At 44.8% G+C, this 108,511-nt stretch overlaps 1 protein-coding gene across 5 annotated transcripts; it reads right to left on the bottom strand.

Annotated features, from left to right (window-relative positions):
* Positions 1-6,747: 6,747 nt before the first annotated feature.
* AKAP12 (A-kinase anchoring protein 12) lies at positions 6,748-107,810 on the bottom strand. Of its 5 annotated transcripts, XR_006202894.1 has the most exons (5): positions 107,515-107,810; positions 51,958-52,072; positions 8,450-13,457; positions 7,441-7,773; positions 6,748-7,344 (listed from the first exon to the last, which is right to left on the bottom strand). XR_006202894.1 is itself a non-coding variant. In XM_042940079.1 (4 exons), the coding sequence occupies exons 1-3, from the start codon at positions 107,674-107,676 to the stop codon at positions 8,458-8,460; spliced, it is 5,277 nt and encodes a 1,758-aa protein (XP_042796013.1). In that variant the 5' UTR covers positions 107,677-107,810; the 3' UTR covers positions 6,748-7,773; positions 8,450-8,457. The 5 variants fall into 5 exon arrangements, 4 of the variants coding, with proteins under 4 accessions (XP_042796013.1, XP_042796015.1, XP_042796016.1 ...); XM_042940079.1 differs by having other exon boundaries at positions 6,748-7,773; XM_042940081.1 differs by lacking the exons at positions 51,958-52,072; positions 107,515-107,810 and adding an exon at positions 31,386-31,505 and having other exon boundaries at positions 6,748-7,773.
* Between the last annotated feature and the right edge of the window lie 701 nt (positions 107,811-108,511).

Raw genomic sequence — 108,511 nt, 5'->3', positions numbered from 1 at the left:
GTGAAGAACACAATATCCATGAAAGGGCGGAGCCAGGGAGAGTGAGATCCTGAGCTGGGTGTGTACTAGATGCTTTCATTTACTCCCAACCTTCCTGGCAGGCATGTGTCCTGTTTTTATAGATGAGGAAATTGAGTTCCAAAGAAATTAACCTCTCTGAGGTTATCCAGTCCAATAGAGATAACCAGGATTCCAAACGCCGTGTGGCTCACTCAAAAAGCAAAATGCTCTTTCTTCTACCCTAGAGATGTTCTACACCTAACATGCACCTTTGACCAGCCAGCCTTTAGCAATTGACAAGTCCTGTATTGTAATTGACAAGCCTTTGATTCAGCAAAAAGCAAGAAATACAAAGCATGGTTTATCTTGCTCACCTGACCTACTTTGTTGCATTTGGTTTCAGACCTAAGTTTGTCCAAATTATATTATGAGGCGGGGCGGGGGGGGGGGGGGGTAGATATTTTCCCAAATGTGCAAACATTTCTATGGGCTGGAAGCAATTGGTGGGGGAGAAGTGCCAGGAACAGGGAGGGGAAAGCTTTTTCACCTGTTAACCTATTTGTTCTGCTATCGAGGCAATTAACTTAAATCCATCCGATAGCCTTATTTTACTGCACTGGTCCGAAAACCAGAACTTCAGAGCCACACATCAGAATCTCCTGGAGGGCTTGGTAAAAACAGACTGCTTACAGACAGTATCTGCTTCAGTCCATTTAGAGTCAGGCCCAAGAATCTGCATCTGTAACAGGTTCCCAGATGAGATGATGTTGATGATGATGGTACCAGAAGCCACTTTGAGAACCACAGCATCTTGTGTCATTTCTGCTAGATTACTGTCCTTAGTTCTACTTGCTTCTCAGAATTATAATAACCCAGGGGAGCTAAGAAAGGGCCAGACAGGGATCTGGGACATTTCTAACATTCTTCTTTCCTTGAAGCAAAGCGCTCCTTAATGAAACATGTACACTCCACAGATTGGTACAGGGGCTTAGAAGAAATGTGTGCTTGAGAGGCCCTGGGCTTTATTCTAAACCTTCCTGTTTTCATTCTAAATGCCCCTGTAACTTGTGAGCACAGAGAAGAATGAAGCCAAAGTCATCAAATACCTTAAGTAGTTTTTGAAGAGGCCACCTAGCCATCCTCCTTAGCAACAGAGGCAGGGATCCGGATGAGGAAACAAAATGGCGTTAGGTCGTTGGCTAAGGCCACACAACCACGTAGAGGGAAGCACGCAGCCCAGGTCTAAGCCGGGGCCCTCCCACCACCCCCACACTGCCTGGGAAACCCTTCCTGGTTCTTAGTCGTTTCAATGTGTTTCTATAATTTCTTGTCAGCAAAAGGAAAGGGACTAAAGAATCTTATCTTTGCAGTTAATTAGCGACACCCATAAGCAGACAAAGATGGGGACACAGGCGGGGGAAAGAGAACAGGGAGCCTGCATGATAGAAGGGTCTGGAGAACCTGGGGATGTCTGAGGATGCTGGAGGTCTGGTCCCTGCCATCAAGTCTCCCTGGGGGAGGTGTGCAGCAGGCCACAAATGCTGAAAAGGCAGCAGGGAGGAAAGAAAAGAAATGTCGATGACAGACAAGTGGATGTTTCATCTCCAAAAAAGAGCATGTCTGGGGGTACCTGGGGGCTCAGTCAGCTAAGCGACCAACTCTTGATTTCAGCTCAGGTCACGATCTCATGGTTTGTGAGTTCAAGCTCTGGAGTCTGCTTGGGATTCTCTCTCTCCATCGCTCTCTACCTCTCCCCTGCTTGCACTCTCTCTCTCTCAAAATAAACAAACTTACAAACTAAAATAAAAAAGTAAAAAAGAGCAGGTCTGAATACGATGTATATTCATAACATTTTAGGAAGATCAGTGTCATTATTCTGAATCTACCAAAATGTTCAAGGAGACAGCAGTCATCAGAAGTCACAACGTTGCCTCTGGCTGACAGTTTTATAGAATGTCTTTCGCTTCTAATTACTAATATTAACGCGGTGCATTTTGCTTTCTAGTTCCTACAGCACATTCACAGCAGGAAACTCTCGTGAAGTGCGAGGTCCTACACTCTGAAATGAGACTGCTGCGACAAGGTGAGGAAAGCCTCGTCTTTCGCAATCTCCCAACCAAAGTTTATGCGTGAGATTTGAAGAAATGTTGCAGGGTTATGTACGTTACTTCCCCCCTCTGTGTCCCCAAGGGTATAGAGGAGCCATTGACGTCTCACTGTCCTCAACTCTTTCTTGAGACCCACACATGCAGCCGCCGATCCTGTATTTACCCTTGGATAGCTCCTGGGCCTCTCTAATGAAACATTTCCCAAACTGATTATTATCTCCTGGCCCCACCCATCTCAGGACTTGGCTTCCTATCCAGGCCGGTAACCCAGAAACTTCATTCTTCATCCTCCATAGTTCCCCTGACAGGGAATGAGGTGTCACGCCTACGGATTCTATCTCCTAATCTCTCTTGATCTCATTCGAGGCTCTCCAAACTGCCATGTTAGAATCAGCCATTATCAACCCTTGCCTGGATAATTACACCCACGTGGTTGCTAGTCTCCTTCCAACCTCCAGTCTTTAATTCTCTAGAAGCTGGAAGCAGTTCTCCAGATGCATTGCATTTTAGGTAGAAACTCCTTCCTTATTAAGGGCTGTCCTGGACCTTGCAAGATGATAAGCCTCTACAACCCCAACACACTGAATTCCAGTAACACCCGTACCGCTGAAACCAAAAACTCTACAGGGGAATAGATAGGGCAGGAGCACAAGCCCAAACACTTCCTTGGGAATCACTAACGCAAGGATCACTTCACTTCCCTGCTAAATTAGTTTAACGATTTCTTAGGATAAATCTCACTCCCTAAAATGGCCCACTGGCCAACTCTGCAGTATCATTTCTGGAAAATCTTTCAAAACAACACAAACCGTGTCCAGGTTTCAAGTTCTAGAGAAAACTTACCTGCTTTTCCAGGTATCAGGTGAGCTCCTGAGGCTAACAGGGTTGAATAGAATCAAGCCGTGTGGTCTTGAAATTGGCTTACTTTATAGTATTGCCTCTGTGCTTATTAATTATACCAAGGTATTTCGAATTAGAACAAATAGAAGGTAGGGGCACCTGGGTGGCTCAGTCAGTTAGGCGTCCGACTTCGGCTCAGGTCATGATCTCACGGTCCATGAGTTCGAGCCCCGCATCGGGCTCTAGGCTGATGGCTCAGAGCCTGGAGCCTGCTTTGGATTCTGTGCCTCCCTCTCTCTCTGCCCCTCCCCTGCTCACACTGTCTTCCTCGATCTCAAAAATATTTTTAAAAATTAAAAAAAAAAAAAAAGAATAGAAGGTAAAACAGAGAACTGAGTTAGAGCTAGACTTTACTACTCAATATCCTGCCATGGGAAAACACCACATTGGGTCCCAATTTCTTCACGTGGGAAATGTTATTCTGTCTCTGGTCTCCAAAATATGAGTGTTACAGTAAAGTTGCTCTTAAGACATTAAGGTTGGGTTAACCAACGTAGGGTTGCCTGGGTGGCTCGGTTGGTTAAGTGCCCGACTCTTGATTTCAGCTCAGGTCATGATCTCACGGATCCTGAGACTGAGCCCCATGTCAGGCTCGGCACTAACAGCACAGAGCCTCCTTGGGAATCTGTCTCTCCCCTCTCTGCCCCGACCCCAGCTCACACTCTCTCTCTCTCTCTCCCTCAAAATGAATAAACATTAAAAAAAAAAAAAAAAAAAAAAAAGAGGTTTAGGGGCACCTGGGTGGCCCAGTCAGTTCTGAGCGTCTGACTCAGGTCATGATCTCACAGCTCGGTTCATGGGTTCAAGCCCGCATCGAGCTCTCTGCTGTCAGCATGGAGCCCACTTCAGATCCTCTGTCACCCTCTCTCTGCCCTCCCCCCACCCCCGCTCGTGCTCTTTCAAAAATAAACATTTAAAAAAAAAAAAAGGCTAATGTAATACTTCACAATGGAAGAGCATGCAGTTAGATTACCTTACTCATAACTGGAGGTAGGGCACAGTAACAACGTCTTTTACAGTCAGACATCAAAAAAGAACGGATTCTAAGCTGTGATATATAGCATTTTTAAAAAGTCACGACTATCTTCACCATCATGCCATCCCCAAGTTCTGGTCCCCTTAGCCAAAACCTTAAAAGTGAGAAACGAGAAAACCTTAAGTCACTTAAAATCTTGTAGTCTAAATCTCAGCTTTCTCATATGTAAAATTAGGACCAGATCATTCCCAGCGACCCAGGCGGGAGATGGGAAGGAATTGGTGGGGCAGAGAAACCTGCATTCACACGAGAAGTGTGCCAGGATGTCTAACAGATCCATTTCCAGAACCACGTTAGAAATGCACAATCATGTCGACGAAGTTACAGGACACTGTGCATTCAGCTTCCACCCCCTTTACCACCTGGGATTCCTTAGTTTGTGTCCATTTCCTTTCTTGTAGCGCTGGATAAGGGGTTTCTAACTCTGGTTCTAGTTTCTGGCCAAGATTTCAAAGGAGGTCTGTGGGAGTATCCAAAAACTGTAGTGGGGCGGGGGGGGGGGGGGGGGGGGGGGGGGGGGAGAGTTTAAGTCAGAGGCTTAATGAGATTCTAATTAAAGGGGCCTTTGACCCCAAAAGGTTAAGAATCACTGTTAGTTTTTCATGCATGGACACATGCCCCAGATACGTCCCAAACTCCCATGAGACTCTGTGGAAAATGTTGTAAAAGATGGGTAAGTAATTAAAAGAAACGTGTGATGAATATCACAACAGTAGATAAAAGCAATCAAACCTGAATTCAGGTGTAATTACAGAAAGAAAATCCATGGCATTTAATTAGGTTGCATTTTATTTCGATCAATGAAAACTTGCCTCCGAACAGAACTAGGAAGCAAATATTGTCTCAGGTTAAAAGGAAACTGCTATGCTTGAAGCTTACGCTGAAAGCTAAACTCTCCAGCCCTTGACTATTTGTAGCCCCAAACGGCCAAAGGAACATATTGGAACAAAGTATGTGTGAACAGTGAGAGGCAACTCGTGTGTACCATTAGCAAAATAACCTGAGGGGGGGGCGGGGGGAACATTTTATATTCCTCAGTATCCAGCGGTGGGAGTTTACAAGTCTTGCCTTGCTTCCTATTGTACATGGCTCCACAGTGATGCCCAAAAGTAGCAAAATATAGGCACACAGTTTACATTTGGTTATCGTGTACTTCACAGAGTAACAGCAGCTCTAGAATTATCGTACAGAGTTGTATTTCATGCTGCTAACGGCATCCCTCTGGTTAATAACACAGTGCTGGTTGACAGACATGGGTCTAGGGCTCGCACAGAAGGGATCCGGGGCGCATTCAGATACGAGTATGAAAAGCGGTGGTGAAGCTGTTACTGGAAAACCACTTGCCGCGACCAGAGAGACTTGGCCACAGGCGGTCAGAGAACAGCAAACAGAGAACGGAGTGCCAGGATGGGGTTTACAACCCCCCCCAAAAAAAAATTGTTTACGACTTTACTACAGGAATCTTTTATCTGTTCAAAGCAGCACAAAACCACCGCATGCCACAGAGAGGAAGCTCATGTTTGGACCTATCAGGAGCTATTTACCAAGCACTCTCATCACCGGCACCTCTTGGTTGACCTTCAAACACTGACAGCAGCACTTGGATTGTTTAAGTCTCGAGTCAGCAAAAGATACTTAGATCAGAGGTTTTTTTTTTTTTTTTAATTTGGGCATTTTAAAGTTTATTAATTAAGCAAGGTTGACTATTGGATGTGAGAATAACTCCTAAAAGGATATGAAACATTTCCCAACTACAACACCATACATTGTTATCAGAATGCCGTATCGTGTTATCGATGTCTAATGTGTTTTGTTTTGTTTTGTTTTGTTGGGAATCAGGTCCGTTGATAAGATCAACTACTTTCTCATTTTAACAGCCTATTTTCCTTCTGCTAAAAGGGGTCTCTCTAGAATGTCTAGAATGCTTTAAAATCATTAACTGGCAGTCACGATTTAAGTTTGCAAACGCGGGTTCTGGGTTTGAGTGAAATTTAAGAAGCATGTATGCCAGGCCAGTTCCACACGTGAGAAAGTGGGACTTTATGGGACACGGGTGACTGTGGTGTGGTAATTGTCTGACAGTCTCTTACGTATTAGCACGAATCCTAAATCATTGACATTAAAAAAAAGTCCACTATCACCTGTCGGGCAAGGCATTTTTACTATGAAGCCTTGTTAAAATTTATCTCTAGGAGCACCTGGGTGGCTCAGTCAGGCATCCCACTCTGGCCCAGGTCATGATCTCGCGCTCACAGGCTTGAGCCCCACGTCGGGCTCTGGAACCCGCTTCAGATTCTGTCTCTGTCTCTCTCTGCCCCTCCCCTCCTTGCGCTCGCTCTCCGAAATATAAACATTGTAAAAAATCTTTTTTTTTTTTTTAACATTGTAAAAAATCTTAAAAGAGAAGTTTCTTTCTAGACATTTCTCGTTTAAAACCAAAAATAGCAACGGAAAATTGACCTTTTCAGAAAGACACCACCAGATGGTAGCATTGGATCAATACTGTCCATCAGAAGAAACTCCCGGTGTGTTTTAGCAGATGCCTCTTTGCTATGAGTTCCTCTGAACGTTACCTCAAACCAGTATAATGTGGTGACAAACCAGGAAGACGTAGTAACCACACTGGAAACTTCTACCTCATCTGCTTTTAGAACTCTGCAAACATGCCCCAGGCTCCCTGGTAGCTAATAAAACCAGCAAATCTAAGTGAAGCAAATATTTTATTTAAATCAGTTGTCAAATCACAGTTTATCCAAAGGAACTTAATGCAACGTTGTCCTTAAAAGAGTGGGCACAGATATGGCACAGACACAATCCAGTACCTAGCAAAATACCATCTGTAAAGAACCTGACTTACTTCATGCTGTGTGTGCATGTGGTCCAGCGTATAAGAGTAGAATAAAAAACTTAAAATAGTCGATTATTTTTTGATAAGATGAAAAACATTTCACTACTTTGCCTCAGGATTCAAGCGCACTCATCTGTCCAAACGGCCACAGCAACTCAGAGAAAAGGCTTAAAGTTAACCCGCTACTGAAAAAAACTCCCTTCCAACCCCCACTGGGCTAGAAAGAAAAATTTCACAGTAACAATGGAACCTTCTGTGTTTCCCCCCAAAAAAGCTTTTTATTTTTAGCACACTGTGCAGAACAGGAAAGTGAGCGATTTCAGAGCGGCCTGAAACACGGACCCGACCCTCAGTGGGTTTTGAAGTACGAACCGTAGCTTCCGATCAGGAATGTTGTTTCTAGGAAGCTGTTGTCACAGGTTACAGCTGAGGCTTAGAGCTTCCACCACATCCTGCGTGATACAAAAGGAATGCACCGTATTGTACATTTCCTTAATCGTTAAGGAAAAAAATATACAATAGATACAGGAGGGTTACTTAAAACATACATATAAATACATAAGGGATGATACTCCAGTTTGAGAAGCAGAACTAGGTGCGGCCAACTCCAGTTCCGGGTGGAGAGTTTGGGACCTTAAATCAGAAACATTACATGGTATCGGCGGCGGGGGAGAGGGGTGGCCCTGCAGAGGACACGGTAAATGGCTGTAGCCCCCGATTGCTGCCTCAGGGTTGTCAGGGCGCTCCAGAGAGGAGGTCAGTCGATGGGCCTGTTCTTCGGTTCGGAGTCTGAAATACCGGTCGTGAGTCTTTGTCAGCAGCGTTCATCTCCTCCTACTGCCTGTCTTCACATTCTGGTCTTGCAAACACACGGGGCAGAACTGTGGGAGGAAGGAAGAATCAAAAGTGAGTCAAGTCTCCTCTCCTCCCCCGTTCATTCCCCGAGCCGCGGAAGCCCCACTCGCCGGAGTCCAGCCCCTGAGAGAGCGAGTGGGTTGGGGGCCCCCGGCAGGGCGGGCTGGGTCACCAAAGAACTGGCAGCTGTGGCTCCAGCATTCAGGCGCATCATTTAAATGCTTGGCTACTACTACCGGTGGCCAAAAATGTTTTGTTTTGTTTTCTTCCGGAGAGCTACAAACTACAGTTTCAAGCCGTAGGATAAAAACTTACTTTGGGCTTCTCGTTTTGAAGAAAAATTCAATGAACTGGTAAGTTATGGTGCTGTGAGCGCAACGTATTTCTTAGGCCTCTGAGCCAAACACGCAAACGCACACTTGTGCGCGCACACGTGCCCCGTTTATTTTCTCGGAAAGCAGTCACATGGGGGTAAAACAAAGTCACTGTTTTCATGACACCAGTAAGACTGAACGGGTTGTCAGTGAGGGGGGGGAAAGGAAGGGAAGCTAGGTCTCCTGATCTACTTGACTGCTTTTTCCCCAACTGAAGGTTCTGCATAAAGTCGTAATTATTTAAACTCCTGCTTCCTTTATAGCAGATTTGCCATCGAGTGGCATGAAAGAGGAAAAAGTGTTTTGGAAGGAAAGGAAGCTCGCTTACATGATGTTTTAGGATCCCGTGGGTTCTGATTTTGCTGGTCCTTCCTCTCGTTTCTGCGTCTCTCCCGGTGTCTGGGTTTCGATCTCTTCTTCTGACTCACCGTGGGCTTTTCCTTCCTGAAATTCTACTTCCTGGCCACCTTCCTCCTCTTTCAGCGCTGGTCCATCTGTGTCCAGGGACTCTTTGGTTAAGCCTCTCGAGGCCTCAGAATCTTCCAGGGCTGAGTGGTGGCTCTCAGGGTCATCAACAGCATCATCCTTTTCATCTTCCTGGGATTTAGACAGTGACTTCTCTATCCTTTCACCTAACTCAGCGCGATCGCCATCTTCTGGAATAGACTTTGTTCCGGTTGTTTCTTTCTTTTCCTCCGACGGGAGAACTGCCTCTTCGAGCTGCTGGTCGGTTACACCGGAACTTTCGACCTCCACGGCTGGAATCTCTTCGGAAGCTTCGCTCACAGCTTTGGAAACGTCAGAGTGGGTTTGTTCCACGGTGGTTAGCGTGGATTCTTCTTCGGCTGCAACGGTGTGTGTTTCATCCTGTGCAGAGGCCTGAAGTTCCCTTTCTTTCTCCTCAATTTGCGGTCTAGCTTCCTGGGTGTCAGCTTGTATAGGTTGAGCCTGTGTCTGCAAATCAGTGGCTGTTTCTTCAGTACTTACTAACCGGTCAACAACGGTCTGGATCACATTTTGTACCAGTTTACTGCTCTCGGTCTCAAGTTTCAAAATCTCGTTTTCAGCCTTTAAATCTTCCTTGCTAGTTTCACTTACTTGGGATTCCTGCCAACCAGCCGGCTCGTCCTCTTCATCTGAGGCCCGTTTCTGCGGTGTGGTCTTGTCTGCTTCCAGGTCACCACTGATGCCTCCTTCAGGCGTGGCCGATACGGCCTCCGGTTCTGATTCCGGCTGAGACTCCGTCCCTGTGGGCACCTCGTCTTCCCCTGGCTGAGCAGTGAAGTCCTCATCTCTTACAGAGGATTTTTCTTCTGGTATTAAATGTGCATCTGCAGTTTCCAGGGTTTCAGGTGTTTCTAAAATCTTGGCGGTTTCTCCCAAGACCTTCTCCTCCACTGCTGCAGCCGTTAGAGGTAATGACGGCTCAGAGCTTTGAGCTGGAGTTTCTGTGTATACTGCGTCCTCTTGAGCCAGCCCAGGAGAACTTTCTTCCAAACTGGTAACCTCCTTTTCCCCGTCGATGACGGCCACACTAATCGTCTGCACCAGCTGCTTACTAAGCTCTTCAGATACTGTCACGGCTGGTTTTTGCTCAAGTTCCTCTTCACTCGCTCGGGTTGGCTTTGCTTCCGTTTTCTCCCTTTCTACTTCAACTACCGTCTCTTCCTCCACGTGGGTTGGAGGAGATGGCGTGTGGCTCTGGAGTTCAGTATCATCATTCTTCTGAAATTCGGGTTCTTCGGCGACTTCATCTTCAAGGGCAACTTCCACGGTCTCTTTCTCACTGACTGTTGTTTCAGTGTCTGTAGACACCTCGGGGCCTTCAACAAGCGGTGTGTCTTTGGTTTCCCGGTCAGTAGACTGGCCTTCCTCTTCCATCACTTCAGTCTTTGAAAGCACGGGTACAGTTTCCACTGATACCTCTTCATCCGTATGTTCCAGAACCTCTTCCATTTTTGAATGTCCTGTATCTTCTTCCTGGGGTTGAAAACTAGAAGGTGCTGGAGGCATCTGTTCTGGTGCAGGAACGGCCTCTGCTTCCGTGATCTGGGACTGTGCCCCAGAGGCGACCTCGGGATCTTCGTGGCTGTCTGTCATCTTCTCTTGCTGTGTTACATTTAGAGCCTCAGCATCTGCTACTGGGGTGCTTCCGTTGGTCTCGCTGTCGGTAAGGGTTTCAGCTGAGTCGGGAGCAACAGCCTGTTCTAGAATAAATTCTGATTTTACCCCAACCAAGGTTTCAGCTGGACAAGTGGTTCTAAGCTCACTAGGCTCTACACTGTCTGCGACTTGAGGAACTTGTTCCAAGCTTTCGGGGGCGGCCTGTACAATCACCTCCTCCTGTGTCAAGGTCTCAGTCTCAGTTTCTTCTACGTGTACTTCCGTCACGACGTCCGTCTCTTTCTTCAGATCCGGCTCTTGAGAACCTTCCTCTTCCGCGTCTACCTTCTCTGGAATTTCGGCCCCTACTTCCTGCACTGTCTGCATCGTGTCTTCTGGCCCTCTGGTGTCGGGCAACTGTGATTCCTCCCTAACTTTTTCTGCGACTGCCTGCAGGACCTCTTGAGTTCGCCTCTCTTGGTCTTCTATGTCTGGCACACCGCCTTCCACCTCCTGAACTGGCGTCGCTTCCTCTGTGGTGACTGGAGAGTCAGTTAACTGAGAAACAGCCGAGACCATGTCGGTGGTCTCTTCAGCACCAGATGCTTCTGCTGCTTCTTCAGCACAAAATGCCTCTGTAGTTTCTGCAGCGGTCATGGCTTCAGAAGTCAACTCCACCTCGTTGACGACTGTGTCGTCAATGGCGTCTTGACCCTCTGGCAGAGTTTTGGCAACGACGGGGGTTTCCTCTGCAAGGACCTCCCCTTCAAATGCCTCCTCAGTTAGGGGTCTGGCTTCATCTTCTGTTTGTTCAAGAGGTTCTGTCACTGAGGCAGATATCCAAGAGGGTGACCTTTCTTCAACACTGCTAAGAGCCCTTGCCCCGTCAACAACACTCACAGCCACAGCATGAACCAGAGTCGTACCGAGCTCCTCTGACACAGAAACAGCTACCTTTGGCTCAGGCTTCTCCTCGCCCTTCTGGGCTTGCTGTGCTTCGGTTTTCTCCCTTTCTACTGCATCGTACTCGGACAGAGGTACCACAGCTGGGACATCAGAATCATCTTCGTTGACCTCTGTTGGCCCCGTGTCTTCAACGGTGGCTTGTTCCGGTTTCCCATCTGACCTTTTCTTCCTCCGCCCGGGAATAAATTTCTTAATCGAAACCCAAGACTCTTCTTTCCCGGGTTCGACATCTGAAGCTGAATGTTCTAAGCCAGACCCAGTTACGGAGTCTTCGCTCTTCTCTTCCAGTTTTGACTTGGATTTTTTCCTTGGAGTAACTAATCTTTTAAATGACTCCCACGTGGAAACTCCCTCCCCCTCAGAGGGGCTCCCAGCTTGCTCCGGTGAGGAGCTTCCTGGCCCTTGATCGTGTTCCTGGGAACTAGCGAGGGCAACATCTGGTCCCGTTTCTTTGTCTTTTCCTGCATCATCTGGCTTCTGGCCCTCTCCTCCCGCTGGTTTTGGTCCCGCTTCGTCGTCAGAAGATGATGCCTTCCTTGCCCTTTTCTTGGACGATCCCACACAAATTAAAGCTTCCCAGGAGACTGAAGTATCCACTCTGCGCTTTGGTTCTTCGGGCTTTGGCTCCTCTCCGTTGCCTTTTGCTTCCTCTTGCGTCTCGGAGGCTGCGCTCTCCGTGGAAGACAGGGTGGCGCTCTTTACTTTCTCCAATTCGTCCTCCTTATCGCTCTCCGAAAGCCTTCGGACACGCTTCTTGGGCGTCACCATCTTTTTGAAAGACGCCCAGGGAGTGACCCCTTCTCGCTTCTTCTCCCCGTCCGAGACAGCGCCTTCCTCGGCGTCCCCCTCTTGCTGTGCGTCCGCGACGCCTCTCTCCAGACACGTGATCTCCTCCGGTTCCTCGGGCGACGAAGCGGAGCTCTCGCCCTTCTGTTCGTCGGTACTGTCCGGGGACTCCGGGGCGGCCTGATGCTCCCCGGACTCCTCGTCTCCTCCCCCTCGCTTCCCTTTCTGCTTCTTCCCGGAAAGCTTTTTCAAGCCGGTGCTGGTGAAGAGTTTCTTTAAAGGGCTTCCCTGCGCCCTCGTTCTCTCCTGCGAGGACAGCACATCCGCCTCGCTCGCGAGGCCCTCGGGGTGGGCGGGGGGCGCTTTCTCCTCGGGGCTCAGGTCGGCGGGGCGGCTGTGGTCACCGCCGGGGGCGCACGCTTCCGTGGCCTTCGCCGGCTCCGCCGCGGGCCTGGCTTTCTCAAGTTCAGCCGGGGTTTCCACAGCTGTCTCAGGGGGCGGGGGCTCCGCGGCTTCCGCTTCCTCCGCCTCGGCTTCCTGCGCCTCGGTTTTCTTCTCGGCCGTGCTGACGTGGACTTCTGCGACGATCTCCACCTTGTCGTCGAATATTTCCGTCGCTAGAGGGGCGGGTTTCTCTCCAGGAGCCTCCTGCCCTTGGTCGTCGGAGGGCAGCTCCACTTTTTCATATTCCGCCGACAGTCGGGCCTCGCCGGCGCTCTCGGTGGCCTCCTGTGGCTGTGGCTGTTCAGGACGAGCCGCTTTCTCAGAGGTCTCTGCCTGTTCTTGTGTGTCTCCTTTTTCTGGCTCTTGGTCCTTTTTCTTCTCTGAAGCTTCCAGCTCATCCTCCTTAGGCTTCCTGAAACTGGTCTTCTTTCTCCAGCCGGCCCAACCTTGAGTGAAGAATTTTTTGAAGGGTGACGCTGTCTCGCTGGCCAGGGGACTCGTCGGGGAGTCTAGAGATTTGGTGGGCTCCTTTTGTTTTTCTTCTCCATCTCTGCCTTCCTCTGCTGCTTGGCCAGACTCAGGTTGAAGCGAAATTTCCGTGGTGCTCTGCTCGTGTTTGAGGGCTTCTTCGGGTTTCTCTGTGGATTGTTTTAGCTCCCTTTCTTTGGCTGTTGCTTCCCCGGTCTCCTGGCTGGGCTCCTGGTGGTCGCCGGCCCCGTCCGGCGCCCCTGCTCCTTCCCCTTCGTCTTTTTTGACAGTGAGCAGTTGGACCGTGTCAGCCTTCTCGGTCTTATCCTTTTTTACAGTGAATTTAAAGCCGACAAACTTAAACACCTTCTTAAATCCAACATCATTTGACTGGGACTCAGTAGGTTGTATTAGCTCTTCCAAATTGCTTTCTGAAGAAGGAATCTGTTCGATTATTTCAGGCACTTCCTCCTGCCCATCCTTTGTGATGTCGCCCACAACCGCTGAACCAGCAGCCATCTCTTTATCTGAGTCTCTTTCGCTCACATCTTCCGACTCTCTCTGTCCAACTATTAACAGAAAAAGGAGAGCAGTGGGGGAGAAGGGAGAAAATTATTACAGCTCAACAAAACCCTACATATTTTAAAAAACCTAACCCATTAATACGTTCTTTAATGTCAGGCAGTTCCAGGACAGAGTTAAAGTCTTCTCAGTATTTGCGAATCTCAGTACATTAGGCAAACGCTACTTCTTTCAAAGGACCTTTAAGAATTCAGGTTTAAAGAGGGGCGCCTGGGTGGCTCAGTCGGTGAAGCGTCTGACTTCCGCTCAGGTCATGATCTCACAGTTCGTGGGTTCGAGCCCCGCATCGGGCTCTGTGCTGACAGCTTAGAGCCCGGAGCCTGCCTCAGATTCTGTGTCTCCCCTTCTCTCGGCCCCTCCCGTGCTCATGCTGTCTCTCAACAAAAAATAGACGTTAAAAAAAATTAAAAAAAAAAAAAAGAATTCAGGTTTAAAGATACTACTCTGCTCCTTCTGGTCCCCATGAAGGAAAAGTGAACACACTCAAGTACCAGCATATTAAGCAGAAGTAGCTGCAGCATCACTAAGAGTGGGTCAGGCAGACGGCACAGGCTCTGTTGCAATGCAAAACAGAATCAATCATCACGCCCGTGATCTAGAATCCACCCCGTTTAGGAGAAATAAGCTAAAGAATAACAAAAAGTAAGAATCCAGACAAATCTAAGGAGGGACATTCTATGTGATAACTAGCTGGTCTCTGTAACAAGTCCCAAAAAACAGACCAGGGCTCCACAGGGAAATTCCAGGCCGGGTCAGGCAAAGTGAGGAACAGAAAGGAGGTGCTCTGCAGCACCACCCAGAAGCGTGTAGAATCGTTATGTCTACACTTGAAACTAATGTAACATTGTGTATCAACTATACTCAAATAAAAAAGTTTTTTTTTAAAAGGTGGTACCCAAAAGCTGAAGCATGACAAACAACAATGACAATGATGGGTCACAAAACAAGAGTCCACGAATCAAGAGTGATACTAAAAAAGTAGGGAACAGGCAGTATTTCCTTATGAGAAAGACCAATCACTAAATCTAGATATACCTTCCACTTTGATCTATAGTCATTCTCTTTAGAATTCAAAATTCTACTGCATCGGGATTCACATATTATTTATTAAGGACAAGAGTTAACAAAGATGTTTCTTTTATAGCCAGTTACATAGGCTCTTCCTAGACCAGGACAAACAGCTCTTCAGCCTTCAAGATGTGGAGCGATGTGGTATTTAAAGATGGACTTCTGTCATTCATCAAATACGATACACGTAAGTGGATTTTCTTTTGTAGTTATTTGGGGAGAAGAAAGCCATGTTGTAGTTCGGTTCACCTGTAGGGCCAGTTGCACTGGACGTTTCCAGTTGCTTCGAAAAGTAAATCATTTCTCGTTATGTGAAATAGAAAGTAAAATGCAGCCCCGTTTCATGGCAAGTGTGGTTACGGGAAATTTTCCTCTTTTGAAGGTGGGTGTGACTGATAAATTTGGAGCTTGGCATATCACCATGAAAATCGGCCATTCAAAAAGAAACAAACAAAAAGACAGGGGCAGGGGAAAAGTTTTCATAGAAAAGAAAACAAAGCAAGGAAACCGTCAGATTCACTATAGCTGAAGTGGTTATTTTATCTGGAAAAGCCTAGTTGGCTGTTTGTCATTAGATGAAGGAAACCGCTCTTTACCCACACCTTTGTAATAACTCATTCAAAGATCCAGAAACGCTAGAAACCTTTGGGCGAAAGGCTGTCAGGAAACCTACAGTTTTAGAGTATTAACACACAGATCAAAAGGGAAAAACTTCCTTTACGGTGGAGGGATCTGGCAGGTACTGCCTTAAACTTAACATCCCTAATAACAGAACAAAACTGTCAGCATGCTTTCTGATGTGAGGCACTGAGAAGGCCAATAAATCACCTACAGTATTCCTACTAAAAATGTTGAATGGAATCTGTAAGGCAACAATCAGATAAATCAATGAAGGATATTCTATAAGACAACTAGCTTGGTCTGATACATCAATGTCACAAGGGACAAAAATGAAACAAAAACGCATGTAGATTGTCCGCAAGTAACTTTCAAACAGTTTAAGGAGAGACACTGAGGGCTGGGGTGGGGGGCAGGGGAGAGAAGGTGCTAAAATATCAGTAACTGGTGGATTAGGTCAAGAGTATATGGGTGTGTGTATTTGCAGTTTTTAAATTTAAAAACTCATGTTTATTTTTTTTTTTTTAATTTTTTTTTTTCAACGTTTTTTATTTTTATTTTTGGGACAGAGAGAGACAGAGCATGAACGGGGGAGGGGCAGAGAGAGAGGGAGACACAGAATCGGAAACAGGCTCCAGGCTCCGAGCCATCAGCCCAGAGCCTGACGCGGGGCTCGAACTCACGGACCGCGAGATCGTGACCTGGCTGAAGTCGGACGCTTAACCGACTGCGCCACCCAGGCGCCCCTAAAAACTCATGTTTAAAAAACAAGTCAGTGTGATGTAATAAAAGGGAGGGGTACTGAGCTAAATTAATAAATTTAAAAAGCATAACAGTAAGTCAAGCTGGGCATGGTCCTAGATTGGATATTAGTTAGGGCAAACTAACAAAAGGACATTTTGGCTTTTCTTGGGAAAATGTGAGTATGATTTGGGATTAGAGGAGATGGGATTTTCACCAAAACGAAAGAGTTGAAGGTCACCACATAGCATATACAATATGATCACATTTAACCCCCACCCCCCACACATACACACCTACCTCACATATGATCTCTGGGGGATGGAAATGTGATATATTTTAGTTTTGCCTGTATCAATTTTCCCTCTAGAATATGTACTGCTTTCTCTAACAAAGAAGTCAATCAAAGTGAACACAGAAAAGGTCTTAATTGTAATAATACACTTAATGCCCACAGCAGAAGATGAAGCTCAGTAATTATAAACAGTATGCATACCAACACATAGAACATATCCATAAATATGTGAAATACAGATATATTTGGAAAGACAAAAACAACATGCTTCCCCAAATCCGTAACTTCACCCAGCTTATAGGATCTTTCTTTCCCACGAGAATAGTTTTGTCCTTGATGTGAACTATTACAGTCTGTGTCTACAAGTCTCTATCGCAGTACTGGGTGGGTTTTATTTTATTCTGCAGACCATAAGGAAGAGAAACTAAGGAAGCATTCTCATACTAAGCACATGGCACCGTGTGGACAGGGCCTTTGACCGTGACATCGTCGTCTCTACCTTTTTCTGTAAGCAAAAGCCAATTCGCATTGATTCTACCTGACATCAGCGTCTGAGGTAGCATTAAATAAATAACAAATTCAAAAAAAACAACAACAGAGAACTCAATATTTTAGACAGAGAAGGAGGTCTGAAGAAAACCAAGGGTCTCATTATTTTCATCTGAAGTACACTTCCTGATTTCCCTTTAAAAAAAAAAAAATCACTACGAAATACACATTTCTGAGCAACTTGAAGCTTTATAAAGAATAAAGAAATAATCAGCACCCAAACTGTGGCAAACATTCCAACAGGAAGAAAAATTGAGACTGGCTAGATGTATGTCATTGGACTTCCTAGAGTATCCCCGGACACTTGTTTCGAGTCAGGAGACAGACCTCCTCTAGAAGTCCTCCGGGAATGCTCTTCCCATTATTTTTTGGCACCACGTATATAATCTGTTCAAACACAAAAATGCTGTAAATTTCCACGTGTTCCTATGATAAACCTGCTCGCGGTAAAGGTTAAAGGTTTCTTTGAATTAAGTCCACTTCCATGACACGAACTACTTTCTACAAATTTCCCCAATGATGCAAGGACACGCACGAGAAAAACCTTCCACACACCCTTTTAACGCCACACAAGAGATGTGACCTTTTTAAAAAAAAAAAAAAAAAAAGGTGTCTACTACCGCTGAAAATACGCTGGAGAACAAAAGTTAAACCCCAACAATAAAGTCCGTTCTCGTACAATTTTACTAATAATGTCCACGAATACACATTAAAAGTTTCCTGCCCGCAACGTAGGAAGAGAAAAAGAACACTCCTCACCCAACCTTTCCAAAATTTATTAGAAAACGCGGAGACGTGTTGCTAATGTGGTGGGAGAAAACAGGTGGTGTCTCTACCATCTTCCTAATTCCCCTCCATGCCTCCAAATCTGTTTCGATTTGAAACACTTTTTCTTAAATTCTGGGATGACTGGAATGTGTACGGTCAAAGCCAGAGAGACAAAGATCAACAGCTGTCAACCGGCAGAACAAAACAGCTATTGACCGTCCCAGCGCAGCCTGGCAATACGGAGTTGTTGTCTTTAGACAGAGTGATAGACGGGGCTGAACACATTTTTTTAAGGATCACAAGAGATGTTTAAATCCTAACTGGTCTGCCCTGTCTTTTGACCTAAGGAATACCAGGAGCTAATGGCTGTCGCAACAGCCTTCCAGACTGGGCCACTGCTGGCCCAGGAGGGGCCTTTGTGCTCTGGGTTAAGAGCCACACAGCAGAACTCAGCCCCCATTCCAGCTTCTACTTCCCTTCCGCGCCCTCCCGAACCGGGGCAGACCTTCCAGGGAGGCTCTGCTTCCTAAAATACCTCTTTGATCACAAAGTGACGCTGCAACCCACCCCTAATGGCTGCAGGACTTCCGACACAATCTTCTACGCCACCCAGCCTGGCAACCAAGGGTCAATTAGTTGCAGCCACGACCAACAAAAAAGCCAACTCCGACCACACCTTCCACGTTACAGGTGCCTGTTCTGCCCCAAACCACGGGCGATGGCTGGGAAACGCACTGGAACCTGGATTCCATCTTTCAGCCTCCTTTCCTGTTACGCAGTCGGCTACACATTCCCCACGGTGCGGCCGAACAAGCAAAGCCCGTCTGTCCTGTGCCACATCCCCCATTCGCTCTCCTCCAAGCTGTTTCTGGCCGTTGGTAAATGCTAGTGATTTTTTGAGACCCGTATCATGTTCTCTTTATCCTCCTGTGCAAAGACCTTCCCAGGTGACCCCGGCCGGCCACCACCTCGGGCCAAGCCCGACGCCCCTCTCAAGCCTGAGTCCTCGGGCTGTGTCCTTTCCTGGCAGGAAGCGGCGTGCGGCCTGGGTCCGGGTGGGGTCACTGCTCTGGGAGCACAGGCTTTGGGCACATGCTCCACCGCCGCTCCGGCCCGCAGCGAACGCGACACGACCCAGGAGCGGCAGGGCGGGCTTCGTATTCGAGCCGGGCCGCTGGGTCATCCGAACCCCAGGGCGTCGGCTGTACCGGGGCCGCCGGGTCCCTTCCTAACACCTCCCCGCGTGCCTCCATGCCGAGGGCTTGGTCAGAGCAAGGGAAAGGAGGCAGGCTGGAAGCCCCCACGCCGGGGGGTGGCCGGCACTCACGAAAGGTCCAGCGGGTGGCTCTCAAAGCCGACCCACCCGCCGCGTCCCCGGGCCGACAGCCACCAGGGGGCGCGCTACTCACAGCAAAGGTTACTCCACCAGGGCATCGTGTGCACCGGCCGGCAGGGGCAGCGCCACAGGGCCCGAGAAGGCCCAGGCTTCTTCCCCCGGCTGCCCCATCGCGGGACGGACACCGGTGCCGGTGCCGAGGGCGCCCCCTGGGGGCCACCGCGTGCGTCACAGAGGGCACAGTCTCCTCGTGGCCCAGTGGCCGAGGGCTTTGGTTTCACGGGCCTTCAAAGAAGGGTCCCTGGGGGCCCTGTGCTTCACCTCGATGTGCTCTTCAAACTCACACACATTCGAGTACCAAAACCCTCGTGGCTAAATGACTGCCAAACCGCTAAACCTAAATACTGCTGGATCCCTGACCCGCCTCCTTATCTGAGCCAGAAGGCAGGTGGCCTCCAAAATCGCAATACAGGGCGATGGCTCAAAGGATAGCGGGATCTTGTGCATGGGTTTGTTCAGTTTCAAAAACTTTCAATGTCTTGAGTGTTAGAACAAGAACCGGGGACGTCACGCAGGTTCCCATCACAAAGCTCTCATTTAGAGTCACAAAGGCTTAGGGTTTGAAGGAAGAGTTCACCCTGTCCCTCCAACTGGGGAGTAAATGGACTTCAAAAATGGTTATGTGGGAAATGCAAAATGGTACAAACACTCTGGAGGGCAGTTTGGCAGTTTCCCACAAAACTGCACATATTCTTACCATGTCCCGTGTCCCCTGGTACTTCACCCAAATGAGCTGAAAACACGTCCACACAAAAACCTGCATATGGATGTTTATAGTTATGTTTATAGCTTTATTCATAATTGCATACACTTGGAAGCAACCAAGATGTTCATTATGTGAATGGATGAATAAACTATGGTGCATCCAGACAATGTAATATTATTCAGTGCTAAAAAGAAATGAGCCAGCAGAGCCACGGAAAAATATGGAGGAACCTTAAATGTGTATCACTGAATGAAAGAAGCCAATCTTTAAAGGGTATGTATTGTATGATTCCAACCATATGACACTCTGGGAAAGGCAAAACTACAGGGACAATAAAGAGGTCAGTGTTGCCAAAGGTTGGAAGCGAAGTAAGGATGAATCGACAGGGCACAGAAGATTTTTACAGCAGTGAAACGAGCTATCCCTCGACAACATGGTTTGAATCGTGCAGTCCCACTTATACGTGGATTTTTTTCAATACGTACAGCACAATACTGCAAATGTATTTTCTCTTATCGTTCTTCTTTTTTAAACATATTTATTTGGGGGGGGGAGGGGCAGAGAGAAAGGGAGAGAAAGAATCTCAAGCAGGCTCCATGCTGTCAGCGCAGAGCCCGAGGCAGGGCTGGAACCCACACACCGAGATCATGACCTGAGCCGAAATCAAGAGTCACCCAGGCACCGTCCTTGCTTATGATTTTCTTAATAGCATTTTCTTTTTCTAGCTTACTGTATTATAAGAATAGAGTATATCAAACATGTAACATGCAAAATATATGTTAATCGACTGTTTACATTATCAGTAACACTTCCAGTGAACAGCAGGCTCATAGTAATTAGGTTTTGAGGGGGGAGTGAAAACTTGTATATGGGTTTTCAACTGGGGAGCCCTAACCCGTGTTGTTCACGGGTCAACTATATACCATGAGGCAATACGGGTGGATACATAGGATCATCACATCATCTGTTCAAAACCCCAGAGTGAGCCCTAATATAAACTAGAGACTTTGGGGGATAATGACATGTCAATGTAGTTTCATCAACTGTAACAAATGCACCACTCTGGTGCGGGATTTGTTAGTGGAAGAGGGATTGGATAGCACATGTGAGGGGGGCAGGGAGCATATAGGAACTCTCTACTTTCTACTCGTTTTTGCTATGAACCTAAAATTGCTCTAAAAAAAACACAGTCTATTTTTTTTTTAATGGTCATAGGACTTGGCCAGTGTCATATAATGGGGGTGTGGCATCTCTGGGGGACCAAAGGCTGGAGAGAAACACTTAGAGAGTCAATGCATTAAAAAGGAACAAAAGGCGCCTGGGTGGCTCAGTCGGTTAAACGTTCGACTTCGGCTCAGGTCATGATCTCGTGGTCTGTGAGTTCGAGCCCCGCGTCAGGCTCTGTGCTGACAGCTCAGAGCCCGGAGCCTGTTTCAGATTCTGTCTCCCTCTCTCTGACCCTCCCCCGTTCATACTCTCTCTCTCTGTCTCAAAAATAAATAAACATTAAAAAAAAATTTTTTTTTAAAGGAACAAAAAAAAGTTTGTCTTTTTAAAGGAAAAATTAATTTCATACACTTTCAAAGTGCTAAAATTCTTACTTTCCATAAATCATGATAAGATTTTATAATTTGTCAATGTAACTTATGACAAGAAAAAGTATTTAGACATCTCAACTCCCACACTTGGATGGGAAAACTGCTATTATGTCTGATGTAGACAGCAATTTAAATTCTATCTATTGCAGTGTAAAAAGCAGTTTTTCATGGTTATAGTCATGCTATTAAAAAAAAGAAAGAGGGGCGCTTGAGTGGCTCAGTCGGTTAAGCGTCCGACTTGGACTCAGGTCATGATCTCATGGCTTGTGAGTTTGAGCCCCACGTCGGGCTCTGTGCTGACAGCTCAGAGCCTGGAGCCTGCTTCAGAGTCTGTGTCTCCCTCTCTCTCTGCTCCTCCCCCACTCACACTCTGTCACTCTCTCAAAAATAAACATTTTTAAAAAATAAAAAAATTTAAAAAAAGAAACAAACAGCAGTGCTATCGACAACAGCCAAAGTATGCAAAGAGCCCAAATGTCCATCAACTGATAAGATGTGATATATATGTACAATGGAACATTACTCAGCAATCAAAGAGAATGAAATCTTGCCATTTGCAACTATGTGGATGGAACTAGAGGGTATGATGCTAAGCGAAAGAAGTCAGAGAAAGACAAATACCCTATGACTTCACTCGTATGTGGAATTTAAGATACAAAACAGATGAACGTAAGGGAAGGGGAGCAAAAATAGAGAGGGGGACAAACCGTAAGAGACTCATAAATACAGAGAACAAACTGAGGGTTGCTGGAGGGGTTTTGGGTCGGCGGATGGACTGACTGGGCAAGAAGCATTAAGGGGGACACTTGTTGGGATGAGCACTGCGTGTTACATGCATGTGATGCATCACTGGATTCTACCACTGAAATCATTATTGCACAAAAAATTAATTAAAAATTAAAATTTAAAAAAAAACCACATATATCCTACCTACCCACTCACGGATAGTGATTCTAAAGATCACTTGACCCTTATTTTGCAACCATTATGATAAAAACTGGATAAGGCAAGAATCAATGGGTGTCAGAGTATGCGGGATATTTACATGTTTAATAATTAAAAGGGTGGGGAAGCCCTACACAGTGGAGAAACTGGGCAAGAACTTAACATTAACCGGGGCACCTAGGTGACTCAGTTAAGCATCGGACTCCCCTGATTTCAGCTCAGGTCATGATCTCATGGTGCCTGAGTTCGAGCCCCGCATCTGGCTTTGCACCGACAGTGTGGTGCTGGTTTGGGATTCTCTCCCTCTCTGCTCCTCCCCCACTCTCACAGGTACACACTCTCCCTCTCTCTTTCAAAAAAAACACAGAGGGGCGCCTGGGTGGCTCAGTCGGTTGAGTGTCCAACTCTTGGTTTCCGCTCAGGTCACGATCTTACCGTTCGTGGTTCGTGCCTCACATCGGGCTCTGTGCTGACAGCATGGAGTCTGCTTGGGATTCTCTATCCGCCCCCTGCTAGCTCCTTCTCTCTCAAATAAATAAGCTTGAAAAAATTAAAAATACATAAGTAACCTACAGGTAAAATAGGAGGAAAAAAACACGCTAAGGAGGGTGGTGGAAATGGGGAGAGGAGAGCTATACATTCAAACACGTCAATGTCTTAAAGGAGAAAAGCTGTAGAAATGTTCCAGATTAAAAGAAGCTAAAGAATATGATGCTTAAGACCGAAGATGATCTTACAATGCAAGGTGAGAAACGCTAAAAAGGACACTGTTAAATTAACTGACAGAATTTGAATAAGTATGGTACATTATATACTACTATAATAATGTAAATATATGATACTAATAACCATTCTCTGGATATAAAAGGGAGTATCTCAGGGCCCCTGGGTGGCTCAGTCGGTTGAGCGTCCAACTTCAGCGCAGGTCATGATCTCGCGGTTCGTGAGTTCAAGCCCCGCGTCGGGCTCTGTGCTGACAGCTCAAAGCCTGGAGCCTGCTTTGGATTCTGTGTCTCCCTCTCTCTCTGCCCATCCCGTGCTTATGCTCTGTCTCTGTCTCTCAAAAATAAATAAATAAATGTAAAGAATATTTTTTAAAAAAAGGAAATATCTCTATCCTTAGGAAATAACATAAGTATTTAAGAGGAAATGATGACTATAACTTATCTGCAAGAGGCTCAGAAAATTTTTCATCTCCTGCCTATGTAAGACATAACAGGAACTTGCATGCTGGTTTTTGGTTTTGTTTTCTTAACACAGAGAGCAAAAAACTAAATAAAGAGGCAAATGAGGTAAAATGCTAACAATATATGAATCTAGATTAAGGGTAATTAGGTGTTTCCTGTACTTGTTTTTTTATTTTTGCAACTTTCTGTTAAGTTTGAAGTCATTGTTCAAAAAAAAAAAATCACTCAAGGATGGGCTAAATAGAAAAAGGTGAGTAAAAGGTACAAAATTTACAGTTATAAAAGAATCAAGGAGATTATTAATAGGAAAACTACTCTCTCCCAAACCCCCCTAAAAGAGACACAATTCAGGGAGAGGGGAAGAGAAAAGAACAGAAGTTCTGGAGACAGACTGTGTTTAAATATCAGGTGCACCACATCTAGTCCTGGGCCCTTGGGCAAATTTCCTGAAGTTTTTGTTCTGAATGTCCTCACCTGAAACATAGGTCACCTTCAGGACTTCCTGCTAAGGCTTCTTAGGAGGAAGTATCAGTCAGCTATCTATAATATAATAAAACAAAAATTCTAATGGGTTTTTTCCCTCATTGTCGTCAAACAGAACTACTTAAGCATAATCTTTTTTTTTTTTTTTTTTTTACCAATTCCAAAAACGATCTATAAATTTCAGGAGATTTTGAAATTTGAAAAATTGGAAAATGACCTTCGTAAAGACAATGTCCAGAGATGATCACTATTAAGTAACTGTCATAGCTTTTTCTGGGTAAGTTATTTAATAGTCTTCAAAACTATGATATAATGGCTGCATAATTTCTTTTTGCCTCCCCCTATTGCTAGACAATTCGTCGGTCCCAATTTTTCACCACCACACTCTGCAACAAATATTCACCTGTATAAATCACTGTCCAAACCCCTGACCAGGTTTGAACAGAAGAGGGCAGCATTGAACAGCTTTCGGCTCTCCCAAATTGGAAAGCTTGCAAATTTCCTAGACCAGAAGATTCAAAAACCTACCATACATAAGGCTTAGGTGCCTTTTCAAATTCTGTATAGTTGAATGCCATGTTATACCTACATTACCTCTTTGACTCCCATCACAGATACCGAGGGGGAAGACGGGGCACAAACACCTTGGGCTGGCTCCCTCCCTCTCCTTTTCTTTATTTGCACCATGTGAGGATCCAGATCCTTTAACCCCATTTTGGACCTAGGGCAAGTCGAACGCGGCCACAGCCTTTCTTTCTGTGTTGAACTCCTTCCCCCGCTTTCCCAGCCAGGCTGTACGCAGTAAAATGAAATCACCGCGCGTTTCCCAGGTGCCGCCTGAAGGGGGAGCTCTCCACACACGACCATCCTCATTCCCATCCTTGTTCTAGCATGGGGTTAGCAGAAACCTTTTCACAGGTTATTTTTAGGTGCTGTCTGCATGCCGGTTCTGAAAGAGTTAAAGATCACAGCTTGAGGAGCAAGGCTGCTGGCCTGGAGGAGAGGACCACAGACCAGCAGGTTTGGCTGCTGGGAATGAAGGCAGCTGGTGAGAGACAGAAGGCCAGGGATAATAACCTAGGAAAGACAGGCCAGTGTGTGCGCCGAACCCAGGCTCGGCACAGTAGAATCCATTCAAAACCACACTCAGAAACGTTCCATTAATAAATTTACTTTTAAATGACCTCAAAACCTCCTCTACTATAACTTTCAACACATCAGCTCCGTATAGGATCATCTGCTCTAGATTTGTCGGATTGGATAGGAAGAGGAAAATCAAAAAGCCCCGCTCATCGAAGCATCACTGATTGGGGGGATACACGTTCCTGGTGCCCAAAAAAGTCCTTCCCCAGAAACTAGTTTTAGAGTAGGCCTTTCTGATGTCACATGTCGGTATCGTATCACTCATGGGGGATTTTGAACTGCCCCAATTACCCACTTTGAACATACTGCTGTTAATCCAGCTAGTTTCTCAAATGCCCCCAAAAAGCCCAAACACCGTGTTCGCTTATCCACTGCCGCGGGGACTGGGCTAGAACCCCCGCATTCTTACCTGGCATCAAAGACCGCACACAGGCTTGGACAGGAGGCCGGTTAATGTGTCCACTGGAAAAGCCTCCAGGAGGGAGAGCTGGCACATGCGGGTTCCCCCCTCGCCCCACAGCCACTCACAAGGACGAGGACCGACTACAGGGCTCGCCATGGTCCACACGCTCATGAGAACCACGTTTCACACCACTCTGCCGGGTACACGGCTTGTGTTGACGTGTTTTCCCACGTCGACCATCAGTGGGAACAGCGTCACAGAAGTCTTGTTTCTCAAACAGACATTACCGCAGAAACCATGCATTTCTATTCCCTTTGTCTGGAAGGAGGCCCTAATCATGTGCCTGTGTGAGAGGGTGCATCTGTTGAAAACATTACATTGGAAATGCAAAGGATGCTTTTAAAAACTTTTTTCAATGTTTATTTTTGAAGGGGAGAGGCACAGAGTGTGAGCAGGGGAGGGGCAGAGAGGGAGGGAGACAGAATCCAAAGCAAGCTCCAGGCTCCGAGCTGTTAGCACAGAGCCTGGTGCGGGCCTCGAACTCACAAGCCGTGAGATCACTCACCTGACTGAGCCGCTCAGGCGCCCCAAGATGACTTGTTTTTTAAATTTATTTTAGTGATCCCTACAACCAACGTGGGGCTCGAACTTAGGAACACAGAATCAAGACTACACGATCCTCTGACAGAGCCAGCCCAGGTACCCCAGAGAAGATGATGTTGAAAAATGATGGGGGCGCACCTGGGTGGCTCAATCAGTTAAATAAATGTCTGACTCTTGATACTAATTTTGGCTCAGATCACGATCTCACGATTTGTGAGATCCAGCCCTGCCCCGGGCTCTGTGCTGACAGCGTGGAAGCTGCTTGGGACTCTCTCTCTCCGCCTCTCCCCTGTGTGCTCTTTCTCTCTCAAAATAAATCAATTCTAAAAAAATTTAAAAAATAAAAATGATGTACATTGGGCGCCTGGGTGGTTCAGGTGGTCACGCGTCTGACTCTTGATTTCGGCTCAGGTCACAAACTCAGTTTCATGGGTCTGAGACACAAGTCAGGCTCTGCACTGATGATGTGGAGACTGCTTGGGATTCTCTCTCTCTCTCTCTCTCTCTCTCTCTCTCTCTCTGCCCCTCCCCTCTTTCTCAAAATAAATAAACTTAAAAAAAAAAAAGGATGTACAAGGTGTTTTCATGCACTTAATTTTCTGAATATGCCCTAGAAGGAAAACCCTTAGGGTGAACCGACACAGTATGTAAATGCTGGACACAAAAGAAACTGCCAGTACAGTTTCTGGAAGCTGTCCTACCAGCAGAGACTTTGGGCAAGCTTGTTTGTCTTATGTTTCTCAAGATAAATGAAGTGATATCCTTAAAAAGCGCAGACAGTGAAATGGAGAAGAAATGTGACACCCAGTAGTACTTATTTTCTGGAGCGAACACCCATAACTATAGTTTCATTTTTAAAAGCACAAGCCATTATTCTCTTTACTACAACATAGGAAAACTTGTAACAGAGCTTCAATAATAATCTCCTATGTATTTCTTAATATTTTGTAAAACTTTGTCATAGTAAGCCCTCTCAAAGTTAAACAAAAACAAAAAGTCTATGGACCGGGGAATATTAATGAAGTCAAACAAATTGAGAATATATGAAAAGTATCTTTAATGATGTCTCAAGGAACGAAAACTTGGGGGTGCCTGGGAGGCACAGTCAGTTATGTGATGGACTCTGGATTTACGCTCAAGTCATGATTCGCAGGTCGTGAGATCAGGCCCCACACCAGGCTCCACGCTGACAGCGCATGGAGGCTGATTCTGATTCTCTCTCTCCCTCACTCTCTCTCTGAACCTCCTCCACTCGCACTTGCTCTCTCTCAAAATAAACTTTAAAAAGTTAAGAAAGAAAGAAAGAGAGAGAGAGAGAGAGAGAGAGAGAAAGAAAGAAAGAAAAGAAAAGGAAGGAAAGAAAGAAAGAAAGAAAGAAAGAAAGAAAGAAAGAAAGAAAGCGAAAACTTGAAAGCATTTCGCGTATAGAAACCCACTTTGGTAGACAATGATTATAGCTTTTTAGGTGTCACTTTCTACTAAACAATGTTTAATCTCCAGATAAATGTCCAGTTAGTCGATCCCAATTTTACGAAATCAGTCACAAGAGATCTATATTGTGCATGGGCCAATATACATTTTCCTTGTGAAAGTAGTAATCCCCCAACTTCCCGAGTTTCAAAAGGGACATGATCCCCAAAAAGTCGCAGTGCTATCGTGGATGCTGTGTTCCTCACAGACACCCCACTCCAATGTCCACATATGCAATCAACAGTTCCAGGACCCAAAACCTGCAGAGTCTTTTCTCACTCTTCCAAATACTTAAGAGATTAGGACATAAAAGTATAACTTGTTCCTTTTAGTTTAGAATTTTAAAGGAAACGGAAGTCTCACCTACTGCAAATTTTCAATGCTTTTATCCAAACGTAGCTCTCAAATTTCCATGGCACAACTATTGTGATTTTTTGCTCAGAGAAAAAGTGCAATATTGCAAAAGCTACAACATTAACTGAACCAGTGGGCTCTGTTCCCCAGGCACATCGGGCCTGCTGGCTGCTGACATCTGGATCTGGTTAACTCTCTCCTACGATCTGCAACATTGTCCTGGAGTTTTTCCAGAAATTCTCTACATTCTAAATCCTTCCCTTATATCCTACACACCCACTCCCCTTGTTCTAATGCTCATTAACCACAAACCCTCAAAGGGGAGATGTTTAACTGGGATTAAAACTCAGAGAGGCAAAACCCCATATCGGAGGCGTACAGGTGAGTCACCATTGGCCTTGGCCCCAGTAGTGATGTTCAATGGTTCCTTATACATCTGGGCAGGTGAAAATAGGGGTAACACTGAACCAGTATTAACATCCCTTACACAGTGAGAAAGAGGCTCTTTACAAGGTACTCTACAGCTGTGCTTTTTCGTAGCTACGGAACACCAAGAAAAGCTTAGTTTTCATCTTAAAAAGAGGGTTAAACAACCACTTTGTGCAGGATTCTCGCGGGGCATAAGGATAACTGCCACACAGATCGGGCAGTTGGCAAGTCGCAGGTGCTTCTGGTGTATACCAAAAAGCCTCCATGGGAGACACAAGCAGCCACGTGGAGGCTTCTCTTGTTATTCTTGTAGTATGATTTGCATAGAGAAAGGCATTTTATTTTATTTTTACTTTTTTTTTTTTTAACGTTTATTTATTTTTGAGACAGAGAGAGACAGAGCATGAACAGGGGAGGAGCAGTGAGAGAGGGAGACACAGAATCTGAAACAGGCTCCAGGCTCTGAGCTGTCAGCACAGAGCCCGACGCGGGGCTCGAACTCACGGACCGTGAGATCATGACCTGAACCGAAGCCGGATGCTTAACCGACCAAGCCATCCAGGCGCCCCGAGAAAGGCATTTTAAATCATCCAGAACTTGCATGAATGTTGGGATTCTTCCTTTCCCAGTTTACTTTAGAGATAAAGAGCAATGCTGTCCTAATTCCTCATGATAATCTACGGTTAGTCTCAGTAATGTGCATGAGTTAGAACAAATAGGGAAGATATTTTCCAAGTACCTTTTGAACTTCAAAAAACGCTTCTTTTCCTGGCACACCATTAACAGGTTGGTGGGGAGAAGACACTGCCATCATCATTGTATCTGATCACATGTTTGCTAATTTTTTTTTTAAGTTAAAAAAAATTATTTAAGTAATCTCTACACGCAACATGGGGCTCGAACTCACAACCCTGAGATCAAGAGTTGAGTGCCCCTCTGAGCTGGCTAGACACCCCCTATTTTCTAGTTTTTAAGCGAGGGGTTGCTCATGTGGTGATGAGGGTAAGATATCAAGAAAGACAAAGTATGTAATGTGAATATGCAATCATTTTACAATTCAAGTTCTGCTGCCTTCATCTCCCTCGTCTGTGTATGGGCAGTGGGGGAGAATAACAGCCCTTAAGGGACAGCTTTTCCCTGCTTCCAGAAAAGGAAACTCATTCCTAAGCACAAAAATATTATCAGTCCAATCCCTTCCTGGTCATTGTGAAATTTAAATGCTCCGTGCATAACATAGTACTGCAGAGGACTAGAACTCTCTTTCACATTATTTAGATGAGTAATCTGATATTTAATTAACACTTAAGGCCAGTTTTAAAAGCCTTCATTGCTTTTCAAGATTCTGACCAACTAAAGACTAGTCACTATAAATCTTCCTTATCAGGTTAACTTTTAAAGGAAAAAAAAATGACAGCTCAAACTCCCTGTTATTTCTACTTCATCCACCACAAAACGTTTATTTGCTGTTTGATTTTTGGAGGTAAGAATTTCTGTACACCTCCTGGCACGAAATTTTGCCACATCCTCCATACCAACATGATAATAGAATTTAAGCTCAGAAAGTAATCGATCCAATTGCTTGAAGCTGCCTTTAAAAAGGTGACGGTGCTTCCAACTATTTCTGTTCATTTGTCTATCTATGGGGATTATCTGAACCAGTTTTTAGAAGCCCTACATGTACCCCAAGTTTGTTACCTATGAATTACTTCGAAAAAGAAACACCTTCCTTTCCCGTAAGAAACTCGCCATGTGACAAACCAGATAGGGAATATACTAAAGATTGTGCTACACGCAAAAAGCACCCAAAAGAAAGTTCTAATCACAGAACCCCACCCCCCAGCTGTGACACCCTACAAACCACCCTCCCAGGCAGCCTCTCTCAGGGTTTGGGATTTCTAGGTTTCATTCACAGTAAAGTCACGAGCTAGAAAAAATTAAAAATTTTGTTTTCAATTTATTTTATTTTGTATAGTCTATTCGATGATAGATCTTAGGTATCTCGTAAACCTTCATGCTATAGAAATGGTAGAAAGCCTTACAGTATTAACTTGAGGAAGGAATTCTGAGGAAATCTCCAAGTAAACAAGCTAATCTCTAGGAAGTGAGAGCTATTTTTAGTTTTGCTACACTTTCACATTCATTTAAAATTCCACAGAAGAACCAGGCTTTGCAGAAGCAATTATATTGAGAAAAATGTAAGTCTAGAAATTCTATACTGCCCTTTTAAGAAAATACGTAGATTTGGTGAGTGGTCTCAAATAGCAACGAGCTGATCTTAGAAATCTAAATTAGCAAATGGGAGTTTTTTTCTTCCTGATGAGTGGTAAAGGGAGAGAGAAGGAGAAAACAGGCAGGTTCCAAAGAAGTCAGGCTACAGTACAATTGGATTAATGATCAAATAAATACAATTTAGAAAAGTTGTCAGTACCTTCTCCAAGTCTGACACACACACACACACACACACACACACACATATATATATAAAACTATATAAAACTCATTTGCTAGGGGTGGGAATTAAATATTAGAATTCATGCCCACAACTAGATTTCTAGAAAGGACGCTTTAAAAACATACATTCTTACTATTAGTGCCTAAATGCTGCTACCTGCTAGCCCATCAATCTTGTACTATGTGTTCGTTAAAACCATCATTTAAACCACAGCTAACATCTTAGACCCGCCCCCACCCCATCAATCGCCAATTGCACCTTCACTGAAAGTTTGTAATAATCAGGTAAAAAGGCCAAACATCGTGATTATCTCAAAACCAGGAATTTACTTTTTTATGGCTACAAGAGATTTTATGGCTACAAGAGGCTTTCACACCGATTTTTCCAATTCGCCCCCATCTACCACGTCTCTCTCTTCAGCTGGTGCTGTTCTCCCGCCCCTGAAAAACTACACTGAGAGTCTCCCCTAAGTACCTACAGGAAGACTCCCGCCGAGGCGAAAGGAAAACGCCGGGTGTGTCGGGTTCTTGCTGAGCCAGAGAGCGAATGCTCTTCTGATTGGCATTCGTGTCTGTCTGCCGACCTTCCCATCCGTGTGTTCAGCCACGGACCTCGAAACTCTCCACCCAAACGCAGGTGAGAGGCGAAGGGCGCACTTATTCCACCTGCTACGGGGGCAGAACGCAACGGCCCGGCTCCCGCCTTACCTGTGATGGTGATGATGCCCAGCATAGTTACTAGCACACCCGCAGGTGAGAACAGCGGGTCCTGGCCGGCCTCTGGCGGTGCGCTGACGCGCCACGCGGTCTTGCCAACCCCGTGCGATCAGAAAGGAGTAACCGCCAAGCCACCCTCAGAGGATCCGGGACAGCGAAAGGTGCCTTCGGAGCTGCGGCAGAAAGGGGCCGAGGGCGCATTGCGCCCGCTAATTATAGGAGGCCCCACCCCCGGCCGCCCACCCAGCGGGGGGCTGGGACCCGGCCCCGCCCCCCCGCGCGCTGGGACTTGGCACAGCGCGAGCGTCACGTGCTTCACTTTAAAGGCGAGGAGCCCTTCCCCGCGCTGGTCTCCGTTAATGGTCAGCGAGGCTCTGCAAAGCAACCCGGGGAGGGTTTAAAAGTTGCTGGGATGCATAACCCGGAGTCAGCAACATTTTATCAGAACCGTTATTTCATTCCTGGCGCTGATTTACGACTTCTGTGTCTCAGCTTTTAGCCTTACTTAGAGCAAATAACCGCACAGGCACTACGTCCTACGGCCAGTTTTTACAGCACGTCCTGTATCCTCGTTTGTGTGAAGGCTGATGAGGTGCAAAGCACTGTTTGCTTTTTAGCACCTAGAATATTTCATATTTTCACCATGTTTGACACACACAAGGTGCGCTGATCTGGGGATGGCCACTGATCTCGGTTGTTCCATTTCTTGGTCTTTGAGATGGGCGGTTACAAGGCAAACTCTGTGTCCCCAACACTGGATCGAGGAAACTTTTTTTTTAAGAAAACATTTTTATTTACTTTTGAGAGACAGAGACAGAGTATGAGCAGGGGAGGGGCAGAGAAAGAGGGAGACACAGAATCGGAAGCAGGCTCCAGGCTCCGAGCTGACAGCACAGAGCCCGACGGGGTGGGGGTGGGGGCGGGGGACTTGAACCCACCAACTGTGAGATGGTGACCTGAGCTGAAGTTGGACGCTCAACCAACTGAGCCGCCCAGGCATGCCCCTCGAGGAAACTTTTAAAAAGCCCAAATACTTGAGCAATAGGTCTGTATTTTATTTTTATGATATAAGTTAACTAAATTTTTAGATCAAACTATGCCATCTTCCAAAATATAGATACTGTCCTATCTCTAAATTTTTTTTTTCAACGTTTTTTATTTATTTTTGGGACAGAGAGAGACAGAGCATGAACGGCGGAGGGGCAGAGAGAGAGGGAGACACAGAATCGGAAACAGGCTCCAGGCTCCGAGCCATCAGCCCAGAGCCTGACGCGGGGCTCGAACTCACGGACCGCGAGATCGTGACCTGGCTGAAGTCGGACGCTTAACCGACTGCGCCACCCAGGCGCCCCTGTCCTATCTCTAATATACAAGCAACGCTGCATGAAAATCGGTCAGAACCTACATTAAAAATTCTGAAAATTTCAGGCAGCCCTGAATTCTTAACATTTTTTTCCCCTGAAACTTTAAAATGTGCTACATAAAAACACAAGATAAGTGATAAACAAGTCTTACAATTCTGACCCTCTTTTCTATGCCAATTTTCTGTTTAGGGTAGGTCCGTGTAGGCTCCCTGGCTGTGCCGCCTCCTTTTCCTTTCCCCCTTGTACTATTTATCACCACATGCCTTGCCTGCCTGGCCCCCTTTACCACAGGCTCTTCCCCTGGGCAAACATAAGAACAGTTTACTATTGCTCTTCTCTTCAGACGGAGAAGCTCAGATCTTGTTCATTACCGGGTGGGGGGGGGGCAGAGAGAGGCCTGGGGTGGACCAGAGTGGGCAGAGTAAAGAGAAGGGTGGGGGAGAAGGGTCGAGAAAAAGCTGAGCACAGAGACGCTGGCTGGAACTTAGTTGCTTCTTCTGGCCACCAGGAGGCGCAACACACCAGGGTCAGGCCTAAACTGAGCAGCGTTAAGGCGGCAACGTTCCCAGCAATCAAGCCCTGTTAACCAAAATCAGTTTCAGCCTCTCCACTGACCGGGCTTCTCTCTTCTATCCCAGCAAACACCCAGCCTGGCCGTTAAGGGCCCGTGGGAACAGGGAGTGATGAGCTCCTTGTCCTAACGGCTGGGATCTGATTCCCAAAGCAAGCCACTTTCTAACCTTTCATCTTCTCTAGAGGACTCAACTCGGCTTCACAAATAGCTTCAATTATATTGAGAGTCTGGTGTGCGTGAAATACTGCCGGTAGAACGGTCCGGTCCCTCTGGAGTGCACAGTTAAGGGGTCGGGTCACAGCAGCTCTGTATTTCTCCCCTCTCCCCACCTACACCTGCAGCCCCAGCCCTGGGGAGTCCTGGCTGTAACAGATCATGGACAAGAGAGACTCTGAAGGCTGCACTGGTGGTCTGTTACATTAAATGACTGGTCTACAGCCTTCCTAAGCATGTGTATCAGTCCCAACAGTGTGTCCCCCGTCCCTCCCACCCCCATGGAGCCCACACCACTTCTTCAACTGTCCCAGGAGCCCCAACTACCTCGGGGACCTATGGTCTCAGTAATACCTCACTACTCAGCACTAACTGTTGGGGACAGCACATGGCCATCATCTGCCACCTCTGAAATACACATGTCCCACTTATGGGTATGTCGTGTTGATTCTGACCTTGCTTAACTGTGCTACCAGCTCCTTTCCTTCCTGGAAGTCTAACTTCTAACAGAAGGACCGGCACCAGAAGCTCCACGAGCTGGACTGGAGGAAACTTCACTAGTTACAAATTTAAGGCCCCAAACAACACTTGCAAAGATAAATGGAGGGGCAACTGGGGTGGGGGGGGGGGGCAGGGCTCAGTCCGTTGAGTGTGTCTGACTTCAGTTCAAGAAGTATCTCACAGTTCATGAGTTCAAGCCCCACATCAGGCTTGCTGCTGTCAGTGCAAAGCCCGCTTCAGATCCTCTGTTTACCACCCACCCCCAGCTCTGCCCTTCCCCCTCTCGAAAATAAATAAAAATTAAAAAAAAAGATAAATGTACTGCTGTGTAATTTTGTTAAGCTTTTTCTTTTTAAGACACTGGTAAAGAGACTAACACGTCTAATCTGCTATTCTTATAGAAGTAGTTAAAACCACAAGGCAGGGGCGCCTGGGTGGCTCAGTTGGTTAAGCGTCGGACTTCGACTCAGGTCACAATCTCGCGGTCCGTGAGTTCGAGCCCCGCGTCGGGCTCTGGGCTGATGGCTCGGAGCCGGGAGCCTGCTTCGGATTCTGTGTCTCCCTCTCTCTCTGCCCCTCCCCCGTTCATGCTCTGTTTCTCTCTGTCTCAAAAATAAATAAACGTTAAAAAAAAAAAACAAAAACACAAGGCAGAGAGCAGAGCAAGAAAGGTGGCAAGTTGTTGACTCTCAGCAGATAGTTCTCCTTTGATCTCCACCTCTAAGAGTAACCAAGGACAGGGCGTGTGTGGCAGCTGCTGGCTAAGCCTCTGTGTGTCTGCATTTACAAAGAAAAGTCATCAATCAGGATGAAAGCAGAAGTAAAGATCAGAACTAGGGTCAGTATACAATGCAGCAAACTTTTTCTTTTGTCATCACTTCCATTCCCTGTTTTTATTAAAGCAAAATTATAGGGGAAGAGACCATCACCCAAAGCACAAATTATGTTCTGGAAGATACTTACCATATCACAAATAGGTAGAGGACAGAAAAGCTGTTTTCCCAAATCTGCATGGTTTGTTCAACAAATCTTTGCCACATTCTGGCTCTGTGTTAATTATGCTGTGCACCCAGGGATACAATTAGAGATTATCCTTGGCCCTGGGGAGGTCATCTGGTGGCAGACACATCCGGAGGCCAAAGTGGGCACACTCTAATGTAGCTCACTTCAGAAACTATCCGAGCTAGCCTCTGCCAGCACAGGATGTGTGAAGGGGTCAGCCCTCCCAGTCCTCCCAGGGGGGCGCAAAGGAAGACAGTCCACGCAGAGGGAGTGCCGCGAGCAAAGGCAAGAAGGACATAACAGTTGGTAAATGATGAGTTCCTTATAGCTTCAAGTTCAGAGTACATGGTGAGAACGATGCAAGGGAAGGGACAGAGATGGTAACTGAAATGAGAACGAGAAGTACATATCTGAGGCTTTTGAATTTGAATGACAATAGCTTTGTAACAAATAACCCAATTAAAAAAAAAAAAAACGGGCAAAAGGATCTACGTAGACATTTCTCTAAAATACATACACAAATGTATACACAGGGAGCGCCTGAAAAGACACTCAACATCATCAGCCATTAGGAAAATGCCAAACAAAACCACGAGATCCAATTTGCACCCACTAGCTGGGCTGTAATCAAAAAGACGGACAATAACAAGGTGTGGAGAAATCAGAACCTTCCTACATTGCTAGCGGAAATGTAACATGGTGTAGCTGCTTTGGAAAACAGTCTAGCAATTGTTCACAATGTTAAACATAGATTTACCATTGTGACCCAGCAACTCTACTCCTAGGTACATACCCAAGAGAAACTACATCCACACAAAAACTTGCACAGGAACACTGATGACAGCATTATTCACAGTAGCCCAAACGAGAAGCAACCTAAATATCCATCAACTGATGCATGGAAAACTAAATTAGGTATATCATACAATAGCATGTTATTCAGCAGTAAAAAAGGAATTAAGTATACATGCTATTACACGGATAAAGAATGAAAAAATTGCTAAGTGAAAGAAACTAGTCACCAAAGAGCACATACTGACATAAATTCACTTTTATTTACTTAATTTATTTTACTTGGCGGGGGGGGGGGGGGGGGTTGCATGCAAGCTGGGGAGAGAGGCAGAGGGAGAATCCCAAGCAGGCTCCGTGCTCGGTGCAGAGCCCGACGTGGGGCTCGATCCCACAATCCTGGGATCACGACCTGAGGCAAGATCAAGAGTCAGACGCTCAACAACCGACTGAGCCAACCTGGTGCCTCTAATTCCATTTATGTGAAATATCCAGAATAGGCAAATTGACAGAAAGTGGACTAATGGGTGCCTAGAACCAGGGAGGTGGGGAGAGAGGGACTGACTGCTAACAGGTTTGGGGGTTCTTTAGGAGAGGATGGAAATGTTCTGAAATGCATGGTGGTGCTGGTGGTACAATCTGTGGATATTACTAAAACCCACTGAAATCTAAATGGGCCAATTGCATGGTACATGAATTATATCTGATTGAAGTTTTTGGTTTTTTTTTTTTTTTTAAGAATTTTTTATTAGTTTGGAAGGCTCCAAGGAGGAGGCTTTGGAGCAGAGCTGGTGACACAATTTGAACTGTGATTTTATAAATAGGTAACAGGGCAGCAATGCCAAGGAGGAAGACAGTCTAGAAACAGTGGTGCCCATAAGGAGCAAGGCATCATTAGTCACATCATGCACTAACTGAAAGATGCCCATGAGGCGATGGGAAGGCAACTGATGACGAGGAAAACTATGAGATCGTCTGGATGAAACAATGGAATGAAAAATAAGAAAGGTCTGGAACTCTGAGGAAGAGGAATCTGAAAAAGGATGGAGTAGGGACAGAGATTAGGGGCAATCAAGGAGACAGCGGCATCAGAAGCCAAAGGCGGAGAGGATTAAAGGTGGAAATAGTGGTCGGCACAGGAGCACATCACACAGAGCCAGGGGACACAGGTCAGGGACACAGGTCAGGAACTCGAGAGGCCTCGGTCTGGGGGGCAGTGGGGGAGGGAGGGCAGGCCCAGCAGACAAACAGCCAGTAGAAGGACACCATAAGGACACCTCTCTTTCCTGAGAGGGAGGGGACAGGGGCGCATACACCAGAACAAGCACCAATACCACGTTCCTTCACTGCCTCCAAGAGGGCTTGAGTATTAAACCCAAATATGAAACGCGGGGAAATGGGGAGATAGACACCAAACCCAGGTCTCCCCAACCCCTTTTACTGCCTTTCCAAGATGACCGTAACTTGGAGGAGAATCAACCAACAACCCATAAGTCGCTTCTTTTTTCCTACGGCTGGAAGAGAGCAGGTGAAATCAAAGGGAGCGTTGTTCACCACTGTGACTCTAAAAGGCTTCAAGGTCATCTAAGGATGAGCTCAAAATTGCAGAAAGAGAGGAACACAGACACGGTCTCAATGACATTAGCAAGTCACATGCAGGATGGGTAGGTTCTCCTGGGCTCTGTCCCCATGCTATATACCCAGACAAATACCAGCTAATTGAGTCTTATGGTCCAGCTGAATTGGACATGTTTATATAGACATGGCTATTCTGACTCAAAGTCCTCAACAAATAATCTGAAGAGTTCCTCAAGGGGAATGTTGTAGACACCAAATGAGAGATACAGATTTATGTTTGAGAATGTTGACTGCTTGGGATGTACAATATTTAAAGAGCCGATGTGTCCTACCAGTAGGAAAATGGTGTATCTCATCCCTTCGGTGGAATATTTGGCAAAAACAACATATTTGAAGTAGTTGATGACAAGGAAAATGGCTACATCAATATATAAGTTCACACTTTTATTCAGGATAAAAGCAGGGTATAAACTATATATTGAATATAATCTCAATGTTGCTTTTTATTACGTATGTATTTTTGAGAGAAAGAGCACGGACGTGAGTGGGAGCAAGGCAGAGGGGGAGGGGGAGAGAGACTCCTAAGCCCACTTGGGGCTCAATCTCCTGACCCTGAGATCATGACCTGAGCAGACATTGAGAGTCAGATGCTTAACAGAGAGAGCCATCCAGATGCCCCGCAATTTTGCTTTTTAAAATTCGTATGTACCAAAAAGAATTAAAAGAAAAGAAAGAGAAGAAATAAGATAAAATAAAATGCATATGTACCTGAGGCTGAGGAAGAAAACCCAGAAAGAAAAACAACAAAAGCCAACCACAGTGGAATTATGGGCAATCTCTATCTCAGTATTTTCCTACATTTTATAAATCTTCCACAGCTTTGTTGCTTTTATGGTCAGAATGCGAGCATATTAGATGCCTGGCTCTGGGTTGGACAGGGTGGTCCAGCACTCCCAGACCTTGAATCTAGGAGTACTTCTGATATTCTATAAAAAAAAGCACAGTGGTCCAAATGATCCTGATCTTCAACTCTCCAACCACTGGAACATATAAATTAGCGAGCTAAAAGCACATTAAATTTTCAGTGTGCTCTTTTAAAAATTATGAAGTAAGAAAAACGTGCCTTACTACCAGATCTGGTCGGATACATGAACAGGAATCAATTATTTCCTGAATGCCTTGTTCAAATCTTCGATTCATCTGAAGCCTGAATATCTCTGTCTTCGGCAAAGTATTTAAGTCTCTGGGCTTCAACTGATTGGGGGAATAAATATGTCACCCAAAGTAATGTTATTCTGAGGTTAACACCAGCACTATTGAGTATATTTTAGAAGCAGAATAAATGTTAGCTATTAACATTTATTAATATTTATCACTTTAAACCATGCATCTCAACAGGGGTGATATTGCTTTCAATGGAAAGAAAACTGGTTCACGAGGAGGAGGCTACGTGTATATGAGGCATAGATAGATAGATAGATAGATAGATAGATAGATAGATAGATAACCTAAACCGATATACAATTCATCTATGCTATTCAAATTTTAGGGGGTGCACTAGGAAAATATCTAAAAACATTCCTTTCTGGGGTGATAATGAAAAGAAGGTTGAGAAATAGTCTTTAATACAGATAAGCCACATTTTAAAGAATTCTTTGAAAAATATTTCTGGAAAGGCAAGAGTGCTACTTTTTCATCAGTTTTTCAGAAATGCATGGTAATAAGAGAAGTATTATCTTGTGCTAGAAGTAATCATTCTGAGCACCTTTTCCTCTCGCTTTTCCAGAGAGGATCTTAATTTGCCTGGAGTCTTAACCAAAAGGAATCAAGGGGTTGGGGGGGGGGGGGGGGCGGGGTGGCCAGGGGGGACAAGCTGAAGGCAGACTTGGAACAATAATAGTTATTTACCCCCCCACCCCCAGAGCCCACTAGCATTCCGCATCTGTCCTCCTGAATCACGGTGTGAATCCCCAAGCAAGCAACATATACAACTTCCGATTTTCTAATAGCCGCATCAAAATGAATCTGAAAAAATGAGGTTAACCTAGTATCAACATAATATTACGGCAACCTGTACTCAAATTACTAATGAGATAGTTTACATTCCTTTTTTTTTTTTTTTTTTTTGTACTAAGTCTTTGAAACCCAGTATGTATTTCACTCACAAAGCACAACTCAAATAGGATTAGCAAAATGTTCAAGTGCTATGTGGCTGCAGCACAGCTCTGAAACTACAAAATACTGAATGTTCCCCTCTTTCTGCGACTTTTCCAGTGACAATCCTATCCTGCTTTAATCTCCTAGCCTTCTGGACAGAAATTACAAGACACCCAATCACAGAATTGCCCTCACTACTTCAGGGTCCAGTTTAGAGTTGACCCTTTCCACTCTCCTAGAATTATCTAGCATTAGCCCAGATCCTATAACAAGGCCCTTCCACTTCCCCATTACAAAGACTTCCATGCAGGAATCCTCCCTTGGTTTAGCACTTAAATAAATCTAACTTGGTTGGACTACAGATGAGTTCCTGGTGGCCTCAATGTGGCAAAGAATTAAATTCCCATTGATGGATTTAGTTGGTACACCTGTCTTTTCCATCGTCTCTTAATTTGTTAATATATTTGAGTTAATGTTTCAATCTATTACTTTTCCCACCAACTTTCATTATGAAAGTTGTGCTTTATGAAGCACATTATGAAAAAGTGCTTTCAATGATTTGTTTTCATCTAAAAGGTCAACTTACTAGTATATTTAGACCGGCTTCAAAAATAAATACAAAGCAAAATTGACATTTGCAGGAGAAATATATTTAATCATGTAGTCACATGAATTACAATTTAGTTGCAAAGATGACTTTTTTTACAAATCTAGAGTGTGATAGTTAAAAGCATGTGCTTTTTTTTTTTAAGTCAATGTAAAATTTACCGCTCAGATAAAGAGTAAATTCTGGATGACAGCAGGTTTAACTTCTACTCCCTCTAAGAAACATACTCCTGGATCACCAAGATTTAATGCATAAACTTCAAGGTCAGGAAAAGACAGAAAACGTAAGAAATTTGACGTGGTAACTGGTTTGACCCCAATATACCTGCGTCCTAAACTATCAGTGGAAAAAGTAATTCAACTTATGCTATAGAAATCGCCTTTAAAAGCCTCAGACTGGGGCGCCTGGGTGGCTCAGTTGGTTGAGCGTCCGGCTTCGGCTCAGGAGCCAGGGGGCGAGGGAAATAGGAAGTTGTAGGGGGTTAAAAAAAAAATTTTTTTTAACATTTATTTAGTTTTGAGAGGGTAGGAGGGGCAGAGAGCGAGGGAGACGGAGAATTCAAAGCAGGCTCTGTGCTGAGAGCCCGATCCTGATCTCAGCCGAAGTCTGTGGATCAACCGACTGAGCCACTCAGGCACCCCGGAAGTTGTTTTCAATGTACAGAAGTTCAGTTTTGCAAGATGAAAACGGTTTTGGAGATGGATAGTGGTGATGGCCGTACACGGGAATGTACTGAATGCCACCGATCTGGGTGCTTAAAAGTGGTGAGGTTGGCAAATTTTGTTATGTGTGTCATTTTTTATTTAAAACAGAAAGACCCTAGGTCTCCCCTCCCACATTCTGCATAGCCAGACGCTCTTCACTTATCTACCCCAGAGGTGACTGGAGTGCACCTGAGTCTGGGAGGTGGGGGAACAGACGCTCAAAGGCACACCAAAGCCCACTGTCCTGAAAAGCAAGTGGAGTTTATGCATACCGCTCCCAGACTCTCCCCTACTAGGCTCCAAAGAGGAGACTGAACACTCCAGAAAACAAGAGTCTTCTTGGGGCAATTTGACCAGCCCAAGAAAAGAGATGTTAAGATCAACGAGATCACCTTTCGGGGATGGCCACGTTGTCCCAGTAACACAAGTCCTAAACAATTTTTAAATATGACAAAACAGCCCCTGAATCAGACATGTAACAAAAACACCTATTATAAAAGACCAAAAAAAAAAAAAAAAAAAAAGCAATTTGGAAGAGACTGAGGCTATGCAGAGAAATAAACTTTCAAAGAAATCCTCAGAGAGATATTGCAGCCAAGAAAAAACAGGATACTTCAAAAATGAATTGTTTAGGAAAAAAATCAGTTCTTAGAAATTAAAAACAAAAATAACAAAGTTAAATCTAGTCTTAAGACATTTTCCCAGAAAACAGAGCCAAATACAAAGAGATAAATAATAGGAAAAAAAGGTTTTGATTAGGACCATTCTCGAAGGTCTAAAATCTGAATAAGAGTAATTCCAAAAAGACAACAAAGAAAAAGAGAGGAATGGATGAAATAATTTCCCAGAAGCGAAGGGCATGGGTTTCTCGACTGAAAGAACTCCTAAGAACCCAGCTTGTTGGATAAATGGATTCACATGGAGATCCACTGTTGCAAGATTTCCAGAAGACTTTAAGAAACCATGAGCCATCCGAGGGATTAACAAGCAGATTCCAACAGTGATACACGTATCAAGACAACACTGACAGAATCCTAGCATGTTCGAGTGCATGAATGGAAATTAACACGACTGGGTGGATGTTTAAGGCTCACACTGGACACACATGAGAAAAATGCTTCTCTTCTGTAAAACGTTCATTCCCTGAGCTTAGACAATGAGGCCACTAGCTGGTGGCTCTGCAGGAAGCCACCAATGTACAAACTTAAAGCATCTTTCATTCATTTGTGACAGGCAATGATTTGGAACTAAGTGGAGGTCATCTTACTGTCATCTTCAGCTACTGCATCAAGTCATGCAAGGCTGTGTGCTTATGATCACGATGAGTGAAGGCCAAAGAGTGACTTTAATTCCAACATTAGAAATACATCAAAGTATACTGACATTTTCTTCCCTCTATTTGGCTTTAGTTCATTTAGCAACATCCTCGGTAAGGAGCCTCCTTCATTTGCTTCTCCATCAATGTACTTGTCTCCACTCCAAGCAATTCTTTCAGTACATTATACTTGGTATAAAGCAAACCAAGTTCTCACGTTTTCAAGAGGCTGAGGGGCGCCTGGGTGGCTCAGTCGGTGGAGTGTCCGACTTCGGCTCACGTCATGATCTCACGGTCTGTGAGTTCGAGCCCTGCGTCGGGCTCTGTGCTGACAGCCCGGAGCCTGGAGCCTGCTTGGGATTCTGTGTCTCCCTCTCTCTCTGCCCCTCCCCTGCTCATGCTCTGTCTCTCTGTCTCAAAAATAAATAAAAACATTAAAAAAATAAAGAAAGAAAGAAAGAAGCTGAGAAATAAACTCTTCTTCAAAAGCAGGAATGTTTATTTTTATTTATTTTTTTTTAATTTTTTAACGTTTATTTATTTTTGAGACAGAAAGAGACCGAGCATGAACGGGGGAGGGGCAGAGAGACAGGGAGACACAGAATCCGAAGCAGGCTCCAGGCTCCGAGCCGTCAGCCCAGAGCCCGACTCGGGGCTCGAACTCACGGACCGCGAGATCGTGACCTAAGTCGAAGTCGGACGCTTAACTGAGCCACCCAGGCGCCCCAAAAAGCAGGAATATTTAAATTGAAACCCAGTTGTGCTTGGCAAGTTTCCATCAAGCACATGCATACTCGAAATATATAAGCACTGGCATTTTTCTTTAAACGTGAGACGGCTTATTTTCTCTGGAAATGTTTTGCCTAGAGAAGAAAAGATTAAAGGAAAGACAGAATAAATGTTTTCAAATACTTAGAGGGCTACCATGTGGAAAAAGGAGGTGAGTCCGTTCTATGTAGTTCCAGAAGGCAGTCCTGGGAACAGAGAAGAGCAGGTTTAAGCAGAAGAGCCGCCTGTATGGGGGGGGGGCAGAAGCCTGGTCTAGACCACCTCCAAGTTCCCTTTCACCAAGGCCACTAAACCAGATTTTGCAGATCATGCAGGCAGGTGTTCGGGGCTGAACTGTGCCCTCTGCACAGTTAAAGCCTGAAACCCCCAGCATAGCAGAATGCGCCTGTATTTAGGGAGGTGATTAATTTAGAGAGAGATCCCTGTCATGGGCCAAATCCAACCTGACGGCATCCTTATAAAAAGCATGAGACACACCGAAGCCAGGGCTGTGCATACATAGGGGAAAGACTGAACACAGCCACAAGGAGAGCCAAGGAGAGGCCTCGGGGAAACTGAACCTGCTGACACCTTGAACTTGGGACTTCACAGCCTCAAGAGTTGTGAGAAAATAAATTTCTGTTTAAGCCACCTGTTCTGTACTATTTTGTTGGGGCGGCCCTCGGAAACTGATACAGCAGGATAACTGCCTTGTGCTTGTCTGTCTCTAAACTCTGGTGTCCATGTTAAGACAGGTGAAAGCAGTTCATTCGATTAACTAAACCTCCTATATGTTGCTCTTCACCAAAAAGAACGGCATACATTGTTACTATCACACTATACTGACACTTCAAGGGCAGAAGCAGTTGGTAAAAATACAAAGTGTGGTATTCAGGAATAAGACCCACTGGACAGAATTTAAACTCAGAGACTGTATCTTCTAGAAGTTACCAAAGCATCCTTCTTTATATAACATAGGGACCTTGTGCTCGAGAATATACCATTGCTGGAACCATCCATCTGGGGGTTGCTATGTTAGGTGAAAATGGGATCGTTTTAGTTTTTTGAAGTTTATTTATCATCTCTCTATCCAACATGCAGCTTGAACTCACGGCCCCCAAATCAAGAGTCCTTCTTCCTCCACGCTCCTCCCTAAATTGGAACCGTTTTAAAAATGAGTCAGTCTTTGAGAAAGCATCTAAAAGATTGTCGTTCAATAAATGAAATGGCTAAAATAATGTATTGTTTCCAAATGGGCTTAGTCACAATTAAAGAACCATTAACCTTCGGCCACTTCAGTCCCTCCAAGGGAAAGGATCTGAATCTTGGCAACTAACGCAGACCAGCCTATAGACCGTCTCCCCTGTGTGTTTCCTCAAGTGAACCACAACGTTGACCCTGCTTAGTGGACTCAACCAGCCTCAAACCTACAGCTATTTATAGGTAAGTCTTAAGGTTACTGCAACTTAAGGTTGAATGCCCGTCTTCAGGACAAGTAGATATGGAATTTATCACTGTCACCCAGTGGGGCCATAACCAATCCTATTATATAATTTCAATCTTCCATACAGGGGGACAGACATCACCGTGTGGCCACATTTGTGAAGCTACGTATCTTTGTTTTGTACCTAAATGATTATCTGTTGAGACATCTTGATTTTCCCCTCTTGAACTTGTTCATTAAATTAAAATTTCAAATATAGAAGTAGACTTTTTTTTACTTTTAAGTAATCCCTACAGGCGATGTGGGGCTCAAACCTAAAACCCCGAGATCAAGAGGGATATACTCCACCGACTGACCCAGCCATGTGCCCCAAATCTAGAAGATGCCTTTTAAGTTTGGACAAAAAGGGGGCGCCAGGGTGGCTGAGTCAGTTAAGCGCCGGACTTCGGCTCTGGTCATGAGCTCTGGGTCCTTGGGTCTGAGCCCCGCGTCAGGCTCTGTGCTGACAGCTCAGAGCCTGGTGCCTGCTTTGGATTCTGTGTCTCCCTTTCCCTCTGCCCCTCCCCTGCTTACGCGCGCACATGCACCCACTCTCTCTCACTCTGTCTCAAAAGTAAACAAACATTATAAAAAATTTTAAAAGAAGATTAGAGGAAAAAGAAAGTGTTTTCACAAAAGGGCATAATGGAATTACCAGGTAGATTCCCACCTGCCCAAGGTCACTTGGATGTCTTCAGCGGCTAACCCATCATTTGGTTTTCAGTGTTTATATTACTGGTTAATTCTGATGTTACTCAGTCCTAGAATTTCAGAGTTGGCTGAGGATGATGATTTTACATAGGAAAACTGATGATCAGTGAGATAAGGGGATACATTCAACTCAAGGTGACACACACAAAAAAACAGTGACTAAAAAACAGTGTCCCCATGTTTCTGTTGCCTAGAATAAACCGAGCATAAAAAGGACCAGAAGTCCTTTCCTACTCCTTTCCTCATACTCCATACCCTGACCACCATTTTTCACGTTAGAAGGAATAATAAAGGTTCATTGCACTGTCAGACTTGAATATAGGAAGAAATTCTTCCCTATAAGGGTTAGCTGTTAATTACTAAGAAAAAAAAAAAAAACAACAAACCTGGGGCGCCTGGGGGCTCAGTCACTTAAGCTTCCGACCCTTGATTTAGGCTCAGGTCATGATCTCATGGTTTGTGAGATCAAGCCCCACGTTGGGCTCTCCGCCAGCACCTTGGGGACTGCTTGGGATTCTGTCTTGCCCCCTCTCTCTTCCCCTCCCTAGCTCACACGTGCACACGTGAGCTCTCTCACACGTCTCTCTCTCAAAATAAATAAATAAACATAAAGCAAAAAAACCCTGTGTTTCTTTAAAGATGAAAGCAGTAGTTATCTGTCAATGGCATAATTTCAGAGAGGAACTCTAAAAACATCCCTGTAAAAAACATGAATAAAAACCGGTTCCCAGAAACTGCAAACTACAGTACTCTCTTGCTGACGTTCAAGTCTTATTTTATGAGTGTTCCCTCTAGTTTTCAAAACATTACAAAACAGGATACAGCTTGAGAAAATGTCAGGCAATAACACTGTATTCGAACCAAAGCAGGGGTGGGAGGGATGCTCCTCTTTGTCTACTGAGCACTCACGAGGGATAGCATTCCTGAGTCCTCATTTCATCACGATCAACCCCTGGATAATCTAGAGTAAGCACCTGTAAGAACACGGCATGGTGTGCTGGGAAGGATCCAGCTCTGTTAGTGCCGATGCACCAAAGGAAAGGAGGTCTGGGGTAAATCCATTAAGTTGCACAAAGGTAAAAAACTAATAGATCCTCCTCTCTCTCGAGTAAATGTTAACTCATTAGTTAATGTCAACTTAAACATGCCTTCATGTGTTCAAGTATTTGTTGAGCACTTACTATGTATCAGACACTGTTTAAGTATTTATTTATTTTTGGAAGAGCGCAAGCTGGGGAAGGGCGGGGGGGGGGGGGGGGCGGACAGAGGATCTGAAGCGGGCTCTGCACTGACAGGCTGGCAGCAGATGTGGGACTGTGAGATCATGACCTGAGCCGAAGTCGGATGCTCAACGATCTGAGCCACCCAGGTGCTCCCAGACAGTTCAGACTTGGGGGATTCAGCACTGAACCATATGGACTAGACCTCCCCCCCCCCCAAGAAATCTCTGCCCGTGGTTCCTGTATTTTAGCAGAAGTGGAGGCAAGAGACAGGCATAGTCAACATGACATGTTGACAAGCCAATGTGGGAAAAAATAAAGAGGAATGGAGGGTAGTAATTTGGGCAACAGGCATGACTTCGTGAGAATACTAACAAGGTCCCAATTATGTCATAAATTGAAATAGAAAAGGGATGGAATCCTGTTTCTTCACAGTTAAGAATGGTGGGGGTAGGAGGGGGGGGGTCATCCTCTAACAGAGACTTGGAAAGGATCTTAGGTACTCACTGTCCAGATAAAGTTCTTAAGTGATCAAAAAGCAAAGAACTACCGGTAATTCCAGAATGGACTTTCTGTAAGGTAACAAGGTCCTCGGGGAAGGTTGTGATCACTTGGCAGTCAGTAACATTTTGGCTTTTCCGAATCCCAAAGGCACTAAACACCAGAATCTGGCAGGTTTCAAACAGCAAACTTAATAAAAGCTAAGACAGTGACATTAAGCACCATTAGGAAAACGAAATTGTCCGTAAGGTTGCAAATTAAGCTTCTAGATAACTTGAGCGATGGATACCCCATTTTTGTTATGGTATCGGGGAGACGATATCCAGATGCTGTAGCAAAGTGGAATCCTGCAGAATGTAAGAAACACATTCTCTAAAAGACTTCTGTTTTAAGTGACATTTGGGGTTTTCCTGTTTTAACATTTTTCTTGGCGTTTCCCAGGATTGCCTCTGGATCACAGCAATGACCCTCCTTACCGTTCTGATCAGCTTAACAAAGCTGGCTGCTGCTCGGAATGCTGCTGGCTCCAGAGTGGCAAATGTCAGGAGCAGAGCCCCGACTACCGCTCCATTGCCGCTGGTGTAAACATCCTCATTCAGGGCACGCGACCAGTATAAACGCACACGTGAACAAAAATTTAAAAGCAAAAAAAGATTTGTTTATTCACAAAAACAAATGTGACCTGTGGAGACGGAAAAATCATGGCATTCACGTGCTTTATAATGTTTGCTGTGTCTGCTTTGCAGAAAGGCAAATCTCAAAGAGGAAACAGAAATGACTGCCTTATAAATGATAAGTCCAAATGCATGAAGATCTGAAACAATCAATCGATAATATGCACACGGCAATGAGTGGAGTAGGTACTTTATTTCATAAAAATATATCATCTAAATAACGAAGGTCTTAAGTTTTTTGATTTTGTAATACTGAATTTTCCCATCTGGAAAAAAAAAATAATCTGTGCAACAGATACCAAGGCTACAATTTTTTTTTTTTTTTTTGAGTCGGAAAGTTTTAATTTGCAAAAGTTTTAAATCTAAAATTGGACCTGGACCAATTTGTAATGTTTTAAAAATCATTCTTGCTGAGGCATTTAATTCATAGAAAATCCATAAGCCACAGACTATAAAAAAATGACAGTTTGGTACAGAGAGGGCTCTTTATTTTATTTTAATTTTTTTTTTAACGTTTATTTATTTTTGAGACAGAGAGAGACAGAGCATGAACGGGGGAGGGTCGGAGACAGGGAGACACAGAATCTGAAACAGGCTCCAGGCTCTGAGCTGTCAGCACAGAGCCCAACGCGGGGCTTGAACTCACTGACCGCGAGATCAGGACCTGAGCCGAAGTCAGACGCTTAACCAACTGAGCCACCCAGGCGTCCCGAGAGGGCTCTTTAAAAATCTTTTCAACAGAAGCAGATTTTCCATAGAACTAATGGCACTCGTGCAACCACTGTGAATGCTGGGGATAGCATGACATGATAAATTTTTTTTTTCTTTTTTTTTTTAAGTTTATTTTGAGAGAGAGAGAGAGAGAGAGAGCGAGCGAGCATGTGAACCAGGGAGGGGCAAACAGAGAGGAAGAGAGAATCCCAAACATACCCCGTGCTGTCAGCACACAGCCTGACGCAGGGCTCGATCTCATGACCACAAGAACACGACCTGAGCCGAAATCAAGAGTCAGATGCTTAACCGACTGGGCCACCCAGGCACCCCAACAGAATTTTCTAATTGGGAAAAGGTTGCGGTTCTACAGAAGCAGTTTTGATAAATGGTAAACCATCCAAAAAGAATTCAGAAGGGGTAAATCTCCAAGGCTAAAGTAGTTTGTTGTGAATTGTTTTTTTTTTGTTTTTTTTTTAATAATTATTTGTTTTCAACTCAGATTGTCTGCTTTCTAAAAGATGGCCCGTGAAATTACATAATCTTCAAGTCCTCTACAAAATACCTATATACATATTTAACCCTGCTGCACAGATTAGCATTTAGGAAGAAGTTCCTTTTTTGTGTCATTTATGGAAAGTTTACAAGGAAACAGGATTCCGTTTTCATTCGAGGAAGAAGATTGGTTCTGAATTACCACTATTCCTGGTTTCAGCAAGAAAACAAGCAAGTTAAGGTCAGAAAATATTCTGGCTCTGTCTAAATATAGTCAGCGACTTTAATTTTTTTTTTTTTTTATTTCTGAGAGAGAAAGAAAGAGAGAGAGAGCAAGCAGGGAAGGGGCAGAGAGAGAGAGAGAGAGGGGAGACACAGAATCTAAAGCAGGCTCCAGGCTCTGAGCTGTCAGCACAGAACCCAATGCGGGGCTTGAACCCACAACCTCGACATCATGATGTAAGCCGAAATCAGATGCATGACAGGCTGAACCACCCAGATGCCCCTTGGCCACTTTAAGTTAAAAACCCTCTAGCAGGGGGCACCTGGGTGGCTCAGTCTGTTAAGCACCCAACTTCGGCTCAGGTCATGATCTCCCGGTTTCTGAGTTCAAGCCCCACGGTGAGTTCTGTGTGGACAGGTCAGAGCCTGGAGCCTGCTTCTGATTCTGTGTCTCTCTCTGTCCCTCCCCCACTCACACTCTGTCTCTCTGTCTCCCTGTCTCAAAAATAAACAAACATTAAGAAACCTCTAGCAGGAATGGCCCTTGTTCACAGTTTTCTCCCGTTAATTGATCCATTTATGGCAGAACCAACACTGTTGGTCAATTCTCCAAGGGAACAAGACGGGTCAGATCTATTCTTACTGTTGTGGACAGGAGTGGAAACCCAGGTCCCTCAAATCCTACAAATAAGTGTTACACACCAAATCATGCCTTTGTTTACATTATCCTAAGCATCGCTGGGGAAGAGATTTTCTGGAAATAACCATCAAATATAGCCTTAGGCTATCACTGCCCAAAAGAAAAGCATGAAAAAATATTTTTTAATAATTTGCCCTAAAGACTGTCCGTATTTACAGTGCCAGGCAAGTAAAAGGGAGAAGAAAAAAAACCAGCGTACCAAGCTCCTTTGGAGACCCTAATAAGTCAATGAATGACAGTTCATCGTAAAAGCAGGGCCTCAGGTGGTGGCCTTTGCAGCCCTAGGCCCCCTGCCTGTCTTTTCGTAGGTGACAAGGCCTTTTCAGGCCTTTTGAAGGGCAAGGTATATTAATTGCCGCTTTTCTTGCAGGGAGGTATTGGATATTTGCTAGAGCCCCAAGGCCATGATCAGAAGCCTAGGTCAGCTCAGGGAGACAATGGAATGATCTTCTGCTAAGGCATGTCCTTGATCCTTCTCTGCCTTCTGCTGATCACATCCATCAGCCAGCGTCAGATAGGAAGCCTGCCTGACCCAGGCTCTCCCTTGGTGGTGTATTTCAGTGATCCCACATTGCTACTAAATATTCCTCAAGTGCACTCTGCTTTCACAGCCCGGTTATCTAGTACACTTTCCTTGCTGGGTTTTCATTCTATTCTTTGCTCAGAAGACACTGTCCTAACAGACAAGGCTTTGGACATGCTCAGCACAGTGAAGGCACAGCAGTTAAGAGTTCACGCTTGAGAATCTGCTGATCTGGGTTTGAACCTTGAGAACAATAGTACCCGCCTCATTAAAGACCACACTGCACAAAAGGCACAGATCCAGGACCCAGAGGAAAAGCTTGCGAAGTGTTGGCTGTTATTATTCTACTCACTTTGGCTCTCATCCCTTGTCAACAAACCTAACCCCTACCCTGCCTCCGTCCCCAGATCTTATCCACCCTTGGATCTCAAATGATTGCACCACCAGAACTGAGGGCAGCTCTCACTCCTTGCAAAACTCACATGATAACCACCACGCTGCTTTGTCTTAACCTTCCTTTGATCCTTCTATAGACCCGCTTCTTGTCGTCCCCCCAACCCCGCCACCAGTGGTGGGTCGTTTCTCAGTTTGTTCATCTTCCCTGAAGCACCGAGCACAGTTGGCTTGGCCATAGAAGGCTCCCAACCTGCTGTGGCTTGACTCGATTCAAAAGTTGCCATGGGAAGGACAAAGCCCGGGCCTTTGGAATTTGAGTTGGGGCCATTCCAATTATTTTGGTAGAGATGATTTGAAACTTTCACACCGGGTCATGCAAATCCTCCCTTCTGTGAGACTGTATATATTTCTAACGTTATATTGTGCCTGTGGTGTTATATAAAGATCAGTATTCCCACCAACTTCAAAAGCAGCTCGCTGCTTGAAGTAGCTACATGGGGGTATTGAGCAAGAAGAGAAACAGGTTCCACATGTTAGGAGAGTCTCATTTAACCAAGGCCATAGCCAGTCTCCTCTCACGGGGCTTTCCCCTACATTTGTCTTATTTATGTTGCATAGAAGACACAATTCACTGCATGCCAAATCATCATTTCATATATCTTCTAGAGTGGTTGTGAAATTATCCCTTTGTTTACGATTGAATGGAAGGAGAAGACAGAGGAAGTTTCTTCTTCAACCTGTGGCCCTTCCACAGAGAAGGGTGCTCGGTCAAGGTACTTGATTCTGACCCTAATGACCCTAAACCATGGTCCTTGCTACCTCACGGGGGCTGACTCGAACTAGGTGACAATGTGGTGAAAGATTCGCTTTCTAGTAACCACCCCCGTGGGACCTGGTAGTCTCAAGAGCTAGAAAACACGCAATGTATCGTAGCCTGAGCAAAGACAAGCGTGCATCCTGAAACATACACAACTAGAAAAATCTGTGCGAGAGGAAGCTACTCTCCAGAGTGAGAGAGACTGACTCTTAAAGCAACCACGACCCTGGGGTTTCCAACAAGAATTCACAGGAACGCCAGTGAACACCAGACGAGTAGTTGAGAGAAGGCAAAAAAAAAAAGTTCCAGATAAAAATATCTAAGAAACATGAAACGTGACTTCACTCCTACACCTAAGTATAGAGAAATATTTCCCTTTGGAACCCATTGATCGCTTTTGTTGTCGAAATCAGGCAACCCCAGGCGGGATGTTCTATATTCTTCCCAGGCCTGTTTTCCTTGTTTTCCGCGGATTCGCTGCAGGTGTCGTCCACCCTCCAGTCCCTGCTTCCGCCCAGAGCCCGAAGAGGCAGCTTACCATCTGTGACAGGGACTTCTTCTTCCTGGCCATTCAGGGCTCCCTCCTGGGGGCTGAAATCTTCTTCCTCAGCTAAGCCATTGGCAGGAGACAGCTGACCATTCTTCTGGAGGAGCTACACGGAAAACAAAACCATGTAAACTTCAGTGACGATGAAGATTTAAGTCTTTTAATACGCTGCATGATCCCGCTACCTTACAAAAGGTCCCGGGCGCAGATACGGCTTTGCATCAGGGTAAATGTGTGCACCACTCCATCCATTCACTCACCTAAATGCCATCCCTGACATACATCCCAGTCCTATTGAATATACAACAAGTAAGTCAGGTGTGGTCCCAGCCCCCTTGAGCTTACAAACTTCTATCAAAAGCAGACTTCAAGAAAAAAAATGTTGTTTTCCTTAAAGCAACGTTTTTCCTTGTGTTTAGATGCAGGTTATACATTTGACCAGAATATACCTAAGTGACAATATGACCTTCTCAGGAGAAAGGGCAGACATGTAAATAAACAATTATGGAAACGGTCATGGTGGAGAAAGACAAGTCACAATAAACAGAGGAGCCCCAACCTATGGGGTGTTGGGAGAAAAGGGAGTACGGATAAAGCTGAGACTGAAGTTCCCACGTGATGGGCGTATGAGAAAAGAAAGGTGCAGGGGAGGCAGAGAAGGGAGGCAAATTAGGAACCCCATGGTTTGAAGACCAGTGTACTCAGAGACAAGAGAACAAAGAAGAGATGCGTCACACATGCTTTTTCCGAGTCAGTTTTTTCTTTAAAATGTTACTAAAATGGACATCGGTCCTCTAACCCGGAGAATACCCTATGCAATTGATGTTTTCAGTTGCAAAAATAGTAGACATATGATATACCGTTATTTTGTTTTAATGTTTATTTATTTCTGAGACAGAGACAGACAGAGCATGAACAGAGCATGAGCAGAGAGAGAGGGAGAGAGGGAGACGAAGAATCCGAAGCAGGCTCCAGACTGATCTGTCAGCACAGAGCCCGACACGGGGCTCGAAGTCACGGACCGGGAGATCATGACCTGAGCCGAAGTCGGATGCTCAACCGACTGAGCTACCCAGTCGCCCCTATGTTATTATTATTATTATTTTTTTTTTTTTTTAAACCTGAGAATATAGGTAAAAAGTGTTAAGGCTATTACAAAAATAGCTCAATAACCATTTAGGAACCTCAGGATGTCAACAATGCTTTACAATCTGCACACATTTCCCAGTATATGAAAACCAATGTAGGCAGGTGGTGTTATTTCCATTTCACAGCAGGGAACACTGGAACCCAGTGGGATCACAGAGGGTGGGGGTTGGTGGGCCACAGATCCCACAGCTCAGACGGAAGCACCACAGCCCGAAGGCCAGCACTCCCCACCAAGAACTTCCAGGGTTTTTTCCACAGCACTACAGATTGCTGAAGGACCTGTTGCGGTGCGTAACGATAAAATGGCACTAAGAGGGGTGCCTGGGTGGCTCAGTCGGTTGAGCGTCCGACTTCGGCTCAGGTCATGATCTCACGGCTCGTGAGTTCGAGCCCCACGTCGGGCTCTGTGCTGATGGCTCGGGGCTCGGAGCTCAGAGCCTGGAGCCTGCTTCGGATTCTGTGTCTCCCTCTCTCTCTGCCCCTCCCCTGCTCATGCTCTCTCTCTCCCGGTCTCAAAAATAAATAAAAACATTAAGAAAAAAATTAAAAAAAAAAAAAAAAATGGCACTAAGAGTATTCCACAGGCTCCAGACCCACCCACCCCAAAGAAATCTCCGGGCCCAGCACTCCCCTTGGCATCAGTCCGTGCTGCTTATAGGCTAGCAGAGCACACTGGCCAAACCACTGACTTTGATCGGAGCCTTGAAGGGACAGCAGGTTCAGCAGGTTCAAGACACGTCAATCGGGAAGTCCTGAACTGAGCTAAATTGATTTCACCTGGCTGTTGCCGGCTCCCAGCAAAGCTGCCCTTCGGCGGCACGGGCTGCCTCCTGAAATAATATCACTGCACTTGAATACTTACTCCACAGATGGAAGAGTCGCTTCAAAATGCCCACGCTGAGTCTACTTATGAGAATGCTCAGATCGCATTTCCACTTAAAGTCTGCTCTTACCAAACTATGAAAGATAGGAGTCTGAAATGAAACCTAAAGACAAAAGTGGGGGTGGGGGGTGGGGAGGGAGGTCTCCACAATGCCCATTAGCAAAAAGGTCAGCGTGTAAGAGTATTTGGACTAAATATCACTGGTTATGTGAACACGTCCAAGTCAGATTTGATTAGCGACGTGAAGAAGAGGCAGGAGGAAAGCAGGGAACGTATATTATTGCGAGCTCCGCAGAAATCCAGTGGATCTTCAATTTAAAAAATGCTTGATGTGCACCGTGATGAGCAAACTAAATGGGGAACGTGAGAAAGCAGTGTGTTGTCTTCAGTTTATTTATTTATTTTGAGAGACAGAGACAGCATGAGTAGGGGAGGGGCAGAGAGAGAGAGAGGAATAGAGAGAGAGAATCCCAAGCAGGCTCAGTGCTGCCAGCACAGGGCCCCAGGCAGGGCTTGAGTTCACGAAACCACAAGACTGTGCATGACCTGAGCCAAAACCAAGAGTCGGCCGCTCAACGGACTGAGCCACCCAGGCGCCCCAAGAAAGCAGTATTAATGCCTCAATTTTTCAATGCAATAAATGTTGGGCAACTGTGCCCCTTGTTTAGGAACCAACAGTTTGAAGTTTTACCGTTTAGAGTCCTACAGAATTTCTATAATTCCTGGAAGAGTTCTCATAATTCTTTACGAATTGTCAAACCCAAGCTATCTTTACCCAGAGCCAAACTGAGTGTTTTTAAATGCAAAACATCTACAGGACACAGGCACAAACTTTCCTCTCCTCATACATGTTACATACATATAATGAAGTACATTAAATAACATCAGATGAGTCTTCAAATCTGGCATTACTTGCTAGCCCTCCTTGTACCTAAAGTGTGATGATTATGGATTAGTTACATCCAGTGACCACAGGACCCTGTCCCTATTTCCAAAAAGCAGTTGATGGATTAACGTTGGTACCAGACAATATATGACAGGGATATTATTGAAACTGAGTTTTGAGCCAATTTTGTTACGTGCATAGCTTGAGTCTCAAAGCAAATGGACCACCCAAGCTTTGACCCCCACGGGTGATACCCCCCAAGTGAACATTCACAGCCCAGGAGACACCAACACTCCACACAAAAATGGGACCTCATTCCTAGCCATATTCGGATATTTCCACCATTCTGTGTTTTGCTTAGAGATGCTGTTTACATAATCTTGTAGAAGGAAAAACTCACTTTTGTCTGTGACAAAAAGTGTTTTTGTTTTCCTTTTTTTCCCAACCCCAACCATTTACATAGTTGATACTATTGTTAAAGGTTCAGGTGCTTCTGAGAGTTACCAATAAATTAAGGTCACCTCAAATTGTAAGAAACCTAACCCACTGTTCCTTAACATTTAAGTCCTTTCTGCCTTTTTTCATGTGTATATGTATTCATAAGCATTTTTTAAAAAGGGAGAATACATGCTTTTTTATGCCTGATTATTTCATACATAGTGGATGCATTTCGTTGTCAATTAGCACCTATCTGAGTTGTCCTCAGCCATTCTCTTTTGTCTGTAATTCAAATGCCCACAGAAGACAAGCATTGATTTATCAGTTACACTGAAGGAGGCAGTCGCACAACTTAGTGACACGGGAGGTGAATGTCGGAGCCAGATGTAGCGTCACGGGTCATCTGCTTCAGGGAGGAAAGCAGTGTCGGGACTCAAGTTTCCAGAAAAGAAAAAGCAGAAATTTCTACTCCATTCTTTCATTCTGAAGCTTCCTCACTCAGCTTTCTCCAACCCTTCTGTACTTACTTCTACACTTGTACAAACACAGAGATAGACACTAGACTTAAAAGACATGCTCTCGGGGCGCTTGGGTGGCTCAGTCGGTTAAGCGGCCGACTTCAGCTCAGGTCACGATCTCGCGGTCCGTGAGTTCGAGCCCCGCGTCGGGCTCTGGGCTGATGGCTCAGAGCCTGGAGCCTGCTTCCGATTCTGTGTCTCCCTCTCTCTCTGCCCCTCCCCTGTTCATGCTCTGTCTCTCTCTGTCTCAAAAATAAGTAAAAAAAAACGTTAAAAAAAATTAAAAAAAAAAAAAAAAAAAAGACATGCTCTCTGCATTTGAACATCGCGAGCACCAGAAAACCTCTATTCCCACTGGATCTGTGCTTCAAAAAGTGTAAACGCCTCTTTTGAGCAAATCAAAACCCTAAATGTTTTCAAGCTTATATCCTTTGAGTGGGTCAGCCAGAGTTTATTCCCGTGAAGCATTCCCACATTACGACTGAACAAGCTTTAAAAAACATCTCAGTGCCTCCAGCAGCAGTATTTTCCTCTCGTTCCTGTAAGAACAACTGCGGAATCTCCAAAATGGCAGCCGGGCCACTGCAGAAAGAAACTACCAGACTTCGTTCCTCCTCCTCCTCCTCCACAGGACTGCCCGCGACTTGCTCTGAGCCCCTTTGCAGAGTAAGCAGTGGGAGTCTCAAGCTCTTTTCTCTCTTTTTTAAGGTGTTATTTTTAAGCAGTCTCTACGCCCAACATGGGGCTGAAACCCACAACCCTGAGGTCAAGGATCACACACTCCGCTGATGGAGCCAGCCAGGGGCCCCAGGAGAATTAAGCTCTTTAATGAATGAGTTAAACAATGAACCAAACAGATGGGCTCTCGACAGCTCTCGGGATGTTGGGGGTAGAGGAGATGAGCCTGCGGAAGCAACTTCTTTCACCACAGAAGTGACCCTCGTTGTCTATCATTGGATGATCAGCTGACCATCACAGGTGACACTGCCCCCCACAGTCCTTCCCTGCTTGTAGTAAATGAGTTTCCAACCAGTGCAATTCTGGCAAAGCCCCAGAAACGGAATGTTAGGTGGATGTGAGCAGGAGCAACCAGAAGCGAGTCAGTATGACAGGGACACACGCACAAACGATCTGGGAAAAAAAAAGATGATCTGGGGGGATTTTAAATCCCTGGCAAAACTTGTAAGGAAAACTCTTCCATGTCTTTTTCTCCATTCTAATATTGAGCATTTTGAAGGAAACCTTTAAAACTGTCAAATATGGGGCGCCTGGGCGGCTCAGTCGGTTGAGCGTCCGGCTTCGGCTCACGTCATGATCTCACGGTTCGTGGGTTCGAGCCCCGCGTCGGGCTCAGTGCTGACAGTTCGGAGCCTGGAGCCTGCTTCGGATTCTGTGTCTCCCTCTCTCTCTGCCCCTCCCCCGCTCGTGCTCTGTGTCTCCCTCAAAAATAAATAAACATTTAAAAAATAATAATAATAAATAAATAAATAAATAAAAATAAAATTGTCAAATAGAAGAAAATAGAGATGAGACTATCATTCCGTAAACAATGTCTTTGGGAAGCCATTTGGAAATAGCCAGAAACAATCGGAATGTGCATACCCACCCACCACATTATCCTAGCAGACATGGCTTTCCCTCCTTACGCAGGTATAGGGACAATGATACACAACACACAACCCACATAACAGCATCGAAGGGAACGCCGTCAACCTAGACACCCCGACATAGGTAGATGTCTCCAGTTTAAGTGGGAAAAGCAAGTCATAGAGCATGTTTGATTCCTTTATGTGTTTAAAATAAGACAAAAATAGGGGCGCCTAGGTGGCTCAGTTGGTTAAGCGTCCGACTTCGCTCAGGTCATGATCTCACAGTTTGTGAGTTCGAGCCCCGCGTCAGGCTCTGTGCTGACAGCTCGGAGCCTGGAGCCTGCTTCGGATTCTGTGTCTCCCTCTCTCTCTGCCCCTCCCCGGCTTATGCTCTGTCTCTCCAACACAAATAAACATTTAAAAAAAAAATTTTTTTTTAATAGAAAAAAAAATAAGACAAAAATAACCCACTTATAGGGAGGGAGAAAGAGAAGGATGGGGACGGGAGGGCTCCCTCGGATGTTTGTATAAGCATTAAAAAAAAACTGTAATAACATTACACAAAATCTTTAACAAATGCTGCCTCTGGAATTTTAGTTATTCTGCCCTTTGCAAGGGTGTTGGGGAAGAGACACAGTTTTGTTTTGCTTTGTTTGAGGCATAACTAATATATATTATATGAAGGCATGGCTTCCTTTTTCTTTACTTTATCATTGCAAAGGTGAAAATGCTTTGAAACTTAAAATCCAGATTCTGAGGCTATCACATGCTAATAACCTGGCTTTCCAGGGTTCACAAATCTTTTCAGATCCTCTGAGCAATGGACCAAACTGATCCCATGGACCTTTCACCCGTCTGTTCACATGATCTCCAAATGTGATTACCATTTAAATAACCTCCTCGGCCACACCATTAACCAAAAATATTGACGAAGACACAGCCAAGACTATCACAGCTCTACACCAGGCTACCCGAGGCTTATATTAGTACATGTATTATGGACCCATATCACCAATGTCGTTTATATACATTTGCTAATTTAACCGTCCACCTTAAGGAAACTCTTATCATCACCCCCACTTTATGGCCAGCAGAAGGGGAGAGGTACTGCACCCAAGGGGCTGAGCCAAGATGTGGGGAAGCCGGGACTCACCCCAGGTGACCTGAGCTGCACACACGGCCTAACGCGAGCATGTTCTGCTTCGGCACTGAGTTTCTTAAGAGCAGAATTTCTGATTGAAGGAAAAAACCCCAGTCAATCCATTTCACAAAAGTGACACAGGCTGTAAGAATACAAATCATTGTCGGGGAACCTGGGTGGCTCTGTTGGCTGAGCGACCGACTTCGGCTCAGGTCACGATCTCACAGTTCGTGGGTTCCAGGCCTGCATCAGGCTGGCTGCTGTCAGTGCAGAACCTGCTTCAGATCTTCTGTGCCCCCCTCTCTCTCTGCCCCTCCCCTGCTCACACACTCTCTCTCAAAACTGAATAAACATTTATTTAAAAAAAAAAAAAAAAAAAAAAGGCATCGTGACAATACCAGCCAGCCTGGGTTATGTTTAAGCTCAAAGTTTCCTTCTAATTTAGAGGTCAATTACAGAACACCAACAGAATTATGGGTTTTGAAAGGTTTGCTTTTCTTTTAAAAAGTAACCATTTTTATTTCAAACTAATCTAAGTAGAAAGCTATGCAAATCCAACTCTAAACATGATATAAACCGTTAGGCCAGAGAGTAAGGCACAGAAGAGGAGACACTTTACTTAATTAAATTAAATGGATCTAATTCCTACAGTTAAGGTCACTGCAAAAAACACGATGAGGACAGAAGGCAAAAGATTACAAAAATTAACTTAAGAAATAATTCTAAATATCCAAAATTTAGGGCATGGTTATAGTGCATCTTGCAGGCATTAAAAATACTACCTACAAAGTGTATGTAATAGTATGGGGGTGTACTTTATTTTGTAATATTCAATTTAAAGAGCAAACATAACAGTTATACATATAAAATGATTACAAATACATACAAGAACATACTGTAAAACAGGGGTGCCTGGGTGGCTCAGTCGGTTGAGCGTCCGACTTCGGCTCGGGTCATGATCTCACAGTCTGTGGGTTCGAGCCCCGCGTCGGGCTCTGTGCTGACTGCTCGGAGCCTGGAGCCTGTTTCAGATTCTGTGTCTCCCTCTCTCTCTGACCCTCCCCTGTTCATGCTCTGTGTCTCTCTGTCTCAAAAATAAATAAACGTTAAAAAAAATTTAAAAAAAAAATCATAACCGCATAACATGAACCGTAGTACATCTTGGACTATCGTGAGATGACCTGAGCCGAAGCTGGACGCTCAACCAACTGAGCCACCCAGGCACCCTTATTTTTCTACTTTTCTATGTTCTATGTTTCTACGTTATGTTCTTTATCTAAGTAACATGATGATTTTTACAACTGGGTGGTGGGAGAGCTTTTCCTTCGCTGGATATTCTGTTTCGGTTTGTTTATTTTTAGAATGGGCAAGAGGCCGCTAAGAAAATTTTGCTTTACAGGGAAGCATTGTAATTCTAATTTCTACCAGTCACATGAATTTCATGAGAAAACAGAACTGCTTTAAGACAGAAATGCAACAGTGAAGTCCTATTTCAGGCGTTTGGTCATGCAAACTAATCCATATTCCCTCAAGTGTAGAGAACACAGCGGGCTCAGAAGCAGGCTCAGAAGCAGAGTGGAGAACTGGGTACTGGTACTCTCTGGGGCAAGATTAAGTACCTCATTTTGGCATTTTAGAATTGTCCCCTCATTGTCTCAGGCTGAAACGTGGTGGGGTTCCTTCCAGGCCAGCAAATGGGAGGTGGCTAGGAGAGCGGGGTCTGATCTGTGGCTTTGGGCCACATGTTTTAGCCTCTCCTACCTCCCTTTCTCTGTAAAAATGGGATAAGAATTCATTTCTATCTACCTCACAGAGTATCTGGGGCATCCCCGACACGTTCTTAATAAGTCCACTACTAACCTAAGCTGCAGCTGCTTTTATTATGCCATTTGCTGTCATAAGTGTGATCTAATGGGGCTCCTGGGTCTCTCAGTCGGGCAAGCGTCCGACTCTTGATTTTGGCTCAGGTCATGATCTCGTGGTTCGGGAGTTCGAGCCCCACATCCGGCTCTGCGCGCTCTTCTTGCCCTCTCTCTGCTCCTCCCCCACTTGTGCCCTCTCTCTCTCTCTCTCTCTCCAAATAAATAATTTAACTTAAAATATATATATAAAATAAAGGGAACTATTGTCCCAGGCCCACTTCCCCCCTACAAAATGAACGCTTCAAGTGGCACCCGGGTGACTCAGTCAGTTAAGCGTCGGACTTCAGCTTAGGTCATGATCTCACCATCTCATGGCTTGTGGGTTCGATCCCTGCTTTGGGCTCTGTGCTGACAGTTCAGAGCCTGGAGCCTGCTTCGAATTCTGTGTCTCCCTCTATCTCTGCCAACCCCAGCCCCTTGTGCTGTCTGTCTGCCTGTCTCTCTCTCTCTCTCTCTCTCTCTCTCAGAAATGAATAAACATTAAAACATTTTTTAAAAAAAGAAAGTTTCAAGAGTTCTTTCTGGATTGGTCCACACTCTGCACTCAACACAACATTTAGCATAAAGGCTTGTAAGCCTTCTAGCTGTCTAATGGTCTGGGTAGGAAAAGAGGGGCAAGGCAGTTGACATAAAGGTCTAAGCAGAGGAGAGACACCCGAGTTGTTTTTTGTTTTGTTTTGTTTTGTTTTTTTAACCACAGGAAGTATGGAGGAAACAGCAAACGGCACAGTATGGCTCCTGTTAGCTATGGAACTTGACCTCTGAGCTCATTCTCCAAATTATATACATGGGGACTAAGACCATCTTGGTTTTCAGATCGTCTTGAGTTTCAAATGAAGTAATATTTGGGAAAGCTCTCCTCAATTGAAAAGCTGTCGGAAGCCGCTGTGTCTCAGTCCACTTGCCCAAATCCACCCGTGATCTACTCCAGTATTTTTCTATCACGCTAGAGCCAACTTTTAAGAAATTTTCCTCATGTTTGCAGTGAGGAGGGTGTCGAAGGAAGCAGCATTCGATTTGAAACAAGGGGATCCTGGGGCGCCTGGGTGGCTCAGTCGGTTAAGCGTCCGACTTCGGCTCAGGTCACGATCTCGCGGTCCGTGAGTTCGAGCCCCGCGTCGGGCTCTGGGCAGATGGCTCAGAGCCTGGAGCCTGTTTCCGATTCTGTGTCTCCCTCTCTCTCTGCCCCTCCCCCGTTCATGCTCTGTCTCTCTCTGTCTCAAAAATAAATAAACGTTAAAAAAAAAAATTTTTTTTGAAACAAGGGGATCCAACAAAATTAGACACAGCCATGTGTCTACAGAAAATGTATCTCACGATACCCGATCTTACACACAAAACAGGGTTACAGCTCAAGACGCAGGGCACCCCTCTAGTAAGCAGGCCAGAGCTTTGGAATAAACTTGGTCAAGAGGAAACGCTGACTCAAGACATGTAAGCTCTTTTGCCCGGGGTTGTTCCTGGTGGGTCTGACCCTCAGGTAGCAAAACACAATTATCCTGCTGTGAGCAGGAGACCATACAGGACCCTCCCCACCACCACATGTATACATGGCTGCATGGGGATTAATGAGCCCATCTGTCAACGCCGCTTAAAAAGTTGACCATCTTGGGGCATTTGGCTGGCTCAGTTGTTAAGAGCATGCAACCCTTGATCTCAAGGTCATGAGTTCAAGCCTCAATTTGGAGGCAGAGCTTACATAAAGGTTAAAAAAAAAAAAAGAAAAAAAAATTGACCATCTTTATGGCTGAAGACTTATTTCACACAAGTCAACAGCCATAGCTCCAAACATTATATTCACTCTAGAACCAAACTGTCCAAATAGCACATACCTGAATATGGTGAAACCATTTCATCCCTCCCTTTTAGTAAACACAAGCACAAAGAGAATTTCAGAAATTATTTTAAAATTTCTAGAAATTGGAGGGCCTGGGTGGCTCACTTAAGCATCTGAATTTGGCTCAGGTCATGATCTCACTTTCGGCAGGTTCAAGCCCTGCGTCAGGCTCTGTGCTGGCAGCTCAGAGCCTGGAGCCTGCTTCGAATTCTGTGTCCCCTTCTCTCTCTGCCCCTCCCCTGCTCACCCTGTGTGTGTGTGTGTGTGTGTGTGTGTGTGTGTGTGTGTGTGTGTCTCTCTCTCTCTCTCTCTCTCTCTCAAAAATAAACCTTAGGGGTGGCATGGGTGATTCAGTCAGTTAAGCGTCTGACTTCGGCTCAGGCCATGATCTCGTGGTTCATGAGTTCAAGCCCCGCGTCGGGCTCTGTGCCAACAGTTCAGTTTTAAATAAACTAGAAAAAAATTTTAAACAAAAATTTAAATTTCTAGAAATAAGCTGAAGGCTAAATATAGAAACTGATGACTCCATCAGTAATCCATGTTTATAAAAAATTTTCAGGAGCTACAGCCCTAGTTTTTGAAAGCTAATTCGATTGGATTCTTGAATCCCTCTAGGCCTTCCCCTACAGCCATGCTCCCAACCAGTTAGCCTTAAGAGGCTGTCTCCACCCCAAGGACACTCCACCTCCGAGTTGCAGAAATAAAACGTACGAGAACGAGAGTGGTAAAAAGGTTTTTCTTTTTAAGATTCCCAAAAAGTTCAATTCTGTAAAGTCTGACAAAGTCTTCAGCTATTAGGTTTATAATGACAGGTCTGCAGACACCAGATCTTGTATTTGTTTTAAGAGAAGCAAATATAACGTAAAAATCACAATCTGACAAAACTAAGATTGGTAACATGTTGGTCACAGCTGACGCTGGTGGATGGGTACGGGTGTTTGTTGTATTATTCTGTATTCCATGAATCTAGAAAAGATGCATGGCGATTCACAAAACGATACAAAAAACAAAAACAAAAAAAAAACGAGGCCCTTAAACTAGCAAGCCTTTAAAGAGAGAAAAGAAGTGCTTCTAACGTTTAAGAGTATTGTATAAACGCGGCACCAAAAGCTCTTCATACCACATGAAATCGAGAACAGTATATACTCGGGGGCAAGAGTGATTCTAGTGGCCGATAAAAACGAGATGTCCTTATCTGAGAAATGACCTTAGGAGATCTCTGCCTGATCTTGATTTTCCTCCTGAAAAATGCCCTGCTGTAGGTGAGGCGGCAATTCCACGTCTTAAAAGACTAATGCCCTGGGGGGCACCTGGGAGGCTCAGTCAGGTGAGCCACCGACTACGCTCAGGTCATGATCTCAGGTTCATGAGTTCGAGCCCCGCGTCAGGCTCTGTGTTGACCGCTCAGAGCCTGGAGCCTGCTTCAGAGTCTGTGTCTCCCTCTCTCTCTGCCCCTCCGCGTCGGGCTCTGTCTCTCTCTCTCTCAAAAATAAACATTAAAAAACATTTTTTAATACCTTAAAGTTGTAAGATGCCCTGAAACACCCGATCTCGAAATAAAACCTCTGCTTGCTTTTAATTCCGCGCTATTTCTTCCCACTCCTGTATTCAGCAAAACAAAACCAACAAACAAAAGTATCTCCTTACTGGTTGGTGACACCGAACATGACTGAGTTAATCTGAAGTACCCAGAAAAGGGGGTGGGCATGTCGGCACCATCCGCTAGAGTCAATGGGGCTCCCTACCTGCCAGCCTCACGGAAAGAAAACACACCGTCCGTCCAACTGATCAGGCTTTTGAAATATCAATACTCAGTACACCAGGCGTTATCAAATGTCATTGTACCAGGCATTATCTCAGAAGTATGCTGGGCTCAAATGATCTTGGGAAAACTCTCTGTAGTGTGCATTCTGAACCACTAGGGAGGAAATCATTGCAAGTTTTTCTAAGATTTTATTTTTAAGTAATCTCTGCACCCAACATGGGGCTCGAACTTACAACCCCAAGATCAAGAGTCGCTCGCCCTACCAACTGAGCCAGCCAGGCGCCCCACTGTAACGTTTTCTAAAATGACGTGCCCACCTCGTAGACCCGCAATTATTAACAGCCCGCGTTAATAAGTAAAGACACCAGAGTAAATGCCATACGCTTTAACACACAACATTTCAGTCGGATATTCCCCTCCTTTAAAAAGGAGTTACAGTTGTTTTAAAACGTACTAAAGATCTTCGGTTCTCTGGGAAAGTATGTGAAAGAAAACAGAGCTCTAAATCTGGTAGAGGTAGGAGATCAACGGTGCTGATTTCAGACAAAGGGAATTTATAAGATCTCTGCTGGATGTGAGGGGATGAAAAGTACCACCTACCAATTAATTACAGCAATTCGCTGTGTGAAGATGGTCCACCAGGATTCCAGTACGTGAAGGGCTTACTTGGCAGCTCCCACAGCATTTAGATCTGTGTCGTAATTAGAACAGAGATGCTCAATAAAACCACAGAAACATGTGAGTCCTAGGTCAAGGATTCTGGCACGCTGATAGCCCCAGCATCCTCCTGTGTGCTGGAATCACAGGACAGGAGGTATTGCTGGCGGCCTCTACCGAACACGTGTCCCCTCTGGGTAGTGATCCTAACACTCCTGGCTGAGAACCACTACTCAGCCTCATTGAATCAGAAAAGGGGGGAGCTTAAACTGTTCCCCACCCCCCCCCAACTTCCCTAAACCAGGAAACACGGTCCTACTTATATACCTTTGGGTCACTGATAAAACCCATCTAATACAGAAATTCAAAGTGGCGGGACCGGTGTGTCCACTTGGGGGGAACAGACCAGACTAAACAACCCAACAGTTGAAAACTTTGTTGTGTGAAGGACAGGAAACAAGCCGCACTTTCAGGTTAATGACTTTCATCTTAAGCTTCTAAGCAATGCTGAAGGTCCATGTTTAAACCCTAGTAGGCAGCTAACATCTGTTGGTTGGTTGAGTGTGGACCTCAGAGTGGGGTGAGGCTCTCCAGATCTTGTCAAATTGTACATCTCAGGATACGGATCCTTAAAGCACATTTGCTAGTGTTAGGACATAGGATGAATGTCTAAGACAGGTTATTCTTCCCCCTCGGAGTTGTTGCACCTGCAAGATATACGGGGGAAATCAACTGCCTGCCATATTGACTTCACTGTTGTCTACAGATCCCAAATGCAAATTAAGCAAAATATTAATGTGAAGAGAACAGTGAAGATGAGTACCTTAAAAGCAAAAGATTGGTGCTCTGAAGCATCTGACTGTTCTAATGCCTTTTCCTTTTGATCCATGTACCATCAAGTTCAATGTAGTTGCAGAAATCAGGAGCCCAATTCCCACCTAATTCTTACACACCATACTCGAGTAACTACTCTCTTGTTAAGACCCTCTCAAAGGTGGGGAAGGGCGCCTGGGTGGCTCAGTTAAACGTCTGACTTTGGTTCAGGTCAGGATCTCACACTTCATGGGTTCGAGCCCTGCGTTGGGCTCTGCACTGACAGCTTGGAGCTTGGAGCCTGCTTCAAATTCTGTGTCTCCTCTCTCCCTGCTCCTCCCCTCTCAAAAATAAACATAAAAAAAAAAAAAAAAAGACTCTCTCAAAGGGATCTGCATTAGGTAGCAAAATACCATTATCGCATCCTTGCTTAGGAATTCAATAATACAAAAAGTTCTAAAATCCACTGTATGTCTTAGAAAGGCTAGATAGTTTCTTAACCTGAGAGATAAACAGTTTTGACAAAGGAGGAAACCAACATCACCTGAAGTAAAGTTTATAGATTTTAAGGTTCAAAAACCTTTAGGCGCTAGGATTATTTCTTCTAACCAAAAACGTATCCCTAAGCCATGAGCATCAGAAACTTCAGAGAGGGAGTAAGTTATGAAAAATGTGCAGCGCCCGAACTTGGCACAATTAACTCCACTATGCAAACTAAAATAGACATCTGGGATTGAGTGAGAGTCCGGTGGTAGAGGGCTATCACCTGTATACATGAAGAAAGAAAGGCAGAAATGGAAAAGTCGGAGAGGGTGTCTTCTAAGCTCTTCTCCCATCCTGATGAATTGGTTTCATTGCTTGTTCTAAGCAGCCCACGGCAGCACAAATGACCACCTCTTACAGGTCCTACACCATGTGGATGACTACAGTAAGGGGAAATGAGACCGTAGGTTTACTACAAGCTTTGCCCAACAAAAGTATTTAATCAGGAGGATAATTGAGATCAAAGTTAAATAACATAATCAGTATGCATATTTAGTGGTTGTACTGCCTTTGAACCACATTGCTTAAAATAACTGCTGATTAAAAAAAAAAAAAATCCAGGGAGAGTGAATTTATTGATCACCGAGTGAATGTACTGATCGCTGTGTTGCTACTTCAGTTCTATGTCTGTGGGCCCTGTGATGTGAAAAAAGGAAACGAACAAGCAGGACTGCTGGTCTTGTTTTCAGGAGAATGAACTTAACTTGTAAAGATGGCCCATCTAAGGTAATGTGATTTAGCAAAGAACCAACAACTGCTATTCCACAATGTTCTACTCCAAATATTTCTAGCCTAATCGCGGAGAAAAACGTGCTACAGACGAGAAAAGCAACACAGAGTTTTCCAGAGTGCCGTGCTGTGTTTGCTGAAAAGCGAATCTCTAGCCTCCCAGGCTGAATTCTAAACCGCTTTTCGATTGATTAAATGTCTGCCTCACATCTGCTTCTTTCTGAAACCTGCCACGCAGGGGCACTGCCAGAACCTTTCCAGTCTGCGGCTTTTAGGAAAGGCACTCCGCAAGGAAGGAGGAGTGGGGGACGGGAGAGCTATGCTAAGCCCTCCAGACTTCCAGAAATGCCCCCTTCCATGTTAAAAACAAAACAAAACGAAACAAACAAAAAACTAAAGAGAGTTTCCTATACACCATGGCATGGATTATTTAATAAAGTTATTAAACATTTAGCTCTGATAATGGACTTGAAGACGCCATTTTGGAGAATCCATTTAGGGTTTTGTAGCTGGTTAAGAGCAGAATCAAAATGATAAACTGACATGGATTTCTCGGACGTGTGTGCTCAGCTCTGTGCTCCCCGGAATTCAGATGGCCTGCTGCAGACCAAAATAAAAGTGACGTGAGCGGTCCTGCGGCCAGAGCACAGCCAGTGTTTATGTTAAGTCAGGTCAGAGTCAAACAAAGACTGCCGAGGCCCACACATTCATAAAAGGCAGGTGATGGCAGGACCATGCCCTTAACTGGTAAAAATGCTACAAAGCTTCTGCAGACCCAGTGGCAGAGGAGGGCACGGGAAACAAAAGGGCGTGCTTTCCAGTGAGACAGTTGGGGAGGGAATCCCAGCTGGGCCTCCTTTTTAGCCGTGAGACCTCTGAGCACATTTCTCACCCAGAGCCTAGAAAATGGGACTAACGCTTTGCAAAGCTGCCATGGCCCCACCCCGGCCCAATGAAATCAGAACCCCAGGGAATGGTACCCAGCTGTTAGAGGAGTTTCTACAGGTCCTCAGGGGGTTCGCACGGGCAGCCGCTGTCCCCGGAGGCAGATGCTGACCACAGGAGACTGACCACTGGTGAACGGGGACCCCGGGTTGGGTCGTTTGCCACAACGGGGAAACAGCTCTCAAAAGGAAAACAAATCAGAATGCAGGTGAGTTTGTAGCAGGTTAGTTTACAAGCACAGGGAGGGAGTTTCTGTGCAGGTAAGTTGTGGGGGGGGGGGGGGTGGGAGGCGGGAGAAGTTGGGAGTCACTCTGGAGGCAAGAGGAACGGAAGGCAGCATTTGATACAAAGGCAGTGAGGCATCCTGACTAAACGCTGGAGGCCCTCGTGCCAGGGATCAGTCGGCTTGGCTGGAGGTTTTCCACCGGGCACACCCCCCAGTATGAAGAAGAGTGGGGGCAGGGGGGAGGTGAGGTTAGGGGAGGGCCGGGGTGGAAGAAAAGATGGCAGCAGGCCTTGCTTCATGTCCGGCCGGCCGGCCTAAACTCGGCTCATCATGGCGTCCAGCTGGTGCAGCAGGGTCATGCTGGAAGGATCTCTTACCCAGCCCCTTCGTGGGGCGCTCAGCCAAGACGGCACCTTGGCCTCCTCGGTGTTCCTGTCGCCCGAATGGCCCTGATCAAGCAACCTGAACTCACTGAGAAGGAACAGAAGGAACACCATAATACTAGGTCCTCTAAGCATGCAGAGGCACTAAAATATTTTTTTTTCTATACAGAAATAGTGACTATTCTAAGAACAGTTATAATAAGGAAAGGAAAGCAAAAATAATATAAAAAGGCGGGGGGGGGGGAGCACCTGTGTGACTCAGTTGGTTAAGCGTCTCACTTCGGCTCAGGTCATGATCTCACGGTTTGTGAGTTCCAGCCCCGAGTCGGGCTCTGTGCGGACAGCTCGGAGCCTGGAGCCTGTTTCAGATTCTGTGTCTCCCTCTTTCTCTGCCCCTCCCCCACTTGTGCTGTGTCTCTCAAAAATAAATAAATGTAAAAACAAATTTATAAAAACAGGGAGGGGGACAAAAACATAAGAACTCTTAAATATGGAGAAAAAACAGAGGGTTGCTGGAGGGGGTTGAGCGAGGGGGGATGGGCTAAATGGGAGAGGGGCATTAAGGAATCTATTCCTGAAATCCCTGTTGCACTATATGCTAACTAACTTGGATATATGTTAAAAAAAATAAATTAAATACAAATTAAAAAAATAAAACAAATAATAATAAATGGAAAAAAAAAAGAGCAGAGTTATATTGGTCAGTACGTTTCTTCTGTCAACAGTAAGCTTCCAGACAATATTGCTCAGATGCCTCTTCCCCGGCCCTGCCTTCTGGACGAGGAAAAGGATATTAAAACAAAACAAAATAAAAACAAAATTGACACAAGCTGCAAACATACTAGTCATCCTCTTACTCAAAGAATAAAGAATCACAGTCCCAGGTTACCCAACACACGTCTCAGAAAGTTACGCATCCCTTGGCTTTTGTTCCAAATAATCGGGACACCAGCCTAGTAATAAAACGTGGAGAAGGGAAGTGGCATCTGGGACGCCCCTCCCCCTACAGTGTCTGTATTCAAAGGCCATCATGCTTCCTTTCTCTAGATAAATCTAGACTGGTTTGGACTGCATGAAGAAACTTATTCTAAGAAAGACAACACCTTGATGTAAAAAATGGCAGCTCTGGATTCTTATTTTCCTGGTTTTTAAAAAGTTCTCTCAGCCCCTCCCCTGCTCGCTCGCGCTCTCATGATCTCTCTCTCTCTCTCTCTCTCTCTGACTGAATAAACTTTAGAGAAAATTCTCAAAGTTCTTTTTTTTTTTTTTTTTAATTTTTTAATGTTTACTTATACTTTGAGAGAGAGAAAGGGAGACACAGAATCCAGAGCAGGCTCCAGGCTTTGAGCTCTCAGCACAGAGCCCGCCAGGGGGTTCGAACTCACAAGCTGTGAGGTCAAGACCTGAGCCCAAGTCGGATGTTTAAGCCACTGAACCACCCAGGCGTCCCTTCACAAAGTTCTTTAATAAGTTCTACCACACATAGACCAACTTTCTTCTCGGGATCTGACTCCACCCGAAGGGGTTTCTAAAAAGGAGACATTGTGAAAAACCTTTGTCATTGATGAAGCCTTGTAAAAAACGGCATCAACTACAAGCTGTTTGGGGGCTTTTTTTCTTTTCTTTTTTTTTTTTTTTGGTCTGTTTGCTTGGCTTTGCTACCAAATTTATTCCCTCAGACTTCTGTTTCTGATACATAGAGCTCAGAAAATTCACCTAGTATGTAAGCAAGCACTCTAAAAAGCCTTAATTAGAAGTGCTATTTCAAAGGGGCCCAGGCACCCCAATGTTTACAGTAGCACTATCGACAATAGCCAAAGTATGGAAAGAGCCCAGATGTCCATTGACTGATGAATGGATAAAGATGTGGTACACACACACACACACACACACACACACACACACACACACACAATGGAATATTACTCAGTGATCAAGAAGAAGGAAATCTGGCCATTTGCAACTACATGGATGGAACTATGAAGCGAAATTAGTCAGAGAAAAACAAATATCATGTGACTTCACTCATATGTGGAATTTAAGATACAAAACAGATGGACATAAGGGAAGGGAAGCAAAAATAATATAAAAACAGGGAGGGGGCAAAATAGAAGAGACTCTTAAATGAGGGTTGTTGGAGGGGTTGTGGGTGGGGGGATGGGTTGATTGGGCAAGGGGCATTAAGGAGGACACTTGCTGGGATGAGCACTGGGTGTTACATGTAAGTAACGAATCACTAAATATCACTAAATTCTACTCCTGGAATCATTATTACACTATATGTTAGCGAATTTGGATATAAATCTTTTAACAAATAATTAAAAAGAAAATGAAAGTATTGGACATAAAAAAACACAAAAGAAGTGTTCAGTCTGGCTAAGCATCATGGTGCATTTACAGAGAAACGTAAATGTGCATAACCATCTCTAAGCATTCAGGGTGGAAGATATTAGCTTGAATCTCTTAATCTGCATTTGCACTTGCCACTGGTACTTAATTATTACTTAAATATAAGTGATCTCACACAAGTGCATTTTCCAGGAAAAAAGGAGTCCATTAACCTAATTTATAAATCATAAGTTATACCTGTCAAAATAGCTTTTAGAGCTGCTAGCTAATAGAGAACATCTAGTAATGCTATTAATACCTTAATTTTTAGCTTTATCAGCATGACAGCGGGACAGAGAATAGGCCCCCACATAAATACTCAAGGAGTCTTGTCCCGATTTACGAGACAGAAGCATTAATTTGGGAGGAGCTCTGTCTTCAAATATAGAAGTTTTTACTTCGTTATTTATTTCGAGAGAGAGAAAGCAAGCAGGGTCAGGGGAGGGGCAGAAAGGGAAGAAGAAAGAATCCCAAGCAGACTCCCCACTCTCAGCACAGAGCTTGACGAAGGGCTCGAACTCACGAACCCCGAGATCATGACCTGAGCCGAAACCAAGAGTCCAACGTTTCACTGACTGAGCCACCCAGGGGCCCCCAGAAGTTTTTAATTCCGGGGTAGGGAGGGAAGGGTGGGGTAGGGACAATGAGACACAAGACAGATGTATCCCAAATCCAACAAAAACATGAATTAAAATTTTCAATCCTCAGTTGTAACTACCAACTTTACAACAGCACGTAATTAATGTTAGCAGCTACTGTTTGAAAAGTCAGTTTAAACAGTGTGCTCATGGTTCTTTAATGAATTTGCACCCGCCTCAGCTGGCTCCGCCAGACCAACGACTGTGGCATCTTGGTCAGGTCAACACTGGCAGCTCTGGTTCTTATTTGTTTTGTTGTAGAAAATATAAGCTCAGAACTCTGAGCTCTGAGCCCTACCACTCTCAACAGACCACATTCAGGAATCTCAGTCAGCAAATGATCTGACTCTAGGATCGACAGAGCACACTGGCTTGCCTTGTCCACAAGTGCTTTCATAAACAGCTGGCATCTAATAGAGACAGCTGATGGGGGCGCCTGGGTGGTTCCGTGGGTTAAGCGTCAGACTTCGGCTCAGGTCATGGTCTCACAGCTTGTGAGTTCGAGCCCCACGATGGGCTCTGTGCTGACAGTTCCGAGCCTGGAGCCTGCTTCGGATTCTGCTCCTTCTCTCTCCACCCCTCCCCTGCTCACACTCTTTCTGTCTTTCAAAAATGAATAAACGTTAAAAAATTTTTTAAAAACTTTTTTTTTCTTCCTAAACAAGAGATTACTGGAGACGTTACTACAAAAAAAAAAAAAAACAAAAAAAAAAAAAACAAAAAAACTTTGTTTTATCATTCTTCTCAAATGTGCATTTTATTCTGCTAAAAAGCATCCTCTCCCTCCTTTCCATAAACTCCCCCTTGAAGATTGCAGTTTGAAAAAGACACACGGAAAATGAAATGCAGTTTTCTCTAATTTGTATGATCCCCTTCCAGGCAAAGAAAAAATAGTTCAATGGCAAATTCAATAAGGTGAATCACTGCCCAGACAGAAAAATATTATTTGCTATCCGTTCACATAATGATGGGGGAAAAAGCTTTGAGACTGAAATATAAATTAGCAAATGTCTTATAAACCTGTCCAGTCACTGCCTATGGAGAGTAGGGAATAAACATTCTACTTTAATAGTTAAGTTTGTATGATGGAATTAGTCTTACTTGACCCCAAATACACTCCCCACTCTGCTGCCTCCTATCACATTCTTCACACTATTCTTAAAACAAGTCCATGGAATGAATCTGCATCCTAGACCACCACCTACTCATACTTCTTGCATTTTGTTTTCTTTACTGACCTTGTAAGTTCACTTTCCAAAGCCTCTGTATCAGTCAGCTTAAGCTGCTGTAAGAAAATACCACAGACTGGGTGGTTTAAACAACAAATTTATTTCTCACAGTTCTGGAGACTGGGAAGTCCAAGATCAAGGTGCCAGGCAATTTGATTTCTGATGAGAGCCTGCTTCTGAGCTTGTAGATGGCCACCCTCTCACTGTGCGCTCATAGGGCAAAGGAAGGAGATAAAGGCACACAGAGATAATGCGTGGGGACACTCTCTGGTGTCTCTTCTTCTAAGGACATAAATCCTTTCAATCAGGACCCACTCCATGACCTCATTTGGCCTTGATTACCTCCTTATCTTATCCTCAAATAGTTTCATTGGGGGTTATGGCTTCAACATATGAATTTTGAAGGGGGACACAATCCGCACCGCAAGGGGCCACAAAGGAGGATTCTGGGCGCTGGCAATGTTCTACAAACTGACACAGAAGCTCTTTACAAAGGTGTTCATTTTGTAAGAATCCACCAAAGCCACACACCTTACGCATGCTTTATGGGATGTCAGTCGACCATAAACACACTAAAAACCACCCAAACCATCAATCTGGCTGCAAAGTAGACAACACAATGAAAGAGGCCCAGAACGGAGGCAGGGAGACTGCAACTGTATCAGAACTGGAACCAGAGAGGAGAGTTTGGGGACAGGAACGCTCAACCCATAATGTATTTTGGAGATGAAACCGACAGGACCTGACACTGAAAAAAGGACTCCCAGATTCTCTAGGTACCTGTTTCTGCCCTCGGTAGAAAGAGGATTTACAAGTTTGTGTGTATTAAGTGCTTAAGAAAGCACCCGACAGGTAGTAAGCAATCAAGGTCAGCTATTAGCATTACAAAGAACAAATCCCTGCTTTTGTTGCCCTCTCCTAGCATTTGGCCCCAATGGTTCGGCCTTCTTTTTAAATTTATTTAAGTTTTTATTTATTTATTTTTTTATTTATATTTTTGAGAGAGTGCGAGCGACCGGGGGAAGGGCAGAGAAAGGCGGGGACAGAGGATCAGAAGCAGGCTGGCACGGACAGCAGAGAGGCTTGAACTCATGAACCTTGAGATCATGAGAGATTATAACCTGAGCTGAAGTCCCACGCTTAACTGACTGGGCCACTCAGGCACCCCCTAGGCCATCTTTTCTCGATACTACTCCTTTCCAGGAAAGGAATAACATCTAGGTGTAAGAACCTAGACACTTGGGGATCGTTTTGGGCTTTTCTGCTTCTCATTCAACCCCACACTGATACTGTTGCAAGATTTTTTACCGCAATACCAGGGATTGGTTGTGTCTCCAATTCGAAGAATGAAGAGTGGACACAGGATGAACGGCAGGCGTGAGTTTATTAGAGTTTAAGATTAGAAAGTAAGAAAAGTAGGAAAGCTCCGTTTACAGAGGGGACATTCAAAGGTAAATGCCCGCGGACTATAGGCGGGTCCTTGTTTTACATAAGGTTCTGGTCGTCCCCTCCCCCTCCCCCTCCCATCCCGCTGGTTCCTTCTCAGGTCCAACCCTCATTGGCTTGATAGCTCTAGGTGCTGGGTTGTCCATTCCTGATTGGCTCGTTTCCAATGTAGGAGGGGTGGTCTGTGGCCATACTGTCCCTTGTGGGTCACAGGTTTTATGGTCTACTGTTTATTCATAGTCAGGTCTTAGGCGGTATCTGTTACATTCTTAACAGGAACCTTCCACCTGAGGGGGTTTGCTGTGGTCAGACACTCCCAGCATTGTTCCAAAATAAGTGTCGTTCCCCACGCAGGGACCTCAGGTCCTACCCTGAACCTCTCTGCCGGTTTTATCCTATCCTTTCCCTATCATATTACACCATCAAGTCCCATCATTTTTTGAGTTTTCAGTGCTGTCTGCATCATCCACTTTTTGATTTCTGCCCTAGCTCAGGCATCAACACTGCACGTCTGATTTCCTGCTGCCTGCAGTGTCCCGACGGCTGGCCTCCCTGTTAATTTCCTTAGTTCCGCATCTGCTATGTGAGTCTCACCTGCTTCCTAAACCCTAACTCCTCACCATCCTACAGCACAAGCGGAGCCTCCTTGGAGAACAGCCTCCTCGTTCCACTGCTCCTCCTACCCTCCTTCCAGAAGGATCAGTCTTGGGCCAATCGGGAAGAAATCAATATCCTTCGCCATCACCTCTGTACTTTGACACAACGTGAATGCGGGCTGTGCTGTGGGAAGATGGCGAGGGCTAAGCTGAGATAGAGACTCATGAGGGTGGGGACAGCATCTCTCTTACACACCCAGCACCTTACACACGATATGCTCTAAGTAAATAATTCACGTGTGTCTGACCTGAACGTCAAGAGTAATAACAAGAAGTGGAGGAAGACAGCAAGGATGCGGTCAAGTCCACACACGAGAGGCGTCAGGAGAGAAGCAATGGCTTCAAAGCATCCAGATGAGCAATAACACTGTTAGATTCAGGCCAAAGAGCACCTCACTTTAGAGACTCCCATTCTGGCCCTTCTCTGGCTCTCCCCTCCCTACAGGCACTAAGAGTAGAAACCTACCTGAAATCAATGTCCCGCCTGCCCCAGGGACCCAAGATCATGGTGCTCACAGGGCCGAGAAGCCAGCCAAAGGGCATTTGTTACGGTGAAGGTTGGGGCGTAGGGACATAGCTCGGACCATGAGCTAGACAATCACATGCGTGAGCTGAAGGCCCCTCAAGGTGTAGGATGAGCCAGGAGTGAGAAGAGGGCAGGCTGGATGCTGCTGCTCCCCGCATCACCACATTCTGACATGGAAGGTCTAAGAATTCTAAGCGCAGGGGCGCCTGGGTGGCTCAGTCGGTTGAGCGTCCGACTTGGGCTCAGGTCACGAGCTTGTGGCTTGTGAGTCTAAGTCCTGCCTGGGGCTCACTGCTGTCAGCACTGAGCCCGCTTCGGATCCTGTCCCCCCACCTCTCTCAGTCCTTCCCCACTTGTTCTCTGTCTCTCCCTCTCTCCTGCTCTCAGTAAATAAACTAGAGAAAAAAAAAAAAAAAAAAAAAAAGGCGGGGAGCCTGGGTGGCTCAGTCAGTTAAGCGTCCAACTTTGGCTCAGGTCATGATCTCACAGCTCATGGGACAGACTTTGTGCTGACAGTCCGGAGCCTGGAGGCTGCTTCGGATTCTGTGTCTCCCTCTCACTCTGCCCCTACCCCACTTGCACTCTGTCTCTCTCAAAAATAAATAAACATTAAAAATAATAATAAAATTTTCAAAAAAATGAAAAGAATTCTATGCTCAGATTTGGCCTTCTTGGTCATTATGAAGGTTTAATGGTCAGGAACGAGGATACAACATTTAACAGTTTATTAGCTTGATTAAGAGACTTAAAATATTTCGACATGTGGTATGTGGATCCTCATTTATATTCTTGCCTTGGGCCCTGCAAATGTGAGGGGTGAGCTTGAGTGAGAGCCAAAACCAAGTTATGTGACCAGTCCACGCACTAAAGGGAAAAACTTGGTATGCTCCATTAGAATAACTCCATTAGCATAATAAGAGGTAAAGAGAGCCATGTCTGGAGCCCGATCTCCAGGATTTCAACCCAGGCTCTGCTTACTAGTGCTGTGTTACCTTAGGCAAGCTACTTCACCACTCAGAGCGTGCCTCAGTTTTCTAATCTGTAAAATGGGGCTAATAACTCATAACATCGATAGGATTGCTCAGGTTAATATAGAGTAAACACTATTTAAGTGTTTGTTAAATAAACAAAAACGTATGTGGAGAAAAGAAGCCCCAAGAAACTGGGTCCCAACCTCACGTAGAATGCTTTACACACCAAAACCCAAGACTGAAAATTCTGTGGGATCATCAGGACACAATGGGTTAAGTCAGGACTGGGAGCTTTGCCTGGTAACCCAAAAGAAGACACTGTAAACAACTCTCTCTCTCTCTCTCTCTCTCTCTCTCTCTCTCTCTCTCTCTCTCACACACACACACACACACACACACACACACTCAAAATTTGGAAAAATTATATAGCTGACAGACTGCCTGCAAATGTGAAACTATAAACCATGAGTTTTGAAGCATATAATAAGACCCCAATAGGTTAAGTGGGCAATAAATACCATTGATAGCATGAAATTAAATCCATGAATCAACACATGGGAATGTATCATCTGCTCTAATAAACTAAAGAAATGCAAACACCAGGGGCGCCTGGGTGGCTCAGTCGGTTGAGCGTCCGACTTTGGCTCAGATCACAATCTCATGGTTCACAAGTTCGAGCCCCGCACCGGGCTCTGCGCTGACGGCTCAGCGCCTGGAGCCTGTTTCGGATTCTGTGTCTCCCTCTCTCTCTGCCCCTCCCCTGCTCCTGCTCTGTCTCTCTCTGTCTCTCAAAAATAAATGTTAAAAAATTTTTCTCTTAAAAAAGAAACGCAAACACCAAGGCAAACTTCAGATACCATCCCTGGCCTGTCAAGGGAAAACTACCAATATCAGGGATGCGGCAGCAAAGTCAGAGCACTTACTTGTCCCCAGTGGCATCGAAATTAGCATAACTTGTAAACACAAGCCCTTTGCAGCCTTCTACCCAATTTGTAGAGGAAAACTTCACGTTAAGCTACTTATCTTGTGTAAGTGGCAGACAGGGATTCAAACACATGTCTTGACTACAAAGCGCGTGTTCTTTCTACTCTGTCACGAAGCCTTGGACGCTTACCTTGCGGAAATAACAGGGGGAGGGCCCATAAACAAAGTCACTCCCTGCGGAATGGAAATAAGCTGTCATTGTGTTTACTGGCAAATAAAAAGAATGGTTCAGTCAGCTGTAATGTATTTGTTAAGTGACATGGAAACATAGGGAATTCTGTAAATGAAAGATAGTATTCATATGCCAAAATTGGGAGGGGCAGTGTTCTGAGTATTTTGTAAAGTACCTAATAATATCACATTTTTTATTTAAAAAAAAAAATTTTTTTTAACGTTTATTTATTTTTGAGACAGAGAGAGACAGAGCATGAACGGGGGAGGGTCAGAGAGAGAGGGAGACACAGAATCCGAAACAGGCTCCTGGCTCTGAGCAGTCAGCACAGAGCCCGACGCGGGGCTCGAACTCACATACCACGAGATCGTGACCTGAGCCGAAGTCGGACGCTTAACCGACTTGAGCCACCCAGGCGCCCCAATATCACATTTTTTAAAAAAGAGACATAGGGGCGCCTGGGTTGCTCAGTTAATCGTCCAACACTTGATGACGGCTCAGGTCCCGGTCTCAGTTTGTGAGTTCCAGCCCCACAGCCGGCTCCCTGTTCATCCTGTGGGAGCCTGTTTGGGATTTTCTCTCTCTCTCTCTCTCTCTCTCTCTGCCCCTCCCCACTCTCAAAAATAAATAAAAACTACATACAGCAAAATCATGAAACAGTCGTGCTTGAAGGATTCCTCTTCAAGATCATTTAGAATAGTTCCTCTAACTACACCATTGAGAACCAAACTCGGACAGAACTTGCCCCAAAGTCACAGACCTTGTTTGGAATAGAAACCACCCTACAAAAATCCCAGCTTCCTGGCCACTGTTCCTGTCTCCTGTATCTTTACTTTTTTTTTTTTTTAAGATAATATTTAATAAGATAATACTAGGCAATACAACCTTTTTTAAAAGTTTTTTTTAATGTCTATTTTTGAGAGAGAGAGAGAGAGAGAGAGACCCCGAGCGTGAGCAGGGGAGGGGCAGAGTGAGAGAGACAGAGAGAGAGACACAGAATCCGAAGAAGCAGGCTCCAGGCCCTGAGCTATCAGCGCAGAGCCTGGTGCGGGGAGTGAACTCACAAACTGTGAGATCCTGACTTGAGCCTAAGTCGGGCGCTCAACCGACCGAGCCACCCAGGTGCCCCGGCAATACAATCTTTTGAAACACTAGAATAACAAGTGTCTTCCCAAGAGTTCTGGAATAAGGTTCTGGGTGTGGGCATTCTAGGCCACTAAAAGAGTACAGTATGAATTTAAAGATTTATTGAAGGATTTTAGAAAATAAGCAGGAGGTTTTGCTGGAAGAACACTTTTTTTTTTTTAATTTTTTTTTAACATTTATTTATTTTTGAGAGAGAGAGAGAGAGACAGAACATGAACGGGGGAGGGGCAGAGAGAGAGGGAGACACAGAATCGGAAGCAGGCTCCAGGCTCTGAGCCATCGGCCCAGAGCCCGACGTGGGGCTCGAACTCACGGACCATGAGATCGTGGCCTGAGCTGAAGTCGGACGCTTAACCGACTGAGCCACCCATGCGCCCCTGGAAGAACACTTTTAAACTCATTGTCCGAAGCTCAGTCATGAACTAGGCCTTCTCTTTGCATAACTGAAGCACCACTGTCTACTGCAGAGAGAAAGCGATCTCCAGCATATCTGTGTTTAACGAATGGACCTTTCCCAAATCAAAATCCAACCGGACTTATGGTGCATCTTTGATAACGATAAACAGCACACGAATTCTCCCTCACTGTGAGTCTATCCACATTCATACATTATAGACCCCAACATTCACATAGAAATTAATATGCAGTTAATTCATGAAATTTTCAGTTATCAGACATGATACATTTTCATTATCGTAGATTTTAAATAAAATACAAATGAGAAGATGAACACATTCTATCTACTATTCCTCTTTCCACAGTAGTACAAGAAACACACGCATCTATGAGCTACTCCCTAAGGATCTGAAAAGGGAAGGCTCACCATGTCTCATATAGTTCAGTGATGAATGCTTTTTTTACTAGAAGATACACCAGTATCTGGCAAACCAATACACTTGGAGAATAAAATCTTACAAAATCCACACATTAGTCCTAAAATCTGTTCCTATGTATACACTTATTAGCATTTAAAATGTCTTATATTTGTTCAAAAAGAACAGAAGGGAAAAGCTAAAAAAGAAGTAGGATTTATAGCCCTGTTAAAATATACTATACCAAAGAAAATGGGAAAATAAGAGGCAATGGTCTATTTGCGGTTTTATGCCTTCTCATTTTAAGATCTAAGTGTGAGACTCATTCAATAAATATCTATTGAGCTTCTATTAAGCATCAAATTTTGAGTTAAAGGAATTTAACAGTTCTGTATTATTTCAGTTCTATAAAGCTCTCCCCCTCATAAATGTCTAGACCTTTAGGAACAATATGCCTGGATCTCTTATTCCATCCATTTTGCATTTTAAAAACTCTCTTAAAGAGGAGCAGATCCAGAAAATGAGTTACTTCTCTGTATGGGTGTGGTTATCATAGGCACTTTCCACCCCTAAAAAAAGATAAAATCCAGGTCTCTCTTTTTTTTTTTTTTAAGTAAAAGCGTGTGTGTATATGTGTGTGTGTGTGTGTGTGTGTGTATACACACACACACACACACATATACACACACATATATATACGTATATATGTATATGTGTGTGTATATATATACGTATATATGTGTATATATACGTGTATGTGTGTGTTTATATATATATATATATATATATATATATATATATATATAGCTTAGTAAAGCATTCCAGTCTACATAACATTTATAACTGACAAACATTTATTGCACCCCCATCGATTAATAACCGTGCTCAGACATTTGCTCGACATCTCCATCTGTCTGATGGAGATCTGGCGCCCCAGAGTACACAACCCACCTTGAAACAGCTGCAGAAGTAATTACCCCTAGGAAAGGACGGATTCATTTTCTTCCGAATCTTCAAGATTGTATAACTTGCTGTATTTGTTTTTAGGTTTGTTATCTTGTTAAATAACTAAATGACCGTGAGCAAGATTTGTCTTACATCCCTTAAACTGAGCTCAGGCTCACAAAGAACTCCACCTCAAAGTCAATCCTTCCACATCAATCCCAAAAGGATAAGTCTTTTAAAGGATAGGTGCCCTTGTATTCTTCTTTTAAAGAGATACAACAATAAAAAGGAACAGGGAAATCAACGGGCTATCTAAATCTTTCATAAAGGCACAAGACTGTGATAAAACACAATCAACGACTTCCTGGGGGTGGGGGTGGGGAAGGTAAAATAAATGGTAAATAAATAATAAGTTCCTCCAAATCTTGGATGTCCAGGTGTCTTGTGCTCATCTAGCCACTCCCAGTCCTGCTTGGCTTGCCTTTGTGTGAGGCTCTGTCCCCAGGGAGACAAGCTGCAGTGACTGCAGAGCTGGGGCGTGAGCCAGATCGTATCCCTTCAACAACTGCCGGGGGGGGGGGGGGGGGGGGGGGGGGGGGGGGGGGGGGGGGTGGTCGGCGGCTGACAAAGCTAAAGCTAACTCCGTTTCATTAGCCTTTCTCTCTCTCAGTTCCACTAAAGCCCTAAGCAAAAACGGAAACATGCAATGGAGCGCATTAGCACCTATACAAATGTCTTCATCATTTTCAAACACGGGAAGCAGACACTTGCAGGTAGAAATCTACATTTCCAACCCCTTGCTGGCTTCTCCTAAGGAGCCTTTGCAACAGTGATTCCAACCACCAGAACACCTTGCTAGGAAAATTAGCTTGCACAGTTTTAGCTTTGCTACATGTAAATTTGTTTCAAGATTTAAAAGGTCTCCTGGAACACAGAAGGAAAAAAAATACAAAATTTATCGTTTAACTCTCTGCAAATTGTATTTCACAGTCCGTGGAGGCTCAACACTACCAGAGTTCTGTTTGTACACAAAATTTCAGTCTGATCAATGTGTTAATGAGCAATTGTAGGACCAAGACAAATGGCTAGTGATGTCATCCATTAATAATTACGTTCAATCTAATTTTTATTATCTACTAGCTATTTTCTTCTTGCAAAGATGAATGTTAACCAATTAAACAAAACCAGTCTAGATGTCTAGATAATTAGAACATTTTTCCAAGTCAGTGAGGTATTCTAATGGCTTAATCTGCATAAAGTCATTCAACAGAAATAATAAAAACAGCCTTTCTGTAATCCCACACTATAATGGAAAATATAAATGTACAACTTGTTGGATAAAAAAATGATATGTAGGTGGTCCTGTTGAGACAGATGGCAGGAAAACAATCCTATAAAATCTTACTTCTTCCAGTGATAGTAGGAGATTTTTTTAAACATTCAAATTACTAAATCAATATAAAATGTGTAAAGTATTCTGACAAAAAAAAACCTGTTAATGATTCATTCAAAGGTCTTTTACAGCAACATGTGAACTTTAGCAATGTGATGTCTCCTACGATAGTGTTTTCTAAGGAAAGATCGTAGTCAAGCTGTTTTTTACACCACTTTCTTGGAGGGTGGGTTCATTTTTCAAAAATGTATTCAATGGTTTTGTTCCCTTTTCTCAATGTAAAATGGACGTGCACTCTTAAAGGGACGCTCGGAGGGCTCAACACCCTGAATGCAACTAACAATGGAAACCTCAAATTAACATGAGGGACACTGTCCAGCTCTAGATTTTCATTCGCCAAACCTCTGGCTTTCCAAATGTCTTCCAGAAACAGCAGGTTAAGAGCTATTAAAAGGACAGCTTGTTGCAGTAAAAATGGCAGTCAGGGTAACACAATCAACACCATCGCTTGACTTCAAGGGGTTCAAACAGGTCTGGGAGAACTGACTTAGAAATATGACCTCCATGGGCACGGGTGGCTCAGTCGGTAAAAAAGGGCCAACTCTTGATTTCCGCTCTGGTCACGATCTCACGGTTTTTGAGATAGAGACCCATGTGGGGCTCTTTGTTGACAGCATGGAGCCTGCTTGGGATTTTCTTTCTCTGTCTCTCTCTCTGCCCTCCCCTCGCTCTCTCTCTCAAAATAAATAAAATAAACAGTTAAAAAAGGAAAACGGGGGCACCTGGGTGGCTCAGTTGGTTAAGTGTCTGACTTCGGCTCAGGTCATGATCTCACGATTCGCAGGTTCGAGCCCCGCTTTGGGCTCTGTGCTGACAGCTCAGAGCCTGGAGCCTGCTTTGGATTCTGTGTCTCCCTCTCTCTCTGCTCCTCCCCCACTCATGCTCTGTCTCTCTCCTTCAAAAATAAACATTAAAAATTTTTGAAAGGAAAAAAAAGAACTATTACCTCCATTTTCATACCATTGTTGCTATGAACCTGAGTCTGTTTTTCAATGCTTTGAAGTTAAAAATGATTAAAACTGTGAGTCTTTCTCTAAGAACATACAAAAGAGATAAAGGCTATGTTAAGTTGGAACTTTTTTCTTCCTGCTATTTTTTAATCTTTCTACAATTTCTAGTTTCCATATTTACAATGCTTAAAGACCCTGACCTGTTCAGATACAGAACTCCTTATGTCTCACCAGGTAATTCACAACTTCCTTCAGGAAAAAATAAGCATTTCTGCCAAAATTTTCTGACATGTTTAAAGTCAGATGTGCTACTCTAGTGACCCCCCCTTCCCTGCTACCCTACCCCCCCTCCACCATCACCACTCCCAGCCAGGTGATCCTCAAGAACTAAGGGTAATAACCACCTTGGTCCCATTCTTTTAACCAATCCAACAACAATTATCTCACCATTTCTCTTGTTCTATGACATGTCCCCACCAAGAGGAGTCTTTGAAGTGCCCTGCTAGGGATTTCCTTCCTTGAGGCAAGTTTGAAATAAAAATTGGAAACATGCTCGTAACGTTGTTGAAAACTATCTTTAATGTAAAGGGGAAAACAAAGGGAGAAAAGACGGGAAAAAAGGGGGGGAAAAAGTCTTTTATACCGAAGAATGCCAAGTGAAGAAATGTAGAAAAAATAGTGGATAAGAGTGTCCCCATTTTGCAAACCTCCAACGGGAGTCAGGCAAGAATCATCAGTGGATGCTAAGACATCGTTTGGCCACAGTACGGTCTATATCAACGTGCCATGTTACCCCACAGTGAAAAGCTTCTTTTCTTTTCTTTTTTTTTTTTTTAAGCTTATTTATTTTGAGAGAAAGAGCAGGGGAGGGCCAGAGAGAGAGGGAGCTGGAGAGAATCCCAAGCAGGCTCTGCACCGCAGGCTTGACACAGGGCTTGAACTCATGAACCGTGAGATCATGACCTGAGCTGAAACTGAAAGTTGGACGCCAACCCGAATGAGCCACCCAGGAGCCCCAGGAAAAGCATCTCTCTAATGAGGAGATCTGGTACGAGCCCTTAACCAAATCATCAAACTTAGCATCGCCTAGAGTGGGGCCGCCCAATGTTCTAGACTCCTGATGTGATGTAACAGTAAGCACTAAATATCAGGGAGATGTAGTCTGGCTAGGAATGTTCCCCAATCGTAGAAAAACAAACTGGATAGACCCACTATGCATGAAACTGGCCGGCTCTCCATAAAAATAAATCCCATGAAAAACAAGAAGATGGGAGACATATTCTAGTTTAAGAGACTAAAAAGAAACATAGCTGAATGAAATTTGGGAACCTTGAGGAGATCCTGGATTTTTTTTTTTTTTTTCAACGCAGGTATAAAACCCATTTAAGGAATAGGGTAAGTTTGAATATGGACTCTATTATTAGATGATAAAATTAATGTTACGCCTCTCACGTGTGATAATGGTACTGTGGTGAAGAAGAACGAGGAATTTATTCTTACGAGTCAGTGCTAACCCCTTGCCAAGTATTCTGATGTCTCAGAGTTCAAACAAAAGGACACATGTAAGAGACCAAAAACAAGTCTGGCAAAATGTTCATGACCGGTCAGTCTTGAACTGCTTCTGTACAATTATGTTTAACCAACAGAAATTCTCACCATTACGCCTTCCTACTACAAAACACTTTTTTTTTTAATTTTTTAATGTTTATTTATTTTTGAGAGAGAGAGAAAGTGTGAGCAGGGGAGGGGCAGGGAGAGAGGGAGACACAGAATCGGAAGCAGGCTCCTGGCTCCGAGCTGTCAGCACAGAGCCCGACGTGGGGCTCAAACCCACGAGCTGGGAGATCACGACCTGAGCCGAAGCCCGACGCTTCACCGACTGAGTCACCCAGGCGCCCCAGAACATTTTATTATTTGAGCAACTCCCCATCCACAAGCAGAATTTATCTTAACAGATAAGAGCTTAATAGTCATGGCTGTTAAGAACCGTTTTTCAGAAGCCAGAAGAGCACTGCTTTAATTACCAGGGGCGCACAGCCCACAACGTTCACACGGATGCATCAGGGTGCTTGCTGCACAGTCTTCCGGAAGGCGTCTTTAATTTTTAGCTTTACATGGATGAAGATAGACACTGGAAATTTAGTTCACTAAAAACAAACTGGATCGACGTCATCAAGGAAACGCAAAGCAAAACCACAATAAGATACAAGCACTTCACACCGACTAAGATGACTATAATATTCAAAAGGGCAGATACACCAAGTACCAGGGAGCATGTGGAAAAAATGGAACCCTTTTCCACTTCTGGTGGGAAAGTAAAATGGCACAGCTGCTTTGGAAAAGTCTGGCAGTCACTCAAAAACTTACACATAGAGGGGTGCCTGGCTGGCTCAGCTGGTTAAGCGTCCAACTTCAGATCAGGTCATGATCTCACGGTTTGTGGGTTCGAGCCCATGTCAGGCTCTGTGCTGACAGCTTAGAGCCTGGAGCTCCTTCAGATTCTGTGTCTCCCTCTCTCTCTGCCCCTCCCCCACTCGTGCTCGCTCGCTCTCGCTCTCTCTCTCTCTCTCTCTCTCAAAAATAAACATTAAAAATTTAAAATCAAATGTTTTTAAAATGTAGCTCTGATTACTAAGGGCACTACTCCACATAGACCAGTGCAAACCACAGTATAGTATTTTTATTAAAAAAGCATTAAGAGTATACTTGAAATGCTGTGTATTAGCCACCCTCCCTCATTTTATACTATTGTCAACATAAAATCAATTAAAACCCCCAGTTATCGGCACTTCTGGGTGGTTCAGTCGGTTAAGTGACTCGGCTCAGGTCATGATCTCACGGTTCCTGGGTTCAAGCCCCGCTGTCAGCACAGAGCCCGCGTAGGATCTTCTGTTCCCCGCTCTCTGCCCCTTCCCCACTGGTCCTCTCTCTCAAGATAAACTTAAAAGAATAAAGATAACAAAAAATAGTGATTTACCTCCCTCCAGCTTATAAGTTAGATACTCTTTCATCCACAATTCCCTCCCATGCTGATCTGGTTTTCCAATGATCTTTTTTTTTTTTTTTTTTTTTTTTTAACGTTTTGTTTATTTTTGAGACAGGGAGAGACAGAGCACGAACAGGGGAGGGTCAGAAAGAGGGAGACACAGAATCTGAAACAGGCTCCAGGCTCTGTGCTGTCAGCACAGAGCCCGACATGGGGCTCAAACCTACGGACTGAGAGATCATGACCTGAGCCGAAGTCGCCGTTTAACCGAATGAGCCACCCAGGCGCCCCTCAACGATCTTAAAAAAAGAAAAATACTAAAGAAATCATCTAAAACACTTGTCATTCTAACGCTTCATTTTCAGGCACACCTTTTCACACTCAGCCGCATACATATACTAAAGAGAAAGAATTGCTATTGTGAAGTCAGTTCTGCATACTCCCCCGCATTCTGAAACCACACATTTGGCCAGGATGCCACAAATTCCTCTCACAACCCTTTAATGGCAAGGATCTAGTGTATGCGCCACACGTAATTCACTTTGCCGATCTTTCCGTACCTTAAACAAGGCAGCGATAAACAGTGGTAATAATCATCGCATGGCATATAGTTTTCCTGCTCTTGTATTCCTTTTTTGCCGAACTTCCAAAATTAGGCGTGCTGGCACAAAAAAATGTGAACACTCGACATGGTCCAGCGCGTCGCCCAATTGCTTTAGAATTTGGTTTTTCAAAAAGCACAGGAACTCGTGCATTTCAGGGCGTTTTTCTTCCGTTCGATTCGATGCACTTCTCTCCACCTGTCCTTACACAGCCCCAGTATCTTTCTCTGTCCTGTACTGTGTGGTTCACGTCCGTCTGCTTTGGTGCGGGGAGAGCTACACAGTCCTTCCTCTTTATCCCAACACTGTCGCCATGCCAAAGTTTGAAAAAAAAGACACAATCTAGCCTCACTTTCTAATTTTTCAGTCATTTGCCAATTTGAGACATCTGCCCTCACTTCCAACGCAAGCTGGTAAAACATTAACTCTGGCCAGGCCGAGGGAGTTCTGTAGCTGGCGACACTTACTAGGATGATGTGTCAACTATGTTTATCCAACCGTTCGCTTGACCACATTTAAGGAGAGTTGCTGAACTATTCAATTTTGTCACATCTCTGCTAGAATCCAGAAACGCTATCAGTCTTATCTCAAAAATGCTATAGTACAGAAACCTGAAAACAACAACAAAGAAAAAGAAGCAGAGGTTTGATTACTGGGTTTATTTTTAGTGAACCCAACCTGACTTCTGGTGATCACCAATTTTTTTTTCACATATCCACTGAGTAATCCATTCTAGGCCAAGAAGAATATTATAATCACGGTTAACTGCAGTTCTTTATGATGAGGGAAGATTGATAGGGGATGGATGGGGTAAGGAAAAAGAATTGCCTTTTATATACCTATGTATGTACTGTTCAGTTTTTTTTAATGTTTATTTATTTTGAAAAAGAGAGAGAATGAGCAAGCCTCAGAAGGACAGAGAGAGAGGGAGAGAGAGAATCCCAAGCAGACTCCGAGCTGTCAGCACAGAACCTGTTGCAGGGCTTGATCCCATGAACTTCCAGATCATGACCTGAGCCGAAGTCGGCTGCCCAACCGACTGAGCCACCCAGGCGCCCCCAGAACATTGAACTTTAAAAGAAGACAGGATTCTGGAGGTCACATCAACACCTCTTTACACATACAAGAAATCAATCTAAAGGCACAGAACTTTAGGGCAGTAAACGGTCTGGTTTGCAGGCAAAGAAAATGTGCTTGAACTCTGAAGTATAAGGAAAGTAATGCCCAGAAACGTTGTCAACACCTTAGACTTGGTGGGCACTGTGGAATGTCTCTCCAGCTGTCGGGGGCTGAGGCAGTCTTCATGTGTGAAACAGTCCTGATACACGCTGGCTTCACTAAGATTCCCTCCCATACTAAGCCTAGCTGTTCGCAAGAAAAGTTAGAAAGGCTTTAGAGATTTTCTTTTCAGAGGTGGGGAGGAGAAGGAAAACACAGACTTTCTAAACGTCAGTTAATTCGTACCGGACATTATTTGTTGAAAAGGAAAATAACAATAAATCAAATGTTTGAACCTTTAAGTCAACTGCCTAGGTTTCTGCTTCAAATAGAATTCCCAAAATAAAAGCCGACCCAATCACGAAATACATGCAGAGCCCAAACTGCAATGATGTTTCCGCACAAATATGATGAAGATACCACAGTCCGCATCGATGATGGCCAAGGCGGTGGAAAACTGACTTCAGTCGTGTCGCCATTTCTCTGAGGCCATGTGACTACTGCACCACAATGGAAAAGTACTTACAATTAGACATGCAATGTTTACATTCATGATTACCTTGGAAAACATTTAATAAACCACTGGTTTCTGGGCGCCTGGGTGGTTCAGTCAGTTGAGCAACCAACTTTGACCCAGAGCAGGATCTCAAGGTTTATGAGTTTGAGCCCTGCATCACCCCCGATGCTGTTAGTGTGGAGCTCACTTCAGATCCTCTGTCCCCTTCTCTATCCCTCCCCCATTCGTGCTCTCTCTCTCTTTCTCTGTCTCTCAAAAATAAACATTAAAAAGAAAAAAAGATGCAACTTGGGGAATAAAGAATACGGGAATGATAGGTGTGTAACTGGAAGCAAAGAAAGTCTAGAGGGCTATGTACACCTGCAAGCAGAGGGCCTCTCCAATTACAGGGGTCCAGGGTACTTCTAACTTTATAAGCATCTACATCTATAAAGCAATTATATGTATAGAAAAATGGGTAGAACCAGGAAGACTGTTTCCCCACCCCCCACCCCCACCTTTTAGTAACTGCTTCCCAAAACCTCATTTCCTCATGTTTGCCTTTCTGGAAAAGCAGCCTACGGACACTCAGTGTTGCTCCTACCCATTCAGTGGCCTGGGCAGTGGGGGCTTCCAGTCGCAAGACTAGTTTTTAGATGAATGTTGCACATATGACATAGAATATTTAAAATTTGGGAACAAGGAAAAGATCTAAGGGACCAGAACTGGAACCAACGAACACTTCACGGCGGCTTGGACGTTGATAAATGACAGGAAGAGAAGACGGAGACAAGGATACCATTCTCCAAGAGTTCCCCTTTATGGGAACACAGCGGGGCCAAAGGGACAGAAGGAAGGCTCCTCCTGAGGTAAACTTGTCTAATGCACAGACCTATACATGGGACTGAAACTTGGTGGACATAATTTAGTGTTAAAACCCTGGGAGAGGGGCGCCTGGGTGGCTTGGTCGGTTAAGCGTCTGACTTCAGCTCAGGTCATGATCTCACAGACCATGAGTTCGAGCCCCGCGTCGGGCTCTGGGCTGATGGCTCAGAGCCTGGAGCCTGCTTCCGATTCTGTGTCTCCCTCTCTGTCTGCCCCTCCCCCGTTCATGCTCTGTCTCTCTCTGTCTCAAAAATTAAAAAAAAACGTAAAAAAAAAAAAAAAAAAAAATTTAAAACCCTGGGAGAGGACAGAATCTCCTAAGGACCATGCCTTGATCATGGAAGGCAAATCGGCTGGGAGATGGTGCTAAGGGAGGAAATGTGTTTGAAATGGAATGGAATTCATCAGGGCCCAGTAGGAAGGATGAGGAACTGGGATGTCAGGCAAGCAGAGCAAAACAGGAAGGGAAAAGGGGGTGATTGCAGGGGCCTGGCTGTCAGTTATAGCCAAATTAAAGAGAAAAATAAGTAGTGTTGCTTCTAATTTAGGCTGTGCGACTTACCTCCGAACCCAGATTGCTCGTACAGCCCGGCATCAGCTACTTCCAGGCCATGATGGAGTGGGCAGAGTCGGGACAGTGGAGATAAGAGGTTGGCTAATGAAGATGAATCATTTGCCCCTTACAGATAGAGTAACGTATCCTAAAATACTTAGAAAAATAGTGCATTTGGTACCTTAGGAGCTGTCTAGTATCCCCTCAGTTAATAAAAGACATCGAAGGAGAAGGAAGAGGAGGGAGAGGGGGGAGAAGAGGAAGGAGAGGAGAAGGGAGAAGGAGAAGAGAGAAGAGAGAAGAAGAAAAGACATGTTCTCTTGGCCTCACAGCCAGGATCCCTTCACACTGCAGTGGTCCTGGACCCACCAGCCCCAAAACTGGGAGCTGAGCCAACCACAGGGAGACCCTAGTATTAAACTCAAGAGCTAGTGAAACAGAAGCTCCACTTCCTAGTTCAATTTTCACTTTGATGGCTCATTTTTTTTTTTTAAGTTTATTTATTTGAGAGAAAGAGAGAGAGAGGGGCGCCTGGGTGGCTCAGCTGGTTGAGCGCCGGACCTCAGCTCAGGTCACCATCTCGCAGTTCGTGGGTTCAAACCGCGCGTCGGGCTCTGTGCTGACAGCTCGGTGCCTGGAGCCTGCTTCGGATTCTGTGTCCCCCTCTCTCTCTCTGCCCCTCCCTCACTCATGCCCTATCCAGCTCTGTTTCTCAAAAATAAACATTAAAAAAAAAAAAAAAACTTACACTCAAGAAAAGGGTAAGTGGGCATATTCGATTAATATAGATTTTGTATACACTGATTTAAAAAATAAACCCAATAATAGCCAATACTTACTCAGAAGCAAGAATCAGTACCTTATGCCTAGACTGACCTGCTCCAGCTTATTGTGGCCTGAAACAATCTCCCAAGAACAGCCCTATGGTGACTTTTTGATTTTTTTTTTTTTTAATTTTTTTTTTTTAACGTTTATTTATTTTTGAGACAGAGAGAGACAGAGCATGAATGGGGTAGGGTCAGAGAGAGAGGGAGACACAGAATCGGAAGCAGGCTCCAGGCTCTGAGCTGTCAGCACAGAGCCCGACGCGGGGCTCGAACTCATGGACCGTGAGATCATGGCCTGAGCCGAAGTCAGACGCTTAACCGACCAAGCCACCCAGGCGCCCCTTGATTTTTTTTTTTAATGCTTATTTTCGAGAGAGACAATGGGAGGGGGCGGTGGTGCGGGATCTGAAGTGGGCTCTACGTAGACAGCAGAGCGCCTGACACGGGCTCAAACCCACAAAATGCAACATCACTACCCAAGCTGGAAGTCAGACGCTTAAGCGACTGAGCCACCCAGGTGCCCCTAAATTTTTGTTAATGTTTATTTCTGAGAGAGAGAGACACACACACGGAGCACGGGAGAATCCCAAGCAGGCTCTGTGCTGTCAGCACAGAGCCCCACGCAGGGCTCGATCTCGTGAACCAGGGGATCACGACCTGAGTCTGACCCATCAGAGCTGAGTCTGAGTCCATCAAGAGTCTGATGCCCAACCGACTGAACCACCCAGGCACCCTGACTCTTAGATTTTAAAAGCAGCAGCTATGTTAAAAATTTTGCTCAGTTACAATCCCAAATACAGTTATTTGCTTTATTTGCTTTCATCAGACTCAAGAAAAAATAAATCAGTGTCTTTCTCAACTTTTTATCCGAAGCCCATATAAGCCAGTTGATTGGCTCATAGTAAAGGAATCATAAACTTCGAGGATTTTTCCTTCTTCATGACCATAAAAAGCAACAAGCAGATGACATTTCTCTTTACTCTTATTCGCCAGAAGAAGAATTTGCAATCCCATTCAAAAAGGCTCTATTTTGACCTTCCCTGATCTCCGTTCAGGTTCACATACAGCTACAATACAACCAGTACCCCCTGCAGGAGCTGGAAAGGGTTTGAGGAACACAATTTACAGCATTTAACTTCACACTAGTCCAATTGTCTTTGGCTCCAGAAAATATCGTTAAGGCAAAGTTTGAAGGCATAACGTGGCTTGCGTTAGGATATTTAGCTCTATGTGCAATTAAGTGCCATAGAAATGGAGTCTATAAACAGTTATTATTAGACTCACTGCAGACTGAAAATAATCTCAATCTGATGCAATTATCTGGATTACCTCAACAATGAAATTCATCCAAACTGTCCTCAGTCCCAGTTTTTAAAAAATTTTTTGAAAATTTGTTTATTTTTTAATTTACATCCAAGTTAGTTAGCATACAGTGCAACAATGATTTTAGGAGTAGATTCCTTACTGCTTCTTACCCATTTGGCCCATGCCCCCTCCCACAACCCCTCCGGCAACCCTCTGTTTGCTCTCTATATTTAAGAGTCTTTTATGTTTTGTCCCCCTCCCTGTTCTTATATTATTTTTGCTTCCCTTCATGTTCATCTGTTTTGTTTCCCAAATTCCTCACGAGTGAAGTCATATGATGTTTGTCTTTCTCTTATTTCGCTTTGCATAATACCCTCTAGTTCCATCCATGTAGTTGCAAATGGCAAGATTTCATTTTTTGATTGCCGAGTAATACTCCACTATACACATACATATATATATGTATATATATATCATATGATATATATAAAATATATATCATATGATATATATAAAATATAATATATATTTTATATATATCATGATATATAATGTGTAATATATAATATATATTATATATCATATGATATATATATTATATATTACATATTATATATATTATATGATATATAATATATATATCATATAATATATATAATATGTATGTATACATACCACATCTTGTTTATCCATTCATCCGTCGATGGACATTTGTCAGCCCCCCAAATTTTAATGATCCTACTGTTACCTCAATTTTCTACTTCTTTCTCGGCCCTCCCACCCCCCACCATTAGCAAGTCCAGACATCACTCACTAAGGATAGGAAAATATGAAATATTTCATCTCAGGATGATCTGAGGCATTTCCCAAATAACATACATTTAAAAGCTGGGACATAGCCCCTATTTTCCCAGTTTAACCAGAGAGGAGGAATTTCTCCACATGTGGCTCATTTAAAAATCAGATATATAGGGGGCATCTGGGTGGCTCAGTCAGTTGCGCATCCGACTTTGGCTCAAGTCATGATCTCACGGTTGAGGGGTTCGAGCCCTGCCTCGGGCTCTGCGCTGACCGCTCAGAGCCGCTGGAGCCTCTTTCGGATTTTGTGTCGCCTCCTCTCTCTGCCCCTCCCCCACTCGTGCTCTGTCTGTCTCTCAAAAATAAATGTTTAAAAAGAATTTTTTTAAATATATAAAAAAATACCATCATTTTTACGTGAAACAAAAACCCATCCTTCCTGTGCCCCCACCAAAAAAGAACACATTTCCCTAATACGTTAGAATTATTGTCTCAGTCTCAGATTAGGAATAACTATTAAATTTGCAATCCCCGTCTACATGCTAACAGATGCAGACGTAGATCCCAGCTAATTATTGGCTCCACACTACCCATCACAATAAATGCAGAGGCCGCACCCAGAATTCAATGTTCTCTGCAGCAGGGCCTCAAGCGCCTCCCTGGGCTCTCCTCAACCCCTCTTCCAGCTACGCTCTCTTCTCCTGCCCAGCTTTTTTCAACTGCGTTTGCATAAAGAGGCCTACTATGTGTCCCCTTTTGGAGAGGCGTAATTAATAATTACCAACATACTAAAGATGCGGCCGAGTCCTGCAGTTAAGGAAGAGCGGGCGGCCCCATTTCATCACTTTTCAATTTTTATTATTATTGTACTATTTTTCAACGTTCTTGCCCCCTCTGAAGGGTCTCCGTTCTTCAACAATTCACCATAGATTCTATTTCCTCGATCTTGGCTCGGGCTGCTATGACAAACGACCGGGGCTTAGACAACAAATGTGTATTTCTCACACAGTCCTAGAGGCAGGGAGTCCAAGGTGAAGGTGGGGGGCCAATCTGGGTCCCGCTGAGAGGGCTGTCTCCTCAACCTATTCTCACGTGGCAGGGAGAGAGAAAACCACCCACCTGCCTCTTCTTGTGAGGTAACTAACCCCATCACGATGGTTCCACCTTCATGACCCATCACCTCCCCAAGGCCCCGTCTCTTAATACCATCACACTGAGCGTTACGGTTTCCGCACATGAATTTTGTGGGGACACTCCGTGCATTGCATCCTCTGTGTCCCCCCCCTTCCTGGTACCTCAGTCCGTGCTCCCTCTTGCCTCCGGACCTGTCACGGCCGTGCCCCTTGTCCAACACTCAGCTACAGTACGGTTTCCACGAGCTTAAGTCCACAATAAACTGTGGGCACCGTGGCCATATGTAGTTGCGCGAAACCGGGCCGGTCCCCTGAGGTGCCTAACACCCACTGCAAAGAAAGACCCTCCCCCCCCAACCCCTGTTCACTTAAAAGGAACTCTCTGATTTTCCCTTTCTTTGTAAATATACCCATGCATAGCCCATTATCGCTTGCATACATACTTTTTAAATAAAAGGTTTGAGTCTGAGATTCATGCAATTAAGGAAAAAAATAAATAAAACCCACTTAATCACATCTATGGCTTCCCAGTCACTAACCTAGAGCCTTACCTTTGTTTTGGTGTTGCAAGGTGGTCTGCTACTTCTAGACCAGCCCTCCTAGAGGCTCAGAAGTGAATCCAGCCACTTAATTTGCCGGAAGACTAAAGCACACTGGGTAACGACGAAGCAAGGAGCCAAGGATCATAGGGACGGCTTGAGAAACTTTCTCTGACAAATGTAATACTTTAAACCATGACCTAGTTCCCTGAATACTTAAGCATTCTTTGCATTCCTTCCTCTCCTGGAGGACTGTTTATCAGGCACAGTTCCAAAAGGGACTTGAAATCTCCCTCTCTAGATAACATTGTACGTCCTCTTTGGTCACCACAGACTCTGCATATAGGACAAAAACCTTCTGAGCATTCAAAAGATCTAGTATGTCTTTAATTAGTGTGAAAAGAATAACCGACCTTCGTTTTAATCAAAGCAAACCAGCTTTCAATATCGTAACTGAGAGACCTAAAACTGCCATCGTACTGCATTTAAAGTTAACTGAAACTCTTGAAAGTTTTACAAAGAAAAAATATCAGCTACAAAACCAGATCAACTGGGGATCTGCCCCCAGTCCTGTCAACTACTTTCTCTCTAAATTTTACACACTGACTTTTGTCAGGATTGGAGAAAAGATGGTAATAATCAAGACTGATTTAGTAAACATTAGTGGTGACATTTTCTACTGGTTTTCACTAACTTTCTTCATGGAAAACAGAGCTCAAGAACAAAAATTTCCCTTTAAATATTTAGATGAACACTACAGGAGTCCGAAATTCATGTCTAAGTGCCGAGTCACTGAATTACACACCTGAAACTAACGACACTATGTTAACTGGAATTCAGTTAAGAACTAGAGAGAGAAAGAGAGGGATGCTCATGTCTGAATATTAAACATGTCATTTCTAAAATAATGAAGAAAAATTCATCATAGAGAGCCTGGCTGATTCTTAGCAATTTCCTACAGTTGACAAACAAACCTATCTCCACCCCGGCCCTCCAATGTACTACAGTGTATATCGACTTTAAATGCAAAGCAGATAGACCACATCTAAGGCTGAACTTTGCACAGCCTGCAATTTGTTATGGGTATGGAGTAAAACTGTTATCCAAATGAAGGATAACTTCAAACCGAAGTTTGTTTCTTTCTCTCTCTCTTTCTTTCTTTTTGAGAGACAGAGAGAGACAGAGCACAAGCAGGGGAGGGGCAGAGAGAGAGAGAGAGAGGGAGACACAGAATCGGAAGCAGGCTCCAGGCTGAGATGTCAGCACAGAGCCCGACGCAGGGCGCGAACTCCCAAACCGCGAGATCATGATCTGAGCTGAAGTCGGACACTCAACTGACTGAGCCACCCAGGCACCCCTCAAACCAAAGTTTCTTAAGACGCATTCTACAGTTTGCTAACTTAGTGAAAAATTATCACCCAGCACCGAAAATGTAAAAAAAAAAAAAAAAAAAAAAAAGATTAGAAGCCATTAGAGACATCAATAATCCTATTTTATGCATCACAACAATATATATTTTATGGAGTCAGGAAATCTATCAGGGGTGCAAGGTCTTAAAAAATGTCTTTAAAAAACACGTTTTAAATTAAAACGGTCAATATCAGGGAGTGATGATAGAAAATTGATCCTTGCTGCAGACCAAGCCCACGGTGTGTAATGGCTCAATTCAGTATAAAATCATGTGCTCAGACACGAAAAATGGCGAACCATAAATCGTCCCCTGAACAAAACCGAGGGCAGGCAGTGGAGACGGAAAAAATCACAAAGAAGGGTCTTCTTTGAAAGTAAAGGTAAACATTCCACGTTACCTAGATTCCTTCCCTACAAGTGGAAGGAACGTGAGTCAACCATCAGAGGCTGTCATTTTAGGCGGACCCGATGCGCTGGGGTAAAAGTCCCTGCTGTATACAGCAGTGGGTCCGATAGCTGTTCAATCCACTGGCATCTGTTCTACCTAGTTTCCTATTAATATTCACTCTTGTTTCCACTTTGTCCACAGCCACGACCCTAAGTTGCTTATACTTGGCCTTCCCCTAGGCCTCCCACCTGTACCACCCAGTGATGCCATGGTCTCTGCTCTGACAGGGATGGCTGTTACAGAAATGGTATTGGTCTCATGGGAGTCCTCTGTCATTACCTATAAAGTCTGCTGCAAACTTCTTTTTCACAAGTCCCAAGGTGTTACTACCAAGTGATGTTCTCCCTTCCGAAGATCCTCTCTGCAGCATAAACCGTGGCTTGGCACGGGACATTTACAGCGATAGACAATGAACTGCAACCTACACCGTGAGGGGAACTTTCTTGCCTGTCCCAGGTACTCTGCAGGCTAAGTTTTGACCGCTCAGGTACTGTGGGCCGCCCGCATGCAAACCCATGCCCTGCACCCAATCCCCACTGGGTCCTGAGTATCTGCTACATCACCGGATCGTGCAAATGTTATCTGGCACCACCTCCCCCCAACACCCTTTCTGGCCTCATTCCCCACCCGCCCCCCACCCTCCCATCCACCCATTCACGTGACACCTGCATCTTCGGTTCGTTCTTCACGAGCGGCCCTCCCTGGCTCTCCGCTGCCCGTGCAGCATTCCCAACAAGCTCTATGCAGCCTGCTCCTTCCATCTGTCCCTTACAAGCATGCAGCTCCTTTATCTGCTGGTCCCTCTGGCCTCCCAACTCATGGCCTCATGCACCTGCAACACTTTCCAAAACGTCTTCTCTCTACGGCAGCTCTCTGGACAACTCACTGAGAAGACATGTACCAAGTAATGGCAATTCTTCTATTTTCTATCCAATTTAGTTGAACCGTTTTTATGGAGTGTTTCCTAGAGGGACCCTCTGCCCTCACTCAGACTATGAGGTACTCAGATAAAGCTGAGCGTTCTCATCTCTCCGTTTCTCAAAGCATCTAGACCAATTCCTCTCACCTGGTAAATGGTTATGGAACACCTACTTTTTTTAATGTTTGTTTTTGTGAAAGAGAGACAGAGTGCGAGTGAGGGAGGGCAGAGAGGGAGACACAGAACCCAAAGCAGGCTCCAGGCTCCGAGCTGTCAGCACAGAGCCTGACATGGGGCTCAAACTCACAGACTGGGAGATCGTGACCTGAGCCAAAGTTGGACGCTCAACCGACTGAGCCACCGAGGCACCCCTACACTTGACTATTTTTAATGCAAGTTATTACACACCAAGAAAAATTAAGCTTAGAAGGTAACGTCTGCTTCCCACTGACTTTTTTATATTTACGTACGTATAAAATCACCATTGCCATGGCAGACCAGGGTAATGTGGTGTCCCTGGTGTGTCGATGGGGACCCCCAAATGTGGGGCAACCAATGGGTGGAAGCCAGTGGCACGGGAAGGTGAAAGGATTCACCAAGGCAGAACAAAGGAGATAGGAGTTTGTTTTTTAAAAAAAATTTTTTTTTAATGTTTATTTCTTTTTGAGAGAGAGTGAGAAAGAGGGAGTGTGAGTGGGGAGGGGCAGAGAGAGAGGGAAAACACAGAATCCGAAGCAGGCTCTAGGCTCTGAGCTGTCAGCACAGAGCCCGACGTGGGGCTGGAACTCACAAACCTCGAGACCGTGGCCTGAGCCGAAGTCAGACGTTTATTAAATACACTGCAGGGGAGCGGCGGGCAGGAGAGCAAAGGCGAGATGGTCTGCAACAAGGCAGTGGGTGATGGCTGTATTTGAAGCAGGAAGGTGAGGAGGTTTGGGGATGTGTGGAATTTTCCCTTTTTTGGTAACTGTGCCTGCTTGTAAGTAGCCCCACTGGTCAGTTAGAGCCCATGGATATTTTGAGGTGGGTGGCCTGGTGGGCCTGTCTGTATTCAGCCTGGTGGTCCCTGTGGGCCCTTGTGCCTCGATCGGTTCCACTGCTCAAGTTTGTTGTCTAAAAGCGGCCTCTACAGGTAACACTTGAGATGTAAAATGTAAACCACGGGCTAGCTATTGTAACTGATTACATTTTTAGCCACTCCCTTAATGCTTTTAAGTTACTATAATACGAATAAACACAGCAGGAAATTCCTTTTAAGAAAAAAGAAATCAGTAAGCAACAGATTTGTGCATATGTGGGGAAACTCGAGTTTTAAACAGAAGTGACTATTTAATCAGTAGTCCTGGAAACAAGAGGTAACCGGTATGGCAAATAAATTTGGATCTCTCCCTCCAGACATAAAACAATTCATTTCTAGCAAGTGTGTGGAAAGGAAAGCTTGTGACTTTCTTAGTCCTGAGCTCTTGGGGTTCTTTCTTTCCATCCCCAGTCCTGGCACCGTGCCTGGAGTAGAACAGAGAGTAAAGACATGTTTATGGAATCAAGACTGAGTAGTCACATGATGAGCAAGGCCAGAACCCTATTCTGATCATCCACGACTTGGTTAGGTTTTAAGATTTCTTCAAGGATTTCTGCACCAGCTGAATACCATAAACTCAGCCCTCAGCTCCTTTCCACTTACCCGGCACGGCAGAGGTTTTAAAATTGACAAATGAGGGAAGAGGTTTAAGAGGCTCCGGGTGGAAATGAAAATGAACATTGACAAGAGGCTCCTCCTTGCTCAGAAAGGATAATGGCATGGAATTCAACATGTATTTATCCTGCATAGCACATTCCATTTAGAAAAGCCTCTGCTGGCAGCACACTTCTTCTCAACGCAGTAGAATCAAGGACGGAATTATGTAGGAGGAATATTTCCCTTTATTTTCTCCTGAAAATGTGAGGGGCGGAATACCGGCTCTTCCAACATCATCTGAAACGCTCCCTCCCACCCACACGGGCTCTAACCTCGGTCAGTCTCTGCTGTCATCTTGGCCTGGACCACTTCTCCCTGGCCCTCTGTGGGCCCCTATAGCCTGTACCTCCTTCCTTAAGGCAATGCCTGCCACAGCAGGCAAATCAGAATACCTGGTGAGCATTAAGGTGCTGATTACCTGACCTTCCAGTTGCCCAGGATTCTGATTCAATGTGTCTAGGATGTGAAAGCTACCAGGTTACTGAATTGTGCAACCCAGTTCACAATGTCTGCACATAACAAACAGAAGATCAGCCAATAAGTGGCAATAATCCTCCCCTTCTTAAATTCTAGCTTGTCTCATTTACAAATCAAACACTTTGACATTTAGTAAGTTGGCATTTACTAAAACCGGAATTAAAGTTAGGCAGAATGAAACCACAAGGCTGTCCATACTCCACCCTACTTTAAAAAAAAAAAAAAAATTTTTAATGTTTATTTATTTTTGAGAGAGACACAGAGCATGAGCAGTGGAGGGGAGGAGAGAGAGGGAAACAGAATATTAACCAGGCTCCATGCTCGGAGCCTGATGCGGGGCTCGAGCTCACGAGCGGCGAGATCATGACCTGAGCTGAAGTCAGACCGACTGAGCCACCCAGGCGCCCCACCCACCCTGCTTTTTAGAAAACATCACAGACAAGCTGCCTGGAAGACAAAAACCTTTAAACTCTCATGAATCTGTGTATTAAGAAAAATCTAACATGGTCTGGGAAAGACCTTGTAGTTTCTGTGCTTTGAGCACCTATCTTTTTTCTGGGAAATCACATTTATTGCAGTTAACAGAGGAAGGCTATAGCTTGTGATGGGAATGAGAACAGAACCCGGGGCGGGGGTCTTCAGTCTATTGTTTTCCCAGGAGTGGAATTCTGCCGCCCCCCAGTCCCAGGTTCCAACATTTCATGGATCAGAAGTATGAAGAAATTTCTGGCAACTAGATGACTTTAGATTGTTCCCAGGGGAGAAATCTTATGATTGCTAAAGAAGTAGATCACTGTCCAAGTAAATAAAATTAAGACTGTTTACGAATTTGGGAAAAAATGAGTAAACACAAGTAGTACTTCGGCCACTTTTTTACTTTTTTTTTTTATAACGTTTATTCGTTTTTTTGAGGGGGGAGGGGCAGAGAGAGAGAGCGGGAGACACAGAATCTGAAACAGGCTCCAGGCTCTGAGCTGTCAGCACAGAGCCCGACGCGGGGCTCAAACTCACGGACCTCGAGATCATGACCGGAGCCGAAGTCGGACGCTCATCTGACCGAGCCACCCAGGCGCCCCACTTTTTACTCTTAAACTTGCTTTTCCTTATTTTGAATAACTTTGAGGTGGGGTGGGGGAGTATTTAAAAATTAACAGTAAAATAAACCATAGCCTTTAATGTTCTGGAAACCAGTCTGGTTCGTGATCGGGTGGCATGGAGAGGAAAAGCATATGGCTGATATACGTGATTAAAAACACATCGAGGAAACTCAAGTGCCAACTTGGGTGCAGAGTAGCAAATATTAGCAAATCTGCCCTGCACTGAGGCAAATCATCCAAAAACTCGTGATCTTCAGAGTGGGGATACAGAGTGTCTCCCTGGAAGGTAAATTTAGCAAGGGCTATCTAAATTTTAAATGCATATAAATGCTCTGAGCAAGCAATTCCACCTCCAGAAATCTATCCTAGACACACATTTGCACACATACAAAGATATCAGAGATAGGATATTCCCTGTGTCAATTTAACAGAGCAAAAGACTAGGAAAATGTCAATGTAAACACAGGGGACTGGTTAAACTTTTACTGCATTTCAACCCATAAAGGGAAAATTTATGTAGCCATAAATAAGAATGGGGGTGGGGGGTTAAGGGGCACCTGGGTGGCTCAGTCCAATGAGTTCAGCATCCGACTCTTGATTTTGGTTCAGGTCATGATCTCATGGTTTGTGGGTTCAGGCCCTGTGTCGGGGTCTGTGCCGACAGCTCAGAGCCTGGAGCGTGCTTCGGATTCTGTGTGTCCCCCCCCCCCATCCCTCCCTTACTCGTGCTCAGTCTCTCTCTCTCTCAAAAATAAACATGAGGGGTGCCTGGATGGCTCAGTCAGTTAAATGTCCAACTTCGGCTCAGGTCATGATCTCACTCCATGATTTCGAGCCCCATGTCAGCCTCTGTGCTGACAGCTCAGAGCCTGGAGACTGCTTTGGATCCTGTGTCCCCCTCTCTCTCTGGCCCTCCCTGCTCACACTGTCTCTCTCAAAAATAAACATTTAAAAAATTTTTAATGAAAAATAAGACATTAAAAAGTTAAAAAAAAAAAAGAATGGACGACTTGATCTCAGGGTCTTGCGCTCAAGCCCCACATTGTGTAGAGATTACTTAAAAAATAATGGACCTGTTCTTATTTATATACTCTACATGCATAAAGTTTCTGAAAGAACATGCAAGAAACCATCAACTTTGGTTTCAAACTATCCACAGTGAATGCTTGGTGGCTGGGAGGTGACAAGAGACTTACTTTTCACCAAACTCTACAAATCCAAGTTCTTAACCACTAACATTTTTAGAAAAATAAACATTAGGGACTCCCAGATAGCTCAGGGAGAACGCGGGACTCTTGATCTCGGGATTGTGAGTGCGGGCCCCACGTTGGGTGTAGACATGACTTAAAAAAAAAAAAATCTTAAAAAAATTAAACATAAATCCTATTATGCAACGATTTTAAATAAAAATCATTTCAATAAGAATAAACAAGGACTTTTGATCTTATGAAGATGTTATGATTTAAGAATGTCAGATTATAGTCAGTTTTAAATAACTCAATTATTCATAAGTAATATGAATGTATGGATAATTGAAATTATTACAGATTATTAACATCTTCCCCTAATCCTTTTTAGAGTTGGAAACAAAACACTGACCATACAAAACCCTACCCTTAGGGTCTCTAAAAAAGTGCTAATTAGCAAGAAAATAACCCAAAATCTAAATAGACAAGTCAAATAAATATTATAGATTTTTAAGATTTCTCTTAAATAAGCTTGCACATTTATAATATATAGTGCTTCTCCCTTCCAAACTCAGCTTTTTTCATATTTCCTACTATTTTAAAATAAAACATTCTAAATTATAATTTTTTCAGGTGTAAGACAATGGAGTGTTGGGTTCAAGGATATTTTAGCTTTGTTTTTTTCATGAGATAAAAGCACTGATAAATTTTTCTCAGTGCTATAAATCTGAATTTCTTACTTCCCGAATAGACTGTCGCATACAGAATCACAGAGGCCAAGGATGTGCACCACTGAGCTTGGTTTTCCTTTCAGTGGTATTCTAGAACAGTGAGTTAAAGCTGATGGAGAAAAAGAAACAATTTCAAAATACCTTTTTAGTATATGTGCTACCGAAGCGAGCACTTCATAATACCTTTTTAAAGCAAAACATTTTACGGGTGCCTGGGTGGCTCAGTTCGTGGAGTATCTGACTTCGGCTCAGGTCATGATCTCGTGGTTCACAGGTTCGAGCCCCATGTCAGGCTCTGTGCTGACAGCTCAGAGCCCGGAGTCTGCTTTGTGGATTCCGTCTCCCTCTCTCTCTGCCCCTGCCCAGCTCATACTCTCTCTCTCTCAAAAATAAATAAAGCATTAAAAAAAATTGAAAAATAAATAAAGCATTACATTGTATTTGTTTTATCAATTATCCTATAAAATACCAAACGAGAATAATCTTTATTCGCTTTAAAGGGATCTGAGGCAGAGGCTAGCTGACCCAAAGTGGACTCAAAAGCATGCACCGTCTGAGGCCCGTTCATCATGGAAGGAACTATTTCAAGTGGAAATCTCCACTGATCTCACACATCCACTAGCCTACAAGGCTGGTAGGGATTGAAGGGTTGGCATGGCGGTCCCCACAGGCTACCTATCCTAAGCGATCGTCCTTACACCCACATCTCCTGTGCTCTACTCAAAAGTAGCACCTCTTGGAATCTGGGAGAAATCCATAGGCACACAGGTAGCCTGTATTCACAAACCACCACTCTGTTAACACCTAATTCTCTCCTAGTCATTCTAAATTCTGGCCCTTTTATTTTAAAAGGGGTGACATCATCACAGTAAGGTCATTTTCGTCCTCAGTTCCCATTTTGTAAACAGAAGGCAAGTGGGAGAAAGCATCCTACCTCAGGCTGGGAAGAATTAAGAAATGCAGCTGGCCAACTCAATTGTGTGCTCTCACGCTCGGAGGGCAAAGACATCCTTAAATCTACCAATCAGACAATGGATTCTTCTACTTGAGTACATCTTCATGTTCTGGTGATTCACAGCTCTTGTAACCAAATGGAACCATAACCAGAAGGAGTGAAGAGTCTCATCTCCCCACCTGCCAGGGACACTGGCCTCACCGTTGCAACTGACCGTTGCAACTGACCACTGCTCCGTTTCCAGCTCTGAAGTCATTGCTTGAGCAGGAAATACAAGAAGGATAATCCGGAGAATTATGATTGTCCAAACTTCGCTTGGCTCAAGAAATCAAGATTTAGAGGCATTCACTTTCGAACGTCCCCTCTCTGTAAAGAGAGCTTTCGTACTATTTTTCCTTTCTGATCTTATACGCTAATAAATTTTTGCCTGCTGCTCAAAAAAAAAAAAAAAAAATTCAAGATTTCCCAGAAACTTTAAGTAAATGTCATGTCTACATTAACACCTGAATAAAAAAATACTCTTTCGAAGACAAACTTTTAAAAAGCAGATGATTGGGGCACCTGGGTGGCTCAGTCAGTTAAGTGCCCGACTTCAGCATAGGTCATGATCTCACCTTTTTTGAGTCCGAACCCCTCTTGGGCTTTGCATGGACAGTGCAGAGCCCTCCTGGGATTCTCTCTCTCCCTCTCTCTGCCCCTCCCACATTCACACACAAGCACAAGCATTCTCTCTCTAAAATAAACTTAAAAAAAAAAAAAAAAAATTGTGAACAGATCCTTACACTTAAAGCCCTCCCCTGTTAAAAAAAATAATAAAAATAAAAACAGATGATTGGGGCTCCTGGGTGGCTCCGTCGGTTAAGCGACTCTTGATCTCTCCGGCTCAGGTCATGATCTCACAGTTCATGAGTTCAAGCCCTGCATCAGGCTCTGCACTGACAGTGCGGAGCCTGCTTAGAATTATTTCTCTCTCCCTCTCTCTACTCCTCCCCTGCTTGCTCTCTCTCAAAATAAACAAACTTTTAAAAAAATCTTTAAGGGGCGCCTTCGTGGCTCAGTCGGTTAAGCGGCCGACTTCGGCTCAGGTCATGATCTCATGGTCCGTGAGTTCGAGCCCCGCATCAGGCTCTGTGCTGACAGCTCAGAGCCTGGAGCCTGTTTCAGATTCTGTGTCTCCCTCTCTCTGACCCTCCCCCGTTCATGCTCTGTCTCTCTGTCTCAAAAATAAATAAAAGTTAAAAAAAAAAAATTTTTTTTTTTAAATCTTTAAAAAAAAAATAAAAATAGGTGATTGAGGAATATGAGGCTTCATTTACTAACTGCATTGGGGTAGTCTGAAAGTCCTGCCCCTGCAGTGGCCAAAATGGGCAAGTCTCAAAATTAAAACTGATAAATAATTGATCAAGCCATTTCCCCTCAGAATTTACATATATAAGATTGTAAAAGATTGAAAAGATTCCATTTTATTGAAATATACCAGATAAACCCAGGACTTGTGCTTCAGTGCACCTAAATGTTAGGGTTGAGTAATCAGGTTTTAACACTCCATTTGACCTGATAGGAGTGATATTCAATTAGTGTAATGTCTTCTAAGAAGTACTTAGTAAATGGCTGATGACTAAAATTAACCACAAAAGGGGGCGCTTGGGTGGCTCAGTCGGTTAAACGTCTAACTTCAGCTCAGGTCATGATTGCGCGGTCCGTGAGTTCAAGCCCCGCATCGGGCTCTGTGCTGACAGCTCAGAGCCTGGAGCCTGTTTCAGATTCTGTGTCTCCCTCTCGCTGACCCTCCCCGTTCATGCTCTGTCTCTGTCTCAAAAATAAATAAATGTTAAAAAAAATTAAAAAAATAAAATTAACCACAAAAAAAGAGAAAGTAAACTGGACTGCTAAATAGGCAGCATGCATGTCATATAAACATCACTGAGATGGAAAAAAAAAAAAATCTGTAAATAGCTTTTGTGATCAGCATCCTAAGAGGGAAGGGGGGGTTGTATTAGTCTAAATCCCCAAATGTCCACACACCCAATCAAGAAAGCTCAAGATGTAATTCATAACTAATTCAACCTCAAGTGGTCTCCCTTGAGCCCCTTGCATTCACAATATTTTGTGCATTTGCAATTGAAGACAATTTGAAATTGCAATGCGAACAAGTCACTTTATTTCTAGAGAAATAGAAACCAAAGACCCCAAAGAGTTTTTGCCAAAACAGTCACTTGGTCTATGAACAACGTGTGGTTTAGTCACTGATACAAGAGGCAGATCACGATGAGATGGTCCAAGGTTAAATTGTAGAAAAAGGAGCATCCAATCAAAACCAGGGAGCCAGTACATCCTACACGCCAGGCAGCATGTCACACATGGGAGGTTGGGGGGCGGGGGGGGACACTTGAGCAAAAACACACATACGGTCCCTGTCCCGTGGAGCATTTACAACCAGGAGAACACTTAGTCAAGTCACTAGACCTACAAATGTGGGCACTGCTGCAAGAACCCTGGCATGGCAGATAGGATTACTCGAAGGTCAGCAATTAGGGTTTAACAGGGCAAAGAGGGGAGGCAAGAGCTACGTGCTGAGTCATTCTTAATCAGGGAGTCCTTTCGAAAAGACAGGTTTTCAAAACCTGAGTAATAAATTTTGCTAGCTGAAATGAAAAACGACCCATTTCCAAGGAGACATGTAAGTGTATTGATTTGTCTCCAAATTGATAACTGGGCAGGATGCCAAAGAGTTCAATGATATCCTAGATGTTATTTAAGTAATTTTTTTTAAAGGAGGTGGCTTGGCTGCTTCAAGATGGTGGTGACTAGGAAAGAGGGTGGATAGGATTACGGAAGGACAAAAAGAGAGCCAAAGGAATAGTTCTTAAATGAACAAATTCGAGTTTACCAGATTTATTTAACAGATTAGGTATCCTATTTCAGCATGAACTGTTAAGATAACCTGAAGCAGTAAAAACCGAGGGGAAAAACGTCCCCAATTGCTACACCTTAAAACTACTTTCATCATGCGACTCTTAAATACTGCTCATGAGGCCATTTTGGCAGTAGTCGGCATCAAAAGGTGATGTACGGTGAGTATTAAAATGTGAGTCAGATCTCAATAGGATAGTACCTTACTTAAGCCTAAAGCTTAGGCACCTCTTAGAAAATTCGATATTCCAGGCAATTGGTACTTGGTACCACCTACAGCTCTAGGGACCACGGGTTTTACAAGCAGTTACAAGTTAAACGCTAGAGGTAATCTAATTGAGAGCACTCTCTCAGCCCGAACTAGACTAGGACAGCTAAAGAGGTCACAACGATGACATCACAGTTGAGAGAAATTTACCTAGATTTCAGGGCGGGAGGTTGTTTTTCACACTGTAAACATCTACATTTCCTGGTAACTCTTAAAGGTCCTCACATCCTATATCCTCAGATACAACACATGGTATGTCCTTTTTCTTTTTTTTTTTTTTTTTTAGTATTAAATACGATTATTCACCATCTTTCCATAAGATATCACAGGACAGGTTAGGTGCCGCCTTGCTAATGAACGCATTTGCTGGAAAATAGATTATGTAATAAAAACAAAATACAGCTACCCCAACAAGCCAACGTACTGGCGGCTGTAGCCGCCAAGAGTAAATATTTCAGCCTTCGTGACTTAAGGCTATAAAATACAAAATTTCCAGGAGGTTCAGCACTGCCTTCACAGACATGAGTGCAAGGAATGAATGCTCGCTTACGCCTCTGACCGCATCCTTTGAGAAGTTCTCACTTCTCCCCCAGTATTTGTTTATCCAATTGAGTCCAACGGGCAATGAACTGGGCGAAAAGGACGACGCTGCCTTGTCTGCGAAACCTGTCATTCGTTCTGGAAGTGCAGCGTCTACCCAGGTTTTCTTTGGCTCGGAGCGGGCTACACCCCAGGCTTTCTCTGCATCAGGAAGGCGGTGTCTGCGCGAGCGCTGCGGCAGCAAGACTGGGTACCAAACCCGGGCCGCTCCAGGCACAGCTGGTGCCAAGGACCATACGCGGCGCGGGGTAACCCACGGGTGGCTGGTCCGCCCGGCTGCGACACGGGTCCCGGCCCGACAACAGTTGACTTTCCGCATCCGGGAGAAAGAGGGGCGGGGGGCCCAGGACCCTCGGTCGATAGGTCACTTCCCCCTCCCCCCCGGACTCCCCCACGCAGCTCGTGCGTCTCGGGCTGGGTCTCTCCCACCGGAAGAGTGCGGAGAAAGGCTCGGTTAGCGAGGGGCGGGGGGCGGATTTTATCACTGCGGAAGGCGCAGTCGCCTCCTCCGGGGACCCACGACAAAGATGCAAGCCCGTCGCGCTCGCTGCTGCTCTGGTCCCACCCCCCGGCGCAAGAGACCCCGGAAAGCTAGAAAGAGGGGTGCGTGCTCCCGAGTTTGCAAATGGGCTGGACGGGCCGGGAAGTTCTCGCAGGCGGAAATCAGAGGGACCACCCTCCACCCCCCACCCCCCACCCCGGGCAGGTGGTCCGGCGCGCCCGTACCTTGGTGGCGGGGTCGGCGGCGGCGATGGCCGGATCCCCCTGCGCGCCGGGAGCCTCCTCCGCCGCAAGGCCGCCGGCGCTGGGCTCGGGCTCGGCCGGCGTCGCGCTCCCCGCCTCCGGCTGCTCCGGGCTCCGCTGCTCCGTGGAGCTCCCGGCACCCATGGCTCTCCTGCGGTTCTCCCGCGCCTGGCTGCCCGGTTACACCTTCCGCAGATCGCAGCGACGCGGAGAAGAGCGAGAAGCCGTGAGCCCGCGAGGTCCCAAGAACGCCTTCCTCTCCCGCCGTCCTCCTCCGAACGCGCCCAGACTGCGAATGAACGAGACGCGCTCGCGGCAAACTCCTTAAAAGAAAAAAAAAAAAAAAAAAAAAAAAAAAAAGCCACCTCTTTGCCTCCTCCTCCTCCTCCCCCTTGTTTTTCCCTCGCTTCATCACATGAGCACAGCCCCAGACACGCCTTGCAGCAGCATCTCCCCCCAGGCTGTAGGACCCGAGGCGCAGCCCGAGCCACGAGCCCAGGTCCAGGCGGGCAGCCCACCCCGACCCCCGGGCGCTTCCCATTGCTCAGTGGGGACGGGAGGAAGACCCACGGTTGCAGGAGGGGAGGGGAGGGCAGAAAGCCCCCCGGGGCGATTGGGTTTGCTGAGGTTTATTAAGTGATTGAGAACCAGAGCTGCTGCTGCTGCTGCTGCAGCCCACTTTCCATTCGCCCAGAAGCGAACCCCGGTCCCCAGTAGCTTTCCTGCAGACAGCGTTATCCTCCCAGCGTTAGTTCTGCCTCCTCCCCGGGAGCAGGAGAAAGGCAAGCGCTCCTCGCCTTCTCCGGAGTCTGACCATATTAGGACACCTCACGTGGCCCGAGCTGGGAACCGAGAGGTTAATGCAGTCAGGCCACGGATGAGGTGGGCCAGGCGGCCCCACGCTCGCCTATCATCCGGAACCAGTGATGTCAGGCGATGCCATCAGCAACGCCGGCTGCCCTCCTTCCCTGGGGAATTC

Source organism: Panthera leo, chromosome B2 (genome assembly GCF_018350215.1).
Source record: "Panthera leo isolate Ple1 chromosome B2, P.leo_Ple1_pat1.1, whole genome shotgun sequence".
Lineage (NCBI taxonomy): Eukaryota > Metazoa > Chordata > Mammalia > Carnivora > Felidae > Panthera > Panthera leo.
Note: the sequence above shows the minus strand (reverse complement) of the source record. Positions and strands in the feature narration are given on the sequence as shown.

Coding starts and splice junctions, on each gene's coding strand:
- AKAP12 (XM_042940079.1), bottom strand. CDS start 107,676: ATGGGTGCCGGGAGCTCCACGGAGCAGCGGAGCCCGGAGCAGCCGGAG. Junction 52,073..107,514: donor CCGCCGACCCCGCCACCAAG/GTACGGGCGCGC, acceptor TTTTCCGTGTAG/CTCCTCCAGAAGAATGGTCA. Junction 13,458..51,957: donor AGAAGTCCCTGTCACAGATG/GTAAGCTGCCTC, acceptor TTCTGTTAATAG/TTGGACAGAGAGAGTCGGAA.